The 142,668-nt window shown below is 37.4% G+C and overlaps 9 protein-coding genes across 19 annotated transcripts; 3 read left to right on the top strand and 6 right to left on the bottom strand.

The window, feature by feature from the left end:
• Positions 1-22,586: 22,586 nt before the first annotated feature.
• On the top strand, positions 22,587-37,941 carry LOC120769503. The gene is made up of 4 exons (XM_040096535.1): positions 22,587-24,285; positions 32,475-32,586; positions 32,678-32,763; positions 34,808-37,941. Exons 1-4 carry the CDS (start codon positions 23,594-23,596, stop codon positions 35,697-35,699), a joined length of 1,782 nt encoding a protein of 593 aa, XP_039952469.1. The 5' UTR covers positions 22,587-23,593; the 3' UTR covers positions 35,700-37,941.
• An 87-nt stretch (positions 37,942-38,028) lies between these two features.
• LOC120769502 (tiggrin) lies at positions 38,029-52,398 on the bottom strand. The gene is made up of 4 exons (XM_040096534.1): positions 52,086-52,398; positions 45,203-45,530; positions 38,462-45,129; positions 38,029-38,401 (listed from the first exon to the last, which is right to left on the bottom strand). Exons 2-4 carry the CDS (start codon positions 45,492-45,494, stop codon positions 38,321-38,323), a joined length of 7,041 nt encoding a protein of 2,346 aa, XP_039952468.1. The 5' UTR covers positions 45,495-45,530; positions 52,086-52,398; the 3' UTR covers positions 38,029-38,320.
• Positions 52,399-65,376: 12,978 nt separating this feature from the next.
• LOC120767558 (protein adenylyltransferase Fic) lies at positions 65,377-68,539 on the top strand. Its single transcript, XM_040093694.1, has 6 exons — positions 65,377-65,475; positions 65,547-66,341; positions 66,401-66,747; positions 66,846-67,049; positions 67,188-67,325; positions 67,398-68,539. Exons 2-6 carry the CDS (start codon positions 65,685-65,687, stop codon positions 67,666-67,668), a joined length of 1,617 nt encoding a protein of 538 aa, XP_039949628.1. The 5' UTR covers positions 65,377-65,475; positions 65,547-65,684; the 3' UTR covers positions 67,669-68,539.
• On the bottom strand, positions 67,977-77,954 carry LOC120767557 (peroxisomal acyl-coenzyme A oxidase 3). 5 transcript variants are annotated; one of them, XM_040093689.1, is made up of 9 exons: positions 77,589-77,954; positions 77,242-77,436; positions 75,723-75,885; positions 70,687-70,824; positions 70,125-70,615; positions 69,311-70,059; positions 69,105-69,259; positions 68,758-69,045; positions 67,977-68,679 (listed from the first exon to the last, which is right to left on the bottom strand). In XM_040093689.1, exons 2-9 carry the CDS (start codon positions 77,262-77,264, stop codon positions 68,569-68,571), a joined length of 2,118 nt encoding a protein of 705 aa, XP_039949623.1. In that variant the 5' UTR covers positions 77,265-77,436; positions 77,589-77,954; the 3' UTR covers positions 67,977-68,568. The 5 variants fall into 5 exon arrangements, with proteins under 5 accessions (XP_039949623.1, XP_039949626.1, XP_039949624.1 ...); XM_040093692.1 differs by having other exon boundaries at positions 77,242-77,342; XM_040093690.1 differs by having other exon boundaries at positions 77,717-77,954.
• Positions 77,955-80,832: 2,878 nt separating this feature from the next.
• Positions 80,833-121,344, bottom strand: LOC120767943 (protein real-time). Of its 4 annotated transcripts, none has more exons than XM_040094323.1 (8): positions 121,284-121,344; positions 118,564-118,945; positions 85,361-86,335; positions 85,040-85,298; positions 84,855-84,976; positions 82,419-82,710; positions 82,249-82,349; positions 80,833-82,172 (listed from the first exon to the last, which is right to left on the bottom strand). In XM_040094323.1, the coding sequence occupies exons 2-8, from the start codon at positions 118,624-118,626 to the stop codon at positions 81,981-81,983; spliced, it is 2,004 nt and encodes a 667-aa protein (XP_039950257.1). In that variant the 5' UTR covers positions 118,627-118,945; positions 121,284-121,344; the 3' UTR covers positions 80,833-81,980. The 4 variants fall into 4 exon arrangements, with proteins under 4 accessions (XP_039950257.1, XP_039950255.1, XP_039950256.1 ...); XM_040094321.1 differs by lacking the exon at positions 121,284-121,344 and adding an exon at positions 119,469-119,778; XM_040094322.1 differs by lacking the exon at positions 121,284-121,344 and adding an exon at positions 119,485-119,778.
• Positions 121,345-122,795: 1,451 nt separating this feature from the next.
• On the bottom strand, positions 122,796-126,682 carry LOC120768325 (SUN domain-containing protein 3). Of its 2 annotated transcripts, XM_040094964.1 has the most exons (5): positions 124,648-126,682; positions 124,131-124,562; positions 123,969-124,061; positions 123,573-123,739; positions 122,796-123,053 (listed from the first exon to the last, which is right to left on the bottom strand). In XM_040094964.1, exons 1-5 carry the CDS (start codon positions 124,789-124,791, stop codon positions 123,023-123,025), a joined length of 867 nt encoding a protein of 288 aa, XP_039950898.1. In that variant the 5' UTR covers positions 124,792-126,682; the 3' UTR covers positions 122,796-123,022. The 2 variants fall into 2 exon arrangements, 1 of the variants encoding a protein (XP_039950898.1); XR_005704748.1 differs by lacking the exon at positions 122,796-123,053 and having other exon boundaries at positions 123,659-123,739; positions 123,853-124,061.
• A 434-nt stretch (positions 126,683-127,116) lies between these two features.
• Positions 127,117-132,108, bottom strand: LOC120768262. The gene is made up of 7 exons (XM_040094859.1): positions 131,581-132,108; positions 130,608-131,520; positions 129,760-130,538; positions 129,601-129,687; positions 129,268-129,528; positions 128,443-128,572; positions 127,117-128,361 (listed from the first exon to the last, which is right to left on the bottom strand). Exons 1-7 carry the CDS (start codon positions 132,106-132,108, stop codon positions 128,237-128,239), a joined length of 2,823 nt encoding a protein of 940 aa, XP_039950793.1. The 3' UTR covers positions 127,117-128,236.
• Positions 132,109-132,792: 684 nt separating this feature from the next.
• On the top strand, positions 132,793-135,129 carry LOC120768244. Of its 3 annotated transcripts, none has more exons than XM_040094834.1 (6): positions 132,793-132,825; positions 132,908-132,977; positions 133,058-133,160; positions 133,229-133,606; positions 133,660-133,788; positions 133,990-135,129. In XM_040094834.1, the coding sequence occupies exons 3-6, from the start codon at positions 133,068-133,070 to the stop codon at positions 135,076-135,078; spliced, it is 1,689 nt and encodes a 562-aa protein (XP_039950768.1). In that variant the 5' UTR covers positions 132,793-132,825; positions 132,908-132,977; positions 133,058-133,067; the 3' UTR covers positions 135,079-135,129. The 3 variants fall into 3 exon arrangements, with proteins under 3 accessions (XP_039950768.1, XP_039950767.1, XP_039950769.1); XM_040094833.1 differs by having other exon boundaries at positions 132,800-132,848; XM_040094835.1 differs by lacking the exon at positions 132,793-132,825 and adding an exon at positions 132,841-132,856 and having other exon boundaries at positions 132,918-132,977.
• A 69-nt stretch (positions 135,130-135,198) lies between these two features.
• On the bottom strand, positions 135,199-141,019 carry LOC120768389. Its single transcript, XM_040095061.1, has 12 exons — positions 140,878-141,019; positions 140,641-140,761; positions 140,451-140,585; positions 140,196-140,383; positions 140,002-140,136; positions 139,498-139,619; positions 139,273-139,435; positions 139,066-139,205; positions 137,802-137,896; positions 137,623-137,727; positions 136,866-137,547; positions 135,199-136,465 (listed from the first exon to the last, which is right to left on the bottom strand). Exons 1-12 carry the CDS (start codon positions 141,017-141,019, stop codon positions 135,200-135,202), a joined length of 3,294 nt encoding a protein of 1,097 aa, XP_039950995.1. The 3' UTR covers position 135,199.
• Positions 141,020-142,668: the final 1,649 nt, after the last annotated feature.

Genomic DNA, 142,668 nt, shown 5'->3' with positions numbered 1-142,668 from the left:
TACGGAGGAAATTGCAGAAGGAAGCTACACCCAGGCTTTTTTAAAAAATTGAAAATGGGCGTGGCCTCGCCCACTTATGGACCAAAAACTATATCTCGGGAACTACTAGACCGATTTTAATGAAATTCGGTATATAAAATTTTCTTAACATCCTGATGACATGTACGAAATATGGGTGAAATCGGTTCACAACCACGCCTTCTTCCAATATAACGCTATTTTGAATTCCATCTGATGCCTTCTCTGCATAATACGAGTATATACATTAGGAACCAATGATGATAGCGGAATAAAACTTTACAAAAATACGGTATTTGAAAAATATGTAAATGACGTATAATGAAATCTCGATTATCACTTTATCATGCGAGAGTATAAAATGTTCGGTGACACCCAAACTTAGCCCTTCCTTACTCGTTATCTCATACTGTCTTAACTATCTATACGAGTAGCACCGCTTGATTCAATGGCTACTCTTTTATTTCCTCACTCTGCGTCAGTAACAACTCTTAAAAAATTATTATTATATCTTCCATTAAGTATATATAATATTTAAATTTTTTTTCAAACAAGTAAGTCAGTACAACGATTTCCTACATTATCAGCGTATTACCTAAAGTTCTCTCGGGGTTCGAATGTTGATTATAACATTATTTGGCTCGTTTAAAGGGAAAAATGCTGACTGCTAAGCTTAGCTTTTCTGTTTACGTATGAACTCTTTGTTTCTTATTATGTACTTAGATTCAGTGTTGTAAGCGTGCGCCTTATCACTAAAATTGGATTTTGTTATAAACAAATAATAACTGTTGATTCTGGAAAACTTTTCGCATTGAATCGAATAATTCGCCAAGTATGAAGCGGGTGCTCAGCAAAAATGTGGACAACGGTAAAGTGAGAGAAAGACGATATCGAAATTGCACTAAATTAATTTTGAAAACTTTGTCTGAACGAAATTTCATGAACTTTGAACTTTGTCTATATTCAACTTTTTTGTTTATTTTTTCTATAGCCACCTCTATATACATACTTATACGATCGGCGATGTTTAGCACACGTCCTTTTCTATTTAAAGCGTACATACATATATATACAAGTAGCTGACAAACAAACTGATCTGATCGATCTAAATTAAGTCCTTGTATGGAAATTATTTTTATTTAACAAGATATCTTCACAGCATTTCGCACGAGATATTGTCAAAGGCTATGCTACAATATCCGAACAAATTGTTCAGATCGGACCACTAAACTGTTCGATCAAAATAAGTTATTGTAGGGAAACCTTTTTTATTCGGCAAGATATATTCGCGAAATTTTGCCTGCATAATTTTTCGTGGCAACTATAGAATCTCCGAAAAAATATTTCAGATCGGACCACTATATCATATAGCTGTCATACAAACTGACCGATCAAAATTAAGTGGTTTCTTGTTTTTTGATGAAAATAAGTATGTTATTATTATTTTTTTATAGCAACATATTTTATGTTTATATAAAAATTAATATAGAATATTTTTTTTTCCAGTACATACATACATGACATACAGATGTACATACATCATCTGTATTATTTATACACATTTAAAAATTCTTATTTCATGTATCATCCCTGCAGCTTACCATAAAATATTAGAAATCCTTACGTCTTTTGTTATCACTTTACTTTATTCACTTAATTCGCCGAATGACTTGCGCATTTATTGTTGTAAAAAATCACACTTTATTCAAGCAAAAATAAGCGAAATGCCAACGAGCCACCAAAATCTCAAATAGGCCGAGTTTAAATTGAAAATAATAACAGCAGTGACACACGAAATTTTCTAACACACCTCCCAGTGTATCAAACGCGACGCGAATGTACATACAAAATCATGACAAATCACAATCAACAGTTTGGCAAAGGAGAAAATACAAAGCGCCGCACGCATGCACGCGTATCAACATGCACGACGCCCACACAAGCGCACTACGACTGCGAAGGAAACGTTGAAGCGCAGCGACGCGAATGACTTGGCGCCTCTTTGCGCTGGCACTTCTAAGCAAGTGCGACACTACACGAAAAAATTTTCGTACAACTTCTTTTCTATTTAGTGAACGGACACTTATTATAGTTTAATTTAAAGAAAAAACATGAAAATCGCACTTGTATGGATGTATGTATGTACTTATATAGCTGCTAACGAAATTTAACTAAACTTCAGCAGCGAATATATGCCGCTACATTTATTTGCCGAACACCAACAACGGCACAAATAGTTTAGCTCGTGTGTTCACAACACTTTTATATTTTTATTTTACACGCCACTGTAGCAAGCAAAAATTCAATGTTTAATATTTGCATTTATTTAAATTTACGCCGAATTGTATTTACACGTGCAACACAGAGTTTTCACTTTCAACTCCTTGAAATGTGTAAAGAAAAATTCACTTTATTTATTTACCGACCGATTACCGTTTGCTCTGACGTCCGAATTGGTACTGAAGCACTGAACGTACGCCAACTGCGGAGGATGCTGCAGCGCTTGCAGAGCAAACAGCTGCTGTGGATGTTGCTGCTGTTGTTGCCGTTCTTGCTGTTGCTGTTGCCGATGAAATCGTTCAAAACAAGCAATGCGCACGAAGTGTGCCAACAACAACTAAAACAACAACCGGCAATTGCAAAGCAACGATTTCCAGCAATAACAACAACAATAGGCGTACAGAATTTGCGCAAACTTTGTGCATTTGTACAACACTGTTAGTTAACAGCGACGGATGCTGTTGCAGAGGCAAGGCGTTCGTGTTTCTGTTGCTGTCAACAGCTTCAACTTCCGATTCATATTCGTCATTTGTGCGTTGGTACATTTCCGTTGTTGGTGTTTGTAGGCACTTGTGTTCGTGTATGTACATTTGAACGAATGTATGTATGTAAGTATGTACATTTGTATTTATTGTTGTATGTATGTGGTGCGTTGGGTAATAGCGACAGTAGAGCAAAACAGTTTTATCTTCAAATTCAGCGAAGTTGTTTGGTATGGAGTAGTGTTATGAAATTGAAAGTGCTAGTTTTAAACAGTTGACCTAAATTAAAGGCTACGCTAGACTAAACAAAGGGATTTTCGGAAATTAAAAAAAACAAACTCAATTCAAATTTTGCCCTGAACAGGTTATATTATGTTTGCAACGATGTTTGTAATACCCAAAAGGAAACGTCGGAGACCCTATAAAATGTATATATGTACACTTGTGGCCAAAACCAAACCTTACCACTCAAAATTTTCAAGTACGGTGCATATTTGACTACATTTTATAGCGGTACTTTTGGCGGTATAGAAATATTTTATTTAGAAATAAGTTAATGACATGTTTTTAATCAAAAATATTAAAAATTAAAAACAAAACACATTAAGCTATAGGCAAAATCATTTGAATGTTAGTGAATTTTACAAAATGAGCTCGAAATGTAGGAGACTGACATGCGATGAAAAAATTATATTTGTTTTTTTTTTATTTAATTTCATTTACACTATATTTGAAATTTATATTTTACTTTATTTAATTGAAACACGAAATTTAGTAGTTGTGTCACTTTAAAAACAATAAAATCGGCCGCTTTTGTATTAGCACAGAAAAGCTAATTTGTCTTTTACTCATTAAACGTAATAAATTAAAAACTATAATTATAATTAGATCATATACATAATTGTGACAATTAGAGACATGAGACAATCGTCTCAAGCAGAACACTGATATTAGTTTACTTATGCTTACTAAAAACATAAAAAAACAAAATTGAAGAAAGTCCCAAACGAACGAAAAAGTCCGAAAAAAATTTAAGAAAGTTTAGTGGTAAGGTTTGCGTGGCCACGAGTGTAAATCTATGTGATCAGCGTAAGGAGCTGAGTAGGCGTAGCCAAATCTGTCTGTCTGTAGGTACGCGAAGTAGTATCTCAATTTTTGAGATATTAATCTGAAATTTTACTCACTTTCTTTTTTCCTCAAGAAGCTGCTCACTTTTTGGAATCGCCGATGTCGCCGATATATATCATAAAACTGCCATACAAATATTTTACGAAATATCTTCACGAAATTTGATTTGGATTATAATCTATCCCCGAAATACTCTCCGAAGAAAGTCAGATCAGATAACTATAGCATACAAGTGCCATACAAACTGAACAATTGAAGTCAAGTTCTTGTAACGAGTCTTTAGTATGCTAACAAGGTAAAATTTTTGAGGCATCTCTGTTCCGTGTGATCTCCAGCGGCGCTAAATCAAAGTTACTCCAGAAAAAAACTCTCTCTAAAAGACATTGTCCTTACAATGACCGATGGTCAAGAAAAAAATCCAAAATTATTACCAGAAATTTTAGTCTCTTTTTGCCTACCAAAAATCGATATTTGATCAGATCAAAAGTTATATCTGTGTATACAGAGCATTCAAAAAATGTATGTTATAGTGTTCGGATCATGAGTTTATTTCAAAAAACCTGGTTTATGGATAAAATATTTGAGCTCATTGAACTGAGAGCCTACATCTAAGAAACCTGAAACTCAAAAATAAAATATCCATTTGAAAATGCGAATAATTAATATGGAAATTAAATTACCTTCAATTAAAAAAATGTCATGTCACGCTGTTTGCTGAATTAATTTCTATCAAATTTCGCACGCTGTGTTCAATTTGGTTCCACATAAAATCTCCATCTTGCTGAAACTTTGCACACGTGTTCCTTGACGCTCTGAAAAGGTTGGTGTTGCGGATAATAAATACTATAAAATGGTATACTAACCTAATTTAAAACAAAGTTATCTAAGTAAAACTTCCTTGAAACATTTCTCTAGAGTACTTCATCATACAGTTTAAAAATATTTTTCCCACAGTCCACTATATATTTCATACATATACATAGTTATTGATGTGTAAGAAAATCGCCTAATCTATTTGCTTTATTTAGAGATGTAGTAACGAAGTCGTACCAGGAGAATAGTCATTATAACGAATTTTGTAATATTATTAAATTAAAAAGGACTCCGAAAACATGTACAGGGTTTGGCCGGAACGTGACAGAACTGATTTTCTGCCCCCGAGACTTTAGTTCGGGGCTGCGTGCACCGACTGGATTCGGTAGAGGGCGTTCCTAGCTAACATACGAGGTTGGTCAGTTGCCTCCGAGCACCAGGAGAGTCAGGACAAACGTTTCGCGCGACGTGTTTGTGTGAATGGTGCAAGCCGAAAATGCAGAGTATCACAGGCGATGAGTCATGGACCTTTGAGTATGATCCCGAGACAAAGAGGCAATCTTCCGAGTGGCATACATCTCCTCGCCCAAAAAAGGGAAAAATGAGCAAATCTAAAGTGAAAACGATGCTCACTGTCTTTTGACAACGAAGGCATCGTCTACCATGAATTTGTTTTTCCTGAACAAACCGTCAACGCCAAGTTTTACGTGGATGTCTTCAGGAGACTCAAACGAAGTCCGGCAATCGGACAAGACATCGCTTGGTAGTTGGATCACGACAACGCCCCGACTCACGCCACCTTTCTTGTGAACAGCTTCCTAACCAAAGCCAGCATCGCAACGCTTCCGCAACCGCTCTACAGCCAAGATGTGACAACTCGGACTTGCCTGTAAAGGCCGATGAAAGGCAAACATTTTGAGACGGCAGAGGGAATCCAAGCAGCATGCACCTCGGCTCTCAAGGATATTCCGGAAAATGCCTTCTGTGGCGCCTTCAATGCTTGGAAATCGCGCTGGCTGCAGAAGGAGCCTATTTTAAAAGTTTTTAAAGAATTGTAACGATTGGTTCAATACATTTTTTTAAATCGACTCAGTCCTATTACTTTCCGGACAAACCCTTCATATGGAAAGAAGACGTTTTGGCAGTCCGATTTCGCTCATTTTCATACTGTGACATAAAAACATAAGAAGAATGCTAGAAGTACTAAATTTGGTCGAAACTGGTCAGTCGAATCCCGAGATATGGGATTTCACAAAAAAGTGGGTGGTACCACGCCCATCGTCCAATTTTCACACCGGCTCCCGTAAAGCGCTCTCATACCATTTCGGAGGTAAAATTTAATGTCTCTGGCGTAATTAGTTATGGATTTATCGCGCTTTTAGTAGTTTTGAACAGTACCGTTATATGGAGAGTGAGCGGTGTTATCTTCCGATTTCATCCATTTTCGAAGTCGGTAGTTCTTAACATTTGCGCTTAGCAAATCTGGTTGGTAGCTTTAGTAATTTAGGAGATATCTACATTAAATTTATTAGAGGACGGGACCACGCCCACAAAGAATATAACAGTTTTGCTTCACTAAAGGTTGTTTGTAATACTTAGAACTATAGGAGATAGATTTCGAGTTATTCCATATATATATATATAACTAAGAAATAATAGTTTGATGAGACGGGTTGTATTCCGGGTAAAGGTCTGTATATCACCTGCTGTGCAAGCTACAAACCCGCAATCTTCATTTATCACAAATTTAAATTATAAAAAATTGTTTTACTTTTCAGTTTACAGAAAAAATGTTGCTCAAGTACTGCCTATAATATGGGCTATACCACGTTCAAAAATAGTCGAAATTCGACAACAACTTTTTCAATCCTAAAACTTTGAGATATTATGTTATTGAAATTTAGACATATACTTTTTCCGATAGTTATGTGTCCTTGTATCAAAATACTTCCCGTAACTCACATATACCTAATATAAAGACTTTCGAAGCCTCGGTTGACTTTCCTACCTATATAATAGTCAAAATGTGAGAGAGGGTTTCGCCATATTAACAGTGAGTCTTTTATTGCCTATATTTAATAGAATCGTTTCAATTGCTAGGTTGCCATTTCGGGATTTTGCAACACTAGTGTTTTAATCTGGCAACTCACAACTTGATCGTAAATTTGGATATTTTCACTTAAAATATTCTTCTCTACCCAAAAATGGAATTAAATCGTGAACATTTGTTATTTTCGACCTAGATTAACTCATCAAGGGATGAAGCTTCATCAAGTATCAAGACGAACTTTAATAAGATCGTCCAAAATCGGGTGTGGTTCCAGAAACTATTGATTTTGTGCGCAAACTGATATTGCAAGATCGTCTTGTGACATATCGTATTATATTAGTGGGACTGCCATACATTCCATATTGCTTGAACATTTCTTTCTAGAATTTTTTTTCTCGTTGGAACCCAAACAATTTGTCAATTTCACAAAAACGCTCGTGTCGAGAGAAATTTTAAATGAATACGTTAACGGTGCTTCGAAATAAGTCTATGACATCGTGACAGGTCCGGAAGTAAACAGCAGTCATCTGTGTGGGTTGCCTTTTGGAAAAACTGGACAAGTCGCAACCATAGCACTGGATCAACGCAGAACAGTGAATTCTGAGTGGTATATAACTATTGTTTTGCCAGTTAAATTTCAAGAAATGAGGAAAACCAACCACCAATTGACTTCTTTTTATTTCCGTATGAAAAAATATAATTTAAGAGGTCAATGTCTTTCGAGACCTAAAGAGGTGGTTGGATGCATTCAAAACTCATATTTTCGTTACACAAACAGACTTTATGCCGAATATATTAATTATAATGTTTTCATTTTCATTTGCCTAGGTCAATGTATTTGAACGCTGCTATTTCTTTTCTTATCATTTTACTTAGCCTTTCATACGACCACAGAACTGACCTTCGAAACCGAAGCCACCATCAGACAAAATATTTAGAAGACATTGAGTTCGATCAAAAATCTTTGGTTTGGAGGAGTTCTGGGAAAACCCAAATAAATAATATATAACAGAAGACAGGCAGAAACCAAAGAATTTACTAAATATAGAGTTCTAACAAAGGCGAGCTTGGGAATATTTCTACATATTTTACGACGACGCTCAAAGTAAAGTTCTTTCACTGCTGCAATAACCTCAACCTTCCCCATAGATGAAACTTAAGAGGTTAGCTGGATTTCCTAGGGTAAAAAAACAGAATTTTTTCAAAATATTTTTCTTTTTTTTAAATGATACATTTCATTAGAATTTTTATTGTTACAAACTTACACTACTACCAAAAAAAATTCTGAAATTTTTGGAAAAAATATTTTAAACTCGGCCATTGCGACGTCATTTCCGGTGACCTCTCGGAAAAAAGATGGGCCCGTGTTGGCAGGATAGCTCCTTACAGGATCATTTAAAGTGGGAAAATACGTGTTTTAGTTAAAACTATAACTTTAAAGTTGGACGAAAAAAAAACTGAAAATTGGATTTTTGGCAGACATTTATACACAAAAAATAGAAATTTCAGTGAAAATTTCGCAACATTTTTTTTTCAAATGGATGTAATCGAAAAAAATCACTCGTCCAAGTCTTTAAGAATTTTTTCTCAAAGATCTGTGTACAATTTAATCAAGATCGGTTTAGTAGCTCTCGAGAAATCTTGCCAACCGCCTTCAAAAACACAGTTTTGAGAAAAACGCTTTTAAAGATGGAGCACACAAGTTCTAAAGGCTGTATCTCCGAAACTACAAGGTCTGTTGCAAACGTAACAGGACTGTTAAAAAAAAAACAGAAATTTAATATTTTTCAAAAGTTATATTTTTTATTCAAAGTAGTTTCCTTGTGCTTCGTTACAGCATTTAGCACTTCAAATGAGTGTTTAAGGTCATTTTTCGGAATGCTCTTGAGAATATCGGTCGTCGCCTTTTGGATGGATGAAATGTCCTGAAACCAGTGTCCTTTCATGGTCAAATGAAGTTTTCCAAATAGGTAAAAATCACAGGGTGCCAGATCAGGTGAGTAGGGTGAGTGATTAATGGTTAATATGGAGTTTTTTGTCAAAAAATCAGTGACAAGCGTCGACCGATGACACAGCGCATTATCGTGCAACAGGCGGCAGGACCCTGGTGGTCGAGCACGACGAATGCGTGACAAAAGACGCTTCATAACACCAAGGTAAAACACAGCATTAATCGTTTGTCCAAGTGGACGAACTGTCGGTGTACAATACCCTCGGAATCGTAAAAACAAATCAGCATTGTCTTCATTTTTGACTTCTGAAGACGACTTTTTTTCGGTGATAGTTCGTCTGGATGCTTCCATTCGGCACTTTGACGTTTGGTTTCGGGATCATATTGAAAGCACCACGTTTCATCACCAGTCACAATCGAATATTTGTAGTTTATGTCCGTTCTCGACTCCTTAATCAAATACTTACAATGTTGGATTCGTAGCAATTTTTGCTCTTCAGTCAATTTGTGCGGAACAAACTTGGAGCACACCTTCCGTAGACTTAATTTATCTATCAAAATGCGATGAATGGAGTCTTTGGTGATATTTAACTCTATTTCCAAGTAAAGCAAAGAAGATTTCGGCTCATTCTGAATAAATTCCTGCACTTTTTCAATATTGTTTTGGGTAATCACTGATTTTGGCCGGCCCGACTTCTGATCGTCACAGAGGTCCTCACGACCTTCTTGGAATCGCTTAAACCACTCATGCACATTACTACGGGATAGGCACTGATCACCATAAACTTTTTCATCATTTGAAATGTTTCAGTAAACGTTTTCCCAAGTTTAAAACAAAATTTAATATTTGCTCTTTGCATTTTACGACCGATGACGAAAAGCTGCTGTCACTTTTTGATCGATAACATCGATTGTAGTTATCCAATTGTCTTAAAATATTTACGAAATGTCAACAAGAGATCAAGCTTTTTATTTCATATACCCACCAATAGGTGGCGCCACCAGAAACAGTTATATTAAAAGAATTCTGTTTTTTTTTTGTGACTGACCTTGTACATATTACTTGGACCATCTTGAAAATTTAGGACAACATTCTAGAGGTGTTGTAGAATTTAATAAGACAATAAAAAAAACTCGATTTTTTGAAACTGTCAATTAAATTTTTTTCGAATCAGCTGATGAGTTTCAACAAGTTTGCGTCACATGGCAGTAAGGAAAAGCTGTCAACAGCAGATTGTGGTCAAGCTCTTTAAAGAAAATAGCTGGCGGAAATGTGGAAAAAAAATACACTTGGAATCTCCAATTGGCGCCAAACAGCGAAAAGGAAGAACGACTGGCGCGCTGTTGTAAACTCGGCTTTGACTTCGTAAGCGGTCTACGCCAATAAAGAAGAAAAAGAAGTGGTTTAGGTAAGTAATCAGATCATTATAAATTTTTTTCTCCATATCCTGTACAAAATTTTCCATACAATGATGTACTGGATTTTCGCAGAAAAAAACAACCAAAATTTAGGCGAAATCCCGGTTGTTTGTATTACCTAAAAATAATAGCGTTAGGTATAAGGTTTAATATATATGTATATATAAATAATGAAGTTGACGAGACGAGTCGAAATCCCAGTGTGCGTCTGGCCGTGCAAGCGAAATCTTGAGGAAAAATTGAGTTATCTTGATGGAAATTGGTACACATATTTCTTGGCATCTATGGAGGTTAGGATGTGCAGATGGGTGTGATCGGTTCATTGCCACTCCCAGAAAACGCTATTAATCGAAAACCTATAAAGAGATATGACTAAGTTCCAAGTCAACACACAAAACTTAAATTTTTTTGAGAGATTTGAAATCTTTAAAAAGTGGACGTTATGACACGGTGCAAAAATGGGCGAAACCAAGCGAAAGCCACCTTTACTTCCTATATAACACTTCAAGTTCTATCTGATTCCTTCACTTTCCAGTATACAAATCTAAAACCCAGCAATGTATCCAGATAAAATTGCCATGAATATTGCCTTTGAGGTGTGCCACATTATGATCAAAAATTACTGAAATGTTTTGGTCTGGTTTGAATAATTTTTTCAGTCTATTTATATCACATAGAATGAAAAAATTTTGACCGCTATTTTCGAAAAACTGAAATTTGGAGAGAATCCTTTTTTAATAATAGTATTGTATATAAAAAATGGGTTGGATCGGATCAATAATTCGTTTAGACCCCATTTACCTAATATAAAGATGTTCGAACTTCCCGCTGACTTTATATCGCATGTACATCTCCCATATACCTAATACAAGATATTCAAGCTTCCATTTGGCTATATACTGTATGTATGTATATGTAAGATATATGCTATTGTGCCCAAAAAATAAGAAATCCAGGATCAGGTCCAGGGCGACCATCAACCTCAACCGACGAAGCTCACGTTCAACAAATCAAAGATTTGGTGTTGAAAAACCGTCGATTGGCATATCGAAAGGCTCAGCCAATACCATTTTGAAGGATGTTTTGGGCCTCGTGCGCGCAAACCTCGACTGGTAGCGAAAACATTGAATTTTTTGGAAAAAAGGCGTCGCGTTGAAGTGTGTGAACGATGCTTTCCGACTACCAGGGTATCATGAAACGCTTTATAACTGGCGATGAGACTTGGATCTATGCCTACGACCCCGAAACAACCGATCAATCGGGCGAATATCGTGCCAAAAGAGAGCCGAGACCAAAAAAATCGCGAAAAAGTCGCTCAAAAATCAAGGTCATGTTGACTGTTTTCTTCGATTATCGTGGTGTTGTGCATTATGATTTCCTTCCAACCGGTCAAACAGTCAACAAGGAATATTATTTGAATGTTATGCGTCGTTTGCGTAACGCTATCCGCCTAAAAAGGTCGGAAATGTGGAAAGGCAATTCTTGGTTTTTACACCACGATAATGCACCATCCCATACTGCCCTCGTAATTCGTGATCATTTCGCCAAAAACTCAACCCATATCGTTCCGCAACCACCGTATTCACCTGATCTGGCGCCGTGCGACTTCTGGCTGTTCACCAAGCTCAAAAGACCGCTCCGGGGACACCGTTTTTATACGATAGAGGAGATTCAAGCCGCAGCGAAGACGGAACTGAAGGCCATCCCGGAAAGTGACTACAACCAGTGTTTCGAAGATTGGAAAATTCATTGGCATAAGTGCATTGCATCGGGAGGGGATTACTTTGAAGGGGATGAAATTGATTTGGAAGAATAAATAAAGAATTTTCAAAATAAATACAATCATTTTATTTTTTGGGCACAATATTATAATATTGAATATACATACATACTATAGTGTAATGCCAAAAATATGCACCCGAAGGTATTTCCACCGTTTTGGTTCTAGCAAGCTGCAAGTGTATGAAATGTTCGGTTACATCCGCACTTAGCCCTTCCATACTTGTTTGTTTCAAAAAATCAGATTTTTTTTTTGTCTTCTTAAGTTCTTCAACACCTCTAGAATATTGCCCAAAATTTTCAAGTTAATCCAAGTAATATGTAGTTTCGGAGATACGGCCTTGAGAACTTGTGCGCTCGAAGCTAGCTAGGCTAAGTGCGCCGCATTTAAAAGCGTTTTTCTCGAAACTGTATTTTTGAAGTCGGTTGGCAAGATTTCTCGAGAACTAATCAACCGATCTTCATTAAATTTTACACAGATCTTTGAGAAACAATTCTTAAAGATTTGGACAATTGGAAAAAAATGTCGGGAAATTTTCGCTGAAATTTCTATTTTTTGTGTATAAATGTCTGCCAAAAATCCAATTTTCAGTTTTTTTTTCGTCCAACTTTAAAGTTAAAGTTTTAACTAAAACACGTATTTTCACACTTTAAATAATCCTGTTAGGAGTTATCCGGCCAACCCGGGCGCATCTTTTTTCCGAGGGGTCACCGAAAATGGCGTCGCAATGGTCGAGTTTAAAGTATTTTTTCCAAAAATTTCAGAATTTCTTTGTTAATAGTGTATTTTTGTAACAATAATATTATATAATTTTCTTATAAAGTACTCCATTTCTTATGAAATTGTAAAAGAAAGGCTGTTTTTACCTTAGGAAATCCATGTAACCCCTTAAACATAAAGCGGCAAAATTAAAACAAACTTAGTGATAACTGCAAATTTAAGTAGATTTAAAAATTAGCTGATTTCATTCAGTTACCTTGCGGATGCAAAGCTACATTTTCTTCACAACATTAAAATTCCATCCAAAAACTATTGAAATGCGCCAAAACCCAGTTCATTATCAGCATAATCAACATTAGTAAACAGTTACATGACACCATGTGGTAATTTGATTCCTTGCATTGCAGAGAAAAGTGTGGTGAACACAATAAATAGCTTAAAAGCTATGCAAACAGCACAGAAAGCAGTGAAGCAAGATAAACTTGTTACATTTAACAGTGTCGAACTCGAAGTTGCAGGCCTTTATAACTGTACTTAAGTAAAATGAAGGAACATATTTGGTTATTTGAATTTAAATGGTTAAAACATGGTTAGTCTAAGTTTTCCCATATGAAGATGAAAAGGAAAAATAAACTGCTCTATGAGAATTTAAATATTGAAAGCGAGATTCGCGTTTAAATATTCTAAAAAATATTTGTTTTTTATTGTAAGCGATTTTTTTTCCTTTGTTAATATTTTTTATTATTGGAAAATGTTTATATTTTGAATTAATATTCAGGATATAAAAATATTATATTAAATGTGATTAAATGTTATAAGGGTTATTTTTTTTTTAAGTAATTGAAATTTTTAACCTTCTTTTATTGTTATAAAATTTTAATTTTTTTTTGATATTCAGGACATATAAATATTATATTATACATAATTATATAATAATAATATTTAAATATTTAATAACATTTCACATTTTTAGCATTGGATATATGTATATATTTAATTTTTATTTATTTTCGTCGCTTTTATACTTCAAAAAATAATAAGTATAAAAAAATTCTTGAATTGCTTTTATGCATAAACAATTTTTTTCAAACCAAAAAATTTCAAAAATTTTCAAGAATCTTAAAGTCTGTTAAAACATAGAAAACTGTTAACCATTGCTTTCCAATTGAGTGCTGGAACATTTCCCCACCCTACAACCTCGCTCACATATCAATACTTCTGCTCTTTCGCTCAAAAAAAGCTCCCGCAAGCCGCTCAATTGCAGCAGCCCTACACGAACTCGAGTCAAGTTTCGCTTTTGCGCGCCTTGAAGTATATAATGAAGTCCGACTCACACAACTATTAACGCACAATTTTTAACTAAGTACTTATTTGTACACAAAATAAATGCCTGTAGTCGTATATTTTGCACATAAATGCGCCTGGCTATGGTATGTAGGCGAAACGGTATGCTGTGCTACTTTAATATTATCTATGGCTGTGAGTACGCGTGTAAGTCTTGCGCAACAATTTCATGCTTCTTTCTTTTGTGCTGAGCACTATATTTTCCCATTTTAGATGCTGTGATAAATTCAGCTGCCAATGAGGTAATTTTCGCTTGGTCGCGCTAGGTGTCCTCCGCTGCCACCCACTTGAGATTCCCACTTCCCTTTGCACGCTGCCCGCAACCCGCTTCCGCACGTAGCAACAAATATGCCGCAGGCACTTTGCAAAAATTATTAGGAAACTCATTTTAAGTGTGCAAGAGGGCGCGAACGTGAGTAGCAACTACGTAAGTAAGTAAGTAAGCAAGCAAGTAGATGTGTAAGTACGCTTTTGTATATGTGTGTGTAGGTAAGTAAGTAAGTAAGTTGTATACAGCAAGTGCGCGTATAAGTAGTACTTCTGATGAGATTTTTTAGTAACGGCTTGCGGGTTTTAAAGAAAGGGGGCCATTGTGACTGTGTGGCTAATTAAAGGTATACTTTTGATAATGAATGGCTGGAGTAGGTTTTTGTTTTATTACTTTACTTTACTTTTGCTGCTTTACTTTGCCTTAGAGTACTTTAAGTTACTTTTTGTTTAGCATAATATTTTAATTGCTATTCGGAGGTGATTGTGTCTTTAGAATTTGACATCAAAATAACAAAACTAATTGACATAAGTCGGATATTCGGCGGTGATTATGTAATGTCTGCGATAAAGTTTGCATGCTAAACAGGAATGAGATAACAAGCGCTGCAAAATTTATGGCGAACTTGAGGCGAGCATTTAAAGTGTAAGAATGTATAGATTGCAGGATTTACTAGTAAAAAAACACTACGCTTTTTTGGTATTAATTTGGAAGTTTGAGGGAAAAATTTCAAAAACAAGCAGTGATGCATAGCATTTATGTATGATAATAATAAATAATAATATTAAAAATAATGTATACAATAATTCTTCTTCTTATAATAAAAATAAATATTAATAACAATAACAACAACAATAGGGAAAATAATAACAGTAATAAATGTACTACCATACAAGTATTTCACACCAAATGCATTAAAGACAACCACATTTCTTCAAACTCTTTCATCAAAACGCAGTATCAAGCACATAAAACACGCCCAAACTGCAAGCTTTTATAGAATATTGATTTATTTAAAGTTCAGTAAGATACATAGTCATAAGATGCTGCACATTTGTATTGTCGAAATGTGTGATTTCATGCTGCTTTAATTACCCTTGTACGGGAATTTTCTCAAATCAAGCTTGTGTTTGTCAAAAGTAGCTTTTTTGAAAGCCCTTTAGCATTGACTTACACCAGTGCAATGAAATTACACATCTACTAACATGAAAATATCTCCCATTAAATTATCTCAAGGTGCTTTTTATGTTCCCTTAACATATTAATAAGGGGTTTTTCAATAAGAGCGTTACAAGAGTTTAAAAAACAAGCAAAAAAGGTCTAGGATATCAATGAAATTGTTTATTCCTGACAAAGTACATTCCATGCCAATATAGATAGAACTCGATATTCGATTTCCTGACCCTGAAGCCAACGATTTTCAAGCATAAATCGGCTAAAACTGCTGCATTTTCACGTTCGATGGTGACTCATGGGGTACGTGTGGATTGCTGCATGACCAATAATGCACATTTTGGTTATTGACGAAGACAGTCAGCCAGAAATCAGCCTAAACGCTGAAGATGATTTTTCGATGAAAATCCGCATCATTTTCAAGTTGTTGCTCAGCCCAATTCACGACCATACGACAGATCTGGTGGTCAAACAGCTTGAGTTCGTGCGTGAATTTGGTCTTGTAAGGATGTAAGTCAATTGCTGCGCTAACGGCAGCAATATTCTCGACACTACAGGCACTTCTTTGTCTCACTGGCACGGGAAGATTATTCTACTGTGCCTGTAGATTCAAATTTTTTAGCTAGATACTCAATTGTTGACAGGACGATTATGACGACCATAATTTGGACGTAGCGCTCTTAAAGTTGAGGCCACTGACTCCGAATTTCTGTAGTAGATTTTAATCATTTTGACTCGTTGTTGGATCGTATATGTTTCCATAATGAAATGGTAAACCTTACTGAAGAGAAATGTTAAAGGGCGCAAAAAAATATGGCGTCTTTTGTTGTCTCTATTGGTCTACATTTGTAGTGTCCCTATTGAAGAACCCGTTATAACAGCTTACGACCGAAATTGTCGAAATCGGATAACAATTTTTTAAGGGCCCAGGCATAAATACATATATGTACCCCAATGTATTTGGCTGATTTTGTATCGCAAATATCAGTAAGTCAGTGAAGTTTAGAATTGAAGTTCTGGGAGAATATTTGTGTGGTGCGAAATATTTCCTCGGCTTTGGCATTGCAAGTTGTGAGAGTATAAAATATTCTGTTACATTAGAACTTAGCCCTTTTATGGAAGGAATAGATATTAAATTTACAATTATATCGATGAGTGAATTTTACGCAAAATTTTTCCAAATATAAATCGAGAAAAATCATTAATTTTAGATGTTCATAAAGGCTTCTAACACAATTCTGAACAGTTGTGACCCATTAAGAGGACTATGTAAAGTAATAACTGTTAGTTAATATTATTTGTAACCAACCTTATTTTATTCATAAAGGAAAAACTGTATTTTGTATTAACTATAATAATATTTTTTTTTTTATTTTTGAAAATATGTTATCACAAATTAGTTGAAATATGTACATACATGTATATATGGAAGAATAACCAAAATCGTAAAATTATACACCAAATGAAAACTCACCATTGCCTTCCACATCAGAATTATTCAACTTAAACTTAACTCACCAAACACCAAATAAAAACTCACCATTACATTCCACGTCAATATTATTCAACTTGAATTTAAGTCCTTTAAACCAACGCGTGCTTTTAAAGCAAAAAAATCAAGATTCGTAAACGTAACCGACATTTCGACGATGGACAGGATGAGCATCAAGATTTTCTAGATGAAAAGCAACGGACATAGAGCTTTTTCAACCTCTTTGAGCTTTTTCGAAGACAGTGACGCGCACCAACAACAACGCAGCTGTCGGCAATTTTAAAAGACAACATGAATTAGCAAATTCTTACGCAAATTACTTCTGCATATAATCGCTTTATTTTTGATTTTATTAATACAGCCGACACTTATATTGCACTTAAGCTCAGTAGTAAATCGGATGTTGTCGCGCGAGATTAACAATTTCATGCCAAGAGCCGCACATAGCAAGCAGAAATGTTGTGTATATTTCATCCTTATGTATATGTATATTTTAATAGCAAAAAGTGTTTATTTTTTGATGATTTGGGTATTTATAAAAAATGGAGATAAAGAAAGCAGAAAGTGCAAATATGTCAAATTAGAGAAAAACCATGAGAAGAAGTGTGAAAAAAGTCTAATGTTCTTATGAAGTTGAAAGGTTTATTAAGTAATGCTGAATAGAATTTAGAAAGCTCTTTAAAATTTGCAGTTTCTCTTAAATATTTAGTTTATTTAAAGTCTAAGAATATCCGGGTATAGTTTTTAATTTGCAAATATTTTTCATAGAAGCCGTGAATAATTAAAAACCGTGAAAATTTCGAACTTCAATTACAAAATGGTTGTTAAATATTCGTTGTTGTTGCGCATTCTTCCTGTGCAATTCATTCAAACTGTGAGACAAAAACGGAAGCTTTTCGAAAAGCTCTGCTGTGGCTTTTATGGTACTTCCTGTGTTTCAGTTAAGAAGCCTTTTTCTTCAAAGCAGAAGTATTTAATGAAGACCTAAATAATATTATTGGAGAGTTGTGGTAAGTTTACTTTTTTCTCTAACTCTTTTTTCAGAATATGTCTGCTTTTAAGTGTCGGTTCTACAATTATTAATAATATTTCCAAAAAGTAATCTACAATCAGTCTTTAAAAATAACGGAAATTTAATAAACTAATGTTCCAATGAAATATATTTCAAGAACTTTATAATATATTTTCATACCAAAAAGGAGCGTAATTTTTTCTGGTTCTATGAAATAACGTACGTTCTTCAAGAGAAATCGAAGAACGTCGTTCTCTAGTGAAAATAATTTAACAGATATATTATTTTACGATAAAAAGGACCGTAAATTTTTCTGGTTCGATGGAATAACGTACGTTCTTCAAGAGAAATCGAAGAACGTCGTTCTCTAGTGAAAATAATTTAACATAGATATTATTTAACGATAAAAAGGAACGTAAATTTTTCTGGTTCTATGAAATAACGTACGTTCTTCAAGAGAAATCGAAGAACGTCGTTCTCTAGTGAAAATAATTTAACACAGATATTATTTTACGATAAAAAGGACCGTAAATTTTTCTGGTTATACGAAATAACGTACGTTCCTCAAGAGAAACGCCAGAGAAATCGAAGAACGTCGTTCTCTAGTGAAAATAATTTAACACAGATATTATTTTACGATAAAAAATACCTTAAATTTTTCGGGTTCTACGAAATATCGTACGAAAAGGAAGAACATCATTCTCTAGTGAAAATAGCTTAACATATGTAGATATTATTGCACAATGAAAAAGACCGTATATTTTTCTTATCCTATAAGAGAACATACTTTCTTCCAGAAGATCGTCAAGTGAAAGCAGAGAATGTCGTTCTCTAATGAAAGAAAATGTAACATTCTTCCTTTCGAAATCACAAAAGCTCTTATTGCAATGAAATGTAGCTCGATTTTATTGAATTTCTTTTTAGTTTAATTTTAAGTATTTTTCAACTTTAAAATTGGCGTATGTTTATCTGATTTTGTGAGAGAACGTACGCTCTTCAGAAGTATCGTCAAAGAAATTGGAATTTCTGTAGAAATCAAATACTTCGTTCTTCCTCTCGAAATCACAAATGTGGCCTATTACAAAAAAAAATATCTAAATTTTATTGAATTTTATAATATGTTTAATACTCAATATTATTTCACGCTCAAAAGGACCTGTGAAAGAACGTACGTTCTTCCGGAATATCGTCAAATGAATAACATTCTTCATTTGCGATATTATTTCACGCTCAAAAGGACCTATAAGAGAACGTACGTTGTTCCGGAATATCGTCAAAGGAATAATATGTTTTATTTTCGATACTTTTCGTGTTCAAAAGGATAGTATCAGAGAACGTATGTGTTCTCTGTCGTAAATTCTTACGTTCTATAATCGTATATTTTTCTCATTTTATGACAGAACGTACGTTCTCTGCAGGTATCGTTAAATGAATTCAAAGAACGTCGTTCTATAGTGAAAGCTTATGTTGGGCTCTCCTATACGAAATCACAAATCCGGTATAAAAATACCCGTAAGACAAATTTACGATATGTTACGCGAACGGATAAAGCTCAAAAGCAGAGAGCGTTAAAAAATTTTCGTTCTCTACTTAAAGTACGCTATACGTTCAGTTTATGTTATACGTATCGTTTTTCCGTGGCTTGTGCATGGAGCAAACAGATATCGTATTTTGTTCCGTTTGTTTCGCGGTACGTTAATGCATTACTCGTTATTATTAATTCGGAAGTAGACGGATTTCAAATTCAGAGAACGTATAAAGTTGAGAATAAGGAAGCGTAAAATATTTTACGTTCTCCCTATAAAGTACGTCGAACGTGTTGTAGGTAGGTATAGTATTATTTTTTTTGGAAAATTTTTGGAGAACATGAATGTATGAAAATTTAAAAAATATTTTATATATCTATAAGTAGCTACGCTTCGAGAATAATCTTTTAACATTTTTAATATACATAACTACACTTTTCACAAAAAATTTTAAATTTTAACTTTTAACACACAATTAAGAAGTCCCCGACTTGTCTTAGTAAAACCAATTTTATTGGCAAAAATCCTTTTTTTTATTCAATATAGTTTCTTTCAATGGTGATACACTTATTATAGCGACAGTCCAACTTTTCGATGCCAGTTTTGTAGTACGATTTGTCTTTTGCTTCAAAATAGGCCTCTGTTTCAGCGATCACCTCTTCATTCGACGAAAATTTCTTACCAGCGAGCAGTGTTCTGAGATCTGAGAACAGAAAATAGTCACTGGGGGGCCGATATGGGCAATGCGGTGGACTCGGAAGCAATTCAAAATTTCAATTCATGAATTTTTGCCATTGTTTTCACTGTCTTGTGACACGATGCATTATGTTGGTGTAACAACACTTTCTTTCTCTTCAAATGCGGCCATTTTTCAGCGATTTTTCCCTTCAAACGATTCAATAAGATCATAAATAGCCGCTTTTTAAGTTTTTTCCCTTCAAAGATAGTCGATTAATAGTATACGATGGGCATTCAAAAATACTCATGCCATAACCTACCAGCCGATTGTTGCGTATTTCTACGCTTTGGCACGGATTCATTGTATTCAGTCCACTCGGATGACCGCCGCTTCGTCTTTGGTGTGAAATGATGGAGACATGTTTCACACATTGCCGCATATTGATGCAAAAACTCGGTTTTATTACGCTAAAACATCTGCACCGAATCATCAACTCGTCGTTCTTTTTGGTCAAAAGTGAGCTCGCGCGCCACCCACATTCTGCAGAGCTTTCTCATAGCCAAATTTTCGTGAATGCTGTGATGTATACATTCAGTTGATACCCTTAGAGTGGCTGCTATCACGAACAACTTCACTTTACTGACATTCTAAATAATTTTGTGGATTCTTCTGATGTTTTCGTCGGCAATAACTTTTTTTGGGCGTCTGCTGCGTACACCATTTTTGGTGATTATTTCCACACGTCCAATAAGCGAAATTCTTTTTTATCCATTTTTTCACATTGACAAAAGTGGCTCCACTCAAAATGATATAATTCACTAACTAAAGAACCGACAGCTGTCAAATTTATTCACGCGCCTTTTGAGGGTTAGGGATAACTAAAAATCATATGGATTTAATTCTAATACTGCGATCTCTGTGTCAGGGTAAAGGCTTTTCAAATGACCTGTTATTTTATAATCAAAAAAATATATACATATATCGTCACCCAAAATGCAAAACAGCGTTTCATCAAACATAATCGAAAATCGCTGTCAGATATAATAACCATTTTACAGCCAAAACTCAAATTTTGTTTCAATATGAGTGGTTTCTTGTATAATGTTTTTCCTTCGAATGTAAACTTATGAAAATTGATGTTACGTTATTTTGCATTTCGGTGACGATATGTACTTATGTATATACATATAAGGTGTGTCCTAGAAATAACCGAAACTTTTGGGTATCGAATAAAATTAAATTACATTATCGTTGCAAGTTATTATTTATTCAAAATAGGCTAAATTAGACTCAATACAACGTTTGAAGCAAACAGCCAGTTCATGTTTTTTCCAACTGTAATTTTAAAGTCTCTCATCCGATTTACATGAAGTGAAGTGCGTTTAAAAGAGGATGAAAGAACATTTAATACTGAGTTTTTATTATTTTGGAGACACAAAGGTTTTACAACAGTCTTAAACCAAACACTATGGTTATTAAACTCTTTGATGTTGGAGATACTAAATATTTGTTTGTAGTTTGCTCTATCCTTTGTAAGTTCCAAACCTTCACTAAACTTTTCTTTACCGCAATTTGAGAAACACTTCCAATAACTTCAAACTTATTTATATACAAGTGTTAAGCTGGTTGGTGGAAGGGGTTTCCCAAATCAGAAGCTTCCCTTTTCCACTTTTAATAAGTACATCAACCTTTAACTGTAGAAAATTTTTGAACTTTAACTTTATGCCGCTTCGAGTTACTTTGCTGAGTTAAGGTCACAAACCTTTAACTCTAGAAAGCATTTGAAGTTTAAGTTCATGCCATTTTAAGTAACTTTTCTGAGTTAAAATCACAACCTTTAACCCTAGAAAGCACTCGAACTTTAAGTTCAGGCCGCTCTAAGCTACTTTTCTGAGTTAAGGTCACAACCTGTACCTCTAGAAAGCAATTGAACTTTAAGTTTATGTCGTTTTAACCTTTAACTCTAGAAAGCAATTGAACTTTAAGTTCACGCCCTTTAAATTTACTTTTCTGAGTTAAAGTTACATGGTCGTGAGAGTTACAACAAAGCGCTTAAAGGCAAAATTAAAGGAGAGTGAGCTTCACACTTTCAACTCACTCACATAACAGTTATACGTAGTAAAAGCTCAACGCCACCTCAGGGAGCAACAACATTATGATTTTGACAGCTGAACAGCTGATGCACTCCCAAAGAGCGCACATATACAAACAACAAGGACTGCAGGCGAACAATTACAACAATAAAAAAGCTCAGCAAATACGTAAAAGTCAAAATTATGACACAAAAAAGTAAGCGAGTTCTTTGAAATCAGTACAACTTTACATACCTTCATTAGGCCACCGAGCGCCTTTGTTTGTTTGCACTATGTTTTGAACTTTTACACGCTTGCGGGCGCTTGCAGCCGAGCGGTTCACAGCGTACGACGACAGTTGTGAGAGTTGTGGCATTGGTGTCGGTGTCATGCAGTGACGTGACGCACTCAAAGCAAGACAAGGGCCGCAGATAACACCAACAGAAGTCACTGTTGCTGTACAACGTCAACACGAACGACGGCGAACACTTTGACGCGCTCTCTATTTCCATTCTTTCACTTACTTTATTACGCGGACGTGCGGGTGTTTACGGTGGTTTTTTTTTTTTTTGTTCGACTCGCTTTTCCTTTGTCTTTTGACCATGTTCAGGTTGATTTGTGGCTAAAGCTGCTTTGTGCTGGCAGCGAATGTGGCACGCTCGTGACAAGCGAACAAAATAACAATGGCGAAAAAGGCGAGTGATTAAAAATTACTCATATGCCTTTGGGGAAGAAGTGAACTAAAGACTTTTTTGTGTGAATTAGAAAAAAAATAGAAGTAAGCAAAGGGGCAGAAGTGAATAACCTTAAGAAAAATATTATTGAAAGCACACGTCTGCTTAGTGCGCGCACAAAAGTAGGCAGTGAAAATGGCAGGCAGCGACATTGATTAGCGTTTATTTCCAGTGTTTTCAGTGTTTGGCTCAAGCTTTGTTGTGCCACCACAATAATGTGTGTCTAAGTGTTTGTGTTAGTATGTAAAGCAATTAGCTATAAGTGCTATGAAAATGGCAAAAACTTAACAAACAACGCCTGAAAACTTCTTTTCCCTAAACATATGCAATACTTGATGCATACTTTGCGGCGCTTAACAACATTGAACCACCACGAAATCCTTGACCTGAACCAATGCCGACGCAGTAACTGAAACAACAAAACCAAAGCATATCGACGGCAACCAGACAAGTTCATGTAACACCAGCAACAACAACAAGAACAGAAACATTAGCACAACTGTTATAACAATAACAAAGGCGGAAGTAGCAACTACAAATTACACTAACAAAAACTAATAAGTGCACTAATGTCTAAAGCAAAGTTCGCCATCAAAATATATAGATTTCCTGCTAAAGACATCCCGCAGCTGGGAAAACTGCACACATTCCCATGCAAATGGATGCCTGTCGGCAGCGGCTCCGTGTTTGCTGCTCTGTACGTCGCAAAGTTAAGGCACACAGCGCTTACATAAAAGATAATAACGGCAAATTAAGTGCAACACAGCCAACGAACGCAGCCATAAACCGTACAACAACACTAGCAACAACAGCAATAACAACTGCACTAAGTTTAGCGCTTAAGCCAGCAACAAAAGCGCACAGCAGCCACAACAGCGCGTCAGCTGTGTGTCGCCCGACAAGCTCAGCGTATGCGTGTGGAGGACCACAGCGGCCAACGGAGGTGAAATCTGTGCAACGCCAGTGCAAGTGCAGCACACAAGCACAGCTGGCACTGGTGGCTGTAAACGTTTGCGCTTGCAATTACAGCCGCGGAGCAGGAACTAGCGCCCGCGCGCACCTGACAGCCATACGCTTCACTTTGATCCAGCTTTACCACGTGTTTGTTGCTGTTGGTGTAGCCTTAACGGTATTGCTACAACGTTGCTGTGTTGGCAAGGCGAAAGTTAGTCCCAAGCCCGCACAAACGCATTTACCGTTAGCCAATTCATTGCGGCTGGTTGCTGGAAAATCCTATTGGCCGCAAAATCTCCACACGCCGACAATGGGCTCATGTTTCGGGCGCTGCGTGTCGAAGGATGCTAATGGCGGCGGTGTGGCCTCCACCGCAACATCCTGTTTGTGGTAAGTGACGCGCGTTCGCGCTTAATTAAAATGTAATTGCGACGGCGGGGTGAGTTTCAGTATCATGAGTGTGTATGGGAAGTCGAAAACTTCCACAATACAACGCACACCCTCTCACACACACGCATATCACTCTCATTTTTCTATGCCGCTATGTACACGCCAAATTGGTAGTTAATTAAATTTGATCTAATTTAGCAGAAGTTGCGTTATACACACACATACACAGCACACCCACGTTTCTCATACAGCTTCACGCGCATATTGACATGGATACCTGTTTTAATAGAAATTTTTAAATAAAAGCACTCAGCAACATTAAAATAACCAAAAAAAAGTTTAAGTGTAGGCGAATATTGTTTCTCATGTATTATTTATATATTAGGGTGGACCAAAAAACATATTTCCACTTAGAGTTCGTGAATTTTTTTTCCGAAATGACAAAAAACTAGAAATGTATTAGAAACTATAAGATTTTTCACAAATAAAAACAGTTTGTATACAATAACTTGCTTTTGTTCAGTCAGTTTGTATGGTAGCTATATGCTAAAGTATTCTGATCTGCATAATTTATTCAAATACAAGTACTATTACCTCGGTAAAAAATCTGTGCCAAATTTCGTGAAAATATTTTCTATAATAAAAAAGATCTTCATACCGAGAACTGATGTTGATCATTACGTTTGTGTGGCAGCTATATGCTATAGTAGGCCGATCTGAACCATTTGTTCGGAGATGATAGTGTTGCTTTGGTAAATAATTCATGTAAAATTTCGAGAAAGTTCTCTAATAAAAAAGTTTCCCATACTTTACCATTAGTTTGATCGGTCGTTTTGTATGGCAGCCATACGCTGTAGTGGGCCGATCTAAACAATTTCTTCGGAGATTAAAATAGGAAAATAGCCCCTACCAAATTTCGTAAAGACATCTCTTCAAACAAAAAAATTGTTAATACAAGGAATTGAGTTTGATCGGTCAGCTCGTACGACAGCTATATGCTATAGTTATCCAAAGAGGACGGTTCTGACAAATTAGCAGCTTCTTGGAGAGAAAAGAACGTATGCATAATTGCAGATCGATATCTCAAAACCGGAGGGACTGGTTCGCATATATACAGACGGATGGCGGGACAGACGAAGGGACTGATGGATATGACTAAATCGACTCAGTTCTTCACGCTGATTCTCTATATAGATACATACCTTATAGAGCCTCCAACGTTTCTGTCTACATATATGTAACAAACTTCGCGGCAATCTCAATAAACCCAGTTCAGGTTGTAAAAAGATTCTGATAAGGTTTGAGTTCTTAATATTAATATTAACAGATGGCACATTGTGATTTTTGATTTTCCATTTATGTTTAGGTTAGATGGCTGATCTAAAGAGATAGCACGTGGACTGTTATATGTAGTCCTTTGTGAAGCCTTAGAAATAAGAACTCTTGTGTTCGAACTTATAAATTAGCAGAATGCTTAGTTACCAATACAAATTTCCATTTTCGCCAGTTCGGTGGATGTCTAAAGATATGCGCTCCCAAGTGTGTAGGTCTTGACCTCCCTAGGGAGAGATTAGCATTATTGAAGGCAAAGAGATCACTAGATTTCTTGCGATCGATCTTGGGCCAAAAGGTTTTGTGACTTCACATGTATCAAGGATGGCGCAACGCTGGCCAAGTTTCTTCGAAGTCCAGCTATCTAGTAGTGGAACATAAGAGGATACTGGAGCACCGACCCGCTCCCATTCTACCGATAGCGATTCTAGGGTGGCTTTCCTCGCTAGCTCATCAGCTTTGCAATTTCCTGCAACTCCGCTATGGCCTGCCACTCATACTAGTCTTATCGCAAAAACATTAGATGCTATTGATAGCGAGGTTAGGCACTTCTTGACCAATCCTGAACGCACTGTTATTGAGTTCAAGTCTAGTATCGCCGCTCTGCTATCTGAGTGGTTACTCCGCTAAAGGAGGCTGCACTCCGGAGCAGTAAATCTACTACTTTAATAGCTGCAACCTCGGCAGCAATAGTCAGAAAATCTGAAACTGGAGTTGATAGAGAGCTGCTGACAGTAAATCCCTCCACCACCGTTCGCCGCAAGCTTTGATCCATCCGTAAAGAAGCTCACTGCGTCTCTCGTCCAGCGGCTTACCATGGTTGGAGTGGACCTTAGTGCACCACTTATGCTGGCGAGCGCCGCCAGTTGAATGCTTTCAAGAGTCTTTGCAAGTGTGGTCTTTTCTAGAGGTCTCCACATAAAGACTCCATAGAAGATAATAGGCTTGACTATGGAGTCGTAGAGCCACAGGACCACATTCGGTGAGAAACCCCACCTTTTGTCAATTGCTCCTCTACAGCAGCATAAGGTAATCGATGCCTGTTTTGCTCTCTCTCCGAAATTCTGCTACCATTAAAGCTTCCTATCCAGGATGTGCCATAGATATTTCACTATATTCGCCGATTGCAGACGGGTGTCTTCCATTTGCGGCAGCGGTGCCACCGAGATCTTGTATATTCTAGTAAATAAAACCATCTTTTATTTGAGTTGATGGCAAGACCACTGCCTGCCGAGATACTCATGTAGCAACTCGAACACGGTGCAGTACGGAACGGGAACTCCACCTTGGAGAATTTCAATCACTCTGTCGCACAGAAGAATGAAAATGAGGACTTTGAGGTTTGAATCAACTCCAAGATTTTCAATAAGTTTTGCTATTTTTCATTTATTTTTTAAAAAAGTAATGCCTCAAAATTAATGAATAATAAAAACTTGTTTTTTAGGCTTACCCTATAATGAAGTATTTATGTATAAAGCACATATATATTTATATTTGTGTTCGTATGTTCACAGCATCTCTTCCTTGGCAGTAAGGTAATATGAGTAACTGCTCTCCACATCCCATGATTGCCTGATTGCTTTCGCATCACTTGCCATTCCACGTAACTCGCCTCAATACTCATCACTTTGTGATTTGTCTGTTTTCTTTTACGCAAGTGAAATTTATTCAACGCCTTCGCCTGCAGCATCCACTTAGATACCTCCTAGCAGCTCCTCGTACATTCATTGTATGACCTTCTAGTATCACATTTCTATTTGAATCACTTCACTAGAGCTTTTTTTCATATATCTATGTATGTACGACAGTAAGCATATTAGGGATGTGGCTTTTTGCAGGAAAATATTTGTCATGTGACTTATATCTTCATTTCCTGCATCTCCCAATAGAGCACTGGACCTGGGTTGGTTTCTGCCAAGTCACTTCGTCAGGCTGTCTAAGTAGAAATGTTTCACAATACATGGTTACTTCTTGGAGACTTTCCAATTTTAACGTTTTCACCCAATTTGAATTTAACCTTATTCGATCTTGTAGATTTTGTGCGCTAGTTAGAAACACAGACCGGGCGCTTAGTAGAAAGTGACGTCTTTTGCTGACTAAACACATAGTAGTAGCAGATTACTCGTACCTCGAATTCTGTGGACAATACCATTGACGCACTGAGAGCATATGCTATCGTGGCTACAACATGAGTCCGCCAACTGGCATGAGCGGTTATTGAATATCGCAAAAGAACTCACCATGTCGCTGAAGGGACTATGGATTTATGATGAATTCATTGGACACCAAAACCTCTCTGGAACTATCCCCTCTGCCGCTGGACGCTATAGGAGTGCTTATTGATTATTCCCAGCTGACCCTAATATCTAAAAAGCTTTCACTATCAGCAACCCTACTCGATATGACTCATTTCGCTAAATTCTCCACTTTCCACAATCGGCAAGACCCTATGATATCAATCTTTTGCACAAAAAATGCAATAAGGAAGCAATGAATAACTGTTTTTACTGAAGCTTTGGCGAAGGTATGGAAATGCTATCTTTTGAGTGATTACATATTCGAACTTTACTGTTATTCTCTTGTCAAGGAATCACACGTCTGAAGTGCACTGCACTACAACTCGGATATACCGAGATCTCAAAGTACCAAATTGTAATGGAACCTCTCAAATCTAGTCTTCTCCTTCTTTATTGACGTAGTCGCCGCTTACGAGGTTCCCAAATCTAGTAGATCCGATTTTTCTCGCTTTCTGTTTCAAATATATTATTCGCGACAATGTAATTCACCCCTAATGTTCACTGTGCCAAGTTTGTAAATATGTATGCACTTAGTAAAGACAACGTATTGCCCTCTTATCACAACCTCCACTCAGTGTCTTTCACTGGCTTTCTTTAATGTGTCTGTCTTGCTTCATAAAATAAAGTAAACTCTCTTTTATAGATATTCTTACTCATGCCACGCATACAACTTAATTAGACTGTGGTAATTTCAAATGCACTCAAAGGCATCTTTAAGCAGCAACATTGTGAATTAACGTCTGTGATAAAATTCTTGGCACTTCGGCTTTTGATGGGAACCAAAATATTTCTTTTATTAAATTATGTTGGTTTAAAGCTTTGTTCGATATTACAAAGCGGTTCAGTTATTTCATCTGTAAGGTTGTGTTAATTGGAATGAGGTTTTAACGACTGTTTATGGTTCTAAAAGTTTTACGTTCGTAGAACTTAGCTTTAATATTGGATCCGTTTATAGCAGACGGCCCTAGCCGTAAGCCTTAGAGACTTAATCATGAATTACTATCGATACACTCTTGAAAAAAATGAGAGAACCTTATTGTTCACATGCACCATCATTACTTGGGTTTCCCATGCTAACTTTCAATAGAAGCTGTACGAATCGATCCACTGGTATTAACTCGTTAACGGTATTCAGAAGGAAGCCCATGAGCTCTCTAATTATAACTATACAGCTGACTCCGCAGCCGTTGTACTGCATGAAATTATGTGTTTTGAAATGTAAAGAAAGTTAAATTTATCATTTAATTTTTGTTTTTTTTTTTTCATTGTAACGCAGCTTGATAAACAACATTTTTTGGTTTCTGTTCCGGTGTACAGAAAAGATGGTTTTCCAACTCATGAGCACGCCACGGCCGTGTGAAAAACATAACATTTCCAAATTTATGCCTCACACTATGCGACTATCCTTAGGTGATTCTCATCTCACATGCAATTTTCACTGGAAACGAAATACGTGAACTGAAATGGGAAATCGTTAGAACTCAAAGGAATTCGTAGAATCAAGCATTCTGCCCCTTGTATTCGATAGGTGCGTCACAATCAGTCGGGTTGAATTACACAGTTTCGGGGCATGATGACTGCGAAACATAATAACGACCGATCTTACTTTGAGACGCAAATGAAGCGGTGGCATACCAAGTCTGTCCAAAGAATTTAGAAATACCACTGGATAGTTCACGGCGCCGTCTTCATTGTCAAGACGATCGATCGATTTGTATGAGCGCAAGTCTCCCGGAATTTGACTTTGAATCTTCCAGTTTAAGTCAACAACATCGGTATTTTTGGCAGCTAACATTGCGCTTGCATTTAAGAAATCGTAGTTACGATAATTTGGCCAATGTCCGAACATTTGTGATGAGTTCATCTTTCGTGAATTGACAAAGGGAAGATGGAATTGATATCGAACCACCGGAAGTATCAACCGAAATTCTACCATTTCCAATTTTTAGCGAAGGCCATGTAAAATGTCTTCGGCAATGACTTTTTTGTTCGTATCCCATATTTGACGCGGATTTGAAGGCTGATATGTCGAAATGATTATCGCGAAAAGTGTGCGATCCTCATTTGTATTCGAAGTAGCTATCGCATCGTCCATCATTTGATTCCAGTGATTAACATATTCAAGCAATTGTAATTGCTGGCTTGCTTCTCAAAAAGTTGCACACACCGCACCATTCACAGTAAGCAATGACTCAAATAAAGTTAAACCGCGTACATTAATCAATAGCAAACGAAGGTAGAAGCAGTCGTCGTCTACTGGTTGGTCTTGCTTTCTGCGCAACTATTTCTTCGACGGTTCATTTCATATATTATATCAGGGTATTTTCGAATAGAGCAACGTTCTCGTAAACGGATCACTGACGAAAGTTGAGAAAAAACTCGGCAATGTTAATTTTGTTGCTGGCAGTGTTTCCACTGGCTGTACTGTATGCTTTGAGTTGAAATACACAATAATATAAACACATAAACAACATGGTTTGAATTTGGTTAACATTTTCATTAATGTTTAAAATGAAAAAAGTTGTTGTAGTGACATAACTACAATAGTTGGACATATGCTACCGCGAGTTTTTTGTAGACATTATGGTGTTCCTCAATATTGTTGTATATTATTTTGTTCTATCGCTAATAGTTTCGGCAGCGCATTCGACGAAAGACATTTTAAGACTCATTTTTCTACACCTTCGGTGACATTGCTCAAATTTTACCAAGGATCCCTATTTTTTTTCAAAATGAAATGTAGCCTATGTCAATTTGGAAGAATGTAGCATTATATTGGCGAAAGAATTTTTTAAATCGGCCCAGTACTTTTTGAGCCTATTCATTACAAATATACAAACATACAAAAATAGGTACAAATCTTTCCTCTTTATAATATTAGTGTAGATTTATAAGGTCTTCCTTTTGTTCAAGGATAGGGTAGCAGATCATTCAACAGACTTTACAGTCCTCAACAGTCGACCCTGGAATATACCCAGAGACCTCATTATGTGTTCATATTAACGCTGGAAAACAATATTTGAAAATATGCAATCATTATTTGGTTTCCAGATGTAGTATAATCATTAACAGTATTCATAGGTTTCCTATTGAACTCTTCAACTGTTAGTCAGAATAATGAGAATTTCTCCTCTGGGGACCCAGATAGGATCATATATGGTTCCATAATTATAACTATTTTCAGTTGGTCGTCACAACTTCTCGGAAACTTTTTTTCGTTTTTCAGCTTAGTTTCTGTGAAAAAGTTCATGAAATGTCCATGTACGGTTCCCAATACAGTCAGTTCTACGTATCCGAATCGAACCCGGATAAAAATCTAGCCACAGGCTGTTAATCCTACAAAATATCGAAAATTATTTGAAATTCACTTAATATGTATACCCATAAGTTCTCTCAAACCAATATTATCAATTTGGGATAAAGACAATAAAAACCCGATGAAACGGGTTGCCTGAGAGCAAAACGGTAGATGGAAAGTACACAAAATTCCTATGGGAACTCGATAGAAGAGACTGTAGAAACTGAGAAACTGAGAATACTAACTGGTCACCAACCAAAGCTGGTCTATGCGTGGCTTATTGGCCTACGAGATTAACCTAATCTATCAGAACTGAAGTAATGTGTCCAGAACCCAAATTACAAAACATGAATCCACATCCACAAAGTTTGGTTTCCACGGAATCGAACTCGAGTACTGCATTTCTCCAATCCGAAACTGAGCGCAGCCGATCATCCCACTCAACGCTTATGGCAAGATTCCCTAAAGCTTTGAATAAATCAAAACTTACTGCCAGAGCTAGATACAATTCTTAATTGGGTCACTGCCTGCGAATGCTCTTAGCCAACCACAAGCCGCACGCTGCCATGCGCTTGCAGCGAAGAGCAGACACAATGGATTTTTGGCACTCTGCGTAGGATAGTGAACGGCCGCGCGGCGACCGCACGAACCTTGCCTTAAAATAAACACATAAATAGCTTTTATCTCGACAGAGAGACACACACACAGACACAAAAAACAAAAACCGCACCAAGTGCATCTTCAACCACAATCCGATGAGACACACTTGAGCTGCATATGAAATGCCTAAACAGGCGCAGATTTACTCGACTGCCAAGTCGCTGAGTTAAAGGGGGCGGAGGAGTGGGGAAGTTAGATGGCGAGCATACAGATGTTTTATGCTGTGCTGTGCAAATACTCAAGGGTTCAGTGGCCTAAAAGTATACTGCAAGTGGCAAAGCCATGCAACATGTTTTGCCGTTGTGGCGCAACAAGCGGTTGAGGGTAGAGGAGCTGGCAACAGCGGTGCTCATTAACTGCTTTGTTTGGCAGCGAAGCGTGTTTAGTGCTATCATTGCAACCCCGTTTCGTTGGCAAACGTCATAACATATGCCTTATTTCCATTAATACATGACTGCACACAGACAAACAAATACGAGTGCGCACGATTGCAATTGTGTGTATGTGTGTGTGTGTGTGTATTGATGGCGATTTTTATTTGTTTTCACCTCTTCAACGCGTGCTATGCATTCATTGTTAAGCAGTGTGTTGTCTACTTATAGGCGTCGGCGGCAACATGCAACAGATGAACAAGAAGCGGAACTCGTGTCGAATGCGAGCGACAAATGCCCGAGAGAGAATTTTATATATCGCATTATTAAATTCAAAACGAAGGTGAGCGTGAAAGTGTGCAAAGCAAAATAATGAAATATTAAAAATAAAATTTTATCATTGCCTGCAACGGCATCTTCTCATTCTATTTTAGCAAAAGCGGCCACAGTTTATTGACAAGTTCTGGGAGCAACAGGATATGCAATACACGAAATTACCCAATAGAAATGGAACCGAAGGGTAAGAAAATATATTCGAATCTGGATTTTGTTATTTTATTTTCGGTGTTCCATCGATTGTTTTGTGTTTTAGTTGGTAAAGCAGGATGTTGTAATTCTTGAAACAACATTCAAGTCGAAAGACCTATAGTTATAGGATTATACTTTCATTGAAACAGTTTTGAGTTGTTTCTTGCCGAACATACTAAATCCTTAATCTATAGACAAAGAATTGAGTTGTATAAGTCCTTAATTTCCAATTTTCAGATATATAAAGGGTGTTTTTTTAGACAAGTGGTTTTCAAGAAAAGACAAAACGCATATAATTTAATGCTATGACCAAGACTTACCTTTATTAAATGATGATCCTAGTAGGGGTCCTTTTTTCAATAGCCTTTTTTTTGATAGATCACGCGTGGGTCGTGTCAAGCATTATATAACAGCCATAGCTGAGAGTGTATACAAACACTTGGCGCATTTTTCGTCGATATCTTAAGTTGAAAACATACAAAATATAGTTTTAGCAAGAACTGGAGCCGCTCGACCTTTCCAAGCGACATTGCAACTGACATTGCTTCGCTCTATGGGCTCTTGAAAAGAGCAAAGAAGGTCCAACGTTTTTGAGCCAAATTTTGTTCACGAATGAGGCGCATTTCTGGCTCAATGGGTGTATAAACAAACAAAATTACCGCATTTGGGACAAAAACAAACTAGAGGAGATTCAAAAGCTGCCATTTCATCTATAAAAAATAATGGTTTAGTGTGGTTTGTGGGCCGGTATAATCATCCCTCCATATTTCTGCAAAAATGATTCCGGTAAGAACGTCATGATAACAGAATAGTTTATGCCTGTAATTAAAGCTCTTGATCTCGACGACATTTAGCGCCAACAAGACGGCACCGCTTCTGTCACAATGCATCAAACACTGGATTTATTGAGAGAACACTTCAGTGAGCAGGCCGCATTTTGGCCGGTCGAGTGGTCACCAAAATCGTGTAGTATCACATCGTTAAACTTTTTTCTGTGGGTCCTTTTTAATGTCTAAGGTCTATGCAGACAATCCCGATTCGATTCAGGCTTTGGGCCAAAAGATCACGAGTCTCATTCTCCAGTTACCAGTCGAAATGCTCGAACGAGTTATCGAAAATTGTTTTGTTTATTAACGTTAAACCAAACCAAATGTTAAACCAAAAGAGAGCTTCGCTGAATAAAAATTTCTTTTGAAATTCGGGATCTGCGGCCATCTCATTTTGGGCCCATTCACAAACCGATTCATGGTCGTTCGGCTTTAATACTTACACGAGTTGGATTATGGAAACCCTTAAACCAAGATCCTTCCGCAAATTAGATGGGCATAGCGCCATTCGTAGCTTGCAATGGCGGATAGACTTGTTCGGGTCTTCTTCGATACTCTGCTCTACAGTAGCAGGATGCGCATTATCCACTAGAGCAAACGTGGTACGAGCCCCAACCATCACTGCTCGAATTACCGACTATGTCGGGTGATCATGTCAACCGGATATTGGAAGTAGCGCGCAATGCCTCGTGCAAACTGAACCAATATTTTGATAATAAATTTACGCGATTTGCCATCGTTGTTAAGGAGTGAGTTTGTTTATTATGAAATGTGAAACCAAACTGAGTTACATATATGGCAACGAGCTACTATATATGTATCTCAGGTTTATAAAACATGTTCCCAAGTTTCTATTGTGGTTACAGCTCCACCAGCGATTGCGTTTTTGAAATAATGATTTTTCTACAGTTTCCTAACTGAACAGAAGCTCAGGATTATGTCTGTGAGTCTTTAAATAGTGGTCCGTAGCAAGTACTTCATCCTTTTGCTCTCAATCCGGTTGGTTTGGTCTTATGAGTCAGTCTCCTTGACTAAAACTAAATGTATCACCTCTTCTTATTCTTACACGTGTAAATTAAAAACCACTTCTCGACGAAAATATGGGAAAAAGAGGAATAATGTGTAGACATTTTCATAAAGGAATTTTTTTAGTAACTGTGTATTCTTCTTAACACTTTTTCCATTTTTAAATATTCTTATTCCCCTCAGGCTCTCCGACATTCAGCTTCAGAACCTCGACGTACACAATTTACTCAGCAACGCCATTCTCGCCAAGGAGTCAGCGCTCAATTACTGCCTGACCGAAGCTCAATACGCCGCGGCCAGCTCGCGCGCCAGTTCCTCGCTCGATCTGGAATGGGAGCATGAGTACGCACACATGCGACAACTCTATCAGCCGCCACCGCACACGCATCGCAGCACGCAATCCCTACTGCAAGCCAGCACACTCAACAGCAACAACAACCTCGCGCAATATACCAACGGCAACAACACACCGTTACATCACCTACACACGCTCAACAATAACCACCACACGCTGGATCTGAGCAAACGTAGCCACACTTACGACAATCACCCGCTGCACGTGCACCTCAACAACTCATGGCAATACCTAAGCAACGACGATGAGCAGCTCAACTCATTAGCTTCATACTCACAATCGCTGTCGCTACCGCATGCGCCACTAAACGCCGCAGCAATGGCGCTGGCGACGGCCAAAGCAGTTGAGCGCGGTGAGCAGCGCATGCGCACGCGTCGTGTGGCGCCACCGCCGATCAACGAACGACGTAACAGTTCCTTTACGCGCACATCTTCGTCGCACAACTCATGGTCGCACATCTCGACGCCGGAGTCGCTCGAGTGGGATCAGGATGAGGAGCAGCAGCGGCAGCTGCGTGTGGAGGACGACAATTTGGATGACGAGACGCTCGAGCTGCTGCATCAGATTGAGCAGTTGAAGAACCGCGTGTTAGACGAAACCGGCGATGGACTCTACGATCGCGGTCTGGTAGCTGCGGCGGAGAGCGAAGCGAGCGAGGGCGTACAATTTATGATCGGTGAACAGTACAGTGCAGAGGATGGACGCAAAGATATCAGTTGATCAGCTGCACGCGGCTTGCGGTTCATAAGAGGAATTTGAGGTGGAGTTAGGTTGGCAGAATATATCAATTATTGATTGGAATGTACTGTATAATCAAGTGCCTAGACTAAAGTATCATTATATATTACAAATAATATTTAATTACAGTTACTGTTAATGTTAGTCTAAAAGCTATTACACACGGTCATGGCAATCAAGTTTTGTTAGTGAGGGCCTACGTTTCGGCTTGATTGTGCTGAAGTGTTTAAAATATAGGGTATGCCTGAAACAGCTGTCCGCAGTGCTAGGTTCACAACTGTCAGAATCCAGCCGTAATATTTTCCTCAAATATGGGATAGATCGATTTTATCATACCACATATTTATGTTCTACTTCCCATCCCATCCAGTCTTTAGACTTTTACTAACTAAATGAGCAGTTTATAATGAATAGAACTTAATATACATTATAAGCTTCTCGTTGGGTTCATTTACGATCTTACAACTTATAAACAAGCCTGCTGTTATGAACCCATAACTCTCGATTTCTTTTTTTTTGTTCCCCCAAGTGACTTTAGAATGCACATATCGGTTGATAATTGCAAACCTATTGCAAAAATGGTTGAATTCTAAAAGCAAATTGCCATGACCGTTGTGGCTCATATGAGTGTTATCGAAAATTAATTAAGTACGAACGTTATGGAATCCAAAGTCGAGGTATAAATGTGTACGCAGTTAATATATTTAATAAATGTTTGTAGTTGTAACGCAACATAGTGTTGCGAAGACTTCCAAGGCAAATAATAATGTTGAAATTTAGAAAGCATAAGATAAGCGGTTACTTTTTTAGAGTCGAAGCATAGTATGTAACTTGCACCATTAAAATAATTTTATTGGATTTTGTTGATCATGTATATAAGTATACCGGTTTTTGTGAAATGAAATACTAATTTTGAATAGGAGATAAAAAATCATTATCATTATCATTTAACACATTTTGGCCACTTTTTGTTCGTATTTTGAAGCAAATCAATCAGACATTCAATGTTCGACTTCTGCGTAGGAACCGAAAAGCTGCTCAGCCAATGCGGGTTCCATCGATGAAAACAAATGGTTATCGGAAGGGGCCAAGTCTGGTGAATACGGCGGGTAGAGTAGCAGCTCCCAGCCAAGTAACGGATTTTTCAATAAGAGCGCTACAAAACCGGTTTTGGATACCAATGAAATTCTTTATTTCTCTGAAAGTAAATTCTATGCCATTATGTACGGAACTCGATTTCTTTTGCATTAGCCTCCACGGGCACGCTTGTCCAGACGCTGAATCCAATTTTCGACGCTTTTCAAGCGTAAATCGGCCGATACCGCTACAATTTCATGTTCGATATTAGTACGAAATTCATCAATTGTCGCTGGCTTGTTGGCATAGACCATAGCCCCACAGGAAATAGTCTAACGGCGTCACATCGCACGACCGAGGAGGCCAATTGACTGGACCATTTGGTGAGAAAACATGTTCCCCAAACTTGGTTTTCAATAAATCGTTTGTGAAATTCACTGTCTCGCTGGCGGTGCAGTCCTGTTAGAACCACATGAAATTTTTGTGGCATAACAGCGGCTTCAAGCCAGTTTTCCATTTATGGAATTTTCACTCGCCGAACATGATCCTTTATCCTTATACATTTTACGAATTCCTAAAAAGAGCTTCACCAGCTTAAATCGAAAGTTCTTTCGATTGTTTTTCAACCTTTCACGCGACATTCTAGAACTGTCGTTAAGTTATAAAACCCATTTCAGTATACTATACATAGCCGCAATTTTTCATGGTTCTATAAAGCCTTTGGGTTTCGAAACGATGAATGAGTGTTATTGGCAACACTCTCCTTTGACAAGCCCACTGAACTTTGATATTCAGCTTTTGGAGGATCTTAACCTCTACCTCTACTTTCTTTTGTTTTCAAACAAGATGTAGCCTATTTTGTTATAAAAAAAACAGTTTTTAGACTGACAATTATAAATTTAAAGACATCAGTAAGAGTTTCTTATGTATGGATCTCTCTAAAATTAACTATTATTTTTATCCACGACCGGAGTTTAGGATCATGTGCACGAGAAAACAAACATGTAAAGATACATTTTAAACAAGAAGTACTCCGCAGACCCTAAAATACTAGACCATATCCCATTTTATAGATTTGTAAAGTACCGTTAAACACTAATAGTTAACAAAAAACGAAACTACTACATATGTAATAAAACAAAACAAACGCGTGAAAGACTAAGCAAAGCAGCTACGACAAGAAAATAGTTTAAAGATTTGAGCGACCACTATGGAGTAAGCAAAAGAAATGGTGTATTATATACCGTTATTATTTTATTTAAATTAATTACAAAACGAAGCAGTCGTTTAACGTTCGCGCATGAGTACACATTTAGAAAACTTAGCAACTAATATTAAAAATACAAACAAAAGCAAATAATATATGACACGTTGTTTATAAAAATACAAAATAAAGCATAAAAACGAAATAGATTTACGTTAATAACAATTCAAGAAATTTATGCACCAAAGAGTGTCGATTATTCGTTGTCTTCGGATGATCGTTTTTAAGCTGTATTTATTTGGTCGTTAAGTTTAACCAAAGTTTAACCAAAGAGACCTGAAGCCTTCTTCTTGAATGAGTCCCATATGCCAGAGCTTTCCGGTTCAGCCGTAACCTCGATTTGCTATAAATAAGGATAATATCATTTAGATACATGCTCATATTGAAATTTAGAAAAACTTACTGCATTTGCTTCGGTGCTGGATACCTGCTTCTGGCTGGCACCGCGGTGGGGTCCCACAAATGTGCCCTGCAGATCCTCGACCTGCACGTCTTGTTGCTGTTGCTGCTGATCCCATGCGTTTTGTTTGTAGTCGCCCAGTTCTACTTGTTGTTGTTGTCCAAAATCTTCAAATTGTTGCTGCTGTTGTTGGCCGAAGTCATCCCGCTGCTGTTGAAATTGTTGTTGCTGCTGACGTTGACCATAACCACCATGACCGGCATGGCCACGCGCACCGGAATATGAGCTGTGCGCTGAAGCAGCGGCGGAAGAAGAGTAACCGGCGGCTCCACCACGTCCGTAACTGCCTTGCACTTGCTGCTGATCATTCCAACCCAGATCAACTTGTTGCTGTTGGCCGCCATCCTCTAACTTGCCATTCCAGCCAAGCTCCACCTGTTGTTGTTGTCCGAAGTCATCCACTTCCTGCTGTTGTTGCTGTGTATCCAATTCACGCTCACGTCCGTAACGTGCGCGTCCCGCACCACTAACACCGGTTGCATCAACCTCACTCACCGGTACCGTAAATTTGTACTCCTTCTTGCTGTAACGGTAACCACTTGTTTGTCCGCCCGCGCCACCGCTTGGTGCAGGTCTAACGTATGCTGGGTATTGTGTAGTCGGTTCGACTTTCATTTCCGCCGATGGTGGAGGATACAAATTGTTATCTTGACCGGCCAAGCCAGGCTCTTCGACATCAACATTATCCTCGTATACATGCGGTGGTTGATCACCACGATCCTTGGAGATCACTTGATGTGGCCAAGCAGTGCGATTAGTCGAACCGGCACCTATTTCATGGCCGCCAAAGCCGGTACTATCGTCCATGGGTAGCAAGCCCTGAGAGAGCAGATAAAGAATGCGACGCCATTGGATGAGTTCTTCATTTCTCAAACCGGACCTGCGTCCTAAGTCTGCCATACGTCTCGCCTCCTCCGTACTCCACTTCATACGCTCAACCTCATTGGTGGTCTTCTTGTGCATTACGAAATCAATGTAGCGTAATTCCTTTTCGCGGAAGTTTTGCAGTTGATTCAGCTGCCAACCGTAGTGTTCGGCCAATCTTAAGAAACGCTCGAATTCCTTAATTTGCCAGTCTTTTAATGCCTGGGTGGTGATGCCATAGCTGGCGGCCAATTCGTTAAGCACGATATCTTGACGCTGCCAGTTGCGCAGATTCTTCAAACTGAAGTTTTGATTCCTAATCAAATTGTATAGACGATCACGTTCGCGTTTCTGCCACTTCTCGAGCGTTAACAGCTTTATGTTGTCCAAAAGACCTTCACGCTGCATATGATCGATTTCAATGCGTTGGAAGGGCGCCAATTGTTCGAGTGTGGTGCCGTAGAGTTGTGCCAAACGGTTCTGATAGTCGGTGTCGGCAGCAATATACTCGAGGAATTCAATTTGTGTAATGCTGATGTCCTTAGCGATAGCACGTAAACGTTCACGTTCCTGCTTCTGCCAATTATTGTAGTCCAAATTCTGATGTAGATCGCGTACAAGTCCCAGTTCGCCGAGACGTCTCAACTCATTACGTATCCACGATTCGAGCTCCTCAATGGAGACATGATATTCATCGGCCAAGTTGTTGAGCGTATTTCTGTCACGCAGAATTTGTTCTTCCCACACTGTGACAGTCAGACCTGGTTGACGTGTGACCAGACGGTAAAGTCGATCCTTTTCACGACGTTGCCAATCGACCAAGCTTTCGGTTACGATTTTATTTTGATCCAATAGACGTCGCAGCTCTTGTTGGTACCACGCTTCAACCTCTTCCACTGTGACGTGATATTGTATAGCCAACTGACGCAAATGCTCCTGATCTTGTTTCAATTGTCTTTCGAGTTCCTCAATAGACCAGCGCTGTTGTTTGCGCAGCCGTTCGTTAATTAGATTCTGTATGTACTGATTTTCGTGAATCTCCCATTCTTCAATTATTTCGGAACCAGTTATGACACCCTGCTGATTGAGCTTATGTGCCTCACCACGCAAGTACTCTTCGATCTCCTCCACCCTAACATCGTACTGGCGTCCGAATTGCTCCCAACGCATACGTTCCTTAACCAAGTAGTCTTCGAAATCTTGCCAGCTCATCGGTACAGTTTGTGCGACGGCTTTCAAATGTGCTAAAGTGTAAATCTTCCATTGATCATTATCACCATGTTGCTCATAGCTGATGTAACTCTGTGGTCTTTCAATCAGTCCAAGAATTTGCAGACGTGCACCTTCCTGCTGCACCCATGATTCCACTTCCTCGACAGTCACGTGATAATCGTGTGCGATGCGTTCCAAACGTTCCTTATCACGACGCAAGAAAGCATTGAACTCTTCATAGGTGGTAGCATTGTTCTGCTGATTCAGCCAGTCTTGTAGGTGATCGCGTTCGGTTCTCTGCCACTGTGTCAATTGTTCTACTTGTAGCAGACCGGAGTTCTTCAAACGTTGTAGTTCATCGCGCATCCAGGTTTCGATTTGTTCTACACTTACGCTATACTCACGTCCTAACTTCTGTAGACGTTCGCGATCGCGACGCAGTTGAGCCTCGAACTCATCATAGCTGATACTATTCTGTTGCTGCAATAGCATGTCAATCAAACGTTTCTGTTCATCACTTTGCCACTGCGTGAGATTTTCCACCTGCACTTGACCAGTGGTTTTCAAATTCACCAGCTGCTGGCGCAACCAAGTCTCAACCTCCTCAACACTCACCGAATATTGTTTTGCCAGTTCTTGTAAGCGTTGGCGCTCATTGTTGAGCTCCACTTCGAATTCCACATAGCTCAATTGGTTGTTTTGACGTATGAGCTCCTTCAAGCGTTGCGCCTCAGCCACCTGCCAATCGGCCAGCTTCTGCACATGGTCCGCTGAGTCTTTGCGTAAACGCTTCAACTCTTCAATCATCCATTTCTCGATTTGTTCGATATTGACGCGATATTGATCAGCGAGTTGATGCAAATGCGCGCGATCCGCAAGCAATTTCTGTTCATAATCGGCGGTGGATAGTCCATTTTGGTATTGTTGAATCAATTGTTTGATATAGTCGCGCTCAACCAACTGCCAGGTCTGCAGATTTTCTACCTCGAATTTGCCCTTGTTGCGCAAATCATCAATGACTTTCTTCACATAAGCTTCGATCTCGACAACGCTGACGTGATATTGATTGGCCAAATTGACTAAGAAAACCTTGTCTTTCTGCACTTTCTGCTCGAACTCTTCCACTGTGATGGAGGACTGTTGTTGCAGCAAACTCAAAATGTGATCATGTTCCGCCTGCTGCCATACGGTCAGTTTCTCTATATCAAGTTTACCCTGTTGACGTAAGCGTTCTACCTCAGATTGTATCCACTTCTCTATCTCCTCCACAGAGGTGTGATATTGGAAGGCCATCTTCTGCATGTGCTCACGATCTTGACGCAACTCACTCTCGAATTCTTCAACGCTCCATACCTTGTTTTGTTTGATCAGCTCCTCGAGACGCTCACGCTCCGCTATTTGCCAGGCGGTGAGGTTGTCGATTTGTAGCTGACCATCATCACGCAAGCGGGCCAACTCCTTCTTCATCCATTGTTCGATTTCCTCCACTTGTACGCTGTAATCACGTGCCAGCTTCTCTAGTAGCTCGCGATCTTGGCGTAAACGCTGTTCCAATTGTTCGGTGGAGTGATATTGTTCCTGCGTGATACGTTCCAAGTAACGACGTTCTACCTCTTGCCAGTTGGTAAGCTTCTCATTCGGTTTCAGCAAACCCATGCTGATGAACCGCTGTTCCTCATTGCGCACCCATTGCTCGATCTCTTCGATGTGCACATTGTGCTGCATGGCTAGATCTTGTAGACGCTTGCGATCTTCTAGCAACCACTTGTGGAACTCTTCAACTGTGAAGTCGCGCTCTTTGACCATGTTTGTGAGATTGCCACGCCATTGTGATTGCCAGTCCTTAAGTTTTTCGATTTCAATCAAGCCTTCTTGTTGCAGTCTATGTATCTCGTTCTTAATCCATTCTTCAACCTCTTCCACGCGTACTTGGTTCTGATGCGCCAATGTGTATACGTGTTGACGATCCTTTTTGATACTCTCTTGCAATTCGTCGATGGAGAGGTTGTTCTTATTAACCAGTTCAAGTAGACGATCACGTTCGTTTTTCTGCCAATTATTCAGCTGTTCCTGTATCTGCAACAGACCCAAACTCTGCAGCCGTTCACCTTCCTTCTTGATCCAACCTTCGATCTCAGATGTTTGTACGTTGTAAGTCTGTGAAAGGTCTTGCAGGCGTTGTCTATCGGCCAACAACTTCTTCTCGAATTCTTCAATTGTCAACTTGTTCTCTTGCACAATCTTCAAAATTTGCTCTCGCTCTTGCTTCTGCCAGTCTTTTAGGTCTTCTACCTTTATTAGGCCCTCACCTTGCAAGCGCAACAATTCCTTCTTCAGCCATTCTTCAATTTCCTCAACCTTAACCTGGTACATATTGGCCATTCTGTATAAGTACGATTGATCATCTTTGATCTTCTTCTCCAGCTCTTCAACTGTCAGTTCATTTTGCTGAACGATGGCAAGCAAGCGTTCACGCTCCTTCTGTTGCCAAGCTGCCAACTCTTTTTCGACCTCTTTCAGTAGACCCTGTGATTGGAAGTTTTTGATTTCATTCTTAATCCATTCCTCAACCTCGGACACTTGTATCTTATATGTTCTTGCCAAATCTTCCAAGCGTGCGCGATCACTCATAATCTTCGCTTGGAATTCCTCAATGGTTAAATCGTTCTTATTCACAATCGACTTGAGATGTTCACGTTCACGTCGCTGCCACTCTTTGATATCCATCTCGAGTTTAGTCTGACTTTGACTGTGCAAACGTTCCAGCTCAGCGCTTTGCCATTTCTCGAGCTCCTCCAGACTCACATGGTACTTTGCAGCCAACGACTTCATATAGTTGCGATCGCGTGCCATTTGCGCTTCCAACTCTTCCACTGAACCACGGTGCTGTTTCACCACATTCTCCAAACGTTCACGCTCAGAACGTTGCCATTCCGTGACACGTGTCACTTCAGTACGATGTTCATTGATCACGCCATTCAGACGCGCCAGTTCATCCTTCAACCACTTTTGCATATCTTGTACATTGCCTCGATACTGTTTACCCAAATCTGAGAGCTTTTGTTGGTCCAAGCGTATAGATTTCTGGAGTTGTTCAATTGTGGCGTTATGCTGACGAATCAGCTCCTCCAAACGTTCCTGCTCGTTGGTGCGCAGCGAACCGGAGTTTATTGGCCTTGAAATCATAGAGTTATTCTGGTCATTGAAGTAAGCATATAATCGATTCAACTCCTCGATTTGCCAGTTTTTCAGCTCCTGCAGCGATATGTTGTACTGACGTGCCAGTTGCACCAACTTATCATTATTTTCGCGCTGCCAGCGTTCGAGTTCCTCACGTGTCACGCTATTTTGATGTATCAGCCAGTCTAAACGTCCCGCTTCGGTGCGCTTCCAGCCGGTAAGATTGGGGTTTTGCGCCTGATATTGACCCAACAGCACGCGATAACGATCTAATTCGCTGCGATGCCATTCCTGTATAACATCAATAGTGGTGCCGTAGCGCTCAGCCATAGCCAGTAAGCGCTCCTCTTGCTGTCGCTGCCATTCCTCTAAGCGTTGTGGCGTCACATTACCCTGTGACAGGAACCAGAAGAAACGTTCGCGCTCTTCCTGCTTCCAAGCCTCACCACGTGGCACGGACCATTCACCAAATGGACGCTGAGAGTCGTAGACAAGCTTGCCATCAACCCACTTGCGATTCAATTCGGAACCGCTAACGGTATTTGTGCCATCAGGATTTGTAATAATTGTCTTATTATAACGGCGGACAGTCACCGTTGAGCCGGGAGAGAAACTTGGGCGAAATACTTGATTGTCAGCGCCGAAAGTTTCTACATCAGCATTCGAACTGCCCGCAATGGGGGTCTGTGGTATTGGTCTGTAAGCACCCATTTGCCAATCTGAACTGCCTGCAACGTTCACCACTGGTTTATAACCCAACACACTGGGTTCCATATTTTGATTGGCCCAATCATAAATCTTATGTCTAACAGTGGTGGTCGTGCTACTACTTCCACCCGGTTGTCCGTAAACTGGGCTTGGATATCTGTTGACGCCACCAGCAGTCAAAGAACCGCTGCTATAGCCACCAGCACCGTAAGTGTATGCGGGTGCGCCATCACTTGTGGTGATTGTGGTGCGATTGCGACTGCGTATGGTGACCAATGGACTGGCGTAACTGCCATCACCGCTCACTTTCTTCGCCTCGGTGCAATTCTTATGCACGACATAAGTCTTGCCATCGATCACCTTTACTTCGGCTGGATAAGCATAATTGCGTACCTCATCGAAATTGGATAGATCGACCGGTTGGAAATGCCCTACATCGACTTCCTGCTGTTGTTGACCAAAATCTTCGCTAGTTGCAATGATGGACTCAAGCGTCTCGGCAGACTTTGATTCGAAAAAGTTCGGTGCCGCAATCGTGGTGTAAGGTAAGATTCCCTTACGCATATCGGTCACGAGCTGTTCGCTCACATGACGTACGAGTGCGTCCAGCTCGGATGCGGTTTTGCCCGTCAAATTGATGATGTTTTCTGTGAGGAATAAGAAGTAGTGTTAAATCTGCGGCTAACTCAAAAAAACATATTATTGATTGCAATAACTCACCATCCCACGACGCGCCTTGTACACGATAGCCCGTGCTGCTGCCCTGTGACATGTAATTGTATTCCAGCCGCAGACGACTAGCAAACTGGCGCACCTCATTGAAGTGAGCATACGCCCAGGAACTTAACTGGCAACACGACGTACTGCCGCCGACGCTTGAGGCGGACGACGAGGACGAGGACGAAGCGTAACGTGAAGAGGTCGAATAGCCGGATGTACTACCGACGCTGTAGGCATGCGTACGCCATTGCGCCACGCAAAGTAGCGCCAATACAAGGCTCCAAGCCTTCATTTTCTCTGGATTTCAGTTGACTACCTGAGTATGAGTCTGAAATGAGGTGTGTATGAGAGAGAGAGTTTTAATAGGGTTAGGTGGGTTGAGCGCAATTGTAAACACCATGAACCTAAATTCAACCCTGTGTTAAATTTTCTGGCATAATTCATAATAGTGCTTGCGTTTGAGAATAGCAAGCCTCAAGCTAACATATTTCGTCAACTATTATACAATGTAAGTCTGTCTATATATAATTACAGATTTGTAAATCTTAAACAAATAACCACGTAAGCGTTACTCGATTCAAAACGTGCGCTTATTTCATAACATATTTATGTCTGCATCTTTGTTGTAGAGGCTATATCAGCTATAATCGGCTCGGCGCTCCTTATGAATCAAGAAATCTAGTTCACTTCTCACTTATTTATTCTACACAGCACCAGAGTCGCGCTATTTACTTATTTTATTTATTTTCACACATTCTCATCAGCCTTGATACGCATTTAAATAAACCGTTCGGCGATAAGTTATGTAGATGCGCTTTGAAAAAAGTTCAATATTTTGACCTCTGAAGCTTTAGACGCCTAGGTACACACAGCCACATGCAAATGACGATTTAGTGATCACTTTTCGAATATAAAACAAATATTTTGAGTATAAATTCAGCATATTTTGGATTTAATTAATTTGTTTTGTTCGTTTTTTGCAAAAAACGCTAGATTCGGAAAAAAATAAAGAAATTCTTCAATAAAAATCCGAAAATTTATAGACCTTACATCCGGCCAGAAACAAACAGCTTTTGTCACAAATATTAGAACTGATAAGACGCTTTATTGCCATCAGGTATATTTGTTTAAAAAACTCGAATTCGTAGTGAAATATATTTTAACGAATTTTGGAAAGCACTTAATTTCAGATTTTTTACTTTTTAGGTAAAAAAAAAACAAAGAAAACTTTATCGAAGGTGTGAAAACGTAGAAACATATTCTTTTCTCACACCAAAATTTTGAAAAAGGCGCAAAAACTCTTTCGAAACTCTACTAAAAACATATGATTTGTGTGTGGTTAGGTTATATCTAGGTTAGGTTAGTTGGCTGATTCCTCAGCATTGCCGATCTGACAAAATACGGTACATATGTTTCGAGGAGGAATGGTTGAGATTATTCTGTCTCGTCTTCTTCGAAATAACTAATCCCTCTGGCATCCGGTAAAATGTTCAGTCTTTTCGTTTGACTTCCGATCGGATACTGACCAGTTAGAACTTCTACAACCATTAAATGATGTATCATCATGTGAGCGAAGAGTTCGCTAGATCTCTTACGATTCACCCTCGGCCAGACGGACCTTGCGACTGCACAGCTGCTGGTAGCCTGAAACCCAACAATTCCGTAGTGAACCACAAGAAACCAACGGAGCTCCTACCCATTCTCAATCTGCATTGAAACTGAAGCACCTGTCCAAGCAAGCTCGTTAGTCTTATAGTTAACTGCTATACCACTGTGACCAGGCACCTAAACCAGTCCAATAAAAAAAATAGAATTTCGAGATATGGAGTTTAGACATCCCTTCAATAATCTTGAGCGCACAGCCAGCGAACTCAATCAAAGCCAATATCACAGACAATAATAGAAGATGATGAAAAATTCCTGACAGTGTACTCCTCCATCAACCATTCTCGCAAGATTTGATCCAACCGTAAAAATATATAATATTTATGGTCTAAGTCCACTTTATTCTATTTGTGTTCTTTATATCGGGTCTGCTAAACAAACTGAGAATTCCTAATCACCGCAATTACTGATAACTCAAGATCTACACCTCAATTAAGCAAGAGATCTGAGTTGAAAAATCATCATTGAAATTCATGGAAATAAAATTGAACATCTCCAAAACATCAATTTACCACATTTTGACCAAATATTTGGCTTACGAAAGGTGTGTGCACGGTTTGTTCCGCTCAAATTGACTGACGACCAAAAATTGCTCAGAATCCAACATTCGAAGGATGATTATTTGACCAAAAATCACATTTTAACCATTAACCACTCCCCGTATTCACCTGATATGGCACCGTGCGACTTCTTCCCTTTCGGAAAAATGCATTTGCCCATGAGAGGAAAACGTTATGCAGACGTAGAGGCCATTCAAAAGGCTTGCACCGGCATACTGGCTATAAGGAATAAAATAAATTGATTTTGCCGAAAAAACCATTTGTTCTGTTTCTTTTTTAAAGTCTTGTTTACTTTGGAACGCACATTGTATTATTCAACATAACCTCATTATCTTTGAAATGATTTGGGATTCAGAGGTCAGTCATCATTTTATTGCACGACCTTTTTTCGATGGTCGAGAATCTAGAGTAGACTACTATCGGAGTTTGAGGAGCTGAGTGGATTTAGCCATGTTCTTTGTCGCACCGTCTGTTTCTACGCGAACTAGTCCCTCAGTTTTTGAGATATCGATTTTGCGCACGTTCTTTTCTGCCCAAGAAGCTGCTCATTTGTCGGAACGGTCGATATCGGACCATTATAGCATATAGCTGCCATACAAACTGAATGATCAGAATCAAGTCTTTGAATAGGAAACTTTTTTATTTGAAGGGACATCTTCATAAAATTTGGCATGGCTTATTTTCCAAACCGACGGTAAAATCTCCGAAGGAATTGTTCTGATCGGACTACTATAGGATATAACTTCCATACAAATTGAAACATTAGAATGAAATCTTTCCATGGATTTTTTTTTATTTGACAAGGTATTTTCACAAAATGTGGCATGGACTATTATCCGAGGAAATGTTTCAATATCCGAAGAAATTTGTCAAATCGCACCACTATAACATATAGCTACCATACCAACCGACTGAACAAACTCATGTTCTTCATTTTTTTCTTTGTGAAGAAGGTTATTGTCCCGCATTGGCAAGACTACGCTGTAAGCATCTGTATGATACACTGGAGGAGGCAGAGTCTGGTCAAATTCGCGCCAAGCGCAGGCATTCTGAAGGATGACACTTCCTCATGGACCTAGCAACTGAACTCCATCTGGTATCGCAAAGGACCAAAACTGGTCTGTGTGTGGTTTATTGGCCTACCAGATTAACCTAACCTAATATATTACTAATAATTCATGTTCTAGACAACGAAAAACTGCGCAGAAAGAAACTGAATTTGTGAGTGTACAAAATATTATGAGAAAAAGTCTTAAAGAGATCATCCATAATATATTAATGTTGTAAATTCTGTAAAAAAAAGATCACTTTCGAACAAAACTATTTTTTTCATCCAATCTAATAAATTTTCCAACACGACACACCCTTTGACTTAACCTCATGTGCCTGCGAGCATATAAATTACACTACAACAAGCCGGGTCGCTTTAAAGCATTGCATTTCCAACAAATTGCAACACTAATTATTTAATTTATTACAATTTCTGAACCCGAACAGTGCCTGCAAACATAAATCGTGCAACATGCCGCAGGAAAGCGCTGCAATGGCAAAGTAAAGAAACAAATAAAAAAGAAAGCCATGAAGATGCATTAGAAGTGATATGCAAACAAAATATTTAAGGTGCTGAGGAGACATGCCTTTATTTTGAAGAAATTGGGTCAGCGGGCACGCGCTAAAAATAGACGCAACAAGCGAAGCACTTGAAAAAGAAATTTTCCAAATTAAATAAAACTGAAAAGAAAGTGTACGCCAAGATGCCACTTCAGCGTGCTGCAACACAGAAGTGCAGCAAGACAAGTATATATATGTATGTATATCTTACATGCTTAGCTATGCCACGCTGTCAATACATCAGCCGCGTGTGGCACACGCCAACGCAACGCGTCGCTTGACACGCACCCGCCATGGCAGACAGAAAATTTTTATTTTATTTCTTTTTTTTAGTTTTTTGATTTGTTCTGCATCTCTGCCTTAATTATCTCAAGCACAAGCACACGCATGTGTCTATTTATAATGCTGGCTGCTGGCGTTTGCACACACATTTATTCATATTTTCTCGACTGTCACATTTTACTTTCCGCAGATTTATGCTCCGCGCATTTTATGACTTTTTTCGTTTGATTTTTTACAACCTGATATTTTTATTCCCCTGTCACACGGATGATTCAAGTGCGTGGCCAGCGCCACACGCCCCTAGAGCATGCGTCCACCTTTCCATTTGTATATATATTCTGATGCTGCCAATTCATCATTTGCGCTGTCATTGAGCGTATGACATATTCACACCCCGTCAAATGGCAATGAAATTGGAAAAAGCACTAAAACATACGGAATAATGTCAACAGTAAAAGTGGAAAATCTAGTTTTCGGCAAACTCATTGTTAGTCATTGACTCGCAGCATCATCAGCGCTGCTGCTTTGTAGCTTCTGTGGGTATCTAAAAATGTTAGCGGAAGGGTTGCTTATTGTTTTTATTGCTTCATTTATTGTAGTGTTTGTATTCTTAATTACAGCAATAGTAAAAGTGTCAAAGCGTGCATTTAAGCAAATCCATTAGCTTGTTGGCAGCATATCAAAGAGTTAAAGTCTGCTGAAAGGTTTATGTTACTTATACGCACAGTCGTGCGGCTCCCCACGTTCATGCGTTGCAACCAATGCCAAAAGTATATGTGAGACATTACTACCATAAGGTGAGTATATAGCTTAATGCTTTTTAGGATTATGTGTGACTCATAGAGCTATGATCTTGATAGAACCGGTGAAGTGATCAATTTCTCTTTTCAATACCTACAAAAAAGTCTTGGAAAGCCTAAAAAAATTTACTTCATCGTAAAACATCAAGTAGATAGAAAGTTCATGTTGGAATATCTATTAATTTTTTAATATTTTAAAAATTTAAATTATTTGAAAATAATTTCCAATTTGGATGTTGATCATTAAAAAATTTGTTTGGCTTTCAACAATGAAAATTTGTTAAAAAATTCGAAATATTTGAAAAATATCGAAAATAATTTTTGTTTTAAGTTTAAGAAGTAAAAACATCTTTTTTGAAATAATAAAATTATTAAAAGCATTAAAATTATGAATTACAAAAAAAAAAAAAATATTGATAAAAAAATTCTAAATACATATGAATGTAGTACTAATAAATACTCGGATAATTTTTTGAAATTAAATTTGAACAATTTAAGTATTTTTTTATTTTAAAAGATATTTAAACTTTTTAATTAAAAAATGTTAATTCTTACATTCATACCGTTTTTTAATAAAATTTTCTATTAAAGAGTTAAATATTAAATATGATTACCTGGAATCAGTTTAGTTTTAAAATATTGAAGTTCATTATATTCACTTTTCAAAATGTTTTCTAACAAATAAGTTTTAATTAAAAATTATTTCAAATTTTCATATAAAAATTTAAAAAAAGATTTGTTCTGAAATTTTCAAAAACAAAAAATTTTCAAAATTGTGTGTACGATAAACCAAAACTAAACCATTTTCAAATTTGTCATATTTTACGAACTTATGGAAGTTTGAAGTTTTCAAAAACACGAATTTTCCAAAAACTGTTGTAACAAACATAAATTAACGAAAAATAAAATAATTCCAAACTCTCATATAAAATTAAAGCAAAAGTGTGTTTCAAACTTTCATATACATACATACATACATATATAGGTATTAAAAAAATCGTTTTCACACTTAATTATGAGTTCTTAAAATATATAAAATTCTCAACAGAAAATTGTCAGTGAAATAATTTCAATTCTTCATCCTAAAAAAACTTTCGAAGTTAATTTTGAGTTTTTCAAAAATATGGGATTTTCAAAAATTGCATTTTACACAAAAATTGTATCAAAAAATATAATTAATTTCAATCTTTCATCAATAATTAAAAGAAAAATCGAACTTGGTTTTGAGTTTTTCGAAAATATGGAATTTAAAAAAAAAATTGAACGAATTAATTTCGATTTTCGATCATCATTTCGTTCATATTTCTTTTGAAATAAATATATTTTTTTGAAAAACTCTTAACTGAGTTTGAACAATTTTTTACTTCTTCATGAAAGATCGAAATTAATTCGTTCAAATTTCTTTCCATCTTTCATCAAAAATTAAATAAAAATTTCGAACGAAATTTTGAATTTTTCAAAAATAAATAAAAATAATTTCATACTTTCAAAAAAAAATATGAAAAAATTATTTTCTTTTATTTAATTCTTCGAACTTAATTTTGAGATTAGAATTTTCAAACATTACATGTAACAAAAAATATTAATGAAAAATATTTCGAATTTTCTTGAAAAATTAAAAAAAATATTTCGGACTTCCATTTGAAACGTTTTAAAATTTTGCATATGGAACACAAAAATTAAAATAAAGTTCTAAATTTCATAAAAAAAAAGTATTTTTGAACTTAGTTTTGGAACTCTCAAAAAAAGGAAATTTTAAAAATTTACACAAAATTATTCACCGAAAATCAGAAATATTCATATGTACATATGTATGTATATTTTTCAAACTTTTTTTTAAAAAATTTTGCATACGGAACACAGAAATTAAAAATAATTTCGAAAAAACTTAGTTTTGAAAAATTCGAAAAAAGGAGTTTTTTAAAAAATTTACACAAAATTATTCACCGAAATTCCGAAACTCACATTCAAAAATTTTATGCTCAAACGAAATCCACTAATATTCCATTACAACCACTTCAGAGTAATTGGCAGTGTTGGTTTTCACTACACCCGCTTTTCGAATGTATTCTTCTCCAAACAAATAACACAAATTTCGCACTTGATCCTTACAGCAAGGACCTTCTGGCGCGCACACACAGACAAACACACGTAACGGCAGTGCTGCTCAATCTAATTCTACAAGTACAATTACACCAACACAAACACACAGCACTATTCTAAACACGCTTCGATTTCGAAAACTTTTCCGATTTGAACGCGACGGCCGCAAGTGTCCAACTGATTTCAAAATCTCCGCTGTAACGAACTTAAATGAAAACGATCGCCGCTGTGCTGCTGCGTGTGTATATGTTGCTGTGCAGTGAGCTGTGTGTGCGTCTGGCTGAATGCTGATCGCTGAGCTGAGAACTCGACGAAGCCGAAAGTAATTCTACTCATAGACAGCCAAAAACAAAAACACAACAATACAACAACAAGTAAAACAATACAATAATACAACAGCAAAAGCAACAATAACAAACACAACAACTTGCTACAAAAACAAAAGAAAAGACAATAAAATAAAACATAAATGCGCTGAGACAGTTTTTGGCCGGCAGCCGCATCGATGACGTAGCCGTTGTCGTGCGATACACGAGACAAGTCGTCAGACGAGGCGTATGCGGTTTTGTTGATGAGGTTATTAAGTCATCAGTGACAGCAGTTTTGGTGGCGACGTTGCGTGCTCTGTGAGTATGTGTATGTATATTTATGTGCTTTTCGATTTTTGTGCGTTTCAAATTTGGATTTCCGAGAATTCAATGTATGTAAATATTATTTTTTGAAGTGATCTATTTAATCAATTGAACGGCTATCAGCTAATTATTAAATCATTCATGCTTATCACCGTGGCTTATCACTCGGCAAAATTGTTTACTGCTTGCTTATACGTAGGAATTTACAACTTTTTTCTATAAAGTAAATCGAAGAAGCGCCAAAATAGAATTTCCCAAGGGAATTTTGAATTTTTTGTTGTTTACGCCGCATTTATTTTTGAATTCTTTGTTGTAAATATTTTTAAATATTATTTTTAGGGTTAAAAAAAAACAAATAATAAGCAAATTTTTTTGAAATTATATAATAATTTTGATAGATATTTAATAAATTTACAAAAATATTTTTTTTAATATTTTTTTCTATTTTTCTTTCTAATTTTTGTTTTAATAAATATTTACTAAAATAAAGTCTCTAAACTCATTTTTTTATAAAAAAAAAATAAAAAATCATACACCTGTGTTCCAAAATCTACACTTAAGTGACTTAAATCTCATTTACTCCTATAAATTTCCACAAAAAAAAACAAAAACATATAATAAAAATTAATAATTTTAGCAAAATCAATAAATATTAACAGACATAAAAATGTGAGCATATTCGCCGCTTCCGTTCGTATGCTAAATTGTGATTCATATTTGTTGAGTTTTGAATGAATTTGAAATGTTTACTTAAAACCGGCTTTTAATTTTTTATTTTAATAACTAGCTGTTGATATTTATTATGTTGTTTATATTTATTTTCATTGTTTTATTTTTGTTTTTCATTTCCAGTGAATTCACGCATGCGTTGCGGTTTCGCTACTTAACGACCTTTTAAGGTTAAATGGTTTAAGCGGCATTTCTAGAACGGATTTGCTAATGCAAAAAGTAAAAAAGATGCTATGGATTTCCACTTTTTTGGAATTTCCGACCACAAAATGTTCACTAACTTCATCTCTTATCATATAATAGTAATTAATATCTGTGGTTCTTGCACATGTTTGAAGCACAAACAGGATATAAGAATGTTTCGGCATAATTTAGCGGTTAAACTATAGCAGACTGTAATTGGTCAAAAAAATCATGTATAAGTTTAGTTATTGTTAAAATTCCCAGAGATAACGAAATTTTTTAGTTTCTTTATTTATTTTTTATGAGTTAATTTTTAATGAACGCTTCAAAAGTTATTTTTCTTTTTTTTTGAATTTTAAGTTCAAACACATTCCCTTACTCAAAACTTCGATGAGTCTCACAGTCTTGTTTGTAATGTCAGTGGACTTTATTATAATTCTCAAGGAAGTTCTAACTCTAATGATTGATATTTTATAAACTAACGTTAGTTTGACCGACATGTTCCAGAGAAATTAAATTTCCTAAAAAAATTGGCTAAAAAAATATTTCGACCTAATTCAGCGATTAAACTAAAGTGGACATAATTTGTCGAAATAGTGGTGCGTATTGTGAAAATTTCTTGCTATAAGGGTGATTTGAATTAAGTTTTTCTAAGAACTCACTCATGGCTTCGAGGAGTCTCTCAATCTTAATTGTAACGCCAGTGGACCTTGTTGTAATTATTTACAGATATCTAACCTTAAGAAGCACTATTTTGTAAACTAACCGAAGTTAGGCTCACATGTCTTGAAAAAATTAGCATTTCTTAGAAAACAGGGTATAAAAATATGTTGACGTAGTTTAACGGTTAAACTATAGCCAACATATTACGGTCAAAATATGTACGAATGTTGTTAAAATGTGTAAAAATCATCTCATCCTCTCACTAAACCCAAATGTTTTGGAGGAATCAGCATTTCTTTAAAAAATAGCCAATATACGGAATCGATGTAGTCGATTCTTACCATATTGTCGATCCTAATTTAATAGGATTGAACGCATTTAAAATATTTTTCTTAACTTTTCCCTCTGCTCCTTAAAGTTTGTTGACACCATACCGTCTTATGAATCTCGTTTATAGCTATTACACCTTCAATAACTTGAAAATCAATGGTTCCTTCTCTGCCTTTAATTTGTTTTCGAAGTTATAAATGGTCAATACACTGTCCTTATATATCAGGAAATATTAATTACAATATTTCTCAGCGTGCCCTCAGATCTATTTCTTCATATAATTTTACTGTATAAATGAGAAAACTAAATTTTGCAGATTATTCCCTTTTCAAGCGTGCTCTGTGTGAGTTTAACTAAATCTAAAAAAGTATAGAAAAAGTTGCTCTATTATTCTTTATAGATGAAGCTTTGTAGAAACATATGCTAAGCCTTATAACCTACAGGAATATTGAAAACACAGCAGCAGTCTTATTTTTTTCTCCAGAAAAGTTCTTAGTGAATATTTCCTTGCCCTCAATATTTTTGTATTAAAAACGGGTTAAAGAAAACTAACCACGTTATGACATAGAAAGTTCCATTAATATTCCCGATTGTTCCCACAGCTACACTTCAATGTTTGTGATTATTGTATTTTCTGCAGTCTACACAGAGTAATGGTTGCAATATTAAGTGGGTGTCTAATTAAGCACCCAACAACGAAACTCATTCTGTTCTGTTTCATTAAAAATAAATAAATTTTAACATATTTTTTGGCCAAAATTATATTTACATTAATTGAAATTTTATTTCTATTTTTATTTTGCACTCGATGCAGATTTGCTCACGTCCACATAAGCAGTAGAATGTTCTTTCTCGCTCATTGCTATGTTTGTCCACACAAATTAAATTCCCAAATGCTTATTTAGCCAAAAAATCTTATTTTTTTTATAATTGCTGATTGAAATACATGTCACGTATGCCGAATAATAATATTTCGGACGGTATAATCGCTTTTACCAAAGTCGTATAATATATTTTTTGGGGTTTCTCCATCTAATAGAATTTTTAGATGCATTTCGAAAGTTCACGAGTGTGTGGGAAAATTCAGAAGTTTCAAACTTGTTCACTTTTAATTACCAAGCGTCATTGTAACTTTGGATTTAAACACTTTTTCTAAAGAAGATATTAAAAAAATCATTTTTTTCATATTTCGATCGTTTATACCTTTAAAATAATCTACTAAAATTTCAATTCGTTCAATCAGTTAGTATTTAAACGCATTTTTCTTAAAAAAACATTTTTCGAATTTTCTGCAGGGATAAGCCAATGACTAATGTTCTGATCTTCATAAAATTTTTGTCTGTCTATTTTGTATATATATTTTCATACAATGACAGAATCGGCGGGTCAAACATGTTAGAGTAAAATCACCTTTTTAAATGCCGCCATTTTGTCAATTTTTGATTTTTTTAGCGTTCATCTACGGAGAAAACCTACACCGCAGCGGTCAAGGATCGTTCGTAGATCTCTTTTAACTCAAAAAATACTTAATTATTGTTTTTTATTAATTTCACTCTGTATTCTTGGAACACGTGTAAATACATTGTGACAAAAAAGTACCCAGAAATCGTAAATAAAAGGCAAACAATTTAATTATTCATGAATATTTATTCTGTCGCCTTCAAAGTAATCCCCATCAGATGTAATACACTTATGCCAACGATTTTTCCAGTCCTCGGAAAACTTTTCATGAGCACTTTGTGGGATGGTCTTCAGTTGTGATTCCATTCCAATGATTGTTGACTTGTTTGCATGTCTCACCGGACGTTATAATGCTCTCCATGAATGTGGGATCGGAATTAACAAGATCATGGGATTCGAGCAAGCACGCGTTTCACACCCAAAATATCAACCAAAATCATTCGAACGGACTCGCGAGAGTTGTCGAGCTCTCTTGCCATCTCTAACACTTGCCTAGTAATTTTCAAGTTACCATACCTTCACTTTTTAATATTTCCTTTAGTTGAAGAGGTCGAAGGTCGTCTAGAATTCACAGGTTTTTAAGAAACACACAAATTTTGTTAAGCTGTCACACTAGGTGTACCACTTAACATTGCAATATCCCGGAAATGATCAATTGAAAATTCTATACACAATTTTTTTTAACTAATCGGCGATTATTAATCTGTATACCTTTTCAGTAGTACCGAAATAGTACGAAGAAGACAAAAATTATAAATTTAGGCAATAAGTAGTGATTAGAGATTGGCTACCGGGCTTGTCAGCAACGGCGTAGCGATTAGGTGAGAGTATTCGTTGCATATTGTCGAGGTTATAATTCAATTATGCATGCAACACTGCCAGCACTTAACTGATCCGTGTTATTTCGGTCTGTTTTTAGAATACCACCAGTCGGAGCTAAAGAGTTTGTAACCAGCAAATTATCACTTGGAAGCATATGACACCGAAACTTCGGTCTTATGAGATCAAATCGTTTATATCCTTTATGCATTTCGAGCACTTTGGCTGTACTGAAGAGATTTCCTTTCCTTGTTAGCACTTAAATTCAATAGCAAAGACCGTAGAGTTTTCTAAACATATAAGAACACAGTAGTGCATTCACTCTGCCAATGTGTGGCGTCAAAACTAAAATTGCGCAATCATAAACTGAATTTTATTCAAAAATTGCTTTTGCATTTGAATTATTATTTTTTTATCAAACGACGCCAGCAATAAAAAATGCTTTTACAACATTTTGCGAAACTGATGACAAATAAATGCGCAAACATTTGAATATGGATATATATCTTGAGCTGTAATGTGAATATAATATGCTATTCATATGACTTGTTTATTCGATGAACGCATTAGACGCTAAAACACACACAGCTGCATCACACCGGCAGCGGAATTACGGACACACCCACACAAGATGGGGCGACTTGCTTAATTTCGAAGGCAGTTCCGTTTGGTAATGATCTCTACTTCATGAAAATATATCAAAGCGCAGGCAAACACAGCGACACATACATACAAACTTTCATATGTGCAATTATTGGCATTACAATTCTTGGCGTAGGTGGCACACAAATATGACCGCTGGTATATATATTTATATATATATGTATGCATGTGTGTACGTTGTCATATGTCTGTATGAGTATTCTACTTGACGGATGATTCAGCGCGACAAATTGTTGTAATCCCTTGCGCCACATCTTTCAATAAGAGTGAAATGGACTACTCACTACACTTAGATGATAGCTTCATAGCTTTTCGAGAACTTCTTCAAAAAATTTTCATATATAATATAATATTTATTTCTGTTATGTTGCTTGCATACAAATTTTGAAGAATTTCCAAATGAAGACGCAAGCATTTAACGTTAGAAAAAATTTATATTTTTTGATATTAGAATTGTCAACAAATGCGACTTCCTTAGCAGAAGAACACAGGTCCGGGTGTAAATCCAAGAATTATGTGCAAATGCGGCTAATTTTCTTCTCTTTTTTGCTATTTTGAATTTATTATTTGCGGTTCGCGTTCATCTTGTTAGCGAGTCTGTTTGATGTTTGGAAAAATACATATATAAAAACAATATATAAAAGTCGGCGCTCGTGGAAGAAAAAAGACAAAAAAATATACGAAATGAAAAGGAAACCCCCACACCTGGCTTTTTGGCCACACAGCAGAACAAACATTTATCTACATACATACAAGTACATATATGTAAGCATATGTATAACCAATTCGGCATACGCATAAGTACAGTTTCGGCAAAAATAATAGACACAAGCTGGTTGCTTGGTTAATTTTTTTTACACGTATGTATGTAAAAGGGAAAGAACAGGCTTTTCCTTAATTTTATATTAACAAAATACATGTAATTTTTTGCGCTTGGAAAAAATAATATAAGCAAAATGTTTCCGACTAGTTTAGTTAAAAACCACCTATTCTCTTCTTTAGTATTCCCCACAAGTGCTCTATGCGATTTTGATCAGGGGACTGTGCAAGCCACTCCATCACATTAATTTTCTGGTCCTGGAACAAGTTTTGGGTTCAGTACCCTACACAAATTTCAATTTTGAGATCATTCCTTTCTAGGCATATGATACCATATCCTTTCTCCAGTTTAATAACGTCGTCTGGACCACACATTTTTTCTGCCATCCTGAATATAAAACCAATTCTAAAGGCGGAAAAGCATCCCCATAGTACATTATAATAGGTCTTGCCTCCTCTATGTTTAACAGTTTTTATGGGAATTTTAGTATCGAAGGCAGTATTTTATGAGCGCTCTACATAAGTACTATATATTTTTTCATCAGATCCGAACAAATTAATTCTAGTTTCATCAGAATACGTTAATACAATTTTAATGGGCTATGTTTCTTTACGAGAGTCTTTTTACGATAGATATATATTTTTTCCTTTAAAAGTGGTATTTTCCTATCCTTCAAATCCTATTCGATTTGTCTTTTTCTTATTAATACGACTAAACCCTGAAGATTGCAAGGTATTTTTGAGGTTCTTTGAGGAAACAAATAAAATGCCATCGAACTTTTGGTATTTGGATCACTTTCCGTCCAGTCTCCTTATAGTGAACTGCAGAAAATATTTTTTTATTTTGTTTTTGAGTTTTTCTATGATACTACGCTCCACAGTTGTGCAAGGAATCTGCAGCCCGCTCTGAATATAAAGGCCGAAACGAATGACGAATTTTCACAAAACTTGATAATTTTTCTTACTTTAATAGCATAAGCTAAACTTACTTGAAAGTATTTAATCTAAACTTCTCTTTACGAAACAGAACGCAAAATATTCCCAGAATTGTGGTTTTTGTTTCTATTATTTTTTCCAACATCGTACGTCGTTCTTTTCTTCAGCCACACACCGTTCTCTATAATTGGTCACCCTTTGTTAAGTTCTGTCTTCACATCATTAATTAGCAGAAATTATGCTTAATAACTTAATTTTGCGTGACAAATGTGACAGGCATAGAACTAAAACAATTCTAATGAGAAGTAATATTTTTGGCACAAAAACTAAAAAAAATACACGTGAATAAGTAAGCTCATTACTCATAAAAATCTGATGGTGCCAGCTATTAAAGATTAAATTTTCAGAAATTTATCGATGCATACATACATATACACAATATACATGTACATATGTACATACATACATACTATTATTTATCCATATGCATGTGAAGAAAAATGTGTTAATCTATATATCTATGTATATACATTAACATATATACTATATGTGTATATCTATACTTCTATTTGTGTCTATCAAATCATCTTAAATTTGCCGTATTCCACGGCATGTGAATTCTAACATAAATACATATATATTATTGTTGTTGTTGTCAACATCAATGAAAATATATAGCTTTGATGAAGGCAGCGACTGTCACAAATGTTGATTTTATATTCTTTTTTATCTAACAAAGATTCGCAGCTTTTAACCCTGCGGGAATAACGCCCGGTCATATCGACCCGAAAGGTAAATAGCAAACGGCTCTATATAATAAACAATCTGACAACGAAGCGTTACCATACTACTCAAGGCAGCCAAGGGGTATGGAAAAATGAAGATGAAATCATCTCAACAAGTGAAGAGAAGGTCTTCCCTCCCAAGATAACCCGTTACGAAAAGGGCACTCTTTACAAAGAAGTTTAAAGTTAACCTCGCCATTAAAGATGACTACAAAGATTCCACTCGTGATCTACTGAGGGGCTGAACATCAGTTTGCCAGCATGTACAAATCCTCTAGGTGCTTGAGCATAAAAGTGTACTCGGCAACTATGTAAGATGGTGGAACCATAACCTGGTGGGGTCCCACACCATAAAGGAACTGCCTCGTAATGAGGAGAGAATAGGCAGAGTTACACCTAACAACGTTTAAAAATATGGCAAACCTCTTCAGAGACGAATTCCGTCTATTAGTCGCATTCTACACTCACCACCACAGGCTCAAGAAGCCACTGTCCGATATGGGCATAAGCACTTTTGCAAACTGCCGGTAATAGATCTTAATGGGTTACATGGATTTACGGGTTTCAAAAAATCGATTTTTTATTGTCTTATTCAATTCTACAACACCTGGACAATATTCTACCTAAATTTTCAAGTTGACCCGAGTAATAGTTTCGACCCTTGAGCACTTGTGCGCCTGAGGCTAGCTAGGCCAAGTGCGCCATTTTTAAATGCCTTTTTCTCGAAACTGTAGTTTTGAAGTAAGTTGACAAGGTTTCTCGAGAACTACTTAACCGATATTCATGAAATTTTATAAAGGCTTTTGAGATACAATTCTTAAAGACTTGGACGAAGGATTTTTTTGATTAGAAATATTTGAAAATAATTTTTGAAAAGAGGCTGTTTTTTACCCGCAGAAACCCTAGTAATCCCTTAAGTTGCAGTGCAAATTTCAACTAAATTCTTCTTTATTCACAATATCAAACCTAGATCCCAAATAGAGATGTTTACAGCTATTAAAATCAGTTTTCATCTAAGGAGGATCAGACAAATTCTTTTTTGAATGAAACAAAGTCAATGCTCAAATTTCAGCTTTATGGAAACTGTTAATGCGTGCTTTAGGTAAATAAAATAAAGCTCTTGTTTGAATCGTATTGAAGCTCAGTCCATTGATTCGTATTTCTATTTTTAACTTTTTTATCAGCACGCCGAGTACGCATTGCTCCATTAGTGAGAAAAAAGACAAAGTTGATTTGATGTCGTTAAACAAATTGATAATTTGGAAGATTAAAATCATAAATGGAATTATTTACAAACCGATAATTCGGCTAAACTGAAAACAACCAGTACATTCTGCGTCGAAAGTATGTGTACATGAGCATTGAAAGCCACTTGAAACAATGCCAATAGCATCAACTTACACTATGGGTACTTGAAAGTTTTGGAAAGAAAAATTGCTTCGAATAAATAATTTAGAAAATGGCTGCAGAAGAAATTCGGAAAGACTGGTTAGACAATAATTAAATTACGATTCGATTAACTTCTGTTATATCAGAAATTCCCAAAAACGTGGAGCATATAAAGAATTCAAATTATGGAGAAAGTGCACTCAGACTTTCTGGCTATGGCGTCTTAACAAAACCAGTATATCTTTATATCACATTCTTCCGCAATATTTCCATTTAAATTCCTCAAACTTCAAATGATCTTAGAGTTAAAATCTTAAGGTCAAAGTTCTGCGGCATTTTTGTCAACATTTCGGTCATACGACAAAAGCATTCGCCCTAAAAGTAAAATTTTAGTAAAATTCAAATCTTGCTTCTAAAAAACCTGAAAGAACATTTTCTAAAAAATTCAAACAAAGAAGTCCTTCTTCAACAAAATCGACAGTACGCCGACCTGATTTCGGACGCAGTGCGGACACGATCCGGGAGCCATTCTCAGTGGAGCTTTAACACCTTACCGACTTCATCTGCACCACCAAATGCTGACGAAGACCTGGAGTTACCACAACAATCTAAAGTGACCCTTGCGCAAGTTCGTTTTGGTTTCGGTAGCAGGTTAAACTCCTACTTATCCAGAATCGACCATATACTTATATGTGTGTACGTCCAGCATACAAAGGATCCCTCTGCACAACCTTCTCTCTATGGTCAGAACCCGTCGAAACAGCTTGTTTCGTGAACCTACCGCTATCGAATCGTAAATCGTCAGATACGTTTTTGTAGAATATTCCATTTCCTATAAAATCTATGTAACCCGATATTTTACCAGTTCTTGAAAACTTCTGTTGCAATTAAAAGCTCACACTTGGAGTTATTTTCTTAGAAGTGACTAAGAACCTATTTTTCAGAGACCAAGCAAGTGAAAACAATCGTTTTTTTATCCACTCTACACATGAACTGAATCCATTATACTTTTTTTTTACTTTTTGTTAATCCACAACAATGCCAGTCCACCCACTAGCCTGTGCCGGCTGATTCCATGTGACAATTTGACAGCTTTAGTGTCAGTCATTATCAATATTCTAATGACTTGACAGAGCGGCAATTCTTCACAGGCATATAAGAGTGCAGGTATGATGTATGTACGTATGTGCATGTGGACGGCTTAGTGTGTGTGCGTGTGGATGCACCACCCTCACTGTTATATTCAGACAGTTTCCACTTTGTTGTACATTTTTGCCTAATAAATCACTGGTGTACGAATATCGGTGAGCACTGGCAGTGTCAACTGTAATAACAACAATAACAAAAAATAAACTAAACATTACAACAAACACATGGAGGCTTGAAGACAGCACTTGATTCTAAATATAGCTGCGGATCTAAGCGGATCTCCACGAAGCAAAAAGCGATTGCGAATATAAATTAAATCACAAGGTGAACGCGAGAAAAAATTATATAACAACAACATTATGACGTATGTTGTTTATGGTGTGACACACCGCCAGTAATGGGTAAAATATAACGTTCATAGAAGACTCAAAGAACGCAACGTCACTTATGCCAACATACATACATACATACAAAGTCTGTGGAATTCCAGCAAATTAAACCGAGTTTCTGAATAGTAACTGCATTTTGTTTATTTGCTTTGGCTTCAAGCTGGTTGTTGTTCATTCATACTGTTAACTGTAATGAGTCACTAACCAGTCAACAAGTCACAAACTACTCCATCCATTGAGAATAATCGTTGATACTTAACAAACGACTGTTACTTTTTGAAATGTAAATTAGTCTATTATAAATCATCCGCAGCAAAAAGCTGCAAAAACGTAAATTAAACGATTAATAAAAGTAGTTTTTAACAGCAAAAGATGCTGCGGGATCGGCTAGCGCTTTTGAACGAGGCGTTATAAGCTGGCGCTTACACCTGGCTTCACATGACTCGAAGGTCAAAGGCAGTATAGAGCATTTTTAGATTGTTTATCTTATAAGTTTCACTATCATAGACTTTAATGTTAAGTTCGAAACTGCACAACTTCGTTCAGTTAATAAGAATTGGAACAATAAAGTAACCCATAAACTAAAATTAATAGTAAATTGACATCCACAGTTCTTCGTAGGCTTAAACATGGAGTTCTTAGACCACACTTTCAACACTATAAGGAACAAATATCACTAATTGAAACAAAAACATGCATTTAAGTCATTCGCAGCAACAGTCAGGCCAGACTGACCGGCTATTTCAATCCTTGATCGTGTTTTTCTAGTAACATTTTGCAAAGTCGGTGGTCACGATTTATCAAAAACTAGTGAAGCGATCTTATTGAAAATTTTCACAGTTCTTCTAAATAGAATGACTTCGTGATTGATCTCCGGGTTTTATGTTTCGATTTCAAAAAAAATGTTTAAGGCCACTTGTGGTGAAAAATAAACCTAAAATCATACTGTTTTGTATCCAACTTTGCCAAAATTTATTTTTTTTTTTTCAAATCCAACGATTAATCACAAACTTTACTCATCTACTAACCGCTGAATTTTTGGTTTTTTTGATTTTAGATGAATGCTTCGTCTGTTCGCTGACCACCGCGAGGAGACACTTTTGGGGCGGTGCCTCCGGAAACCAGCTGGCCATGGCTGAATTTTTATGAAAAATTCACAAAATATTATTCATTTGTTACTCTTTGATATGCTCAAATGTTTTAATATGAAAAAATAATTGGTGAAAATAAGCAATTGTATTGCCAATTTAATATACATATGTACATACATATCTCCCTGGAAGAACATTTTCCTTTTTCGATGAAATTTTGATTTGATTTCGAACGTGCTCGGACACGAATTGAGAGCCATTCTCAGTGGAGCTTTAACACCTTCACCTAGAGTCAAACCACCATTGTTAACGAAGAGCGCGGGTGCCACAAGAATCTAGAGTGACCCTTGCGCAACATCGTTCAGGATTCTGTAGCGGGTTACATTTCTACCTAACCAAAATCGACCATATACACACATATGTATGTATGTATATGTACGTCCAACATGCAATGAATCCCCGCATGACACTAACCACTTCTTTACATGGCCAAAGAACCCCACTCATCTAACAACGTTCTCCCTATTGTCAGAACTCGACGAAACAGTTCGTTTCCTAGAGCTACCGCTAGATGACTTTCTTGACAACCAACCTGAAGCTAACCACCCAAGCGCAGATTGGGCAGCCGCTACAGCAATAACAACAACATAACACTTCAAAAATTACTGTAAATGCAGTTACAACAAAAACATGCATCCAAAGTCAAGTTCAACCATCGAACACCAACTAGCAATTGCAACAGCAACTTTCCATTAAAAATCTTTCGCAAATTTAAAACAGATCTCTAAAATTCCTCAATTTGGTAAATTGCCTCTTTACATCTGTTCTGCCGTATTTTTTTCCCACAGGCCTATCGCATTCTTCTTTCCCCACGCTCATTCGTAAATATTTACGAAAATGGTCAGAAGCAATAACGATGCCACTTTTCTAATTGGCAACATGAATTCAAAAATTACATCTTTGTATACCTTTATCTAATGCATTTACATTATCCTATTATTCTTACACTGCCAAATTACTATATAATTTTATGAAGCAAATTATATATTTGTAATGCAGTTGAAAATATTTAAATCAAATTTAAGCAATAAATTTTACTGCACATTCGCCAATTATTCATGCGGTGTGGCAACAACGGAAGCAAAGCAAAAATACACGTCATGGACTCAGTAAAAGGAAAGTTGCAGACACAAATACAAACAGTTATAGTGGAGGTGAGTGCCAACTATTTAGCAAAACTGCTATTTTTATAAATTATTTATAATACAAACCATACAATTTTCAGCTCAAAGATGCCATTTACGGAAACCATAACGGGACGGAAAACGAACGATCGCAGAAAGTGTGTAAAACAGAAATATTTTCAATTTTAGTTAGCTAAAGTAGCGAAACATTCACAAGTAACTACAAAGACAACTTGGAAATGGATAATGACACAGTACCAGCTGTTGGGCCCACAACTAGAAAGCGCAGCAGTTGTGTGCCCTACGAAAAGACACTCTGCAATTTCGACACTGTAAGCACAAAGCATAACATGAACCAAGCAACCATTGCCGCCATACGCAACGAGGCGCTATTGCAGCTACAGCAACACCAACAGCTGGCCCGCGCTTCCATGCTTTATGTTAGTTTTGTGAACCTTTGCATATTCATAGCAGGCACTACTGTAGCTTTCATACTCTACGAGTTCCTGCATATCAATCCATATGGCGTGTTGCGACAGGCAAACAAACAATTGCAACACCTGCCTGACAATCATTTCCTGCAAACGCGCGATGATTTCGCTGTTTACGCAGCACCAAGTACGGGGGCGCTGGACTTGGATGCGCTCAAGGATTTGTATGTTAGTGCGAAAGAAGAGGAGAGGGGGCGTGCTTCAGCAACTAATGTGAAAGAGGCACTTGACTCTTTGAAATTGGCTACAGAAATGCGCGCCTTGGGTAAAGGTGAGAAGGCGCAGCGTTTATATGAACACGCCTTCGCATTGGCGCCAAAGCATCCTGAAGTTTTGTTGCGCTACGGCGAATATCTGGAACATAGTCAACGGGATATTGTGCTAGCGGATCAATATTATTTTCAAGTAATTGCTAATTTGGCAAATTTAGGGCTATATTAATTTAATTTTGTTTTGAACTGCAGGCACTGATGCTAAACCCCACTAACACAGAAGCGGTTGCTAATCGTCAGCGCACCGCTGGCATTGTACAATCCATTGACGAACGCAAGCTAGAGTTACTTGACTTGAAGCGTGACGCACTTTCTGCAGTGCACGAATCGAACGCGGCATTGCGACGCGCGAAAAAAGAGGCTTATTTTCAACATATCTATCACTCGGTGGGCATTGAGGGCAACACAATGACATTGGCGCAAACGCGCTCTATTCTGGAGACGCGCATGGCGATCGATGGCAAATCCATTGATGAGCACAACGAAATTCTTGGTCTGGATTTGGCTATGAAGTACATCAATGCAAGTTTGGTTAACAAGTAAGTGTGTGTTTGCTTTGCAAAAGTTTCACTTTTGTAGAAATTTAAAACCCGTAATTAAAAAAAAAATATAAATATTTCTTGTTCTTCATTTCTAGAATTGAGATAACCTTAAAGGATATATTAGAAATACATAGAAGGGTGCTGGGTCATGTGGATCCCATCGAGGGTGGCGAATTTCGTCGTACGCAAGTGTATGTAGGCGGTCATGTGCCGCCCGGGCCTGGCGATTTGGCAGTGCTCATGCAGCATTTCGAGCACTGGCTGAATGCGGAGCAAACGGTTTCATTGCATCCAGTCAAGTAAGTAAGCAGCGAAATTTTAGTAATTATAAATGCTTTAGTGACTTCCACGGCAACTAAATTTGTTTAATGCAGCGCAGCAAATTTGTATTGCTGACTTATTTACAAAATATATTAATGACTTTTATTACTCCACAGACACGCAGCCTTGGCGCACTACAAACTGGTGCACATACACCCCTTTATCGACGGCAACGGGCGCACATCGCGTCTACTCATGAACGCTTTGCTGATGCGCGCGGGCTATCCGCCCATTATAATACCAAAGCAGCAGCGGTTAGTACATATTCACGTGTATTTACATAAGTGTGCGCATTAATTATAACATTGCATGCATTTATTCAATAGCCACAAATACTATCAGTTTCTGCAAGTGGCAAACGAGGGCGACATACGCCCCTTCGTGCGCTTCATTGCCGATTGCACAGAGAAGACGCTCGACTTGTACTTGTGGGCGACGAGCGATCTACCACAGCAGATACCGATGTTGGCGCAAACCGAACACGAACTGGCCTATGTGGATAAGTTGGTGACACCGTCGGGTGAAACTGCGACGAACCGTGGATCTACAGCGCCCATAGCAGATAAATTCGAATCAGGTTCCGGCGAAATTCCTTAACATTTCATGAAGTTGTTGTTATTATTGTATGCCATAGATTTTAGCGGCCAAAGCAGGGTCGCGAATGTATTAATTTAAGTGTAGGTTGCATATGCGGGGCAATTAGTGTAAATGAAAGATATTTCGTTTTAGGGTGTGAAAATCTGTGTAATTGTTTGTTGTTAGTACATACATATTTAATACTTATGTAGTAGTAGATATGCAACACTTGACTGTGATCTGTTAGAAGTGTGTGGGGTTTATGATAAAACTTGGCATATCGCTCCGCTATGTGAGCCAAAGCTGCTGTGTACATGATATTAATATTATTTTTTTTTTTTTGTGTATGTGTTTAAACTACCAAATTGTGAAGCAAAAAGCGTATTTTAAAATTTTTACTTGTGATGGTGCTCCAAAATTCCCGGCGGCGGTTTTGTGCGCGTAGACAATTTAAAAGCAACAATGCCAAATAGCTACATTTTCAAAACGTACGGTACTGCCAAAACGTAAACGATAACCAAAAAGTAACATGACTTTCAATAACAATTTACAACAATGTATGTATATATTTTGTATATAAAAATTTAAGCATTAAAACAACAAATCTGTTTGTAAGTATGTATGCCAACAACAAAGCGTAACTTTGTTGCATACACAGTCATAAGTCCTAAGTAAGGCTCGCTCTATCATAAAGCACAAATAATTTATAAATATGTTTATATGTGTGACATTTGTAAAAAAACAGACAACTATTGAAAGCACAAACTGCTAGCTATTGGTTACTTACATATGTATATTCTAATGATATTTTCTATACTCGTATATTGTGCAACGACAAAGAATAAAATTATTGCAATGGAATAAAAATGATTGTATCAAAATTCGCAACTAAGTACGCTAAATTTATGCAAATGCTAGACTCTACAACTTCGACTTCTGAAGGTAGTCCTTGTAGGTGACTTCGCGCCACCAGCTCGGACGTTCGAACACTTCAGGCGCCTGTACGATGGCGCGCTGCAGATGCTGGTAAATCTGCAAAGCACAAAAATACACAAAAACAAAATATTCAACTATCATTTTCCCCACAATATTTTTTACAGTTACACTTACATTGCCGTCGCTCATGCCGAGCGGCGAGTTGAGTATGAAGTCTGTTGGCGCAATTGCATCGATCAGCGATATGGCCTCGTCCTTCAGCAACGGCAGCAGCGCCAAAATGCCCTCATGGTAGAGCTCCGCATGCGCCCTATCCTGGAAGTATCCGCCTTGATAGTAGATGCCGGTGTACTTCGTGACCAAATCGGCGCCGTAGAACGACAACAGCTGAGCAAGCACATTTTTCTCATTGGACGGCGGCAAGTTGGTGAAGAAGCGATGGAACACATAGTAAATTGTGCGCTGTTGACAGAACGTACATATTTAAAATTCATAATCAAATTAGTGCCGCGTGTGCCTACCTGTGCGTAGATAAGGGAGAGCTGCCGTGCGTTGAAGACTTGTATGTTGTTGCGTGTCTCAAAGGCGTCTTGACCCTTCTTGCGTAAGCTTTCGTAGCGTTGCACTGTTCTATCCAGCTGGAAGGCTAGCAGCCAATCCAAAGCCTTCAAGAGATCTGCAAGTAAGATTCAGTAGCTGTAAAAGATGACAACCAATCACTACTCACTGTCTGGTTGCAGCGCCTCCTGCGCACTGCGTTCGGTCGCCGTTGTGCGCAATATCGCGTCCATATCCTTCAAGAAGACCACAGAACCCAATGGTGAGACCTCCGTGAAATTGGCATTACTGCGTCGCAGACTTATCAGCCAGTTTGAGGCTTGCTGTATAAGCGTATTATTCTCGCCTTCGTACGTACAATTGGCGTCGTTGTCGTTGCGCAGCTCACCCAAGCCGGCTAACTTCAAGTAGCCATGACCACCGCATGCTTCGCGGCATTCTTGTATACCATCGCGCGCTGCCCAAGTGCACACCGGTTTGGCGGCCGAGGACACGGCATGTATTTCCATGCCTTTGTTGCTGGTGTCTTCGCCCAAAACGGTGCGCAAGGTCAAATCTACATTCTCTGTGCCGATCCACATGGCGAATATACGTAGCGCATAGGTGGTGGCCAAGTGTGGTATGAGGCGATATTGTTGTGACTGATATTCGATTACAGGCCACTCTTCGTTGCTTTCTTCAGGGCCGAATTGCTTGCGACATGCAGAGTAGCGCGTGGCAATTGTAATAGCTTTGCTGAGCGCGACATAAGCTATCGAGCATATGTTCGCGCGCCCAGACGAGAGTGCACCCAACGAGGCGCCCAAACGTTTGCGACTGTCCTTGATTTTGCTCACATAATTGCCTTGCTCATCGATATCACCGGTCTTCGAGAGCAAATTCTCGCCGGGTATGCGGTATTCGTTGAACATCACAAAGCTAGAAGAGATTTCATACAAAATACATGAATACCTTAAAATAAAAAGAAACCCTCTTATGCTCACCCATTATCTATGCCATTCAAGCCGACCTTCTCGCCCAAATCCCCAACGGTCACACCAGGGAACGGCAGCAGCGTGCGCTCGTTACGTATTGGCACTAGGAAGGCATTCAGCCCTTGATATGTGTCGTCGGGCACATATAATTGTGCATATAAGATGACGTGCGTACATGTCTTGCCCAAATTGCCAACCCAACACTTCGCAGCCTCAAAGTCGGGTGTATGTATGATGAATTCACGCGTCTTTAGATCATAGGTGGCGCGTGTGCGCATGCCACGTGCATTGGTGCCGTGTGAGATTTCCGTAAGCGCAAAAGCGCCTATAATTTCATTATTTGCAATTTTCGCGGCATACTTGGCCAAACGCTCAGTGCCCAGCGAGAGAATTGTACTGGGGAACATGCCATTCGACAGCGAATACTTGACGGCAAAGCTGAACTCATACGAGAACATGGCCTGTGCAAAGGCCAGTGAGAGCTGAGGCGCAGTGACGTACTGCAAACGATAAAGAAATGTGTTAATAACGGTATCTGAAGTGAAGATGGACTTTTTAGAATTTCACTAACTTCGCCTAATCCATAGAATTGCTTATCACAGATTAATTGACCGCGTTTATTGGCCAGTTGGCGTTGACGATCCATTGTGGGTGATTCCAAGTCATGTTGAAAGTCGGGATGTTTTTCCATGAAATTCCATATGCGATGCTAAAAGAAATAGATCAATAGAATCACAGTTACAAACATTTTTATAAATGTGGTAAGTGCCGGATCTAACCGTTGGGAGTCATTTAGTTTTTAAATTATTTTGTTTTCTTCAAAAAAAAAAAAATTTAAGCCCAGAATTAATGCAAAAGAAGAATATGACGAAAAAAGACCAGAAATTCTTTTACCGTTATTTTAAAAATTCCAAATTATAAATTTGGAAACTTATACAGTCTTTCGTGCTTAAGTGAAAAGAAACCAAGAGTAGACAATAAATAAGGTGGCAAAAGAAGAAGTTGAAGAAGAAAGTCTTGAAATTCTCCTCGGCCGAGTTTAGAGCGAGCAAATTTATTTGTATACACCATAATTTGTTGTTTTTAGCCGCATTTTGTTAAGTTTTTACACATCTACATACATACATACATTTATATATCTATCTATAGATATGGAATTTTATCAAATAATGCCCAAAAAGCTTCATTGATAAATTGATATGTTTTCCAGTACTTATGCGAGTACGTATATATGTATGTACATATGTAAATATTTTATTTTAAACTATACTTGGTTACCTCTACTCAGTCTGCTCGAGCTTCTCCTAACCTTTATCATATTGGGATATTTACCTTTGTCCCAAAAACAGGTTAGAAAGTCAGTATCTATTTTTAAAGGGTTTGGAAGCTTATTTTATATGAATATATTTTATTAGAAATAAAAAAAAATTCGTGGAATCTACTTTTGAATGGACTAACTTTTTACATTTTTTACATTATCCACTGTATCAGTCGAGTTGAAGTCGCAATATGTGGATATCGTGCCTAGTACGGTTTAAACCGACATAAGTTGATCTACAGAGAATTTTATAACCGGTGAACACTTATTAAGAAACTTTCCCGCAAATCAACTAAATTTTATATGAGTTGCGGCATGATATTGGTTGAAAATTTGGCGAAAGAACACGAAGAACTAATGCAGTACGCGACGGTGCATTATCGTGGTGCAAAAACCATGAGTTGTCGGCCAATAATTCTGGCCTCTTTTTAAGAATAGCTTCGCCCAAACGACGCATAACACTTAGTATTTCTTGTTGACAGTTTGGCCGATCGGATGGAATTCGGAGTGCACCATACATTGATAATTGAAGAAAACTGTCATATAACCTTGATTTTAGACCTGCTTTGATATGTTTTTTTCGGCTTCGCTTCAACTTTGTTATGATATTCGGCCGATTGATGATCGGTTTCCCGGTCGTAAGCATAGATGCAAGACTCATGGCCAATAATAATACGTTTCAAGACATCCTAGTAGTCCGAAAGCATTATTTCACAGACGTTAACGCAACGCTGATTTTCAGAAAAATTTAGTGATTTTGGAACCAATCGTGCTTTCCCTTTTCTTAGGCCCAAATGAATTTTCAAAAAGGTTTTCACTGATCTCTCCGATATTCCAACGATGCCAGTAAGGTCTCTAACTATTAATCGTCGATTCTCAAGCACCAATTCCTTTATTATATTGACGTATTTATCATCAGTTGATGTTGATGACCATCCTGGACGTGGTTCGTCGTCAACGCATTCTCGATCCTTTTTGAATAAGTTGTACCCTCTACCGTGGTTGTACCCATTAAAACCACATTCTCGCGACAAACAATTATCATCGAAGGCCTTTTCCAACATTCTGAATATTTTGGCACAAGACATTTAATTCCGCACACAAAATTTAATGGAAATTCTTTTTGAATAATTTCACTCATTGCAAAAATCGCCGAATGTAATTCATGTACGAGTACTTCAGAAACAAAAGCGTATAGTAAACACTAATGATTATTTTGATGACATTTGGCACATACATATGTATGAATGTAACTGACAGCTATACCAACTTGGAAGAAAATTTCGACTAATTACCTAAAGTCGAAGGAGGTCGTTTACCTATTTTTTAAATAAATAGTTTTTATGCGTCCTCAATTGGATAATGGTTGACCCCAAAACCAGTTTCTTAGAGAGAACAATTTTCTTTGAATGACTTTCAATGTCTTGATATCTTCTAGAATCCTTTCCTTTTCTAGTACTTTTAAATGACCATAATGCTTGAAAATGTCATAATATCCATATCTGTTGATTGTAACAGTTTTCTTTCTTGTTTCTTTCTCATAACTATCAAAATTCGAAAGCCCCTCACAGGGAAAACTGTGTGGTAGGGAGTCGTTTGCGAGTTAGACCAGCAGCAGCATGTGACTGATGCAATTGTATATATCGCATTTTGAAAGATCCAATATTTATGTACATATGTTAAATAATTATAATACTAATTACTATCATTATATATTAGAAATGAACAAAGCTATATTTGTTTAAGAGTAAAAATATCCTGTTTTGAAAGGAACACTCCTATTTAAAGCTTCTTCACAACGATATTTGCAGTTTTCCATTTATTGCCTTAATATCTATTCCGTCTATTTCGTTCTATTAGAACTATTTTATCTTGAAAATGAGTAAAATTTATTATTCATTACTTATTTGATAATATCCACACACAGATATCTGTAAATACCTACATACATAATTTGTAATATAATAAGGACGACCCCGCAGGAACTTTTGACTTGAACACTGAGAATATTTATTGTCCTCAAGGAATAAGTTATAGCATACTAAAATCTCTTATATCCTTTATACTCTGAGTGGTCATAAGCAAATATTGTTGCCATTAAAAAAATAATATATCCCCAGCTGCATCAAAAAATAGATGCATCAAGTTTATCCAGTTATATACTAATAACAGATAATTAGTATAACTAAATTCCCATAACAATGTTGCACCCAAAGTCTTTCTATCGGAAATAATAGACATCACAAAGCGTTCGTTTAAGACTCTAATAAGTTATGGAAAGCGTTTTTGTGATATATCTAGTTTTTATTCAATGATTTAGACTTTGTCAGCCGCATTTTAGAAAAAGTTGAGGATCCCAAGTTTATTTCCGTGGTTTTTCGCATTTGTCTCTAACAATTTCCGGCTGGCTAGCTGTTTATTTGTAATGAGGGTGTGAATTTCCGCAAGCAAAAAAAGTGTGTCAGCTTGTAAATAAGCGCTAATAAATACTGCTATCATAATTATATCTATTGTTGCTATATATGTGCTTTATTGAATGTAGGCACATGTTTAATGACTCGTAAGCATTTCTAAGTGACAACACACAATTGTCGTTAGAACTAACGCAAATCAGTTAATAAATACATTACAATGTAAGACATACATAGTCATGCATGTATGTATATATGTATGAAGTCATATTACTGATAAATTGCTGTTGTATAGTTCAAGGGTTATCTCTGATAACTTGCCTGCACTTCGTAATAAAAATATTGCATTTTAGGGCTGAACAGTTGGAGGTACAATTTGCCATGTTTTTGGTAATAAGGTTCTCTGTACTATCCCGCCGGCTAAATGCTGTACTATATTCAAGAGCTTACTTGATTACAAACAATTTATTCGCTTACTCTGTTCGAATTATTAGAATAGTCTTCCGCCATAGATATTTTCGGGGGATTTGCTAGGTTAGGCTAATAAGCCACGGATAGACCAGTTTGGTACTTTGATTTATCAGATGGATTTCACTGGCTAAGTCTGTTGGGGATAGGCTACGCGTCCAAATTTTGTAAATATACATATATTTTATTTATATATTTAAAAAAAAAAAAGCCTCTTCAAACAAAATTCACACAAAAAACGGATTTTTTTCTGATTTGCAAGTGGATATAACCTCTTGAAAAAGAAATATTTCACAGGTTCAAAAAAAGTTCTTGAATAGTGTAATTAAGCTAGGTCACTATTGCAGTAACAACAACACACATGACTTGAACGACTGTGTGCATTCAAATATGAGCTTTGTATAATTTTAAAGTTATGTAATGTGAAGACTCAATTTATTTAGCAATTCGTATTGAAAGCTTTTCAAATTGTGATTACTGTACGTATATATGCACATACATATATATCCAGACTTGTGCATATGCCTGCAACCTGCTAACTAATATGATGACTAGCGTTGTTTATATGTAGGTGAAACCAGCTTATAATAGATACTGATAAGCTACCTCTTGAGGATGGGAAAATAATTAACCAAGAAAATTTATTATATTAACTAACACCTGAGTAGGCAATTGAGAAGTAAATTCCTCTCTCGACGAACAAAAACCAAAATCTATAAGTCACTCATAATTTCCGTCCTGCTATATGGTGCAGAGGCTTGGACGATGACAACAGCTGATGAGTCGACGTTGCAAGTTTTCGAGAGAAAAGTTCTGCAAAAGATTTATGATCCTTTGCGCGTTGGCCACGGGGAATATCGCATTCGATGGAACGATAAGCTGTATGAGATATATGACGACATTGACATTCTTAGTTCAGCGAATTAAAAGACAGCGGCTACGCTGGCTAGGTCATGTTGTCTGAATGGACGAAAACACTTCAGCTCTGAAAGTATTCGACGCCGTACCCACCGGGGGAAGCAGAGGAAGAGGAAGACCTCCACTCCGTTGGAAGGACCAGGTGGAGAAGGACCTGGCTTCGCTTGGAATATCCAATTGGCGGCACGTAGCAAAAAAAAAAAACGACTAGCGGGCTGTTGTTATTTCGGCTATAATCGCGTAAACGGTGTCTACGCCAATAAAGAAGAAGAACACTACAGTTGGCCCCACTGTAGTTGTATTAGCGCGCCGCTGCTTGATTTTACACTTTGTACTCTGATCAAAGCAGCGAAAATGACTTTTAATGAGTCAAGTGGATTGATTAATAATAATTCATAAATTTGCATACTCGTGGCAAAAAGTACACGCATTTCAACTATGCAGTATTATGTAATTACTGATGTGTGGAATTTTAATTGCTTACATGCTCACCTTTAGTCGTATGTGCTCCTCACCCTCCAGAAGGACGTTCATGCGTTTGTAGCAAAATGTTGAGAGTTGACGATATTTTGTCAATGGTCCAGTTTTGAAATCCGGGAAGATGATCTTGTCCTCATATATGTTTTCCGATTGCAGCTGCTCCGGCTCGACCTCACTGGGATTTTGTAAAATAGAAAATAACTTTGCAACTGTATCCATAATTACGAAATATTTTCTTTGAATTAAAAAGGCTAAACTAGACTGTGCGTGCGGCGCAAAGCTCGATTCAAGACTGGTTTAGTGGTCACTTTCGTTTGTGGAAGCAAACCATTGCGTGTTTACGAGCTGGTCAACGCTCTGTCGGCATTGAATGAAGCTCTTTTTATTTGGGACGCAAATTTATAGTGACTCTCACAAAATGCTTGCTTAAGAAATGAGCGATCAAAACAAAAGCCAAAAATAAAACTGCACTTCGTGTGCGCTATTTTTAGTTGGAGATAGTATGAAGTTATTATTTATTTTTAACTGTGGCTTACCAAGCACTTTTAAAAAGCATTTACAGAGCTGAAGTTAATTATTTTATTTTGGTTAAAAATGTATACGTAGTGACTGCAACATATTATATTGTCTAATTTATATAGGGTTTAAATATTAAACTTTAAGAAAGTTGTTGTTTTTGCTTATTTGAATATGCCTTTAATGTAGATCTAACCATTTTAGGAAACCCAAATACTTATATATGTACATTTATATAACATATAATATGCATACATACATACATATGTATGTATAAGTTTGTAAGTATGAATAATTATGAACAATACTCTAAAATTAATTTAAGACAATATGTGAAACTTTAAAATTAACTTTAAAAATTAATATCGTATGTTTTTTTATATAAAGTGAAATTCCTCATAAGCGGACACTCACTGTCGCAGTGTTTTTTTCCGGCTAAGGGAGCTGTCCATATATGGGAACGTGACAAAAATAAGTTTTTAAAATGTATTATTAGGGTCAGAAGCTAAAACTCAGAACTATGAATATCTCTGTTGAACTAATGACTGCGAGTTAATATCAGCCCGGTGTGGCTGAATGTCAATTATCCCATTTTTAACTACAAATTTTACACATTACAAATTTTATAAAATGTTTTCATTTATCAGAGATGATTTGAACGAAATATTACCAAACTGATGTCCGTGTACGGTCATTGCAACGTACTCATTCCCGGTTATATAAATTGTTTTCGATAAAAATAATAATAAATAAATGATAATAATCATGACATTGGTCCAGTTATGGGAAATGACCGGCTATGAGGACGGCCCGTAAAGCGGAACTTCACTGTATATTATTTTTTATTCATAATTTTATTATTTATTATTTTTAGGTATTTTCAATTATTTTAATAGCACTGGTTATTTGAATATTTTCTTAATAAACGAGCGTCGTAAATTTTAATTGCGCTTTCCCTCACCACACTCTATTCTACATCGTTTTAAACTTTAGCGTATAAAGCCATTGCACTTACTTGTTATTAGTATTTGACACCATGTTGAACTTTCTACGCTCGCACAGCAATTAACGTTTAATGACAACCGCACAATTTGAGCACTGAATACCAACTGTGATCTAGACCCGAAGAAATATTTTGATAACTTATTAAAAACAGCGCACACCTTCCTTAATATCCGAAATAGATAACATGTATGTTTATACGTTGAACCTGTTAAAGCGACTTTATATAGTATAATAAATTAGAGCTAATCCCTTAATAGGAGAAATGGGCTTTCATCAGTTTTCCGGAAACTTGAATACGGTGAATACGTAGTAATCTATGAACTACCTATTGATGTATTAGCAAGCGATAAATACTACCGTAGAGCAGCTCCACAAAAACACACCCACTGGTGTTTAAAGTTTCCACATTTAGTACACGAATAGTTGATTTGCACGAAGCTCTTAAAGTAGTAATAAGTTAGCTTCTTCAATGCATTGTCACTCACACAAAATGAATAGGAATCAAACGCCAATCCAATTGCTAGCGATTAACAATAGCTCGTTCTTATCTCTGTAATTTGCAGACGCGGTTGCTAATAATTGCCCCTTCTTTGTGTGTGACAGTAGGTACGGGCTTACGTGTCTGAGACAAATAGTTTATTTACTGTTGGTATTTGATTAGTTTCACTACTTCACTATTGATTGAACTTTACACGTTAACCCAGATTTCCGATCTACTCATTCAATGTTTTTGTTTGTGATATTTTATTGTTTTGTTGTTTAGCAGCAACGGCTGTTGTGTGCGAAATGTCATTAACAGCTGATTGCGGTATTCACGAGTAAGGCAAATAAAGTTTTAAAATATAAGGCTTTGAAAGCAGCTGCTTTAATTTTCTACTATTCAACTGTAGTTTAGACTGCGTAAGAATTTTAAAATTCCAAAATGTCGCAATTTCAGAAAGCGCGTAAGGCGCTTTTTAGAAGGCTTATTGCTATTGTCGTATATAATTCGAGGTCTTCTTATGTCTCAAATTTATCATAAATTTATGATGAGGTAAGATGGCTGATCTACCAAGAAGATTATGGTATGCAGTCTCAGTCGGCCAATTTTTCTCATTGGAATGGAAAGACAACTAGTTTTCTTTCTGAAACGCATTGAACTTCAATCAACGCTCAATTTAATGGTTGAATTGAAATGTGGTTTTTTGCAATACCTAAAATATACCCACAAGTCGTGCTCTATGATTGAATTCAGTCAAACCAAGCCTAAAAGTAGGCAATTTTTATTTTTTTTAACCCATGAAAGCCCAAAAATGCTCGTTTCTTTTCAGTAAATATTATTTATTTATGCTTATACATTTAATTAACATGAAACATTTCTTACAGTAATACTTTTTTGATATATGGTTCATAATTATTGTTTATGTTAATTTAAGATTGGAAAAGTTTTGTTAGCTTTCGCGTAAAATACTCGTATAAGCTCAACTTTAGGAGCATATAAACAGAATACATTGAATAACTGTCACGCATGTGTGTACATAATGATGTCTGCATGTATGTGTGTGTGTATTTGCGTTTATAACTGTGTGTTTGAAATTTCATACGTATGTGTCTATGTTGATAACAAATTGCTCGTTATACTCAAAAGGGTTTTCACATATTTTTTAACGTACGAGAATTTAGCGATGTTTATTTTCATTTAAAACAGAATTTACAGTTTCTTTTTATCAAATGTGTTAGTGCGCTGTGGCTATATATGTATGTATATGCCGTTTTCACTGAAATGAAGGTAGGTAACAAGTAGTCGGTAGTAATATCAGGAGTGCTTACATTTACTTTTCATTTTTTAATAGAAATTTCGTTAATCGCAAAACAAAGGCAAACACTACTTATCGTCATCTTAAATGCTAGCATTACTACAACTTTTCTAATACTTTACTTTCATTGTTCTGTCATTTACTGTCTTGCATTACTTTTCCGCACTTTCGCTTGTCTGTGTATATAAAAAGCTAAAAAATTTGTATTTTTTATTTATTAATTTATTTACTCACTTATATAATGTTCATGCAGCCAACTTGATGCTGGCAAAATTTACTAGCAAACTACAATTATATTTATTTGTTTGTATGTATGTATGTATGTCTACTTAAAAATTATTTTGCTAGTTTTCGTTTTATATTTATGAACATATTTGTTTTGCATTTCTGCTGTACATAAATACCATATGTATTACCTACATTTGTTTATGTCTTATTTGAGTTTTACTATATTTCTCTCAGCCGTCTGCGTTAATTGACACAAAAGAAAAGTGTGAACTCTTAAGAAATATACATACATACATATGTACATATGTATGTTTTTGTATTTTTTATTTATTTTTTACAACCATTTGTTTGGGAGTTCCATAAAAAGCGTTTACTAACGTAATGACGCGTATGGTTTTTAGGTTATGTGCGATGATTTTTAAAACTTTCGATTTTTTGCTGATATTTGAAACAGGGTCTGTTCAATTTAAATAATTTATTACCTAACAGTAATTTTATGCGACTAATTTTTAATAGACGTGTTTTTTTTTTAAATTGAATTGAAAATTGAAAATTGAATTTAATGACATTGTTTACTTATGTTTTCTTTTTTTGAAAATAAAAAAAAATTTGTTAGCAACTTTTTTTTATCAAAAACCCAAAATTATCCTAAAAAAAATTTACGAAAAATTTGCTATTTCAATTTTAGAAAACATTTTTTTAATGAAAAAAAAAGAAGAAAATTTTATTGCAGCGCTTTTACCTCAGAAACTTGAGGTTATCAAAAAATTTGCTATTTGAATTTAAAAAAAAATTTAAGTGAAATTTAGAAATATTTTTTTTTAGGAAAATTAAAAAAATATTTTTTTAAGAAAGTTAAAAAAAAAATTTTAGGAAAATTTAGAAAAAATTTTCAAAGAAATTTTTTGACAGAAATTATCCGCTAAATTAAAGTAATTTATCACCTAAATGCTTGGTTATATCCTAAAATTATTTAAAATAAGTTTTTTTTCACGAACTGATTTAACAATAATACATTATTTACTTTTACTTTTATTTTGTTTTTGGTTTTTTAATAAGAAAACAAATTAATAGCAATGTTTTTCCTTCAAAAACTAAAAATTATCAAAAAATTTTATAAAAACTTTGTTTTGGAAAATGTAGAAAAATTTTTGTTTTTATAAAAAAATTTAGAAAAAATAACTTAGAAAAAGTGTAAAACTTTTTTTCTTAAAAAATTCTTTCTTTTTTTGGAAATATTTTTAAGAATTTTCTTTTGGCAGAAATTAGTAATTAATCGCGTTACTGCAGCTTAACCAAATATCGCTAAAACTTTTTTATGGGAAAATTTAGGAAAAACAAATAAAAAAAATAAAAATTGGAAAATTAAATTATTTTTTGGTAGAAATTAGCAATTAATTGGGTTATTGCAGCTATACCATATATCGATACAAACCCTGTTTTAGGAAAATTTAGAAAAAAAAGTTTTAGGAAAATTTGGAAAACTTTTTTAGAAAAAAAAATTATCAAAAGATTTAAAAAAATTTGCTCTTTGCAAAGAAAAATTTTAAAAGAATATTTAAAGATTTTTTTTTTTTGCAGAAATTAGCAATTAATCGCGTTGCTGCAGCTACACCATACATACATATGTATATCGCCTCAAATTTTCAAATTTTTTTTAGGAAAGTTTGGAAAAAAAATAGTAAGATAACTTAAAAAGGTATTTATCTTCTTTGGGAAATGTTCTTAAAGTTTTTTTTGCAGAAATTTACAATTAAACAATTAAAAAAATTTCTTGAAATCGTTGATTTTTCCATTAAAAACAATCGCTACCGCGAAAAAATACGTTTTTTATGAATTATTGTTTTTGCGCTTATTGTGTTGTGCTCATTATATAAAATTAGCGACAATTCCTTTGCTGAATTTTCGTCAAAAATAATTGCACTGCATTTATTTATTATATTTTAAATCGTTTATTGTTTTGTATCGGCGTTATTTCGTAGTTTCTTGTAAGTTCTTCAAAAATATGTACGCGTCTGTAGGTAAATGTTATTGCACATTTCGATGCGGCTGTAATATTTTTGTTTTATTTTATTGCATTCATGATTGTTTGCTACTGACAAATAATTATTGTACACGCTGTTATCGATTTATCGATGACATTACACTTTCAAAACAAAGCAATGGCGTTAATAAACGCCACTTTCACACAAGCAATTTCTGCGTTTTCTATTTGCTTTTGCAGTCATTTCAATTTTAGCTATAAAATTCGTTAATATAAAATTAAGATTGTTTAAAATTGCAATTTTTTGCCAACTCGCTCGCACATGACACAGCAGCTTTGGCTAAAAAATATTATTTACTCTATTAAAACGCTATTTAAAAGCCAGGTTCCAAGTTATTCTTTTGTCTTAAATTAAATTATAGCATCTTTATGATTTATTAAACTATTCATGCTTTCATATTAACATTATGTAACACTAAATTATATTATTCTGAGTTTAAAAACGAAAGTTAAGTGTGTATTTATTTGCGCTACACATACACTCTCATTTCCAACTCAGTTCAATGTCTTCTCCATCAGCGAATTCGCCGCCATAATGCCATGCGCATGCACCTGCTCCTCCCCTTTATGCTCCTGTTGCTGTTGCTTCCCCGCTGCTGTATCAACGACCGCCACCAACCCGTTGGCATGCTCCGCACGTGCTGCCGCACTGCTGCAGGCCGCGCCGTTGTTCGCTTCATATCATCGACTCTGACACGAGCTGGCAGCGGAGGATGATGAGAAACCGGATTGCAGGCTGGTCATGGATCCTTTGTAGTTGGCCGAGCTGAGCACTTCGTAGAAGAAGTTCAATTGTGCGGGGCCTTCAGCGCCGCTCGACGGGCTGAACCACTGCATGATGTAGGAGTGTGTGTGGTGCATTACATGGGAACCCTGTGAGCCGCAGAAAAAGTCAAAAGTTATTAGTGAGAAACACCACCCAGCTGTAAGGAAGGGAGAGGCTACACACCTGCACACTTTCGCGGTGCCGACAAATGAGCGTTGGCTCCTCCTTGAAGTAGTGTTCGCCCTCCACGAAGTCACTCATATCGAATATGGAAACAGAGGTGTCTAAGAGGCACGAAAAATCATTTTAGTTTATATAAGTTGGAGGTCGTCGCGTACCGCGTTTGTACTCACCAGTTTTTGGCGGCAGCTCTTTAGTGGCGCGATACAATGTGAAGTGTAGATCACTGCGCATCACGTCAAAGTCCCAGGTGAGCACACTTTTCGGGTCCTCATTCGGTATAATAACCTCGTGTATGTAACCGGTGCGCAGTTCAACGGTTTTATAGAGACTACGATGGTCGTGCATCAGTGCGCCACCGGCTTCCAGCGTCTTTTTGGCCTCCTCCTCCTCCGCATCGTCGTCTTCGAGCGAGTTCATTTTATAGAGCGTTTTTGGCACGAGTCCACCTTCATGTATAAGTGTCTGTGTTTTGTGCAATGTGAAATGAAATTGAGAGAAAAGTCAAACGGAATACGGTGATTAATATCATTTTTAATTATTCACACAAACACACAGAGAGAATATAATAAGAAAATGTGGCACACAGGCACCGTGTACATGGTATTTATGAGCTTCGATAGTTTTCCCGAAATGTTGTGATCTGAATGAAACTAATTGCTTTTCAAAGCTCTCGGGAATGTGTGCTCTCACTTTTCGCCAACGAGCTTTGACCCTAATTCTTACTATACTTCATAAGAAGTTTGAACAAGAGACTCTCTTTGATATTTGACTTCTGCGGAGTATTCATCCTTGCTCCATCTTCGAGTTATTTATGTAAGAATTTAGTGAAAAAACAGTCAATAAAAACCCCAACAGTAATCCATTAAGCTGACCAGTAGTCCCCTTATTTGTATCAGGAGTTGTTGTTTTGACTAAGAATTCTGTCGGACGCTCTTTGCCAAAGCCTATCTTGTCACTTTTTCCTCTATTGTACGGCTTTTGTTATTCTGAGAATGAAATATCTCGTTAGACACACCTTTGGCAAACATAGCGAAGTGGTTGGGATCGATGTTAACCAACTTAATAAATTTGTGGTAAGCTCAAAACGCTTCGTCGATTTATGATTAACATTTTAAGAGTTTATAGATAACACAAAGGACGAATATCTGTCAAAGTGAAATCCATCGATTTTAAATCAACCCTACGACCTAACCTAACCTATGCCCTTTTGACACTTTCCCTCTCTGCAGAACTTTCGTTTGAAATCAGCAACAGGTTACAAAATTGTGATTGGAGAAAAAGCTGAGTCATAGGTTTTCGCGAAGCTTTCGCCGCAATCAGTGACCGCGAGAGGCGGAGAGATCGGGGAAAATTCCTACCGGCCTCGGAGCTATTTCGGTGGCTCAGTGTTTCGCAACAATTTTTGCAGACTCTTTTCTCCGACAATTGATGGATCAGGGGCCTCGCGTTCTGGCTCCTGGCTACAATATTTGAACGTTGAATATAACTTCAGATTGTATTTAAGGCTGCTTTGTTTAAAGTAACGGTTTAATAGAGCGACTTACCACAGAAACATCACTAACATAAATAATATTCGAGAAGAAAAAGCTTTAAAAGAGCTTCACAACTAAATCAGACTAGCAGCATAGCAAAAACTTATGAAAAAGTCATTCGTAACCCTAGTGGGAGTCAGAAGAATTCGACAATATAGGTCTTGGTATCTTCGACCAAACAGCTAAGAACTAAAGTTGAGCTCGCAGATCGCCTCCAAACTCCAAATGTCGCGAGGTTACTCTCCCCTGAGACCACCCTTACATAAATGTGAATGAAATAAGTGTGCTTTCAGAGATACAGAAAATGTTTAAGACAGATGAATATTAATGAAAAGTCACCGAGATAATGAGCTCCACGAAGAAAGATGAAAGTTCAAATATTAATGAGGGCTCATAGGATAAAACGACTTCGTAAATGATCAGCTACTTCCTGCATTCTATAAACAACTGATTGGTTTATCTAATGGCAAGACAAGTACATGACGGCTCTTTGAGCTTAATGATATATGTGCATATGAATTTTGTGTAGATGTAGGTCGGTGAACTACTATCGAGCGTTTTATTATCGCTGTTCGGAAGCAAGACTCTAAGTGGAAATGCTCGAGACGTTCGTACAAAGTACAGCACATGACACACATTCACACTTATTTGAATTATATACTATTTTGAATTGGTGCACATACATATGTATATGAGGGTAGCACAAGAGCTGGCACAGATATGATTTACTTAACAGAAAACAATGTATTCACGATCACTTGGCGCACGAAGCGCTCGCATATAATTTTGATTGACACTGGACAGTTGGTGAAGATTTCTAAAAACATAAAAGCTAAGTAATAGCGCCTCTTACACAATCGCAATTAGGAAAAAAGCAATGCGTAAAATACTTTTGATTAATTATTTCCACATACGGAATGTAGGTCAATGCAGACTGAGTTTCGTAAAGAACAAAATTTTCATTTGTAGGCATTTGGAGAGGAAGAAAGTTGAACAATTAGATACCGTTAAATGAAACATCATAACACAATATTTATATTATTTACAGTAGCGAACAGTTTTCACACGACCTACCTTACATGGGCCACCCAAAAAGTCCGGTATGATCTCCGAATCGATGTACTGCTCCAAGCCGTCTTTCATGTGTAGACAATCGGGACCGCCGTAGAATAGGAATTTAGAGCGCGTATTCTCATCTGTGTGTGGTTGAAAATTATGAGTTCTCTACTCATTTCTTTTATGAATTTGGAGGAACTTACGTATAAAAGCGCTCACAATTGTCCAGGCGATGGGAAAGACGCGCGGCGCACGCACGACTAGCACGCGACCCATCGTTTCGGGGTAGTTGCGCTCGACCGTTTCGATGATATTGAGCAGAGCTTTTACACCCGGGCGCCAGAGATGACGCATGGAAAGACCCTCCAAGTCCACAAGCATACACCAACTCAACACAGGTTGACCCAACTTTTCGGCGGACTCCTTGATGCGTTGCATGCCTTCCTCACAGATGTGAAGCGTCTATAAAGAAGAGTATTAAACTAAAAAACACGCACCTCATATTAGAGAGCAAGCAAACTCACGAGCTTTAGTAAACCTTCAGTACCGATGGATTTCAGCAGACCTTTCACGTCCATGTGACCCAAGCGTAGTATATAAATCGGACGTCCATCCTTGTCGTGATGATGCCATGCGCCCGGAAAGTGGTTCACTACAACTGCCGGCGCCTTGTAGTCCTTAACCAGCGAGTCGATGTTGTGCTCCTTGCGCCACTTCAGCGAATCCTTGAGCATGGTGCAGGCCTGGTTCACGTGCCAGTCGCGTGCTGTCAAAAAACGCAGTATGGTCTGATAACTTGGCATTTGCTCCAAGTCCTCGACACCATTCAGCATTTTTCGCAGCTCCAACAGTTTTGACGCCTGCATCGGTGTGAGTGTACCCAAATTTTTCGCTATAAAATCGCCATCGAGCAGCACGTCGTGTGAGGAGCGACGCCTTTCCTCATCTTTGAGTTTCTGTGCTGGCTCCTCGCTGGCTTCACGTGTGGTGGGCGAACAGGGTGCATCTACTGGCGGCACCCAACGTTCCACATTGGTGACGCCCTTCTCTTTCAGTTCATTTATGAAATACTCGATGATTTCCTTACCCTTCAGCGTGGTTTGTGTGTATTGCTTCATGCCCATCTTCTCCATGGAGTGTTCGAAACCAAAAAAGTTCTTAATATCCAATGTGGCAGTCTGATCGAAACAGGTCCACTCGGGATTGTCGGGATGTGCATAGTAACGGCAACGTTCGAAGATTTCTATGCGTGATGAGAAGCTCTCGTTCACAGCCTCTATATTCAGTGTGCGATTGGCCATATCGAGGTAGTTGTGTTGCAGGAAATATACAAAGTCTACACCTATTAGCTTTTTGAAAATATACGGCGCATCGACGGCCAATTTGCAACGTCGACTTGTATTGCGTTTCGCGCCGTTCTCCAAGACCTCATCTTTGACGATCTCGCAATCGAGTACGATGGGCATTTGTGGACATTTCGGAAAGCGGCATTCGTAGGCCTGAAATTCGAGAAGAAGAAATAATAAGTTAATAATTTAATAATGGAAAAATAAATAATGCAATAAAATGGAATATATCACTAATACAGTAATGTCCAAAGTACAATGCCTCTTTTATCCTACAACTACTTAGTTTTCATAGAGTTTGTGATAAGACGTTGAGATATTTGATTTTCGAATAGATCCATACTGAAAATAGGATAAATATATGTGGTTTGAAAGTAAATGTGGTAATTTTTGGTTAACTAAAAAGAAACTTTAGAGACCTTATAAAAATATAATGAGCGGGTTCCTCTGTATGTCTGTATATACACGAACTAGTCAGTCAGTTTTTGAGATATTGATCTGAAATTTCGCACACATAATTTTGTTCCCAAAATGCTGCTGAACTGTCGGAACCGTCGATATCGAACCACTATAGCATATAGCTGTCATACAAACTGACCGATCAAATTCAAGTTCTTCTATGAAAACTTTTTTTATTTGAAGTGATATCTTGACGAAATTTGGCACAGGTTATTTATTATTAGAATTGGTACAATTTCCGAAAAAATTTTTGAGATCGGACCATTATAGCATAGGGCTGTCATACAAACTGACCGATCAAATTCAAGTTCTTGTATGGAAAACTTTTTTATTTAACGAGATATTCTGATGAAATTTGACATAAATTATTCTCCAAACCAACACTAACATTTTCCAATAAATGGTTCAGATCGGACCACTATAGCATATAGCTGCCATACAAACCGACCGATCAAAATCAAGTTCTTCTATGAAAACTTTTTTATTTGAAGTGATATCTTCACGACAATTTCCAGAGAAATTTTTGAGATCGAACCATTATAGCATATACATAGCTGTCATACAAACCGACCGATCAAATTCAAGTTCTAATATGGAAAACTTTTTTATTTAACGAGATATTTTGATGAAGTTTGACATGCGTTATTGTCCAAGGCAAGGGTAAAATCTCCGAACAAATTGTTTAGATCGGACCACTATAGCATATAGCTGCCATACAAACTGACCGATCAAACTCAAGTTCTCGTATGTAAAACTTGTTTATTAGAGGAGATATCTCAAGAAATTTGACATAGATTATTTTTCAAAGCAACTCTATGAACATACAAGAAATGGTTCATATCGGACCACTATAGCATATAGCTGCCATATAAACCGAACAATCAAAATCGACTTGAAGGTTCTTTCATAACCTTTTGTGACATAGTAAATACACTTGTGAAGCGTATTTTGCTATTATATATTCTTTTCATTATAAAATTATAGTTTTTTTATACGTTTTTGAAAAGATATGCAAGCTCATTTATGTCTTTCACTTGTAAGTATGTTCAGCTAGTGAACTCGCGCAATTTCTTCAAAAGCACTTCAGCAAGTCTTTAGTCTATTGTGCTTCAGTTTTAATGCATTTCATTTTCTGTTTGTCTCTGCAAAGACGGCTTCTCTTTATACATTCAAAAATAACGTTGTCAATTACGGCATACTCGCTGCGCCATCGCACAGCAGCTGTCACTGGCAAATCATTTGTGCTGAATATCACAACAATGAAATTCCGCGCAATTCAAGCGAAGCCAATGTTAAGGGCACTTACATAAAACTGTTTCCATATTCACCATCTAAATATGTAAGAATGTGGCGTAGCCCTGCCTTCAATCATACCCATACTTTTTCATGCAAATTTGTCCCCTAAAATAGCGATAGTTCTGTCGCCATGTAACTGTCACCAAGCTGTCTGGCCTGCTTGTCAATTGACCCTCCGCCATTACGCGTTATTTGTGCTTGAACTTGAACTTTTTTAGAACGCTAAGCGCCACTCTTTTTAACAACACTTACAAGAAACAAAAGTAAAACGGAAATAAAGGCTTTTACGTTTCTGCGCCTATTTTTAGGCTACCCTGGGAAGAAGCTCGCCAAAAAAATTGCAATTTATATATTTATACAACACTTGCGTTTGTAATATTTCGCTTAAACTTGTTATCGAATGAAAACATATTTAGGTACTTGTATACATACAAATCGTCAGCTAAAATGCAAAACAACGTATCATCAAAGAATCGAAATTTAGTTTTTTATTGCTTACTCAATACACCATATTACATATATTTGGCATAAAACTTTCAGCTTCCACTGTCTTATATAACCAATATATAACCAGTATGTAACCATTTTATAACCAAAACTCAAATCAATTTGAGGTTATGATAACCAATATATAACCGTTTTATAACCAAAACTCAAATTTTGTTTCAATGTGAGTGGTTTCTATTATATCGTTTTCCTTCGCTTATAAAATTTGTAAAAGTGATGTTACGTTTTTTTGCATTTTAGGTGACGATATATAAAAATACAAATATAACCTTTCTCCGCTCTTCTTCTTGCTGTTTTTCGCTTTTGTGGCATTTGGTACCTTTTATTTTATTTTTATATTCTTTGTTTACATTGAACTTGTGGCGCAAATTGACGGTACTTATGTCATGTATTTGTTTTATTTTGTTTCGCAAGCATTTCGTTGCTTTTGAGAAGCCCCCACTCGCGAAATGTAAATATTTAGACAGCTAAGACATGCTGCAACAATAAAATGAAAGGAAATTTCTTTGAACACAAAGATAAACATCGAGATTTTTTAGCAGATTTAACACGTTGAAACAATAATTGCACGCTTAGCGCCGCGGAATGCCACCGAATGTGCTTTTGTCGTTTTATTTTTCGAAATTAAAATTTTTTGAGTTTCAAAATATTTACAATTTCGGCTGATTTTCGGTTTTCCTCATCCTTGCGCAGCTAGTTTTCTCGCCTGTTGCAATTAAAAGTTTGCTCATAAAGGCTAATTAAATGCCCACATTTATTTGCACGCGCCGCATACACAAACAACACACACAAAAGTGCTTAAGCAAGCTTACAAACAGCTTCGGTGTGTCTTTCTTTGTACTATATGTGTGTTTTTTTTGGTTTTGCACGAGGCAGCCGCATTATTTGCAACAGCCTGTGAGATATTTTTCGCTGCGATTTTCCTTAATTTTTGTTGTAGTTTTACACTTTTGCACATTCAAGCCAACACTTAGCAAATTTTTGGGTTTTATACCCCAATTGTTGTTTTTGTTGGTTAAATATTAATGTTGGCAAGCTGGCGCGCTTAGCGGTTTACAGTTTTACAATTTAAATTTCGAATTTTTTTGTTCTAAACTTCATGAAGCTGCTTTCTGCGGTATCTTTGCTGGCGAGTGGTTTGAAACATCGCTAAAAGTTATGAAAGCTAATGGAAAATTCCCGAAAGTGCTTTTTTATGACTGAATGAATTTTAATGCGAAATTCTGTTGGTTGAGCGCCAGTTTTGTCTGATTCTGGGCTATAAAACATTGTTTTAAAAGCAGCATATAAGTTTGTAGTTAGGTTAGTGCAAATGAGACACTAGAAGAGGTTTTGATAGTGAGCCCACACATAGAGACCTGTGACCGTTGTGATGCCCAGAACTTCTTGGTATGGATCCAAAAGTCTTCGTATAGCGACAAAGTGAATTGAGCCTGTCACAAATTAGTTGAGGCGGCTGTCAATTACAGCCAATTCGCTTGGTTCGTAGAAGGTATAATCACCGAGATGATTCAATCTTAATCAGCGAAAGCTGGACAGTGGAGGAAAAAGTATATAGATGTATCCACGTCATTCTCCTCCATAAATTTTTACAAGTTGCACCTTCCAAATTTTTTTGTCTCACCACGTCAGTGCCAATAAGACAACGATTAGTTAGAACACCTCATCATTGTGGCCCTGTGAATCTTACTAAGAGCAAGCAGGTCAATAGATTTCTTATTTCCCACCCAGAAAGATTTCACTCACTGTCAGCGAGTTCAAGTCATTTATATTTGCTCTGATCTTGGAATGAATGCATATTTTACCGAAAGAAGCTGCTTCTTTGTGGCTGCCACGTCGGCTTGAAAGACATTAGAGTGGTGTGGCAGTATGAAGCTTGAAAGCTCCCAACCGAAAGGAGTTTTTTCCAACGTTCGTCTCCATGAAAAATGCAGGAAAAAGCTCACTGCGTCTCTTCTCCAGCGACTCCGCCTCAAGAACATGTCGGAGGTATGTGCGCGGAGAACATATCACCAGGTGTAGGCTTTGTGACATAGTGGTCCTAGTTATCAGGAATGCAGTCGAATGGAGAAGATTTCGAAGAGTAGTTCTCTAGAACCTTTAATGTATCCGATTTTATGGAGTCTGTTATAGTGAAGACACCATAAAAGAATACTGGCTAAACCACGGTTTCGTAAATCCAAAGCACAACTTTAGGTGAGGATAAGTGAGAGATAAAAGACCACAGCGCTTCTCTTAAAAGTTGGGCTTCCATAACAGCTTTATATAAAGGACTCGGAATAAGTACTTCACACTTTTGACAGGGTGAAGTCGATAGCCCTCCAGCAAAGCGAGAGGTATGTACGGGATTTTTTACATTGCTGTGCAGTCTAGACTCATGTGCTCTGAAGTTTTTGGCTTCTTTTCGCAAAGCCGGCAGTTAATAAGATATTTTTCTAAAACAAGTGAGCAAGAGGAATAGACGATGACAACATCTGATGTGTCGGCGAAAAGAGTTTTCGAGAAAAAGGATCTGCGGAAGATTTATGGTCCTTTGCGCATTGGCAATGGCGAATACCGCAGTCGATGGAGCGAGGAGCTGTATGAGATATGCTTTGACTTTGACATAGTTCAGCGAATAGTCCGAAAGGATGAAAACACTCCAGCCCTGAGAGTATTTAACGTAGTACTCGCCGGGGAAGCAAAGAAACTGAAGGACCTCCACCCCGTTGGAAACTCCAGAAGGAGAAGGACCTGGATATACTTGGAATCTTCAATTGGCGCCAAACAGCAAAAAGGAAGAACGGCTGGCGCGCTGTTGTTAACTCGGCTATAACAGCGTAAGCGGTGTCAACGTCAGTAAAGAAGAAGAAGATGTAGACTTCAAGAAAAGTCATACCATTGATTGTGGTTGTTGGGACCCTGTAGTCAATATAACAGAATCTTAATACTCAGTGAAGAGCTTAAATTAGATTTGACTTTACAATTGAGAATTGTATGTTTTCAGTAGTTAGAGTTTTCGACTCTAGTTGGGGACTTTGGAAAGCGAGTTCTCCATCATATAGTTTATGAAAAAATTTCTTTATTGAAAGGGCTCACTAAGTGATCTTGTGTGTTTTACAAAACCTAACCGTGCGTAAGGAATTAAAACAAGAACTGTAAGCTTAAATATTTAAGCGAAAATTGTATTTAATTTTTTAATTATCCCCAATCCTTGAAATTTATTTAACAGGTCATTGAAATACATGTATCTATATCATTGTATAGTAAGCGACACATGCTTGAAACTTCAAGCCATGAAATATTTATCGGCAATCTGATTCGCTGCTCGTAAAATGCTTTGCTTGAAATATTCATGCACCAACTAGTAATTAACTTGAAAATTTACGGTTAAGCACTTGCAGCCATGCGACGTTAATAAAAAATTGAAACTTTACACTTCCAACATGAAATACCGCAGCCGCGCGCAACCTTTAACCCAGAAAAGAAAGGACTTGCTCAATAACGGCATATCGCACACGAAAATCAGCACGAGCGGGCTTCTTATATAACACAACGAAGTCACAGCAGCGCGTGTCCTCCGGAGAGTTACCACACACGTCAAAACAAATGACTTCTTAACTTGCATTCCCTTGTGTATATCACGGCGGAGAGTTTAAGCATAGCATACCACAAGGCGCGGCGACCGCCAAAAGCGCGCCAGCGTGAAATTGAAATGTTCGTGTTGAAAACAGCTGTAAATCCAGTCAACACGCATTTGAAATTCACACACACAACACGAGAAAAACTGAAAAACTTTCGCTGCCAACAAATGCAGGGCAGTCGTGCGGCCCTTATTTATTGTACCCCAAAGTATGTGGCTGTTATTTTTTTTTGAGAATTGTACTTCAAAGCGGCAATGCTAAGACACCGTTTATTTGTAAATAGCGTCTCGACTCATTAGCCGCAGCGAGGACCTGAAGCCATACGTTTTACCTCGGCGCTCGCCATCCACTTGATGGCACTTGATAGCCTTGTTTTATCGGCCGCGCTCGGCACAATCGACACCATTAACCTCCGCAACTCGGTTGGCAGGTGTCAAGGTTACTTGGCTTAAAGGTAAATACGGGCACGCTCGTTATTGTTGTGCCTCCAACTGGTTAGTGCCCCTTAAAACAGTCGGCTCGGTACCCGCATTCATTTATCGAGTTGTCTGCTGAGTGCGCCAATTACCTCACATAACTGTATATGCATGTAAATATGTTGTCGTATTTATGTTTTGGTTTTGTTTGTGAATTTCTACACCTTTCCCACTTTAAATATTCAGACTAGTTGAGAAAATCACTGGCAGAATGGCATGTGTAATGCAGCTGCTGGGGGTTCGCTGGGAGCATGCCGACCCAAATAAATTAATAAATTTGTAGTAAAATAATATGACACGTGTACATGAATTTAAAAAATGGTTTTCTAAAATTTATTGGATTAAGAAAATTATTTAAATAAGGAAAAATTGTTTAAATTTTTATAATAAAAAAAAATTATGTATATTTAACATCATCGAAATGTCAAATAGTATTTGGCTAAGAAAAATAATTCGAATAAATAATATATTTTAGACATTTAGTAATTTTAGCTACCCAAATAATAATATTTTACTAAAATATAATACAAATCATAATTCAATGATTATTTTATTAATATCATATCAGGTGTGAAACTTCGATAACAGTAGAAGCTTAATTGTAGGCAACATTTTACTATCACCATTAATCTTCTGGGATTGGCGAATCAAACACTCCGATTTCGTGAAAGAAACTGTTTTTTTAAGATAGAAATACACAAAAGTAAGGTAGACCTAAGTTCGGGTGTAACCGAATATTTTTTACTCCTGTAATTTGAATAGGACAAACTACCTTCAGGCGCTGCGAAACTTTAAATTTAACATTTTTGTGAAACAACAAAAATTATCCAAGGATAAGGCATTCCAATTCCAATCTTAGCTATGGATTCATGAATTCAATCAAGTCATTATATGTATATAGTACATGGGAGCTGGGGTCATCCACAAATCGATATCGCACATTTCAGCATGAAACTATAATACAAGTATAGCCAATATTATCCTTTCACTTCATTTTGCTAAGATATCTTCAATATAAATGGCATATAGCCAATATGAAGTTAGAAATAATTCTTATAAATTATCTAATATAAAGTATTATATGCAGTAATATTTTGACCTGACCTTAACCAGTTTTGGTTATACAACATATTCTTATCAGAAAAAGATCCCCTTTGAATTTCATTAAGAAACCTCACCTTGCGACAAAGGAAAGTATTTCCCTGATTTCAATCATTTTAGGTAAGATGATAAACTGTTATTAGAGCGGGATTCCTTCTGAACTTCAATAAGATTCCGACCGGTTTAAAGTTAGGCAGTCATTCACCTAATTTTATCAAGGGCATGTGGTCATTATTTTTTCCAAATTTCAGTACTAGAACCCACATTGACCGAAATGTTCGGTAAATGTGAAATCAATCAAATGCTTCGAGGTCCAGATATTTGTTGTCTGAGTCCTTAAAAAGTGCAAAGTTTTATTTCGCGATATATTCATTGGTGTTTGATTTGTATACTGGAAGTGTAAGAATCCAATGATATTTTAAGTTGTGTTATATAGGAAGTAGGCCAGTGGTAGGAAAGATTGGGTACCCATGCATAAAAATATTTGATTAAAATTGTTTGGGTAGTTCCTGAGATATAGAATTTTTGGAATCTTTAAAAAAAGTTTAATCCCAAAACAACCATTGGTGTTTGGTTTTTACTCGGGAAGTGAACTTAAACATATGTATGTATATTATATGGAAAGTAGGCGCTGTCCGATTTCGCCAGTGTATGATAGAAAAGATTGGGTAACCTCACATACCATTTTTGGTTGAAATTAGACGGGTAGTTCCTGGGAAAGTGGATTTTTAAGTAGGCGCTGCCACGCCCATTTTCCAATTTTTACACCTGCTCTTATTGAGCCCATTCTAACCATTTTCGAGATAATTGTACGCAACACTTTATTAACATTCACTATTATTCTGGTATCTATCACTATTTGTGACTTTCGTCTTCCATTCATATCAGGTGCGAAACTTCGATAAGATAAAAGTAGAAGCCTAATTGTATACAACATTTTATTATTTATCACTATTCTTCTAGTATCTATCACTAGTTTTTAGTCGGTAGTTTGGTTGGCGAATGCTAAAATTGAACAATGCATTCATTACATTTTGGATAGTTGTAAAACGGTAATGCCGAAGATCGAAAATAAAATGAAGGTCCGACTTAATTTCCAGAGAATGTCAATTTTTTTCATTCAATGAAGTAATAACAGCAGTTCTTCCCCAAAATCGGCCAAACAAACTAAAATTAGTAATTTATGAAAACCTTTTGGGCATAAACCAAAATTCTTACATTCAACCGCAGACTATGTAACATTTACAGACCATTTATTGCGACTTTTTTTTTAATGGAAAAATGTTCATTTATGAATTCTTTTGTTGAAAAGATTCCATTAATCTTCTAAAATGTAGAGAGCACAAGAGTATGTTCACATAAAAATTTTCATTCATGCGAAAAATCAGTTAATTTGGGCTTTTCATACAGAATAAAGGGTGTTTGAATGGGGCAGTTACTTAACTTAAAATCTGGAAATATCGATCAAAACTCAGCAGCACTGATTTGAAACTTCTACTCGATTCTTCAAACAGAAGTTCAAATATTACGAAAGACAAAAAAACTGAGCAGAAAAATTTCGAATTATTTTTATCTATCAACTCTCACAGCTTTGATACGCATTTAATACATTTTAGTTATTTTTTTGAGGCACCCTTTATACTCTTATATCTCAATATGTAGTAAATACTATATAAACGTTTCTCTCATTCAACATTTCACATATGCTGACGCCTCCCCACCACATAATTACTCCTGCAAAGAATATAATGGCAATCTGGCACAAAGGAAAATAAATAAATACAGTTGTCTGTATGTACATAGCATACATTGATATGTATGTGTAGGCGTGTAAGCTCATAAAGTCAAAGGAATTTGTCCAGATTTCTCATTCAATGCTTTCATAAAGTATATAGCTGAGTGAATGTTCTTTCCAGTCGGTTTATACTGATGATACATATGTGGTGATATACACATGTAGCAAGGAAGGCTTGAGTGACGAGTGTGTAAAGATATACCAGTAAGCACATTGCTTGTAAAGCTTTGTTAATATTTTGAACAAATGGAAAAGAATGTAAAATAAAATTAACAAATACACATGTATTTCTACAGCTGTGAGAGTAGCATTTTTCGCTTTGAACTCGTTTTATATATTAGACCGATTTCCAAGCTATTTAAAGATCAGAAAAATAAATTTTTACTTTTATTCTGCCGAAAAGCCTTTTTAAAACCTTCATATTAGTCTTTTGACAGCAAGTAAAATAATTTTTTTGTTTTTTCGTGTCTAAAAATAGGAGGCTCTTAGGTATTCTCCTAATATTTACTATATGAAGCATTCATTTTATCATTATTTTGTTGTTATATTTTCTTGACTGAGAATTTTTAATGGGCAGGCATTTTCAAACTCAAAACTTTGCCTACATTCAGGCCCATTTGGAGTATTTTAGCAAAGACACACACCTGGTAGGCAAATAAAATTATCGACAAGCTGACGAAGGAGTATATGTTTAAAATTTTTGTATAAAAAAGGGAAGAATGCCACGCAAGCGACCAATGAAATTTGTGAAGTTTACTGAGACATTGCTGTATTATTTCGTGTAGTACAACAATGGTTCGCTCGCTTCTGTTCTGGAAATTTCGATGTGAACGATGTACCCCGCTCTGGTCGGCCTATTGTTAAAAAATTATGGAAAGGATTGACCAGGACCGTCCATAAGCAGCCATGGCATCGCTTAGGAACTTAATATTCATCATCAAACGGTTTTGAACCATTTAAAAAAGGCTGGCTACAAAAAGAAGCATGTTTGGGTACCACATGAATTGTCTGTGAAAAATTGAATGGACCGACTTAACATCTGCGATTCTTTGCTGAAACGAAATTAAATCGAACCATTTCTGAAGCAAATGGTAACAGCAGACGAAAAGTGGATCAAATACGGCAATAATGTGCGAAAAAGATCATGACCCAAGCGTGGTGAAGCTTAACAAAGCAAAGCCAGGATTGACACCTCCAAAGCTTATACGAGTATGGTGGGAATGGAAAGGAATCATCCACTTAAATGAGCTGCTCCAGCCTGGTCGAACGATTGATTCAACATTTTACTGTCAACAACTGATGAAATTGAAGCAAGCAATCGAAAAAACGGCCAGAACTAATCAACAAAAAAGGCTTCGTCTTTCATCCGGACAACACACTCGGATGACTCGGCAAAAACTGGGGGAGCTTGGCTGGAAAGTTTTGATGCATCCACCACATATGTAGCTCTAACCTTGCACCATCGGACTACCATTTACTTCGGTCAATGCAGAACTCCATTAATGGGTGGGCTTCAAGAGAATTACTTGTCGCAGGTTTTCGCCGAGAAAGCAGAAAGGTTTTATATTGATGGAATAATATCTCTAGGGGAAAAATAGCAAAAAGTGGTCAGCCAAAATGGTACATATTTTGTTCATTAAAGTTCATTGCAAATACAAAAAAATACGTTGAAGTTTAATTGGAAAAAATGTATTTTGCTAAGTTGGTAGGACTGTCTATGATTACTACGCCAAATGTGAGCTTGATCTCTGAACAAATTGTTGTTGTTTCAAGTTTTGTATTTCTAACCAAACTTTCTGTATGGAATCGTTGCGAATATTGGAAAAGGCTTACGGTGATTCAGTTATAAAAAAACACAGGCCTACGAGTCGTACAAAGCCTTCAAAGACGATCGAGAGATCGTTAGTGACAAGCCTCGTTCTGGGCGACCTTCGACCTCTTCAACTAAAAAAAATATTAAAAAATTTAAAGAAATGAAATCCTCAGGCAAGTGTTAGAGAGATGGATAGAGAGCTCAACATCTCTCGCGAGTCTGTTCGAATGATTTTGGTTGAAATTTTAGGTATGAAACGCGTTTTTGCTCAAGTCGTCCCGATAAAGCTGCCAATTTTTATCCCACATCAACAGAGAGCATTATAACTGAAGCTGAGACATGAAAACACTGCACCAAAGCCGATCAAAAATCAAAGTGATGCTCATTGTTTTTTCTATATTCGTGGGTCGATGCATCATGAATTTGTTCCGGAGGGACACACGGCCAATAAGAAGTTCTATTTGGCCATATAGGACCGTTTGAGAAAATCCGTCGAAAACGGCCGAAATTATGGAAGAACAATTCATGGATTTTACACGTTGATAATGCACCATCGCATCGAGTCACGATTGTGATCGAATTTAAAGCCAAAAACACAACGAATGCCATTGATCAATCATCGCATTCACCAAATATGACTCCGTGCGATTCTTTCTTGTTTCACAAACTAAAATTGCTGCTCCGTGAAACCCCTTTTCAATCAATAGGAGAGATAAAACAAAATTCGCTGAAGGATCTGAAGGCCTTCTCGAAAGTGCTTATGAAAAGTGTTTCGAGGACTGGAAAAATCAGATAGGGATTAATTTGAAGGAATACATATAAATGATCAGTATGACGAGCTTAGTCGGCATAGGAATGTCTGTCTGTCCGTCCGCAGTTCTATTTATAAAGGACCTAGTCCCTCAGTTTTTGAGATATCTTTCTGAAATTTCGCATCTGTTCCTTTTTCGCCAAGAAGTTGCTCATTATAGCTATAAAGCAAACTGAACGATCGGAATAACGTGCTTGTATAGACAACTTTTTTTTATTTCAGGCGATATTTTCACGAAATTTGGTATGAGTAATTTTCTAAATTAATGGTGCAATCTCCAAAAAATGTGTTAAGATCGGATCACTATAGCATATAGCTGCCACACAAACTGACCGATCAAGTTTCTTAAAGGCGATATTTTGTATTTGTGAAGGATTGCACCGAAGCTAACGTGTTTTCCTGTTTTTAATTGCAAAATCATATAAAAGTTAATGAATCGTTTTATAAGTTCTGCATAAATTCTCAGGCAAGCCTAACTGAAAGCATTTTATTGTACAATATTAGAGTAGTTTACTCTCAGAGGCACATTTTATGAGCTTGCTGGTATAGCACAAGCTCGTAAACCTAACCAATCATACAGTAAGACAGCGCGTTCACATATCTATGCCATATTTTCATTCATTACTGCACTTCACTTCATTTCCGTCCGGACAAATAGACATAAAAAGGCGCTTAAAGTAGAAAAAAGCGGCAAAAACAAATAACGATAAAAGCTACTGAACGAAATGAAAAAGAATGAAATGGAAAACAGAGAAAATGTAACTCAAGCAAGATGTGTGAACCGTATTTAACAGTAAAAATAATCTCAACACAGGACGTTGTAAAGAAAAACTAATAAAAATCTATTTATGTAGTGTTTGCAATTTTTCTTGCCAACTACACATGCCTCGCCGAGCACGACCGCACGGAGTGTGTGGCAATTGGACGCATTAATGTTCATGGATTACTGTTTACCGTTGCGAGCTTGTGTGAAAAATGCTGGCGTAACGCCCACATATACTCACAGGAGACGGGTCCTTCGTTTGTATTTCGTGCCTCTACATGTGAAGACGCAAGTGACCCGCCCCTAACGGTGAGCGTGGTAAATTAAAAAACGTGGCAGCTGCACAGCGGCTCAACTGTCGCAACGCGCACCCTACAATACTCGGTCTTAGCCGGGCTTAGCGTGCGCGTCGTCCTTGAATGCGGCAATCGCATTAAATCCTCCTTAAGTGTTCCGTTACGTGTGAGGTGTAGGTGTACTCAAGCGTATGCTACGCTGTTGCTTTCCGGTTTTTTCATGCGATTTGCCTTTTCTAACAATTTGCCGCACTTGTTGGCTGTTGCTGCCGTTCTCGCGCCTGCTGCTGTCCTCCTTGCTCCTGCTGCCGCCGCTCTAGCTCCTGCTGCCGCCACTCTGGCTGTTGCTGCGTCAAACTTTCCGCCTATTTATAGACGCATTGAAAGTTTAGCACTTATGTGGCGCAAACAGTGTGCGGCGCGCGTGTGTTGCTGCCTCTGATTGCAAATATTTGCATGCCGTCCACGCGCTCTCTTCGCCATGAATGCTAACGATGCAGTTTTTTCCATTCTGACACAAAGAACTTTTTTCTGTGGTTCCTGGTTAGTAGGTGGCTGACAGCCGACGCTCATTGTTGTTGCTGCTGGTTGTGCGCGCACACATCCTCTGAAGTTGCATGAAATTTATTCCCACGCCTTGTCCACCTGTTTGCTGTGCGCAAGCCGAGAGCTGAGAGCTGCTGGCGAGATTTTAAATTTACAACTTTTTCATGTCATTAGCAGTGTGTACATACAATTTCCTGTGTAAACTGTTGTGTGTGATTGCATTACCGTTAGCGCGTCGCTGATATTCATGGGAATATGACAGTAATGCAATTTAAATAAATTGCGACTTTTAACAATAAATTGCAGTCGTTGAAGTTTATACTCTTCCTTATTTTGGCGTAAAGTAAATAAATGTTAATGAGGAAATATATATGTATATATACTATCGGTAAAAAAAAGAAACTAAGAACTTTGAAGAGCTAAAATTTTCCAGCGAGAAACTTTCAAAAAGAGTCTATTCCTGAATATCACCTGAAAGGAGACCTGAAAGTATGCAACATTCTATAAAGTTAGTCTACATTAAGGAGCTTTGCTTGGATATGCAAGTCGGTAGAAACGACATTTTTTGATAATTTCTTTAAAGAAGTATTTTACTTATCTAATATGTGAATAAAATGTACAATCGCAGAATTTAAAAATCACGGATTCATTTGGAAAAATGTTGGATTTCTTTGATACCGTAGCCGAGCTCCAGGACGATCTCGGAAAAAGGTGTCTGGAGATGAGGAAGATTTTTCACAGAATTTAATAGTCACCAATTTATTTTGAAAAAATTTGAAATCTCTTGATCCCATAGCCGAGCTCCAGGATGACCTCCGAAAAGGGTGTCTGGCGGTAATTACGCTTATTAAATTGTCGGCGTTTATTGAGCCAACCAGGTCTTCTACGGCAGTGCGTTGTCGTTGCCATCGCACATATTCAAAGAAAGTGTGTTCAGCTTCGTCTTCTGACACGTCGTCGTATAGGCATAACTGCTCTTCGACTTTTCCCATTCTTTGGAGATACTTTTTGAAGTATCCGTGACCGGATAACAGCTGAGTTGTGTAAAAGTCGACTTGGCCGAATTTACGGCTTATCCATAAGTTTGGGTCTTTTATTAATCTGACCGTCTATCTGACGCGACTCTCGTTCTCCCATATTCGTTACCATGCGAGTATCGTGTCTTTTTTATTGCGCTCTTGTTTTCAATTGTTTTCTTTAGCTTCCACAGCTTTTTCCTTTCGCATGTCAGAAGGTTAATTGGCGTATTACCGCTTATTATTAATATTGCATCGCCTGACACTGTTCGGTGGGCTGATGCAACTCAGAAGGCTGCGGTGCGGTGCGCTCTGGCCACTTTCTTACGCGGCTTTTTCTTTTTAAGAACTCCGTATAATAGGACGCAGATTGGCGTCGACAGGAGTCTTTTTCTTTCCTTGGATGGGGCCTCCTATGTTGGCCATTAGCCCGCTAAGTTGGGAGGTGATTTTCGCTGACTATCCTGCGGCGCGCTGGATTTGTGCCCAGCAAGTTAGTCTATAGTCTGAATATATGTTTATTCCATACAAATATCGAAATGTAATCGATTTTTTTCTCAAATTCCCAATGCAATATTCAATAATGTCCATAGCGAGATATTTTTAATCGCCTCTTATATGAAGCTACCCAACTTTAGACTTTTAGAGAGGTACTGACCAGCTGAAAACTCACTATTTTAGATGGCCCGAAAGTTTCAAACTGGGATTCTACTATTCTTCTCTCGACTGCACTTCCAAAATTAATAGCATTGATATTTTCAAAATCACTGTAAAAAAACCTTAAACATTTTTTTATGATAATGATCTACACTACCCGAACTGAGAATGTTTTTATTGGGCAAAGAGATCAACTCGGTTAGGTTAGGTTGGATGGCTGATGAAAGATCACACGTGTTACCATAGAAAAGAAGAATTCCTGTGTTCAAACTATAAATTAGAAAAACGCGTGGTGGCTAATACAAATTTGCATAGGCGTTTAATTTCCATTCCAGTACCCAAGCTTCTGCAGATGGCATCTGATAAGATTTCCATCCTTACTGTGTGGGCGCCAATAGGGCAATGGCCCTTTAAAAGCCCCACAACTAGATAGAGGCTAGCCTTAAAAAGGTAAGGAGATCACTAGAATTCTTGTCATGAACTGATTGTGTTCCAGCGCTGATCAAGCTTCCGCGAAGCCCAACTATTCTTTCCACCTACAACTCCCTCGCCGGTATGTAGGTAGAGAAAAAGCCGCCAGAGCTCGGTTTGGCGACTTCATGCTCCAAGTAATCCGGTATGAAGTCAAAGTGAGTGCGGATTTCCGAGTGTTCAGACCCGTGTTATTTTAGGAACCCAGACTCTCTGAGTCTGATGTCTTTTGCAGCCAAACACTTTCCGGCGATGTCCACGGGTAATATGTGCCCGATGGCGTTAAGTGTAATGATTGCATTGGACCATAGCGCACCACATATGTCAATGAGCGCCGCCTGTTGAACGCTCTCAAATTTCTTTGCAAGTGTGGTATTTTGTAGAGCCCTTGACCAAATAAGGACTTCATAGAACATAATGGGCTTGACTATACCGTTTTGCTCTCTCATTGATATTCGGCTTTCATGAAAGGTTCCTATCCAGGATGAGTCCTAGATATTTCACTGTGTCTGCTGTTTGCAAGCGGATGTCTCCCATTCGCGGCAGCGGTGCCGCCGGGATTTTGTATCTCGTAGTGATCAATTTGGTAGGGCTGCTCAAAATTATTTGGGGCTATTGATATTGACGAACTAAGACTGTGTTCACACGGCACTCTTTTAACGCCCAAACCGGTTTTTCTTTAGGAGAAAGGACGACGAGGAAAGACAAAGATACGCTGCTGCTCGTCTTCGGGTGACACGTTTTATGTTATTGTTCGCAACAGATTATTGGCGCAACAAAAATTTCAGAATGTGATGAGAGAGCTAATGCACGAAATTCTCTGGCTCAAGTTGTTAGAGCGCCACAAAAACAAAAACTTCCGATAATAAGCGACAAAAGAGTCCTTATATGAAAGCAGTAAAAGATAATGAAAAAATAAAAAACAGTTTAAAAGAGTGAAGGCTTGAAAAGAAAAGGTTTGAAATAGTGAAGAAACATCAGCCTTTACTTTCATTGAAAACACCAATTTATGTAGAAATGGTCTTCAAGAGGAGTTTGGAGTAGCGTCACTTTCTGAATATCAAACTATAGTTGAAAACCCTTTAAGCTATCAATCAAGTGGAAGGTCTAAACCTTCTTTTCCCGCTAGCATGATAAGCAGCGTGATTTTTAGAATATTCACTTTTGGTAGCATTGTTCCTAATTTATAGCTTAAATTAATCTTTATGAGCTGACGACCAATCGAGCCGATAAACTGGGAACCTTCGCGACATTTCGGCTACCGAACATGGTCAGGCACAGAACAGTGAGGCATTATCTCAGCTGTCAGCTGATAAGAAGAAATCACTAAGAAGCAATAAAATTTGCAGTTTACTGTTTGCTAAAAGCAAAAGATATCAGAAAATCTTGAAGTGCTTCATTGTTCCATATTTACGTTTTAGTCTGCGTCACTGCGTACTAAAAATATTTCCGGCGAACAATTTGTGTGAACAGGTGTGCAGTTAACGCTTTCAACAATGTACCTACATACACATATGCATAACAAGTACTACGCTATATTTAAAACTTCTTGCTAATAACAAACGTACATACACACACATGCGCAAATAAAGTCACACGGTTTTAAAGTAGCCTTACTTTGAAGAGACTTTACGCGAGAGACTCGCTCGTCTGCATATAAACAAGTCCGGATGGCGCAGTGCCTAGCGTCTTGGCGTGCTTATGTGCTTATTACAGTTAAGCTCAGCATGTCGTATGAATGACTAACGGTTATATGCCGTTTTGCCTTTTTATTAGTGCAAAGCATGTGCAACACGAGACGCTGGCTATAAATTTAGTTCGTTTTTTTATATATGTACATATGTAATGTATATGTGCACACGTGTATATAAATCATTGCCACTAGCATTTGGCTCACAGCCTTGAACTTCAACTCGCTGGCCATAAATTGCATGCTTAATGCTAGTTTCAGCGCTTGTTTTGGCATTTTTGCCCTCATGGTGTTGCATTTCTAGTGTTCGAAAATTATTTTGAGAATTAGCCAATTCTGGTTTAGTGCACGTGCAATGTGCAACGTATGCAGCAAGGCAAACCAAGCCCGCAAGCGCATTCATTAGTGTGAAAATTATGCACAGAGTTCGAGCAGATTGAGAAGCGATAGCATTTTATGCAAAGTTTCGTAGTTACTTAGATACAATATTTCAGTATGCCTGTGCCGGTGGCTGCTATTTGTAGCTGGAATTATTTGAAAGCAAGTAATTATGCAAACTTCGGCTGCACTGAAGTTTCATATCCTTCAAAGGTAAATTTCTTACAATTTTAGAGGGTATTAAAAGAAATTTATCTTGGCCCGATCTGCAATATACATATGTATATTTGAAGATTGTAGCTTTGTCTTGGATAATAATTTGGATAAATTTCGTTAAGATATCCTTTCAAATAAAGAAGTTTTCCATACACGGACTTAATTTTGATCGGCAAGTTTATATGGTAACTATATTCTATAGTGGTCCGATCTGAAAAATATTTTTGGAGATCAAAGCGCTACTTTGGGTAATAATACTTGTAGAATTTCGTGAAGATATCTTTTTTAATAAAAAAGTTTTTCATACAAGTACTTGATTTCGATCGTTTGGTTTGTATGGCAGCTATAAGCTATAGCAGTCCAATCTGAACCATTTCTTTGGATATGGCAATGAATCCTTATATATTTATTTGTGCTGAATTTGTTGAAGATAACTTGCCAAATAAGAGAGTTTTACATACAAGGACTCGATTTGATATGTCAGTTGGCATGATAGCTAAATGCTAGAATGGTCCGAAGTGAACTGAGGTTATAATGTTGCTTTGAGGAATAATCCAAGCCAAATTTTATGAAGATATCTTCTCTGATAAAAAAAATTTTCCCTACAAGAACTCTTTGTTGATCGGTCTTGTTGTGTGACGGCTATAAGCTAAAGTAGTCCGATCCGTACAGCATATACGGAGATTATAGCCTTGACTTGCACAACAACCCATTCCAATTTGTTGGCCAAATAAAAAACTTTTTATGAAGGAAAGGGACTGTGTAAAGATCGATATCTCGAAAGCTGAGAGACTACATCGACTCAGCTCGACACGCTAATCAGTTATATATACACTTTATAAGGTTTCCGAAGTTTGCTTTTGATTGCTGCAAAATTCAAGGTAAACTCAATATAACCTGTTCAGAGTATAAATAAAAAAAAATCCATAAATATTTCCTTTTTAATATCATATAACATATTACCGCCTCTTTTCGCAAATATTTTGTATTATATATTAAGCAAAATTTCCGAAACTTCTACACACAATAACAATGCGCATTTATGACGCTAAATTAAGTAAATATTTAAACATATGGTAATCGGCTTGGCGCTCATTGCTTATCATACTATTTCTTATCAGCATTCGTAATAAATGCCAAATAAGTCAAATGGGCGTTTATTCAACAAATAATAAATTATAAATGAATGTAATTTACATATGTATGCTTCCATAAATATATACATACAAACATTTATAAAAAACTAATTAATTCACACCCAATACACACCTACATATGCACAGTTCAATGGTAATGCTTTGGAGGTCATATTCAGCCAAAGTGTATGAACTAATTATATTTTTAGCGGATTCTCATGGACTGCCGCACCTAATTGATTAATTAGGTAAAAAATATTAACAATTAAGCTCTGATATAAAAAAGTATATCGTATACCGTAAAGTATTTACCGAGTTTTTGCATTAATTTGCTATCAATAATACACAGAGCTATTAGTGTTGCGGTAGACATTACTTCCTGCTACTCCTATTAATTGCTCTATCTTTATTTTTCATAGCTAAACACATAAAAAAATTATAAATTCATCTAAATATACGCATTTTAGGGCATAACTCAAAAGTGTAAGCATCGTTGACTGCCAAATTTCTTAGCAAAAGTTTCAAATACATATTTTAAAAGGTCACCGTCTGCAGTCTGATGATTCATTCATATCGATAAATATGTACTGGAGAGTTATTATTATTATTTCCTAAGTTGATTTGTTTTTGCAAACGCCCCCTTAAGCCACAGTTTTTTGCTCTAAAAGCAAGCATCTAATGGAACAAGTTCGAGTTTAAATTTTCACCTTTTTATATACTCCTTTTCGCATGTAGATAACATGAAATTTCTTGATATTTTAAATGAAGCAAGTAAATCTATAACTTCGAAAAAGCGATATTCTAATATATAATTTATCGTGCTACAGAATTTGCCTTTGTAATTCTTCCATAAAATCATGCCTTTAGAAGTTATATGCACTGGGCATTGCTACTGGTGATTTATACACTGCATGCCTACAGTTCATTTAATGTGTAAATTTGACTAGATATAACTTCTGAAAGAGTCTTTTTTATGGAAAAAACCATAAGAACTATTTCTTTAGAATGAAAAATTTTGTATTAAAATATCACTTTTTCAAAATTGTAGGATCAGTAGCTTTGGAGCTAAAAAAATTATGGCAAAATATAAAATGGCTGTTGCTTTAAGGGTTTATATACACTTGAGGATGGTAAAAAGTTGTTCTGCGTGTTTCTCGAACCTACATTTGATTATATTTTTCGAAAATTTCAGATTGATCCACGTTCCTATTGTGTTTGTAAACATTTCCAAAACTTTAAACGCGTTTTTCTCGTTAATTTGAAAAAAATAATCGTTAATTAATAGTACATTTTCGTGTATCTTGTATTTGAGTTTAGTTTAAATTTTCTTTAAAAAGAAAAACTATTCATCTTGTGATGCTCTTCAAGAATAAAGCCTTTTTTCGATGTCGTCTTGTGAGTGGAACAGCTGCTGAGCCACACCATGTGCCATCGAACGAAACAAGTAATAATCAGACGCTTCAATATCTGGGAATATAGCGTGTGTGGTAGGACATTTCATTTATACAAACTTTTAAGGGTAGGTTTTAACGGATTTGGCAACGTGAAGTTGAGCGTTGTTATGCAGCGGCATCACTTTTTCGCCTCTACTGATATTGAGGCCATAAGCAACCCAAGTTCCTTGTTACTGAATCATTTCCAGCGCGTGTAGTCCCTTTAAAATGGCTTGGCTGGTGACCTCCAATCCCACGGCAGGCTCTTTATGCGTTTGACACGAATACTTATCGAGCAACATCTCCATTCACCGCCTTCGAAGGTTTTTGATCTTCCTTCACGCGGTCTTTAGTATCGAAATCGCTGTTTTTGCAACCAATCACACTGCACGTTGTTGAGCTTGCGGCAGCACCCCCGAAAACTTTTTGGAGTTTACAAAGAATTATGGAATTAAAGCAGAAAATCAACACTTCCTGCAAATTACGCTTATTTGGCAAAACATCAGGCATATTCGCGCAACCGAAATTTTATAACACATAACCAAAGTTACCCATGTGAAAACGCAATTTCTTTTTCAAATGTCTAAATTAAGTTTAGTATGTTTTGGATATATTAAAATCGATCACCACTTCCCTTTTTTATACAAAAATTTCAAAAATAGCTAGTTTCTTTGCTACTTTAACTCATTCTTGAACAGCTGTAACTTTTTTTCAACTTTCCCGAATTTAATTTTTTTTGTTAAATAAAGCTTAAAATCTCGCCTTTCCAGCACTATATGGTACGACACAATGCGATTGGTAGCACTGGAGATATACGACTGCAACGACTTTTATTGACAAAATACGAAAAGCCTTTTTCGACTACCCAATATAAGGAAAGAAAAAGATTACATATGAGCACAAAATTTTCAAAATCTGCAGGAAGTTCAATTTTTTTTGGAAAACTATTGCACATGTTCATTTCAAAATTACAGTGAAAGTACGTCAGAATTTAAAGTTGTAGTAAATACATTTTCTTAGGTTACGTATACGCCCACTACAACGAAGCCTAATTGTATTCGTATGTAGTACATACATACTTATGTACCTTGACTTCCAGCAATGGCAGGAAATGGCAACACAACTATGAAATTACACGCTAAGAAAGCGTTTAATTACAACAAGTACACAAACGCATGCACGGTTTGCAAGCAATTCGTGGCAAAATAATTAGTTGCTTAACATTTATCGAAATGCATGCCGCAAATCGTGCAAATATTTCTGAAATTCAGCACTGGAAAAGTGTTGATGTATCCAGAGTATAAAACAAAAATAATTTGAGCGTAAGCGGTAAAAGCTATTAGCTATTTTAATGAACCGGTGATAACAGGCATTCACAGTCACACCAACACTCACACCTTTCAAAAGCAATAAAAATTAATTACAATTGTTTTGCTTCGGAAAACTGTAATTTGCGGCATTTCCACGGCGCACAAACCGCCAATCATTAATAGAAAAAATTAATGTGCATTTTGTTTATTGAAAACAGCAATTCTGATATTCTCTAACTGGAACGTGCTTTAACCGCTCAGCTCAGCGCTTTTGCACTTCTAATAATTGGATAAATGCTGTGCTAAGCGCACGGCATATGCACCAGCCTTCCCTCTCGTCCGACGCCGCCGCTAAATTGAACAGAATTGCGAATTTAGCGAGCTGCTAAGCGAGTGCGCGACAAATTATTTCCATTTAGCGACTTTAACGAGTTTGAGCTGGCTTTTTCACATGTGAATGTGTGTATGTATGGAAGCAAGCCGCAGCTGTTTATACCAGATGTGGTGGTCAGATAGCGCGGCTGAGCTTTATCACAAAGCCTCACAACAACAACACCTCGTATCCAACTAATTGAATTCGCTATTTGCATTGATATAAACATAAAAGCAAATGACAACAAAGCCACGACACTTTCACACACATTCCTCGCATTTGTAGTCATAAATAATCATATGCGGACTGTGTATGGTATTTGCCTACAATGGCCGGTATTAAATTGAGTTAAATTAACGCTCGGTCGCAGCGTGATGATCGCAGTGAGATTTGAAAATTTTGCATGCGCAAAAAGCTCGCTTTGTGGCTGAGGGGGCAGAGTGTCAGAGTTGTGGTGGTTCAATGTGGGGGCACTAATGAAGGTGTTAATGGCCGGGTGTGTGCTTTCATACAATCAAGTCGTTTATTTCACTAATGAAATCAATTGAGCGTTTTATGGTTGAAATTTAACAAATTCTCTCAGGTGTGTGCAGAGCATGACCACAAAATGCTTAAGTTGAGTTGAAATAAGTGAATCTCGAAACGTTGAAATATCACTTTCGTTTCACTGAAAAGTTGATTTGTATAATTTTTACCAAGATTACTACTTTAATCGCCTGTTACATTTCGTGCCGAAAAGTATGCTATACGCGAGTTTGTAGCCTACATTTAAGGGCAGTAACGCATTAATTCAGGTGGAGAAGGACCTGGCTTCGCTTGGAATACTCAATTGGTGCCATGTTGCGAAAATATTAAATAAAAGCGAAATTCAATTCAGTGATATATTTCTCGGCGAGTATTTTACTAAAAGAGCCTAACTTCTTCTTCTTCTTCTTTATTGGCGTGGACAACGCTTACGCGATAAAAACCAAGTTTACAATAGCACTCGAGACGTTTCTTCTTTTTGCACTTTGGCGCCCATTCGAGATACTAAAAGCAACCAAGTCTTTCTCTACCTGATATCTCCAACAAAGTCGAGGTCTTCCTGTTTCTTTGCTTCCCCAGACAGACTGCGTCGAATACTTTCAGAGCTGGAGCGTTTTCATCCATTCGGACGACATAACCTATCCAGCGTAGCCACTGTCTCTTAATTCGCTGAATTAAATCAATGTCTTTTCCATCGAATGCGGTATACGCCGTTGTCCATGTGTAAAGGACCACAAATTTTCCACAGAATCTTTCTCTCGAAAACTCGTAACGTCGCCTCATCAGATGTTGTCATCGTCTATGTCCCTGCACATATAGCAGAACGGGTATAATGAGTGACTTATAGAGTTTAGTCGTTGTTCGTCGAGAGAGGACTTTACTTCTCATTTGCCTACTCAGTTCAAAGTAGCAACTGTTGGCAAAATTTATTCTGCGTTGAATTTCGAGGCTGACATCGTTATTGATGCTAATACTGGTTCCAGTGACGTGGGAGCCAAGTGGTCGTTCACAACCAGATCCATACTGTGTATAGAAGATTGTACCTTCTATATTTACCTCTGTAACTCTTATTATTTTCTGTAGCAATAGATTGATAAAGTCACACGATACGGTTTCTGAAAACTCGCTTAATACCGAACGACACGGAGATGTCTTTCCCGATCCTGGCGGAGCTTTAAGTGCTGCTCAACGTCAGCTCACACAGCCGTATTGTTTTGGCGGGAATGCCAAATTCAGAGATAGAAACTCGGTAAATTTGCGACAAAGTCGTTTGAAATAATCAACCAGGCTTACCAAGATGTTGCTTTATCAAGAAGTGCTGTGTTTCGGTGGCACCAGGCCTTTTTAGAAGGCCGGGAAGAGGTCGCTGATGAAGACCACGCTGGGAGATCTGCGACCTTCAAATACAAAGTGAAAACGGTGCTCATTGTCTCCTGGTCAAATCGTCAACGCCAAGTTTTACGTGAAAGTCCTCAAGAGACTCAAATGAAGGATCAATCGGGTCCGACAAGACATCGTGGCCGATTGAAAGTTACACCACAAAAACGCCCCGGCTCCCACCGACTTTCTTGTGAAGAGCTACCTAACCAAGGCTGGCATCCCAACTCTTCTGCAGCCGCCCTACAGCTCAGATGTGGCTCTTCCGGACATTTTTGTTTTCTTACCTGCAGATAAAAGGCAAACATTTTGACGACACGACAGAGGGGATCCAATCAGCATGCATTTCGGCTCTGGCTATTCCGGAGAATGCCTTCCTTGACGCCTTCAATGCTTGGAAATCGCGTTGGCAGCGCTGCATCAAGGAGCCTCTTTTGAAAGTTTTTAAAGAATTGTAACGATTGGTTCAATACATTTTTTTTAATCGACTCAGCCCATTTACTTCCCGGACAAACCCTGTACCTAGTACATATATACCACATTTAGAATCAAAATAGTAATAACCAATTTTAAATAACCTTTGTAGGAAGCGTTCTATCAGTATCAGCTACACTCAGTAACGATCCGTTACTCAGCGGAACCACTGACTTCACATGAACGTTCTGACCTCTTAAATATTAACACTCAGCTCCTTCCCGCTGATTCCCATAACAAATACAGAGTCAATAGCAGAACTGTTCGGCAAAAATGGAAAAAACACTGACCGTTGCAAATATCCCACGCAATTATCTGAGTACTTGTATGTAAGTACAAACATAAATATGTATGTATGTATACATATGTCGTGTAAAAAGCTCAACTTGCTGGCAGAGTGTGTTGCTCCCTCAATTTGCCATCATCATTACATTATTATTATGCATTATGATTATGCATATTATAGCAAAATGCGATTTCTCGCACAAGCGACGAGCATCTGCAACAATTTCTGTACAATTTTCCGGCTTCCTGCTTTTTACGAGGCAAAACTTTTTCACATAACTTTATTATATATAAATATTCATGTCGAAAACTCTCATATGGGCGATAAAATACTTACACTATAACCATGAATGTGCATACACGCACACAGCCACACACACACACACACCGATAAAAACCTGCTGAGGGGAGTTCTTTCTACGTCACACGCAGAGCAACATCAAACGCAGGGCAACAACAACAAAAATAAAAAAACTAAAAAATTATGAAATCTTTTTTCCGTCACTTTTATCTCAGCCTTTTCGCATTTTACCGCATATTTGTTGTTGTTGCTTTCATTGCTTTATTGCATGTAAATGAGAGATAATTTATGAAGCTCGCATTTAGTTATGCGTAAATATTTATATTTGGTTAATTTTTAGCACATGAGTGTATAAATAAAAATAAATATGATAAATACGTTAATTGGCATCCTTTCTGCGTTTGGGGCAAATTCGTTTAGCCAAAGTGTGGGCGTTACAAACGAGCTGTGAGTGCCGAAAATAAACTGTCTGTTTTTGTATTTTCATTTTATATGTATTTGTTGTTATATATCAGCTTTTTTATGAGAGATCAGCGTCTGTGGTTTGGGTGAGATTTTCTTCTTCTTTCTGCTGCTTAAAACTATAGTTTTCCAAGAAAAAGTAAACATTTTTCGCTAATAATTGCCTCATTAAATGGTCTGCATGTGCGAAGTGATTAACAAATAAGCGAGAAGCCACGAGCTGCGCGGATGCACACAGGGTGCTACGAGCGGCATGTAGAAAACAGCTTTTATGGCGACATTCAAGACATGAGTAGCTGTTGAAGTTAGAAAAGCACTTATAACCACTTGAGAATCCCCCAACTGTGAAATTTTGGTTAAATATATCCAAGTATTTCAACATGCGGGGTTCTTCTGCAATATAGTGTAGCATATGTATACCCAATTTACATATATGCGATAATATATGAGCGTATTTGTATGAATTTTTTTACCTAGAGTAATCGGCTGAAAAAAATTATACTAGTTTTTCTCGAGTTGAAGAGGTGGAAGAGAGTTGAAGAGGAAATTTTCTCCGAAACGGCTCGATCAATTCGCTTGATATTGGAAAAACATTTACAATTCCAATTTTGTAAACATGTGGTATATACATATCGCTGTTTTGCGCCCACGCCTCGACGGAGGAGAAGTACGATGTGAGCAAAGATGTCTTCTATGAGCAGTTGGAGTTCCCCTATGAAAAAAAGAGAGAAGAAGGGGGGAGTGGGCAAAGAAAGTATTTTTGGCACATCGGTCGGTAAATTCAGCCTCCATGATGAAACATTCCTAAATGGGTTGAGGTTGATCGACCTCGCTGGGGTCCGAAATATGGTTATCTGTAGTACTAGATTCCAGCATAGGAAAATTCATCAAGCTAACTGGCTGTCTTCGGATCGAAAGCCATCAACCCAATTGATTATGTTTTGGTAGACAGAAGACGCGTCTCCAGTGTTTTAGAACCGAATGTGGTCCAAGATCCTAGCACTGACTCGGACCACACCTTGTTGTAACGAAGATACTCACCAGCCTCTGTGCAGCAAGGAAGGTTCGACGTTGAGAAGCTGCACTCCTGCTTTCTGAGAGCACTCAACAGCAACTCGGTGTAAGGGAACTATGGGACGGCATTTTAAGCTCATTACGTACAGCTGCAAACGAAACCATGAGCTTTCGGAAAAGGCAAAAGAATAGCTGGAATGGTACAGATACCGAGCATTGAAGAGGGAAGCGAGACGCATTTGAAGACAAAAAAAAGAGAGACCGAAATGCGCGAGTTCGAAGAGGTGGCCCCCAAGAATAATGCTCGAAAATTCTACGAAAAGATGCGGTGAGTAACAGAAGGTTTCAAGATTGGAGCCATACTCTTGTAGAATCCCCAGATGTTATCTAGAGACTGACGTCCAGAGTATATTGAAATTATGGCAGAAACACTTTCTTTGAAGAACAGCAAGGCGGCGGCGACCGATGGATTGTCGGATTATTTAAACACGGCGGTAAAGAACTGATAAGGAGAATGCATCAGCTTCTTTGTAGAATATGGTCGTATGAAAGCATGTCCAACGATTGGAATTTAAGTGTGCTCTGCCCAATCCATAAAAAGGCAGACCCCACAAACAGCGCCAACAAATAATCGTCGCATTCGCCACTTGGTCCCCTCGTCACTGTGAAGTGGGTGTTTGGCAGCAATTTATTTTTGACGCGAAAAGTTTGTCTGGTGATTTTTACCATGAAAAAATTACCAACAGGTTTACTTAAAATTTTGGATTATAAAAGGAATCACCGCATTAAAATACTAGTTGAATGTTTGTGCGGTTTCAAAAGCAGCTCTACATTTACTTTACTTTGAATGGAACCAAATATTCAATGAAGTTTGAATGAGGATCATCGAAAACTTGCCTCCTATGAGTTATCCATCTACACCTGTGATGATAACATATAAAAGTTAAAGAAACAGTCTTTGAAAGTCATCGTGTTGGCATCAGAAAGATAGCAGAGGATCTCATAATTTATTATGAATCGACTCCACCGTTTTGGTTAATGTTTTGGGTATGAAATGTGGCAATACTAAGGCTCATACCAAAAATACTGGTGATGAGAGGCTTTTGATTATGAATTGAAGAAGGCTAAAACAAATTTAAGATAAGATAATGCGATATTCACTTTAAGATATCACTTTAAGATAACCTCACTTCGCCCTAAATTGGCTACTATGTATTATTAGTCTGTAAATTTGTAGTTTAACGGAAACACGTGTATTTCTTTAAAAGCAAACAGAAAAATAAAATATAAAAACAAAAGCAAAAATATTTTCTACGTAATTTTCCGCAGTCGCCTTTAATAAACAACAACTATAACGATCATTGTGGGCCGAAGGTCTACGATTGTGTGCTTATGGCCGACTGAATGGCGCTTTCACGCACTGCAGCAGCCCACCTGGTGCGCTTAATCGCGCTCATATGCCGTTATTAATGTCTGTACACACACATAAATACCATAAAATTCAAATAATTGCAAAATCTGACAAACACACACACAAGTTATATGCGCGCATGTGTGTGCGCTTTGTTTATTTGCAGTTAGTGACATTTTTAGTGGCAAATTGAATAATTGTCGACGTTCGCCGCTTTGGACAAGACACTTTTAAATCTCTTTTATTGCGCAAATACATGGCAATTGTAACTGTAAGTTTTCATATTTCTTTTGTGTGTTGATTGCCTTTCGCCAACTCTCCGTTAAGCGTATCGTAAAAATAAGTTTAAATTATGAGTGGAAGTATTCAAAAAGGAAAGCAAAGAAATTTTACATTTGCAAATTAGCAAATGCTATGCAAAGCAACAACAATAATTGGTTTCCCTACAACAGTTGTCTCCCGACAATGAGATAATGCATGGCGTTGCATGAAAACATCTTAATGAGCAGCTAATTTACATATCACTTATACTGTTTGCTGCAAGTAGCTGCCGACAAAGCCGGATATACGAACTATTATCACCATTGTTTGGCTGATAAATAGGAAAATGTGATGAGAGACCCTTGACTAGCTGTTGGGTAATATAGCTTGCTTGTCAGAACAATATTTTAACAAGAGTTTATACGAGTATTTATTTATTAGTTTGAAAAAGAAAATTATATATATAACGGGTGATCCAAGTGGAAGTACTTTTTCCAATAGCCTTTTTTTGGCAGATCACGCGTGTGTCGTTCAACAATGTCCACAAATCGTTCAACTTTATTACGAATATTCACGTTCTGTAAAGAATATATTTCACGCGCTTCGCACAACTTATGGTCAATATACCATTCGCAACACCATCACACATCTTGAGGTCCAATATACAATATATGAACATTAGACAATATTCGACCGAATAGACCATGTTCAGCACGCAGTGAAGAAAAAATATAACAGCCGTAACAGAGAGTGTACACGAAGCCTAGAGAGAGTCCATTCGACACCGTTCGCAGCAACTGGCACTGACGGATGGAACGACTTGGCGCATTTTACGTCGAGATCTTAAATTGGAATCGACCAAAATACAGCTTGTGCAAGAACTGAAGCCGCTCGACCTTATCAAACAACATTGCTTCGCTCTCTGGGTATGTAAACAAGCAAAATTGCCTCATTCTTCACGAAGAGCAACCTAAAGAGATTCAAGAACTGCCATTACGTCCAGAAAAACGACGGTTTGCTGTGGTTCGTGACCCGGTGGAATCATCAGTTCATATTTCTTCAAAACTGATGCCGGTGAGAACGTAACCGTCAGTGGCGGCCGTTAACGCGATATGATTGCCGACTATTTGATACCTGAAATTGAAGCCCGTTATCTCGAAGACATTTGGTTTCAACAAGACGGAGCCATTTCTCACACATCGCATCAATCAATGGATGTATTGAGAGAACACTTCGGTAAGTAGATAACTTCACGTTTTGAGCTGATCGATTGGCCACCAAGATCGCCAAATATCACACCGTTAGACTTTTTCCTATGTGGATATGTAAAGTCTAAAGTCTATGCGGACAATCCCGCTTGGATTCAGGTCTTGGAGCAAAACATCACGCGTGTCATTTTTAAGTTACAAGTCGAAAGGTTCGTACGAGTCATCGAGAATCGGACTCAATGGATGGACTATCTGAGATGGAACCGAGGCCAACATTTGAAAGAGAAATTCTTCAAAAAATAAATGCCAAAGAATGTTCTTTCGAATAATAATAAACATTCCCCATTGAACTTGAAATTTCTGTGTTTTTTCTTTAAAAAAAAGTAAGTAACATCGAAATGGATCACCCTGTATACATATATTTATTAACATACACCGTTACATTGTGTCCACAGTGCACTCGTTGAGTAGCCAATGTTAATTACCCACGCCAAATGCGGCGGAGAGACAAGCAACCTTGGCTGTTGCCAACTGCTGTAAATTATGATCAAAATATTTACAAAAATATATGGTCTAATAATGAGCTAGTTGCTATTTGCTATTTTTGTTATTTAGCCTACTACATCTGTGTCGATTTCACGTGTTTGCTAAGTGCTAAATATGGACGAACAAGATTTTGGCAATGTCATGACCGTCATAAACGATTTTTTACCACTTTTGCGCCTTTGCTGTTTATAAACATAGAAACGGTTTCCTGTTTTAATTATCAGGGAATATAATATTTTCATTTAGCGTTACCATTGGTTGGACCCACTAACGAAAAAAGTGCAAAATTTAGTAATTTAGTTTATTAATAGAACAAAGATTGCGTCACGTAATGTTGAGGACGAAAGAAACTGTCAAACTTAGTAACAACAAAATTAATTACAAATCCTCTCTTCTGTTTTTCATGACTTGAGTATTTACTTTACTTTTCCATTAAAGAATTTCCAAAAAACCCCTAGGAACGAAACTGTCATCTCTGTTTCTATTGCTTTTGGTAAGTACTTAAGAGGATGGAGTCATGTGTAGAAGTTTACGCAAGTGAGGAAAGTTCTCTGATAGCCATTCACTTGGGAGTGGCCAGAAACGATTCTTTTACACATGGCTCAAGCAGCTCACAACTTCCGGTCTTTGACCAAGTATCCTCTGGGTAGCCTAAGAACATCCGTTCGAAGGCGAGCTAAAGTGAGAAGGCGAAACATCCCCTATATAGGGTTATGCGCTGGGTTTGGGACCCGCCACGTAAACCCCTCCCAATGAAAGATCACCAACTGCCTCGGATGAGAGACCCCCCTTTTGATGACGACCATAGCGTCAAAACTAGTTGAATTAAATAGAAAGGATATCGTTGCCGAAACTTTCTTGAGCAGAAATGTAAGAGAGAAAATGTCATCTTTTTTTAGATGTCTCATTGAGCTCAAACAAATAACGCCCTTCGATATATAGGCGTAAGGAACCTGTGGACTTAAGTTGTTTACGATTTTTCTATGACTGTCAGTAACATCTGTGCCAAATGTAACATCAAAATATTATTTAATGTATACATATGTTGTGTTTCTGAAGTACATAAATTGCATTCGGCGATTTTCGCAATAAGTGAAATTATTCAAAAAAGAAGTTCCATTAAATTTTGTGTGCGGAATCAAATTTCTGGTGCCCAAATATTCAGAATGTTGGAAAAGGCCTTCGATGATAATTGTTTGTCGCGAGAATGTGGTTTTGATTGATACATCTTATTAAAAAAAGATTGAGAACGCGTTGACGATGAACCACGTCCAGGATGGTCATCAACTGATGATGAACACGTCAATAGAATAAAGGAACTTGTGCTGGAGAATTGACGATTAAAAGTCAGAGATCTTACTGGCATCGTTGGAATATCAGAAGGATCAGTGAAAACAATTTTAAAATTATTTGTGCCTAAGAAAAGTGAAAGCAGAAAAAGTGGTTCCAAAATCACTAAATTTTTTCGAAAAACAGTGACGCGTTAACGTCTGTGAAACAATGCTTTCCCACTACCGAGATGTCATGAAACGTATTATTACTGGCGATGATTCTTGGATCTATGCTTGCGACCCGAAAACAGACTGTCAATCGGTCGCATGTCGTGGCAAAGGTGAGCCAAAGGCAAAAACAACGCGTCAAGCAGATGAAAAACTAAGGATATGTCGATAGTTTTCTTTGCATTCCGAATTCCTACCGACTGTCGATAAAAGAGTCCGAAGTATTTTGGACGCAGTCGTTTATTTTATATGTCAACTCTATTCGGAATTCAGTAAGGGTATTGCAACAACAGGAAATGGACTAAAAATATCCACGGTGTATCCAAAGATGAGGAAAGAGTATTTTCCGAAAACAGTTCTTTTACCTTGACCTTTTGAGTGAACTGGAACCTGCACCGAGAGATTTTTACTTCGCTGGAATGGAACGCGAAAAGTGCTTGAGATCCGTTATTGCATCACTCTCATACTTTCTCGACTCAGAACTAAAACTCAGACTCAGAGCCAAAATATTTTGTCCTAATGCTTTTTAAATCTATTTAATAAAATTAATTAATACAAAAGTGTCGCAGACAAAGTACAGACGTGAATATCGACTCAATAATTGCATCATCAATCAAACAAATGGTTACATTAGCGGCCCTTTTAAGAAAAACAACCCAAACCCTCCTAGAAACACATTTTACCAAGAAATATAGAGTGACATAATTTCCAGCAAATTAACAGTATTAATCTAGGCAATAGCGTATTATTCACGCCACACAATAGACATTACGTAAAATGGGCGAACAACCGTCAGTAACGTCAGACTGACTTAGCATTAATGTCAACGCCATATTGGCCGTATTTACTCACCTTCATAACCAACTCGAACGGGTGTTTGTAGACCCTAACGGGCGATTGGAATTTTTGCACCATTTTTGTTGAGATTTTTCGTTAATGTATACACTCTTCTCCACTGTTGACCGAAATGTGCTGAGGATGTGATGCTTCTTGGAATCGTTAAGCTGGCGCTTAAGCTCTTCTGGTGCTTCGTTGTTTGTTTACTGTGTACTTTTACACTTTTCTCTTTTAACTGCACTTCTTAAGTAAGTAAGTTCACTTTGTATCTTTATTTATTTTTCAATATTCTTTAGTTATGCTTCTTGTTGCTCGTTTTATAAAGTTTTTTTTTGTGTTTTATGGACCCTTCTTTTTAGTACCTTCCTCGTGCATAAAATTACTTTGCTGCCAACGACTAATTACAAAAGCGCATGTTGGTAATTTATTTTTTAGTTTCTTATTTTTACTTTGCGGTGAGCCCTTCAACAAAACAAATGAGCAGAAAAATGCACAAAAGAGAAATGAAAATTCAGCTTGTCAGACGCCAACGGCCGACCAACTGACGGCCTGACTGCTTTGTTGACTGTTGAAGGCTAACGACCGCCCCGACGCTTAGACCAACTGGCTAAGAAATCTTTACAAAATTCACAGCGCCCGCAATCGATTTCCGCTAATTGCGCTTTACTTGTTTGGTTGGTCTAGTTTGCTAGTTACTTCTTGTTATTATTTTGTATTTGCAGTTGTTGTTAGTAACTTTTGACGTTTTGCCTGCGAGCTCATTAAGGGACTGCTGGTAAACGAGGCTAACCCTTTGCTTTGGCACTTTAATGCGAGTTCGTAGACATTACACAATGAGCACAGCTATTCTGCCACTATTTGTTCATACATACATACATACATACATACATACATAGGTATGTGTGTATCTATGTACTTACGCTTAGTTGTATTTACTTTCAACTATTTTGTATTTGTTTTCATGTATTTGGAATTTTTCACTTTTTTACTTTCGCACTGAACACGAAACACGAAAACACTTTGCCACCGTTAGTTCGTATTCCGTTTTATATTCGTAAATATTTCCGATTTTACTTTCTGTTAGCGTTTCCGCAAAATCTCAACTAAAAGTATACAATTCTGTATTCTGCTTATGAAGTGCACTTCAAAGTAGCTACAAAACTGTGTGTTCTTTCTGCAGTTGAATGCGTCCGCGCCGTTCGCCTGGTAGAAAGCAAATGTAGGCAGCCGTGACTTGATTCGCTTGTTAACAGCTCTGCTCAGAGGTATGTATGTGTACGTGTGTATATGTATGTTCATTGATTGGAAAACCTACATTTATGACTTCTCTCGCAAGCGCTCGCAAAACTTATACATACAAATATGTATGTATACACTTTTATATACAGTGGTGAGAAAAATATTAGCAATCGGTGATGTTTGTATAGAAAATCTTTTTTATTTATCTATTTATTCATTAAGGCGGAATAAAATAATATTTTTTTTAATCTTTTTCTGTTTTTATATTAATTTATAATATTACAGTGGCATTGAAAAAAAGTAAAGTGAAATTGTCATATAAAACTCCCGGTCATACGGAAAGCAGGTCCATTTTCGGTGTTTAAGACTGTCTATAACAATTGTCAAGCATCTGTTTGTCAAAAAGTTTAATTATCTTCGAGTTACACGTGTTTTTAAACAACAAAAAGTGAATTTTCGATTTTTACAATGATTGCTTTTGTTGGACAAAGAACTTGCTTCAAATTTTGTTTGCGGAGAGAATATATTGTGCAGACACGTTCGAAATGTTACAGAAGGTCTTTGGTGATCAAACTATGGTATAAAAAAGATTTATAAGTGGTTTGCAACGAGTCCAAAGTGAGCTGAGATCTCGTTAACCGTGCTTTAGACACCCATCAAACATTGACAATTAGAGCCCTCGCTGATAATGTGTGAATATTTTTATTTTTATTTGACTCAGCTCTAATCATTTTGGAGAATGTTTTGTGACTCAAACGCTCAAAGTCTCCATTGGCGCCAAACTCTTTCAAAACTAATTCAAGTAGTAGGCGCCTGGCTGTTCAGCAAACTCAAAACGAACCGACGACGATTCTGAAAGCTTCAAACTTCGAAATTACTGCACCAATTCTTTTCAAATACTTCTGTACTTAGTTTTGAGTTATCACCGGAGAGTTACTTTTACTTTTGTTAATGATTTTTATTTTATAACAACAATTTAGCGGTTTTATTCTGCAAAAAATATAGTTTTTTTCTTCAAATTTCTTCGAACTCTTCGCAGCAAAAAGAAAAAAATTGTGTTTACTGGCCATAAACTAGGTATTGGACGAAGAAATTAACAAAAAAGGGAAAATTTATTGTTTTTAACGTTTCAAAAATTCTCTTGACTGCACTATTTTTCTCGTCACTGTATGCATCTTCATATATACATATATAGACTGCTTATACATTTGTATTTGTGTGTATCTGCATCTTAAATCGTCGAACTGTTACCACTTTTATGTGCTTGCACTTGGAATGAGCGAGATTTGATTCTCCTTCTCATCGAAAAAACTCTCACAGCGCTAAAAAAAGTGGTAAAAAAAAACTTCTTGCAATGTTCTGCCCAACAATTGGCTTTTTCCTCGAAGCATTTCGGCTTCAACAGCATATTTTTACTAAATATTTTTTTTAATTAACTATAATAAACACTAAAATAAATGTTTATATAATTATTTTGTGCTAATTAGCATTTTTACTTTGAAATTATATAAAGAGACCAAAGCACACGCACTCAACACTTCCGTCGCTCGCCACTTTCTAATGAACACTTCGTTCCAAAATATTCGGATGTGTTTGGATGTACATAGATATGTGAGTATTTATGTAAATACTTAAACGATATAAACAACTTAACACCACTACAAGCATATACACAGGTCTATGTGTGTATAGATGAGAGTAAAAGTACATCAATCATTTGTTTGGAATAGTGGGATTTCGGCAGCAGAACAGCTGTTACCAGCGTAAGTGGTAGTTGTAGATACATAGATACATGTGTGTCTGTTACAGATATAGATACTGTGTGCATGCATTAATCACTTCCCAGTATTTGAAATATAAGTGTTGAACACAGTTAATAAAATATTCTAATTAATTCAAGCTAAATATTTTTAAAGAATTTGAAAATAATTGTATCATTTATTGTATGTGCATATGTATATACAATTTGTATGTATGTAGGTGTATATTATATTATTGAAAATAAAAATAATTAACTTCGGCTTCACCGAAGCTATAATACCTTTCACTAGTGCATTTATTTTAGAATAAAAGGGTGTAAAAAGACATTTATTTCCAATTTGTTTGTTCAGTTTGTATGGCAACTACATATATGATATAGTTGTCGGATGTGAACAATTTTTGAGGAGCTTGAAGCGCTGGCTTGGACACAAATTCGTGCCAATTTTCGTGACGATATCTCATCAAATAAAAGCATCTTCCATAAAACTTTTTGAAATTTATCGTTCAGTTTCTATGCCAGCCATATGCTATAGTGGTCCGATCTCAGCAATTTGTCAGGAGATTGTAGCACCGTCTTAGATAGTTATCCAAGCCAAATTTCGTGAACATATCTCGTCTTATAAAAAAGTTTTCCATATATAAGGTTGGTTTTGATCCCACAGTTTGTATGGCAGCTATAAGCTATATTGGTCCGATTTGCATAATTTCTTCAGAGATTGTAGCGATGCCTGAGGTAACAAGCCATGCCAAATTGCAAACATATGCATTGTGAAATAATACAAGATCTTGATTTTGATCGGACAGTTTGTATGGCAGCTATAAGCTATAGTGGTCCTATAACGCTGGTTCTGACAAATGAGCAGATTCTTAAAGAGAAAAGAATGTGTGCAAAATTTCGGAGCGATATACCGAAAATTAAGGGATATTGTATATACAAACCGACGGCGATAACCCTGATGCGAAGATATAAAATCATAAATAAATAAATTAAATATAGGAAATTTATTTTTGAAAATTTAGAATACCAAAAGTAAAAGCTAAATGGCGCCTCATTTAAACGACAACATTTTCTATAAATTTGACATTTACATACATATGTACATAAGTCAACTAAGCACACTGTAAACAAACGAAGACAAAGTAATAAAAAATATAAATTTTAAATTAAAACCATCATTTAATATATTTTAACGGAATAAATTACAAGAATTATAAAAAATACAGTTCACATAGCACTTATGCAAAAAAAAAAATATTTTTCAGTGTAGGTTTTAATAATGGTGTAAAAAATATACCAAACATAAGTGTAAGCAAGAAAAGTTAACAATTTTCTTTAACAAATATTTTACCTGAGTCATAAAAAAGTTGTAATAAATACTATTTACCGCATGTACATATGTATATTATATACCCCATGTGAGGGATAAAACCTATAAATATGTGGATGATCTTAAGACCTTTCGCCAACTATTGCTCACTTCTGACTACGCCCATAGACTGCAATGCTGTCGGGAGAAAACATAATTAAAATATTTAAAAAAAATGTTTTTCAAAAAATTATGAATAATGGGAATTAGCAAAAAATAATATTTTTAAAATTTATTTTTTAAAAAACATTTTACAAATTTATTTTAAAAAAATGTTTTTCTCTATTTCTCCGAAACATTTTCTCTTTCAAAAATCTACATTTTACAATAATTTTTTTCCGATATTTTTTGAAATAATATTTTTTAAATTTATTTTTTATAATAATAATGTTTAAAATTTTTTTAAAATATTTTTCGAAAATTTTTCTCTTTTAAAAACCCATCTATTAAAATAATATTTTTCTCTTTTTTTTAAACAATATTTTTAAAATTTATTTTTTTAATATTTTTTTCAAAAATTTTTCTCTTTCGAAAACCTTTCTTTCAAAATAATATTTTCAAAATTTTTTTCGAAAAATTTTCCCTTTCGAAAACCTTCCTTTCAAAATAATATGTTTCTCTATTTTTTCTAAAATTTTTCACTTTTCAAAAACCTACCGGTAGATGCAGGTGTATTCCGGATGTCCATGATTCGACTTGAACTTGAAGCGCATATAAAGGTATTTACATTCACTCTTCACCTCGTAATTTTGTGCGGGCGGATGCTGATTTGTGTAGGTAAAGTCACCAAACTTCGCTTCTTTCGATGAAGTAGCGGTGATGCCCTGTAGAAGTTGAATACTTAAATATATTTTAATGGAAGAAAATAAAACTTAAACTGCTTTTCAGTTCAGTTTACAGTTCAGTTTTCTTGCAGCCTTCACATTGCGTTGCTTACATTTAGGAGACATGCGCGAAGTTCATGCTGCAGCTCTCTCTTCCTCTCTTTATTTCAAAACCCCAAACCTAAACTCCGCTACCTATAACTGTCACTAAAGTCCCCTGAATACTTACGTAAACTTCGAACTCCTTCGGCGCACTCGTTGTATCATTATTGGGTGCATTGTCCTTGCACAGATGCGCCAACTCGAAACTCTCCACAAATATCTGCTTGTAAAACAGTTATAAATTTCTCAAAACACTGACTAAAAACACTCAACCGCGCTTAATACTTACCGCCTGCGCCAGCTTGATGGTCACCACCGCCTTGGCGCGCTTGAAAGCAAAACAATTGCCCGGTTCCATGCCGGGCTTTAGCATATTTATAGGCGGATTTGCGCTGTACTGCAGCCCGAGCACTGAACGCACCAGATTGCCGCCATTCAGCGGCTCAGCGTTCACATCATGCACCTTTGCGCCTAACTCCTCCGCTGCATAATTGACACGCGCCGGCATAGTGCGCTCCATTAAAGCGCCGCCCTCACCCTCCGCCGTCATGGTGTGTGCCGTCGTTGTCGTGCGGCCGGTACATTCTGTGAGCCGCAACTGCTTTTTCATCGTGTACAAGTCATCCCAGATGCCGGCGAGCCGCTTCTTCAGTATGCCGTCAACGATCTCATTTAAGTGCTTTGTGTCCCCTTGTCCCGGCGCTGTGTGCAGCACAACGTGCTGTGGGTGTGTTAGTGCGTCGGATGGGTTGGAGAAAATATAAATTTTATGTCCGTTTCATTTTTCGAAACCAATTTCGACTCACCGCTATCTCGTCGACCTCCTCACGCAGTCGGCCGAGTTTGCGCCTATTCTCCAAATTGCTTGAGACCAGTATGTAGATGAAGTAACCAATTAGAAATGTCGATATTAAATAACAAATGCAAACTCTCGTGCGACTTGGTTCCATCGCCTGTGTATTCGCAGTGCGTTTTTGAAGTTTACATTATTTCTTGATAATCAAATTTTCAAAAAAAAAAACTTTGATGGAAAATTTTTGATTGTTTTTGTTGTGTATATTCGTTGGAGAGCACAAAAGAAGGGGGGGACAAAGGGTATTCACAAGCGGTATATATGTATGTTTATATTATATACATATGTACATATGTACCAATACATCAGAAGTCCAAGTACTAAGTCCATATATACCGGAATAAGTATATTAAATGGAAAAAAGCGGTTCTTGAAGAATGAAATGTTTAACAGGAAAAAAATGTCAAAATTACGCAAGATTTTAGAACTCAAACCCCTTTGATCCCCTTAACCACCTACTGTATACTTCTATATTACTACAAAAATTCTACCAGACTCTCTTCGAAACTAAGAACACTCTGTAACTATGGCGCATACATATTTCAGGCGATTTAAAGCATAAAATCCAAAATTGTTGCTGTAAACAAATAGTGTATATGGTCTGAAATATATTACTTGTGCGACTTTTTATATTTCTAAGATTCTCTTCGTTCAGCTTATAGTTAGTGAGTTTAATTTCTAAGAGCAAATTACTGACCGCATTTGGTTGAAGAAAAGGGTATAGTTTAAGATCAGCATCAAAAATTTTTATACGTAGAGAAAAAAACAAAGTATAAATAAAACTCACCACACCTAAACTCACCACTTCTAAATTCACCACATCTAACTAATAGCATTTTTTTCGCTAATTATGTTAACAAATTTCGTTCATATTCACTACGGCTTAATTCAACATCCCTAACTCAACACAGCCAAATTTACCATATCTAAACAACATATTACAATCTGATTTAATTACATTTTTATATTAATGTTATCTAAAACATTAAAGAAATCCATCACATCTAAACTCACCACTTTTAAGTTCACCACCTGACCTATAACTAATGACACTCACTTAAAGCTTACTTAATTCAACTAAACTTCATGCAGTCATCTGTATTACCAAAGCTTAATTAAAAGTACCTAACTCACCAGAGGTGAAATTGTCATACCTCGTAAACATATTATTAACTGATTTAATGACATTTTTCTGTTAATATAATATGGAAATTACTAAAGTAACACACCACACCTAAACTCACCAGTTCTAAATTAACCACATCTAACTAATGACAATTACTTTCTTAAAGCTTACAAAAGTTAAACTTAAGACGACCGAATCACCAAGACTTAATTCAGCATACCTAACCACCACGGGAAAATTCACCAAATGTCACTAGCGTGTTACTTACTAATTTATTTACATATGTACATTTCTATGTTAACATGGTATTGAAAATATCAAAGAAACCCACCAAATCAAAGTTCATAAAATTTAACTAATTCCACTTATACTCGTAAAGCCTACATAATTCAGCTTATCACAAAAGCTGAGCTTATATAATATTGAAAATATCACGTAAACTCACCACACCTTAATTTCCCGCTTCTAAATTAACCATATCTAATGACATTTACTTTCTTAAAATTTACATATTTTTGTTAAACTTTAGATGACCGAATCACTAAGGCTTAATTCAACATATCTAACTCCCCACGGGCACTAATCACTAGCATATTACTTACTGATTTAATTACTTTTCTATGCTTATATACCATGGAAAATATCAAGCAAATCCGCCAAACCTAAGTTCACAAAATTTAACTAATGGCAGTTATTCTCTTAAAGCTTACCTAATTAGCTTATCATAAACGCGAAGTTCAACATACCTAATTCATCACAAGCAAATTCACCACTTCTAACTAGCATATTATTAACTTATTTTACTACATATTTATGTTTATATAATATAGAAAATATAAAGAAACTCACGACATCTAAATTCACCACATTTAACTAAGCAAATCCACAATTTTTCTCTAAAAATATTAACTTATTTCATATTTATATAATATTAAAATATGTAATATCAGGGGAACTCTCCACATCTAAATTCACCACTTCTATATTCACCACATTTAACTAATAAAACTTTTTCACTTAAATCTCCTAAAGAATACATAATTCCGCTAATATAAGATTCACTGAACCACCAAAGCGCAACTCAACTCAACGTAACTAACTCATCCCAGACATATCTTCCACAAATGCTTCTTCCTGGCATCTCTAAGCAAAGTAACCTGCGCTTACTCAAGCGCATTTGTCTCATAGTATACTTATACATTTCATCAAAAATTGCTTACAACAAAAGCTCCGTAAAAGAATTTCCTCAACTAGTTTGATTAAAGCGTTGCTTTATTAAAAACTTTAGCAAGAATGTATGTGAAGAATATGTATTTCATAATTTATTTGTTGCTTCCACTATGCCATTGCAGTTCGCGTGAACTTTTAATTTAGCATTCGAACCTTTGCGTCCGTTCAGAGCCAACCAATGCCTTGCAACAGATGATTGAGGAAAAAAGTAGTGAGAGCATGAGATAAATTGCATATGCGTATGTATTTGTTTTTTAAACGCTAAACGCACTAATCAGCACTATACGTACATACATATTGTTGTTAGTTTTGTAATATCATTTAACAAACAGACATACATACATACATTTATGTTTTCCATTTTTGCAATGAGTTCAATGTGTGTGTGTGTGGGGTAAAGGAGCGCGCGCTGGCGCTCCACATAAGCGTATGCTAGACATACTCTACAATAACTTTAATACATAGGCATATATATATGTATGAGATTATGCGGCAGATTATTCAATATTCGTTTAATGCTGGTGCAAATGGGTGTGCTGGGTTGAGTGGGTGTGTGTGTGTGTGTGTGTGTGTGGGTGTGTTAGTGTAATTACAACATTCTAAACACTATCGCCTAATTAATTATAATAGCTTTAATTTGCGTTAATATTAATTTGCTTTGCTATACATACAAACATTGAGTATATAAATATAAATATATTTCTAAGTATATAAGTTATAGGAATAAATTAACATTACATGCAATGCCACAGAGCGTTTTTCGTTCTTGCTTTTGGCTAAACGCTGTCTCAACAAAACAAATTCTAAACAATTGCATTATCATATTTGCTATATTTACATACAAACAGTTAAACGGTTTATGCGTATAAGTTGCTTTATATCATTGTAATATGTATTGGTAATTCTAAGTCTGCTTGGATTTGCTTTGCTACGGTTTTGACCGACAAGTCGAAGTATACAAGTATACTATATTTATATATGCTTGTAAATTTTTTTGTTTTCGCTTTTAAGTAATAATATTGCATTCGTTCAAGCGCAGTTTGTGTATGCGTGTGATTATGTATGATTATTGTGGCCTACGGCAGCGCGTATAATAATTCATATGAGTTTTTGTTGTTTTTGTATTTCAAATTAAATTTATGTAAAACAGCCATACAATCGCAGTTGCTTATTGTAGCAAAAAAATTTAAGTTTTTCTTGTAAGCCGTAGCACACCGGCAGGATAATACTGTGGTATCAGTATGTGTTCGGGCAGTGGGCGTCGCGGTGTACAACGCTGCTGTGCCTGGCGTATAATATTGGCGATTTTACCTGCAACAAATTAGATTTTGTTAAAGTATGCACTATAAGAAAAAGAAAAACAAGATAAGAAAGGTAAAAAAAAATGTTTACCCAAAACATTCGCCTCGACAAAACGCTTGTCTAAATGCTGGAGCACACTGAGATTCTTTGTGCGCACCCACTGCTGCAGTATATCGGCGACTTTGAGCGGCACTAATGCGGTTGCGTTGTCCTTCGTGTCCTTGTAAGGCAAAAAAAAGTATTTTTTGAAATTCAAAATATGAGAAATAAGAAACAAACGTTATCAGGCAATAATACCCTTTACAAATAAAAAAGTTTTCCCTACAAGAACTTGATGTTGATCATTCAATTTGTATGGAAGCTATAGCTACAGCGGACCGATCTGAACGATTTCTTCGGAGATTGTACCGTTACCTTGAGCAATAATGCATGTAAAATTTCGTAAAAATATCTCGTTTAATAAACAAAATTTTCATACAGGAATTTGTTTCTGATAGGTCGGATTGTATAGCGGCTATAAGCTACTTCCCACATATGATCAGCCTCTTGCGAAGAAAAGGACGTGCGCAGAATTTTAAATCGTTACATCAAAAACTGAGTGACCATATCCCGTATATACAGACAGACGTACATGGCGAAATCGACTCAGTTGTTGTTGTAGCGGCAGAATTCCGGATAAAAAAAAACGGATTCGCTCTGGTTACGTAGATCCGACTGTCGTGGGAACGGCTCATCGACTCAGCTCGTCGCGCTTTTTGTTTAAAAATATATTTTATAGGGTCTCTGAAGTCTACTTTTGAGAGTTACACGCTTCGTGACAAGTTTAATATACTTTCCTCGGGGGAATAAAAATATTTGTATGGAACAAACTACATTATTTAAAGGCTCAAACTCCATTAGGTATAGCGCTTTTACCTGCTGAAACTCCACCTCCACCTGTTGTCGCGTGGCCAGCTCAATCAGACGCTTCAGTTTTGGATGGTTGCCATGTTTCTTCGATTCGTGCAACAGCAGATGCTTTAGGTCCTTGAATTCCTTCAAGTTTTGCTGTTTGCCAAGCATTGTGGACATTTGCGTTGTTGTTTTTGTTGTTGTAGTAGTCGTTGCAGCAGTATTCGAGACGTAGAAAAGATGCGATTTGATAATTTCCAAATTATATGATACATGAAGTTTATCCTAGACAAGAAACAAATTGTTAAAAAAATAAAAAAAAAAATGTTTTTAATATTTTTGGAAATTTTCACTCACCAGTGCCTGCACTAGCAACTCCTCGCTTAAATTTAAAGTGGCAACTGTAACAGTTTCCTTTTCAGTCAGTAGTAAGTTTTTCAATAGCTGAAGAGTTTAAAAATTCATTATTATTATTCACCACACTCACATACACATATGCATTTCTTAAACACTCACAAGCTCGTTGTCGAAACCGCTATCACCCGCAGCCGCGCGTCTCTGCTGCGAGGCGTCCTCCTCACTTTTGCATTGCTGCAACACCTCAGCGTCGCAAGTGCGCGCACGCACACGAGTGCGCACGCGCGGCTTAATTTTTAACTTTGGATCGCCGGCGCACGGTCCGCTATCATCACAACTAACACTGTCGCCCAGCCACCTGTCGTCCTTCATCATGCGTATGTCGCGAAAGGCCGAGCTAGCCCAGTCCACACACCGCGGCTGCAAGTAATCGCCGATCGCTGTGCCGAGCATGCACTCGTCATGCGCGTCGCGCAGTACCAATGGCGAGCCGCTGCGACAACGCGCTGTACTCGCCGACGTGCCGAGTGTAGCGCGCTTAAACAGCGCGATGCTGCTGCTGCTGCGCTTGCGACAACGTGTGCAATCATTCGTGTCGATGGCCTTGCCGATTGTGTTGGCGAGAAATTCCTTTTCCAAACAATCCAGACACGTGTCGTCGTTCACGCTCAGATCGTCGCAATCGTTGGACGCCGCTGTCGTTGCTGTGTTACTGACTAGATGGGTTTCGGCGCGCATGCAGTTTTCGGTGCTCATGCCGACTTTGGGCGCGGAGCAGCGAAATTCGGCGCAGCTGGCGCTTCGCTCGTCGAAGCTTGTGCTGTTACAAAGCGTGGTCAGAGCATATGTTGAGCGCAGCGAATTGCGCGATTTCGATGAATTTTTGGAAGATGTGGACGAGGATGTAGAAAATGTGGAGAATCGTTTCGGTTTGGCGCCTGTGCGAAAAGAAAGTAATAAATACTTAAACTTGCCGAGCCGTAAATGTTAAAAAGTTTTTAACATACCTGTCACTTTCGATGGCCTGGACTTTCCTTCCTCCTTGCCGTGCAGCAGATCACGTCCGAAATTCGAGAGTAATGCATTGGGCAGCGAGTGTGCGGCGTTAAGCACTTTGTTGGTTGGTACCGCATCCACGGTATCGTCTGTCATGCCCAGTGCAGAGGCGCGATCACTTTGCACATGCTCGTAGGCATCGCTGTCGCCATTTTCGCCCTTTATCTGATCTAAATGCATGGTGATTCGGGCAAAATTCTTGCTGATCATTAGTTGGGATTGCAGCGTTTTAGCGGGTGGCGGTGGCAAACTATCATCGATTGGCGAACTGAAAAGGAGTCTTTGCGCAGCAGCAGCGCCATTACCGTAGTGTCCCAGCGTCGCTGAATGCCGTCCACTCAACTGGCAGGCATCGCGTTGCATTAGAAAAGCGTCGGCGTGGCCAGGTGCCGTCTCCACGGAGCCATATTCCACCTCAGATAATGGATCCGGTTCGAAATCCATTTCAAGAAAGTCTGTTTCGTCATCCGCCATGCAGGTATTCCCAGTACCATGCCCACGTCCAGAAATAGTATCTAGTGCGAGATCAAAATCGGCGCCATCTCCGCGATATGCGTAAACACAATCATCTGAGTTGAGTGAAATCTCTTCGGCATCAACATCCACATCGTCTACGTCATCATCACCTTCTAACAGCAATAAATCATCACCATAGTAGTTATCACTCGCGTAGCTCAGATTTTCGGTGGAGTTGTTAAGCGAAGCGCTGCGTGATACTGCGCCAGCTGCAGCTGCAGCGGCTGAGAATACATCAAAAGTGCAAGCATGGAAATCGCTGGGCGTAGCTGCTGCGGCTGCCGAGTCTGCCATGGCATCCTGGGGGGATGTAGGTGAGTCCACTGTGATGCCAGTCCCACCATTTAGCTGCAAAGTTTATAATAATTTAATGAACTAAACAATTTTATATGAAATTCAATTGTCAACCTTTAACTCTGTACTGCCGTTAATTTTTCCAACGGCACCTGCCAGGTTCATGCTATCTGTCATGCCAAAACCCGTGCGTGCAACCCCAACCGTTTTGCTTTCACAACTGTCAACTTCGCCTCCATCACCACCACTACCAGCAGTTATTTGGCCGATGCCGGTACATGACGCATCTGTTGTCACATTTGCCAACGCTACGGTTGCAATATTCACTGTGGCCGTCATCGCTGTCGTTGTTGTTATGCCGACATTGCACTTGCTTTGTACATCCGTTGAATTATTATTGTTGTTATTGTTTATATGTTGTTGTCCGCAAGACAACCAGCTGGTGCTACTACCGCTGACACCACCACCACCGAGACAATTGCATTCACCCTGCACCGTAGCAAAAGGTTTGGTTGCCCCAAAGCCAGCGCCTACATGCGTCGATTTATTACAGCGACCACCACTTAAGTTTTCTGTGTCAGAATTATTTTTGAATAGAGTACCATTACTACCGCTGGTGTTACGCCCTTGCAAATTTTCCATCGCCACCGTTGAGGACGTTAGCTAAGCTAATTGTGTTGTATCAGTAAATTAGATAAAAATTGTCCTTCACACAACTTGGCAATGGACGCACGATTCCCTATAGAAAACTACTTCTGTTATATTCGTTCTTTTTTTTTTGCTATTTCTGTTTACACCGTCTGTTTAAAGTCTCTACGCCGTGGTTTTTCCGTGGCCGTTGCTGCGTATTTAACTTTTTCGATTTATTCATTACCACTTAGCCGCAATCGATGAAAGTTTAGTTGTTTCGTACTGGTTTTAACTTTTCAACATTTTCTTTGTTTTTGTGTACTATTCTTTTATTGCGAGAAACGAAAAAATTTTCTTATGCATAGAAGTCGAAAACAGCAACAACTTTGACAGAATGTTTTGCGACTCGTTTGCTTTGTCCTATTCTTGTTAGCTTACAATGTTGTCATACCACAAAATATATTCAACAGGGATTATTTCCAGCCTTTATTTAGATTAGAAAACAAGGGCGGTGATGTACATATAAAGTATATTTAATGAAACTTTTAGAAGTGTGTATAAAAACAAAAGCTGGATTGGGAAATTTTTGTTGCATTTATTCCTTGCATTAAAACTTAATTAATAGTTAAAAGAAAAATTCTGTGTATTATGTTTTGATATGTTCAATATGGTAGCACTTTGGATTATTTGTTTTTCAAATTGACCGCCGATGGACAAAGTTAACAAGTGGTAATATCAACTGATGAAAAAATGTATTTTGGTAATAAATATATGTTATAATATTTGTAATTGATTATTTTCTTAATTTTAGGTATTTTCAGATTCAAAGCTACACATACAAATTTAGTTTTTCCAGTACTTGCATTTACCAGTTATTACATGTAAGATTTATCTCTACTTCGATATTATGTGTGATAACAAAATCTTATATGTATGTGTTGCTTATTTGTTTTTGTTATAGCTTTACGCGAATGTCTTCATATTCTTTTCGTGGTGCAGTCAAAACATGGATTCCCCGTGAGGAGGAGCAAACTGCGCCACACACCGCAACAGATTCCCAACAGGTGAGCTAGTGAAATCAAAATGAATGACCTTGAATAACCTAACCGCATTTATTCTTCTCACCCATCAGCTACAACTCAGTAAGTCTGCACAACAGCTGTACTCAGATCCCGCCAATGATAAATGGTCTGTAAAACAACTTATGCGTCTTCTACGCCTCTATGGTGCGCATCAATGTCTTTGGGACACACGTCATCCTGACAATAGAAATCGCAAATTTCGTAAAGCAGCGCTTATTGATATTACAGCGGCTATGGGGGAGGGTAATACATGTTCACAGGTCTTGCAAAAGATCAATGTCTTGCGTGCCACTTATAGATACGAGAAACGGCGCATTAAACAGCGCATACGCAGAGGCATAGGCGCCAAAACGAAACTCAGGTGGTTCGCATTAGCCGATTCCTTCCTGAGGAATGTGCCTAGGTCCGAGATAAAAAAAAAGAAAGAGGTACATATGTGTGTTGCTGCTGTTATTATTTAAAAATCCATTTTTTCGTTAAGGATGCTGATACTGACTCAGATTTAGAAGATGCTATAGTGTTTACTATTGAGCCGGAAGTGTTGACTTCACTGTCAGATGATGAGAATTTTCAAAATGATGATTATTACATTAAAGAAGATTTTGACCAGGTAATTATTGTCGATTTTCTTATTTTTTGCAAATGCATTTATGATGCACAAACAATATCAGCTCTGTTAGTTCTTCAACTTGGACTTTTCCATTATACTTTCACTTTTGTTAATTTTTTCGCATTTCATTTCATCACCACTGTCCAAATTTTGGAAATCTAAAAAAATAGTGCAGTTAACATAAACTCATTCTTTGTTCAGGATAGCATACGTTTCCCAACTGTTAGCACTACTGAGGACGTCGGTCCATCCCTGCGTGAAAGTGAACAAATATCTACAAGTATAAAACGGAAATGGACTACTCATGACTCCTTGCAATTTATTTTTCTGTTACGCTCCTATCCTCTGCTTTGGCAGTTGGACATAAACGACCCCTTAGTGACGGAGCAACAGGCCACACAGCAAGAAAAAGCCATCGAAGATATTTCCCATACGATGCAATTGCCAAAGCAACGCTTGCGCAGACGCTTAGAAACTTTTCTGGACACATACCGTCGTGAGACGGAAGCTATTAAACAGGATAACCAACATAAACCGCGTTTTGCTTGGTGGCCCATGGTACAGGAGTACTTGGAGACGCCCCAGTTGGCGAAAATTAATATCAACGAAAACACGGAAGAGTATAACAAGCGGAAACTTAATGAAATTACGTCATTAGTGCCTTTGACACTTGATGGTAATACTGATGAACCAAACGACGCCTTATATTTAAGTGCGCCATCATCCCCCACCGTGTCACAAATTTTTTCACCAGCTTCGCCAGCAAACAACGAAGATAGCATTAGTAACAACGATACTTACACCGCGGAGCAACAAAATTTTAGCAATCCACCCTTGAAACTCATTTGGAATGGTCTCGAGGACGACCTCCTCGAGGGTAAATGGTCGCTTAAACATTCAGTGAAGTTTTTGCGTCTCTATGGTGCACATCGCTGCCTGTGGGATCTTAATGACCCTGACTACCGCTCGCGTGAAATGCGCGGGGCCGCAATCGAGGATATTGCCGCGGCTATGGGTTATGATCTGGACGCTGATTATGTTGCAAAGAAAATAAAAATCTTCCGCATTACATACATGCAGCATCGGAAGCGCATGCTTGAGGCCATTAAGCAGAATAGAGCGCCGGACGTGCAGTTGCGTTGGTTCCCTTTGGCCGATAGTTTTTTGCGTCCACACATCGGCTTGCGCTCGATCAAAGAGCAGGAGCGCGAAATGCCACAATTCGATTTTCAATATGTTTACGCGAATTTAAATTTAATTGATCCCAGTCTGCTGGCGGATCTCAAGTGAGGCTTGAGCTGAGGAATAACTGTAATAAAAACTATTGTCTTCTAAGTAAAATTTTATATATTTTCATTGATTTCTGTTTTCTTTGCATAAAAATATAAATTTACAAGAACATTAGTCGCCACTAAGCCACGTCTTCATTGCCCTCCTCGGTGCCCTTCAATTCCACAACCGATGCGAGTGGCCTTAATCTTTTATCTTTCAATTGTTGCCCCCGTTTTGCTATGCAAATTTTTCCCGCCTTTCTGATACGCTCTATGTCCTGCTTGGTACCATAGATTTTCGACGGTTTCCCACAACCACAGGGGCAAACAACGATGCCCACCTTACCGGGTGGTAATTTGATTTTTGGTATCGCACCACTAGTTGTGGGCCCATCAACTAATGTCTCGTTTGTACTCCGCTGTGCTATTAGAGTTGGTTCTTTGTGATGTACGTTCGCGCTTCTCTCACTCGGCTGGCTACGGCCACGTTGTTCCAGTGTTTTTGATATGCTGCGAGGACCACGAAAGCATTGTAGCATTGTGCTGATGTCACTGCCTCCAGGACCGGGATAACGAAATGCCTCGTTCTTCCACACATTCCTCGGTTCTTTACGCTTATCGGGCTTACGCTCAAGAGAACGGGCTTGCAGTAGCTTAGCCGGCATATCCGGATATGATTCGAACGTAAAATTGTCTTTCATATCGTGCCCTCCTTGACTGGGCTGTTGCTGTTGTTGCCGCTGTAGGTGGCGTGGCAACATGTCACGCCGACTTAAACGTTCTGTAAATTGTTCAACAAAAGGATCGTCTACACCAAATCTTCTGTAGTCCACTAAATATGGTGCATTTTCGGGTGGATGTTTTAGTGCCAAACTTGTGCCTCTCGTGGGCGTTCGTTCGTTACTTCTCGCGCGTGTGATATGCGGTGTCCCAGCGTACGCAGAAACATGTCGACTTGTGTATGGTGTAACGCGACGGCTAGAGTGTGGTGAGTTCGAGCGGGAGGTATATGGCGTGTCTGGATGGCTGGAATATGGTGTTGTAGCGCGGGTGGAGTATGGTGTGGCGGCGTGACTGGAGTAGGGTGTATCTAAGCGATTGGAGTAGGGTGAATTGGGTCGAGTGGAGTGTGGTGTACCGGCGCGTGTGGAATATGGTGTATTGTTGCGTGTAGAATATGAAGTGTTGCTACGTGTAGAATGTCCTGTACCTGGTCGACTAGAGCTTCGTGTTCGCGACGATCCTCTACCACGATGGCTATGATGTGACTTGCTTGGCTTTAAGCGACTTCTTGACTCTCTATTTGACAAGGCAGATCTTCTAATCATTTCTTCTAGACACAATATGAGTGGCAGCAGCAGTAGCAACAAGCAAATCGCAACGAATGCACCAAACCAGTAGAGATTCTGTTGGAGAAAAGAGTTGTGAGCATACAGTAGAGATAGAAATTGAAATTAGTAGTAAAAGGCGGTGTTTAATATAAAATAACTATTAGTCTAGTCTATATTCCTTATGAACTATACTCGTATAGTTAAGTAGTAAAGCCAAGGCCGTAGAAAGAAAACCTGGAGTCCGGAAAGATACAAGTGAGAATCCTTCCCCGATCTTCTCCGCCCCCCTCTCTCTCTATCTCGTTAACTGAGTCGATTTAAACTCTAATAAATCGAATTCGTACCAACTTTAATCAGCGCCTTAAGGTAGGCAACAATATAGAACATAAATATCGATTGTCTAACGGTTTAGATATTTTACAAAGTTCATAAACGATTAATTCAGTTTCTTTCTAGTAATTTTCTCCTAACTTACCATTGATGGCACCAGACACTCACAAGCCGGCGTCTTTAGTGACTTGTAGAGCTGCGCTACGGATTTACAGTTAGTACCCTTTGCGCTCGCTGATTGGGATATGCTCCTCCTTAGTGGCTCTTTGCCCGCATTGAAGATCGCACGTAAATTTTTCGTTAATTCCGTTATGCCGTCAAATTCGCCTGTGTCATCCCTATTGGCTTTCAATTGTGTGGGTAGATCTTGTAACAGTGCCTCGACACGCCATGTGGTTCTGTATAATTTATCCATTTCGCTGGCCACTTGTCCGTGCAGCGACACAGCCATAGTGTTGCCAATGGCATGTGTACAATTGAGCTCTTGTAGAGCTTTAATTTTAGTCAGCCGATTGGCGTGCCAGATTAAAGCGAATGGTTCTATATTTTTAGGCGCATACACTGCGACTTTCAACATTTCCACATATATGTCCTGTATTATGGTTTTGTTGATGCGAAACCGTTCAAAGTTTTCGGTGGAACTCGGTTTGGTAGTTGTTGCGCGTTTCACACGCTTCGGCAGGGTTTCAATCGTCTTTAAAGCCGCTTCGATATCACTCGTGCTAGTGTCGTAGATGCTTTTGACACTCTTGTGACTGTAATTGTCGAACATTGCAGAGTTGATTATGCAATCGTCAATAATGTCGGATCTGGCAGCATCGACGGCACTGCAAAAGAAAGTATTTTTTTTAATATTGAAAGTAATTTTTGTGTCTAAATACTGTATTGTGCCAATACATTACCGCTTTCCATCGCATATGCCATCCTTCGCCACCATTCCATGCAGAAAGTAGTACATTATTGTCAGCACAAATACCAGGTAGAATACAAATATAAAAGCTGCAGTGCTTTCGCGTACAATAACAAGAAAATTAAAAATATAAATTAGAAAAAAAACATAATTTCACCCACATTGACTTACGTCAGCGGCAAAATGCCTGCAATCCATTTACATTTGCGGCAATATAGCGAGCCAAGGTACCAAAGTGGCATGAATATAAGTGCGAGGAAAACTATCTGAAAAAAAATGCTGTATGTATATGCGGTTCGAAAATCCGGGCTACATTGAGCCATTTTTTTTCTGATAGTAGTGTTAAGTGTTCCATAAGTCGGCTATAACCGCATAGGCAGTGTCTACGCCAATAAAGAAAGAAGTGTTAAGTGAATCGCTGCTGAGGTAACCTCTAAAAAAGCCTGCTTCCTACCTTTTCTATTCTTTATCGGACTTCGGTGTCTTCGGGCTCAATAACGCATTCTCTAATGACTGTAATACATTAAGTTTAAGGTCTTTTTGTCATTTACGTTAACTGTTTTGAAGAAAGTCTAATCATGTAATACGATCTAGACTTCAAATGTAGACCTCTGCTACCTATCTCGCTTCCTCGTTGCACGAAACTTAAACACTCTCCCCCACCTACCACATTCACAAACTGAACGAAGGAATACAGACTTGATCTTAATATCTCAGTCGTTGGCGTTAAGATTCCGACTTTCAATAACCCTGAGATTTTGGATGTGACTTTCGACAGTCTGTGCTCCTTCACTCCTCACACGATTGTAATTATTGCCAAAGTACAGAGCCGCAACAAAATCCTTAAGTCGCTAACCGGCAGCACATGGGGAAAAGACAAATAAACGTTGTTGACAACATACAAGGCAATCGGCCGGCCGGTCTTTAACTACGCCGCACCAATATGGTCGCCTGGATGCAGTGAAACACAGACGAGGAAGCTGCAATCATGTCAGAACTTTGCACTTCGGACCGTCGAGCCTCTGCATAGTGAGGTCCATATGCTCCCAGTTAAGGAGCATAATAAAATCCTCTCCAAGCAATTTCCGTTGGGGTGCTTTCGCAGAAATCATTTCTCTAGTCACCTGCTTGGAGCGGAACCGCCTCCTAGGAGCATCAAGAGGTCCTTCATCAACTATGTCGAAGTAAGACAATAAACTTCAGACATGCACACAGTGGTGCCATGAACACCTTCGCCGACTCCCTCTCAGTGAATGGCGTACTTGGAGTAAGTCCGCCATCCACTGCAGGCGAAGAGCTCAAGTTTCCGCGAGAAAGGAGAGTGATCCTTATACCGCGTATGAAAAAATCGATAAAACTTCGATAATAAAAAATCTGTCCATGTCTGCGAAAGCATTTCAATTTTATGTAAATATAAGATTCGTATCATACTTACCAACATCATTAATATGCTTGCAACATATCCAAAGGTTATGAGAGTATCCGGAAACTCGATATATCCAGCGCCCCTCGAGACTTCACGCAGGTTTTCTTTAAGTTCATACATCTTATTTGCTCTCTGCTGCAAACTAGTGCCTAAAACGACGATATTAGGTAATTGAGTAAGTTTCGCGAAAGCATTGCACAATTTTGGTTGTCGTACCGAGTGCCTTTAATTTAGTTTCAATATTTTGCAAATTTTTATCGATGGTATTTGCGAATTCCAGACTTCTATCGTTATTTTTGACATGTTCCGTTAGCATTTCGTCAGATAGAGTTTCAAGTTCTCGATAATAGTTGTAGAATGCGCGATTTTGTTGCATAACCTGGCGGTCCAAATTTGGGGGTAATTAATTAATGTATTTGAAAGGCAATCTATAGGTTTTACCTTGTATACGACATTTGCGAAGTCCTCTCTCACTCTACGTACCGATTGCAGAGCTTTCCGACTCTCCATGGTATTCACAATCTTCGCGAATCTCGTTGCGTTTGTGTCATAGTAGCGCCAAGCTGGAAATTTAGAAGACGTTTTTGGTAAAATACTGTTAAGGTTACGATAAATCTGCTAAAAGTTAAAATGTAAAATGGGAACTAACAGTCGAAATATTCAAAAGTTTGTGAGGACTGAAATGCAAGCCGGAGATGAAAATAATTAAGGTAATATTTTTTAGTTTCTGAAGAGCTTTATTAGCTCATTAGTTTCATCAGTAGACTGTGCTGAGATAACCTTACTCTTCAACTAAAAATTATTTCAAGTCAAAATCAAAGCTTCATGTTGACTTTACCCCGAATTAAGAGAAAGAGCTCGTATAGCTTTCTACCAATATGTTGACTTTATCCCGAGTTACGAGAAAAAGCTGTTTTTTTTTTTTTTAGTAATGGGGCTACTTACAGTCCAAGAAATGCAACATATAGGCATTACAGTGCGCGAACGTCTCCAATAATTCATCAATATCACTTTTGTAGTTCACTAGATTCAAATTATCTACGCTTCGAAAGCTTTCGCCTAAATATGGTTGAGCTTTTTCTGTAAAAAATCATATTAAGCTTGCAAAGAAAGCTTTCAAGTAAAAGCTACTCAAATACTTTCAATGGCTCTGTGAAATTTGGTCGAGAGTTGATTGACGTTCTCCAAAGGGCGTGCAAAATTGACATTTTCCAATTTGTCTATGATTTCATTAATGCTTTCGTCGGCAAGCTTCAGACGCCAAGCACGATCTTCCTTCGTTTTACGGATATTTTTATTAGCGCTGAGCATAATGGCAATAGAAAAGCTTAAATGCCAAAGAAAAAATAACGAGTGAGTTGCCTTGGAACTTTATAAACTATAAAGTGACTCACAGTAAGAACACGCAAGTTATCACGACCAAAATGTAGCACATGCAAAACCACATGCTCAATTCTTTACTGATTTCATTGTCCAAGTAGCGATAGAGCGGCGTGCCCACTCGCCAACGGTATATGGCATATGCAATGCTGTAAATTAGTCTAAAAGTAATTAAATTTTCTAAAAAAAAGTAATGTCACTTACCCGCATATAGTTACCAAAATGCCTAAAATGAGCAGATAAATTAGAAGTGGGTAGTCTGATAACAGTGGCAGGAATTCACCACTGCGAAAGCGTTCACCATAACCCACACTAGTTGCGTAACCTGCAAGCAAATTTCGTTTGAATGAGAGCTATGCACTTCCTTAAGTCACTTTTAGTATTTGTAAGCTGCCAAAGTCTACTTTTAGGCGCTCAAGCTTATGCTATAACGGCTCCTACCATCTGGCAACTCATCTGCTGCGGATAAGCCAACAAAAGCATCGCCGATACTATACATCCATCCTGGTGAGCAGCTGCTTTGCTTCCTTCCGCGCGCCAAGTTCAGCTCAAAGCCCCTGGCAGGGTTATTGTTTGCCCACATGACTTAGGCGGTTTGAGATTTATTTTTACTTCAGCTATAATATTTTTTATTCCTTTCTCTAGGTGTTTCCATAAAAATACATTTTAGTACGTTTCATTTATCGACAATTTCAAAAACTTAAAAGAAATTTATTTTCAAATATTTTGATTATTTTCCGTTAAAATAAGTGCACAATATAATTTTTATACTATGTTCACACACAACAAAAGCTAATACAACCAAAATTTATTTGATTTAAAAGCTTAATATTTATTAAAAAATTATAATATCTCAAATATTTCGTTTGAAAATTTTTACATTCGATTTGGCATTGAAAAATGGAAAACAAAATTTCAAAAATGTTTGAAATTTCTAACTTTCTAATAATTTGGGATTTTTTTAAGTTTTGTAATGTGAAATAAGGTGTTCATTATTGAAAAATTGTAAGGTTTTGTGTTGAGATGGTGAATAATTTCGTATTCGTAAAAATATGCTCAAACTATTTTTAAACAAATGATTTGAGTAATTGTACATTATACTTTTTTGATTATAAAAGATCGCAAAGATTAAGTGAAACACTCACATATTTTTGCCAATGGGTGCCTTGTCGTATATGCAATGATTTCATTTATGAACTAGTGAAACACTCACTCAATATATGCTCGTACTCCTGTCTTTAATTTAGTGAGAGTGAGTGTTAAATGTTCCACTTGTTCAGTATAGGATTAACTCAATGTTTTGCTAATGGGTACTTATTTGAGTTAATACTATACTGAACCAGTGAAATTTATGCTATTTCTTATAATTAAATTAAAATGGTATTCTTTCAAAGACACTTTTTATATTGGTCTATACGTATAGTACATATAATTAAATATATTCGTGCGGATTGCCAAGAGATGGCGTATTCTGATTACTATTTCTTTATTCCATTATTTCAAGCATTCGTTGTATTTTAGGTTTGGTTAGGTTGTACTACTGGTCCTTAGTAATCTCAGGTGGAGGTACAGTTTAATTTTAGCTGAAGTACTTGTATTCTTGATACAGCTTGTTGTGTCCTTTTCTTTAGAAGTGATTTTTTACGTGACGGGTTCCAAGCCCAGCACACAAACCTGGGGAGGATGATTCACCTTCTCAGTTCCGCTCGCCTTCGAAGGGATAGTTTTTGGATACTTGCTCGAAGATCGGAAGTCGTGAGCTGTTTCAGCTATATGTAAAAGAAGCGTTTCTGGCCACTCCCAAGTACTCTCAGAGAACTTTTCCTCACTTACGTATACTTTTGCACATGGCTTCAACAATCGAACGCAAAATAACTCTTGCCAATAGGTGCTACTTCGGACTGAGTAGGCAACTAAAAACTAAAGTCCTCAATCGACGAACAAAAACTAAATTCTACAGGTCATTCATCATTACCGTCCTGCTATATGGTGCAGATGTATGGACGATGATAACATCTAATATCTCGGCGTTACGAGTTTTCGAGAAAAAAGTTCTGCGGAAGATTTATGGTTTTTTGCGCATTGGCAACGGCGAATATCGCAGTCGATGGAACGATGAGCTGTACGTCAACGTATTTTGCGAACTTTAAAAGCGACTTGAAATCAAACTTTGATACTTCATCTAGTCCCTTGAACTGCGAAGCTCCTAGATATCTAAGCCGATCATATACA

This window comes from Bactrocera tryoni, chromosome 2 (genome assembly GCF_016617805.1).
Source record: "Bactrocera tryoni isolate S06 chromosome 2, CSIRO_BtryS06_freeze2, whole genome shotgun sequence".
In the NCBI taxonomy this organism is placed as follows: Eukaryota; Metazoa; Arthropoda; class Insecta; order Diptera; family Tephritidae; genus Bactrocera; species Bactrocera tryoni.
This window is presented reverse-complemented; position numbering and strand designations above follow the sequence as displayed.

What these genes read in the sequence shown, in the direction of transcription:
- LOC120768262 (XM_040094859.1), bottom strand. Translation starts at nt 132,108, where the DNA reads ATGGAAAATTTGCAAGGGCGTAACACCAGCGGTAGTAATGGTACTCTA. An exon ending in ACGGCAGTACAGAGTTAAAG is followed by an intron (nt 131,521 to 131,580) that starts GTTGACAATTGA and finishes TAAACTTTGCAG; the next exon opens with CTAAATGGTGGGACTGGCAT. An exon ending in AGTTGCTAGTGCAGGCACTG is followed by an intron (nt 129,529 to 129,600) that starts GTGAGTGAAAAT and finishes TTTCTTGTCTAG; the next exon opens with GATAAACTTCATGTATCATA.
- LOC120767557 (XM_040093688.1), bottom strand. Translation starts at nt 77,264, where the DNA reads ATGGTGTCAAATACTAATAACAA. An exon ending in AATTCTATGGATTAGGCGAA is followed by an intron (nt 70,616 to 70,686) that starts GTTAGTGAAATT and finishes TATCGTTTGCAG; the next exon opens with TACGTCACTGCGCCTCAGCT. An exon ending in TCGGCATGAGCGACGGCAAT is followed by an intron (nt 68,680 to 68,757) that starts GTAAGTGTAACT and finishes TGTGCTTTGCAG; the next exon opens with ATTTACCAGCATCTGCAGCG.
- LOC120769502 (XM_040096534.1), bottom strand. Translation starts at nt 45,494, where the DNA reads ATGAAGGCTTGGAGCCTTGTATTGGCGCTACTTTGCGTGGCGCAATGG. An exon ending in ACAAGGCGCGTCGTGGGATG is followed by an intron (nt 45,130 to 45,202) that starts GTGAGTTATTGC and finishes TATTCCTCACAG; the next exon opens with AAAACATCATCAATTTGACG. An exon ending in CCAGCACCGAAGCAAATGCA is followed by an intron (nt 38,402 to 38,461) that starts GTAAGTTTTTCT and finishes CCTTATTTATAG; the next exon opens with CAAATCGAGGTTACGGCTGA.
- LOC120768389 (XM_040095061.1), bottom strand. Translation starts at nt 141,019, where the DNA reads ATGTGGGCAAACAATAACCCTGCCAGGGGCTTTGAGCTGAACTTGGCG. An exon ending in ATAACTTGCGTGTTCTTACT is followed by an intron (nt 140,384 to 140,450) that starts GTGAGTCACTTT and finishes TTGGCATTTAAG; the next exon opens with CTTTTCTATTGCCATTATGC. An exon ending in ATTTCACAGAGCCATTGAAA is followed by an intron (nt 140,137 to 140,195) that starts GTATTTGAGTAG and finishes GATTTTTTACAG; the next exon opens with AAAAAGCTCAACCATATTTA.
- LOC120767558 (XM_040093694.1), top strand. Translation starts at nt 65,685, where the DNA reads ATGGATAATGACACAGTACCAGCTGTTGGGCCCACAACTAGAAAGCGC. An exon ending in AATGCAAGTTTGGTTAACAA is followed by an intron (nt 66,748 to 66,845) that starts GTAAGTGTGTGT and finishes CTTCATTTCTAG; the next exon opens with AATTGAGATAACCTTAAAGG. An exon ending in ATAATACCAAAGCAGCAGCG is followed by an intron (nt 67,326 to 67,397) that starts GTTAGTACATAT and finishes TTTATTCAATAG; the next exon opens with CCACAAATACTATCAGTTTC.
- LOC120768325 (XM_040094964.1), bottom strand. Translation starts at nt 124,791, where the DNA reads ATGGAACCAAGTCGCACGAGAGTTTGCATTTGTTATTTAATATCGACA. An exon ending in CCATCAAGCTGGCGCAGGCG is followed by an intron (nt 124,062 to 124,130) that starts GTAAGTATTAAG and finishes TTTTACAAGCAG; the next exon opens with ATATTTGTGGAGAGTTTCGA. An exon ending in CGAAGGAGTTCGAAGTTTAC is followed by an intron (nt 123,740 to 123,968) that starts GTAAGTATTCAG and finishes CAACTTCTACAG; the next exon opens with GGCATCACCGCTACTTCATC.
- LOC120767943 (XM_040094323.1), bottom strand. Translation starts at nt 118,626, where the DNA reads ATGGTGCAAAAATTCCAATCGCCCGTTAGGGTCTACAAACACCCGTTC. An exon ending in TTTTGGGTGGCCCATGTAAG is followed by an intron (nt 82,711 to 84,854) that starts GTAGGTCGTGTG and finishes CACAAAACACAG; the next exon opens with ACACTTATACATGAAGGTGG. An exon ending in AGAGCTGCCGCCAAAAACTG is followed by an intron (nt 82,350 to 82,418) that starts GTGAGTACAAAC and finishes CGTGCCTCTTAG; the next exon opens with ACACCTCTGTTTCCATATTC.
- LOC120769503 (XM_040096535.1), top strand. Translation starts at nt 23,594, where the DNA reads ATGCAAATGGATGCCTGTCGGCAGCGGCTCCGTGTTTGCTGCTCTGTA. An exon ending in ACCGCAACATCCTGTTTGTG is followed by an intron (nt 24,286 to 32,474) that starts GTAAGTGACGCG and finishes GTCTACTTATAG; the next exon opens with GCGTCGGCGGCAACATGCAA. An exon ending in AATAGAAATGGAACCGAAGG is followed by an intron (nt 32,764 to 34,807) that starts GTAAGAAAATAT and finishes TATTCCCCTCAG; the next exon opens with GCTCTCCGACATTCAGCTTC.
- LOC120768244 (XM_040094833.1), top strand. An exon ending in GCATTTACCAGTTATTACAT is followed by an intron (nt 132,978 to 133,057) that starts GTAAGATTTATC and finishes TTTTTGTTATAG; the next exon opens with CTTTACGCGAATGTCTTCAT. An exon ending in TTAAAGAAGATTTTGACCAG is followed by an intron (nt 133,789 to 133,989) that starts GTAATTATTGTC and finishes TTCTTTGTTCAG; the next exon opens with GATAGCATACGTTTCCCAAC.